This window comes from Mastigoproctus giganteus, chromosome 8 (assembly GCF_048544385.1).
Source record: "Mastigoproctus giganteus isolate SK-2022 chromosome 8, ASM4854438v1, whole genome shotgun sequence".
Lineage (NCBI taxonomy): Eukaryota > Metazoa > Arthropoda > Arachnida > Uropygi > Thelyphonidae > Mastigoproctus > Mastigoproctus giganteus.
In genome coordinates this window covers 24,023,704-24,134,960 of record NC_143582.1, presented here as the reverse complement: position 1 = coordinate 24,134,960, position 111,257 = coordinate 24,023,704, and the positions used below count along the sequence as shown (strand labels likewise).

The 111,257-nt window shown below is 36.1% G+C and overlaps 1 protein-coding gene across 1 annotated transcript; it reads left to right on the top strand.

Moving 5' to 3' along the window:
* The first annotated feature begins 23,874 nt into the window (after window positions 1-23,874).
* LOC150081367 (uncharacterized) lies at window positions 23,875-79,705 on the top strand. Its single transcript, XM_090380185.1, has 7 exons — window positions 23,875-24,048; window positions 31,760-31,962; window positions 51,570-51,736; window positions 53,114-53,285; window positions 68,718-68,855; window positions 69,989-70,216; window positions 78,569-79,705. The coding sequence occupies exons 1-7, from the start codon at window positions 23,961-23,963 to the stop codon at window positions 79,703-79,705; spliced, it is 2,133 nt and encodes a 710-aa protein (XP_090236311.1). The 5' UTR covers window positions 23,875-23,960.
* The last annotated feature ends 31,552 nt before the right edge of the window (window positions 79,706-111,257 follow it).

The following is a 111,257-nucleotide window of genomic DNA, read 5'->3' as shown; positions in this document are numbered from 1 at the left end:
TATTTAAATACTGTACACTTTCGGGTGTGATAAAAATGTGATGATTATTATTGGTTGTTTGCTAACGAAAAGTCCGCTTTTGGTACGGTTTCAATAAGAATGGAACTATCGATAACGGTGAATTTAACATGAGCTTTCATATGTTTACCACGGATTTTTGATAACTGGTCTCTAAAATATAAACATGTTAGCTAAGTGTGCGATCATATTATGTTTGAGTAGTAATCAGGCTGCATGACATGTAAAGCGAAAATATGTAAAGATGTTGTTAGGTAAGTTTTTTTATTTTCGCATTTTTACTTTTTAAATCTTCATGAACTGTATATTTCAAAGTGTGCTCAGATTGAGGATGGCATGAAACAATCAGCCGGATTCGAACTTATGGATTATATAAAATTAGAATGTTGAACTCGGGCGGGAGGGACCCCTTATACCAGAGATGGGATCCCGAAATATACACGTTAAAAATATAGATATTACAAAAAACTTTGTATGCCTTTCTCATCTCTCTGTTAAAAGGCAGAAAGTGAGATGCTGCTAGATGACTTTCATTTACAATAGATTTAATTAAGGATTTAATTTATAGTACAGGAAAAAGAAGGTTATCATGATATTTTAATTTCCTTATTTAAAATGGTTTTGTGCTATTGGAAAATATAGATATACAACATATAGAATTACATTTTACATTAGATTACAGGATGCTTGCATTCATAGCTAGGAAATTATTCTCCCCACTTGATGATGATGAGTTGCTTTGAAACATGAAAGTGGTGTGGCCCCGGCTTTGGATGAAAGCTTTCATTTTGTTAAGTTATGAACATATTATTATTATTCCTAAATGTAGCAGGATGCACTACTTATATATATAAGGAATTATATAATCTACTTATATCTTATTACATATATGAAATAATTTCAAGCCTCTGATAAGAATATTCAGTTAACAGAAATATTTTAAAGCATGTAGGTTAAAAAAATTTAGGGGTGACTATCAACACTAAAGAATGCTTCCTATGATGTTAGAACCCTTAGTATTTAAAGTTGATAGTCACCCCTAAATAGTGCCCAGATATGTCAACATTTCAGAAAATCAGCCAGTTTTCCCTTGAGTGATCATGTGAGATCATGTGATCATTTGATAAAGAACATGGAAAAATTAGGAAAGATGAAAAAGTATGCTAATTGGAGTTGGGAACAGAAAACTCTAAATGAAATAGGTAGGGGAAGAAACTCTTCAAGTTTATGTTATCTTTGTATGCATCCATGAAAAAGTCTTGAGGTCAATAATTGAACATTAAAGAAAAATATTCTGATGTTTTGGAGGGAATGAGGTTAGAGGTGAAAACACACGAACAGGCATTCTTAATCGAAACCATATAAACAGTGCTACATGAATCAGCATTAAGTGGGAAAATTCATCCTTTGAATATAATGTAAATAATTTTAATTGGCTGGCATAATAGTGTTTTTAGCTGATTTTAAGGCACCATTTCTCTGTATAACAATGTTAAATGCAGCAGAAATATTTTAAATATAAACTTTAAGTATATAAATTATGCAGTGAAACAATGATATGTTCAAGAAAATGCAAGAAAACTTTCCTTAAAATTATGGAACCTTATATGTATACTGTATTTACATTATCTACAATAACAGTGAATTTAATACTGTTAGTTTTCAGATTGCTCATAATTAAAGAAAATGCAGTATAGTTTTTTTTTTTTTAAGAAAGCCCCAAACATGAAAGGTATTAGAACCTGTAGTACTTAGTACTGTGTGTGTGGGATGAAGGTTGAGAAGATGAAAGAAGATACTTGTTGACATTACACTTGAATTTCTGTAGATTGTAATTTTTGGAAATTTGTGTGAAGGGTGATTGTTTCATTCACAAAATGGAACTTAAGAGATAAATGAGGAAGAAGAAAAGCTGGTTCTGTGAGTTTAAAGTTGGACAGTAAATGGCTGGTTGTGGCATGTGTTTGAACTGGTTCTGTCAATCAGAAAAACTATGGATAGGATTTCTAGTCAATGGAAGAAGGTCATTAATATTCAAGAGGAAAAGATTGGAAGTAAGAACCGAACCTTGGAAAACACCAGCATTATTGGAGAAGCTATAAGACAGAGTGCTGTATACCATCACTAACAGTGAGTGGTCAGAGAGAAAACTGGATACCCAATTATTAAAAACATTTGGAAATCCATAAGATGAAAGCTGATTTAGAAGACTTTTATGCTAAACACAATCAAAACTCATTAGCATTAGTTGAGGCATATGATGCAAGAAAGCAAGCTTATAGAGCATCAGCCAAAAAAAAAATCTTCCCATTTCACCCATCTGGTCCCTCCAAAAGTTTGTCTAGTTCAGCTTTAAATTTATTTAAGCTATCAACTTCCATAACAACAGATGGAAGTCTGTTTGAGCAATCAACTACCCTCTGCCTAAAGGCAAACTTCCGCACATCTATTCTACAACTTTCTTTCTTCAATTTGAATCTATGCCCCCCCCAGGTTCTTAATCTGAGCAAGCGGAAGTATCCCATCAGCATTGAGCCTGCTCAAACCATTCAAGGCCTTGATCACCTCGCAGGTGCCTAGTCTCCAGATGCTGCAACTTGCAGAATTTAAGCCTTTCTTGGTAAGAGAACTCCTTTGTTCCTTTCACCAATCTTGTTGCCCTTCTCTGTACTCATTCTATCAACTCTAGATCCGTCCTTTGAAATATCAAGAGCAACTGCTTGAGTTTCACTAAACTTTTCCATTGATGGATAATATAAGCCAGGTATATCACTAGTGGATCAGCACTGATGGAATCCATATTGGCAGTCATTGATCAAATGGAAGGTTTATAGTTAGTTTAGAAGTTGAAAGTTAATGAATATCTCTCATTACTTTAGAAAGTGTAGAAGTAAGTGCAATGGGACAATAATTGGATGGAGGAATTTTCACCCATTTTAGGAACTGGTTGGATATCAGCAAATTTCCAAGCAGTAGGAAAAACACCAGTTGAATAAGAAAGTGGAAAAAGGTGACGCAGAACAGGAGTAAGCTCAAGAGTGCAGGTTTTGAGAACAAATGGAGAAACACCATCAGTATGACTTTGAGCTTTCTTGGCATCAAGATTGCTCAAAATTCTTCTGACATACTTTTGATGGAAGACCACAGGAAGCATTGAATGGAGTATACCGGAAATGGTAGAGGTGGTTTATCAAGATGATCAATACAAGGGTTAGAAGAAAAGTAGGATGCTAGTAGGTCAGCTTTATCTTTAGCTGAGATTGCAATAAAACCATCAGGTTTTAACAGAAGTGGGAATAGAGAGATGGGCAAAATTTGTGGCCAGTAGCTTTGGCAAGAGACTAGAATTCTCAACTACCATTTGGATAATAAGTAAGTTTTCTACTCTTAGCCAGTTCAAAATTTGATTTGGGCTGATTAATAATTGCTTTACAATCTAGCTCTCTCCTGAATTCATTCTTTTTAGAACATCCAGTTTAGTTTCAACGATAAATTTTTCTGATAGCTTTTCACCTTCTTTGTGTTATTAGCAGTAGCTGATTCACTTGAGTTCTTTGAGGCCATTTTAAAGAGAAGTTTAAATTACCTACAAACTGAACTAAAATCAATCACTTGGACACAAATTACATGTAGACAGTACATAAACTAGAACTGACTGGAAACCCAAATTAAACTGCAAACAGCAATGCTGAACAGTGTACAACTAAAAGCAACTCCACATCAGGAAGCAATCGTTCCTATAGAAAAGTTTTGTAAACAATACCATTGAACGTCAGTTAATTGGAACCCCTAAGTGTGTGCTCCATTTCTCAGAACACCACTGGGCGGGAGAATCTATAAAGTGTGACATAGCCGAGCGGTCAGAAGCGAAAGTGCAATAGCACGCACTCCTTCAGTGAACCGGAGTTCGAGCCTGTGACTGCTAATATGATTAATGTTTGAATTGTTGATTTATTGTACACTCCACTGACCTGGTGGTCATGCCAGAATATAAATAAGAACTTTTAAGTTTTTTTTGTGAAGTGCAAGAAATGATGCAGTGGCTGCTTTGGTATATTTTCCCACCTATAACATTAAATGACTTTTGCATTTGACATCTACAGACACAATAAACTTGTGCCAATTGTTGTTATTTGGTTTTTAGGAGCATTAGCAACTAAGGCCATATTGCTCCGGGAATATGCGATGGTGATTCCCTGACCTTTCCGCATCCTCTGTATTTGGTGGTGACGGGCTCGAACCCCGGTTTAATCAAGAAGCGTGTGCTGCGCACTGCTGCTCCTTCCCATCTGGCTACAGAGCTGCCCACTTGTGCCAGTACATACAACTAAAGAAAATTAACACAGAGATGTAAATTAACCACAGATCTGAAAAATAGCTTTTGGAGCAATAAACAGATAGTTTTCAAAATTTCGCCTTGTCACAAATTGGAACTGCTTTGCAGCATTTCCAGTTTGGCTCGCAATTCAGTCATTTTCTCATTAATTACATTATTGGTTAAAAGTCAATTATATCAAAGAACATCCCTTTGAAGGCATGTGCTGTAAATTATAGTGATTGGAAAATCAAATTGTGAAAAGCATAAATTTTTTTTTTTATCAAGATTTCTTAGGTACCCAAACATCCCCTTATAGGTAACTCCTCCCTTCCATTTGGAGTGAATAGCACTGTTCTGGGGGAAGAGAGTGCAACTTGAGGGAGCATATCAAAAAATACAGGGTTCTGTAACGAACAAGATCTGAGTGAACTGTGCTATAGTGGGGAACAACTGTATTAGACAGAAAGAATGAGGGTGGGGGAGGGTGATCTTAAACTGTGGCAAGTAGCTAACAAATAACCAAATCAGGTTCTTGTAATAATATTATTCAGACACAACAGGAATAGGAGATAGAGACCCAGGCAGGCAAATGCTTGACCTCCAAAAGTAATGTTCTTCAAATATTTTTTCCTAAGAAAATTTTTAGGGAGTTGAAAATAGAACAAGTGAAGTTAATAGGGAAAAAAAAAGTAAAATAATGAAAATACAACTGAATACAAAAGGAAGCAGAAATTTAAAGAAACTTGACATTAAAGTTGGGTTAAAGTAAGAAGCAAAATTGGAAACAAGACAAGAAAGGGAACAAAAAAAATAGGAGTAACCAACTGTGAACTGAAAGCTTATAAAAAAAAAAAAAAAAAAAAAAAAGCACCTAAGAATATGTAAATTGGATGGGGGTTGGAGAAGAGGGTTCATGCATATTGGTTTGAAAGACACAGGCAGAAAAATAGAGGAGCAAATTTTATGAAAACAGCATGTGGCACAAAGAAAACCAAAGCAGTCCAAGAAGGAAATCTAAACTTTAAAAAAGAAAAAAAAAAAAAAGACCGCTAGTTCCAGAATTAGCATTAGCAAAGGAACATGATGCAAGAAAGCAAGCTTATATAGCACCAGCAAAAAAAAAAAAACACAGACCCTTCTCATTTCACCCATCCACTCGCTCCAAATGTTTGTCTAGTTCTGTCTTGAATCTGTTTAAGCTATCAACTTCTACGACAGATGGAAGTTTGTTCCAGCAATCAACCACCCGCTGGCTAAAGGCAAACTTCCGCACATCTACCCTACAACTGTCTTTCCTCAATTTGAATTTATGCCCTCTCAGGCGATTATTCTGAGGAAGAATCCCATCAGCATTGAGCATGCTTAAACCATTCAAAGCTTTATACACCAGATCACCTTGCAGGTGCTTAGTCTCCAGACACTGTAATTTGCCAAACTTAAGCTTTTCTTCATAAGAGCAACCCATTGTTCCATTCACTAATCTTGTTGCCCTTCTCTGTACTCGTTCCAACAGCTCTACATCCTTCTTATAATGAGGCCTTCAGACCAGACCTGTACACAGTACTCAAGGTGTGGCCAGACCATCCCCTTATAAAAGGGGATAAACACCTCATTATCTCTGCTAGAAAAATTCTTGTATATCATTGACAAGACACCATGAGCTACTCTTGCAGACTGTCTGCACTGCTCAGATAACTTCATATCTGCCTGCACAATTACCCCCAGGTCCTTTTCACTCTCTACCTCTGTCAGTGTAGTACCACCCAGTTGATATGTTACTCTGGGGTTACTGCTTCCCATACGCAGTACTTTACGTTTGTCAATGTTAAACTTCAGTTGTAAAGTTTAATGTAAATGTTACACTTTACATTTGTCAATGTTAAATCTCAGCCCACCTGCTCAACTTTTCTAGATTCTGTTGCAGCAGCATACTGTCATTAGTGTCATTAACAACCCTGCCCACCTTCGTATCATCAACAAACTTGGACATTAAGCCTGATATACCATCATCAGTATCATTAATAAATACAGAAAACAACAATGGACCCAACACTGAACCCTGAGGGACTCCACTAATAACATTAGTCCACAAAGAGCAGTGTCCATTGATTACCAGTCTCTGTCTTCTCCCACTCAACCATCCATAGCAGCAATTTGCCTCCAATGCCACACTGCTCCAATTTGTGCAGCAGTCTTCCATGTGTAAACGTATCAAAAGCCTTTCTAAGATCCAAATATATGATATCAAAATTATTCTTTGCATCCAGTTCTTTTGTGACCACATCATAGTATCCAATCAAATTGGTCAGACAAGACTTCCCCTTAACAAACCCATGCTGCCTGAGCTATAACTGAAGTCTTGTCTAGATGACCCTGCAATGCTTCTTTAACCAGTGCTTCCATTAATTTCCCTGCAACAGAAGTTAAACTAACAGGTCTGTAATTACCTGTGTCTCCCCTTGATCCTCCTTCGGGCGCCTCCGTAGCCAGGTGGGAAGGAGCAGCAGTGCGTAGCACACGCTTCTTGATTAGACCGGTGTTCGAGCCCGTCACCACCAAATACGGAGGATGTGGAAAGGTCAGGGAATGACCACCGCATATCCCCAGAGCAATATGGCCTTAGTTGCTAATGCACCTAAAAGCCAAATAACGAACCTTGATCCTCCTTTGTGGGTTAGTGTCACATTTGCACATCTCCAGTCCATGGGTACCTCCCCTGAGTCCAAAGAAGCTCTCATAATTATGGCTAAGGGGTTCCTTACTTCCTTTGCTGCCTCCTTTAATATAAATGGATAGATTCCATCCACCCCAGGTGCCTTATTATTATTAGACATATGGTGCAAGGAAGCCTGAGGCTTATGCTGCACCAACCAAAAAAAAAAAAAAAAAAAAATTCTGAATTACCTTGAGAGAGAGAGAGAGAGAGAGAGAGAGAGAGAGAGAGAGAACAAGAATCAGAAGTAGAAGGGAATCACCAAGAATAGAAGAATGATGATATTCAGCTCAGGGCCCTAGGTGTGCCAAGCCCATACTCACCAGATGTGAGCCCTTGCCTTTCTTATGTTTATCTTCAACAATTTCTCCTCCACTTTACTCTCAGTTATTACAAGATTATCTAGATTACTGCCAGAGTTTAATACACCTCTGGCACTCTCTTTGCTGTTTTTCTTTGCATCCTTTCCAAAGATTTCTCATCTGCCTTTGCCTGCCTAACCTCCTTTGTGACTTGATTACAGACCAGCTTATATCTATCATAGACTTCTTGTCACCTGTTAATTTATATGTATTCCATGCATTTTTCTTCTCTGCAACATGTCTAATTAGTTCATCGGACATCCATTTAGGTCTAAATCTTGAACAATATTTCTTAGTTGGTATGTAAAGTGTAGTAGCTTCCAAGATAAGTTCTTTGAATGCTTAACATTTTGAATTTGCTGTTGGTAACTTCATCAGTTGGTCCCACCGTATAGAATTTAAATACTGTTTCAGACCACCGTAGTCACCTTTACGAAAGCAAAAACCTTTCCCTTTACCCTTGATGGTAGTTACCTCTTTGAGTAAATCCCATTTCAGCACACTGTGATCACTGCCATCTAGTGGTTCTTTTATCTGCAGATTCTTTATGCATGAAGAATCACTATTGATAATCAGATCAAGAGTATTACTCCCTCTAGTTGCCTCCCGAACATGCTGCTGTAGAAAACAATTATCCAATAAATCCACAAAAGCCTTGCTAGTGTGTGAGTGACCAACCCACAAATTCCAGTCAATCTCTGGGAAATTAAAATCCCCCATTATAAGACACTCTGATTTACTGGCCCACTCTATTTCTCTCTACAGATGTTTATTATACTCATCAGAGTCATTAGGCCTACAACACACTCCTACTCTCAGTTTTACTTTCCCAGTGCTTATTTTGCACCAGTGTGACTCGACACTACACTGTCCAACTATGTTGACTGGCTGTGCTGTCTTGGATTTTATGTGTTTCTTAACTAATAGCATAACCCCTCGTCCCTTCGTGTATGCATTGTACTTCCCAAATTCCAGTTCTGCATTCCTTATATCTGTGTGACACCACATCTTTGTTATCCCAACAATATATGCCTTTGAAGTTTTGGCCAACACCTCAAATTCATCAAATTTATTTACCAAACTCCTAGCATTGGTGTACACACAAGTATACATGCCTGTTTCTATTCTTAGCTACCCTAACATAGCCCATGTATTTACTTGATCTGCAATGACTCCCAGCAGTTTCTGGAATCCCCTGCACCTTGTTTTCCAGGCTGCTGCTCATTTCAATAGAAGCAGTGCAAGAATCACTTTCGTCTCTGCCAGCAGCTACTGTTAATCTGTTAGTCCGTGTATCTCCCAAGCTAGCAGTTTTCTGACCCACCTAACTCTGCCTCGATAGCATCAGCAAGTATTCTTGCACCCTTTCTATTTAAGTGTATCTTAACCCTGTTGAATCAGTCTCCCCTGTTTCTACATGGGAGCACAGACCAGGCTGTGAAAAATTCTACCCATTGAGCCTTGCACAATCTCTCCAGGGCCAAATGAATCGACAAGGCTCTGATCATATACTCCCTCCTATCGTGTTTGGGCAGAATTGCAGACACTTTCAAATTCAGCACTCACCCATGGCTTTTTTTCAACATTGATCTGTACTTGTTAATCTCCATGAGACAACTATAAATTTTAAAAAATAGTAAATTAAGATTTAATAATACACTAAAAAATCAGAAAACTTGGATAAACTCAAATTTAACAATAAAAATTAAACCATAAGATTATAGAAGCTTGTTTGTTTGTTATTTGGTTTTTAGGAGCATTAGCAACTAAGGCCATATTACTCCGGGGATATTCGGAGGTCATTCCCTGACCTTTCTGCGTCCTCCGTATTTGGTGGGCACGAGCTCGAACCGCAGTCTAATCAAGAAGCGTGTGCTATGCACTGCTGCTCCTGCCCACCTGGCTATGGAGGTGCCTGATTATAGAAGCCAAAATGCATCAAGGTTACTGAAGTAAGCACAATAATAGAAAGAAGGAATCTGGGTTTGCATGGTAGGAGGAAAATAACACCAGATATGAGGAAGGAGGAAAAACTTACAGCAGTTTGTTTATTTTAAGGAGCCAATGAGATATAACCTCTGTGGGATGGGTTACACTAACTGAGATATAGAAACTGAAAAGAATGAACATGGGTGAAGAGGGCATTGAAAATCTAGATAGGGTCAAAACCTTTCTTTTTTTTAATTCTGGCTTTGCTAATCCTTCTTCCTTAAAATACAATAGGTAGTTTTCAGCTTTGCCTCAGATCACTGACATCTTGTCCTCCTCACTAGTAGTGTATTGTAGAGCCCTATTGTCCTCTGCAGCCTTTGTGGCCCATTTACCCATATGTAAATTGACCCTCAAAAGCCAATTATGCTGTTCTGTCATAAGCTCTTCCTATGTTTTATTAGTCTAATATGTATAAATTAAGTATAATAAAAAAAATCTTTTATTCACTGATTTATCTGGCATGTTAACTGAAGTAATGTTAAAGAAAAAATTGATACTTGGGGCCACCAACTCTTTGTCTCTCTCTTTATTACGGTACATAACTATCATTATTATACCATTTATTTCTCCAGTTGATATGAGTTTGTGAATTTGCATGGTGTAATATTAATATTAATTAAATGTTAAGTAAGTAACTTATGAAAATAAACATCACAATTGCAATGTCACATAATATTCCAACTCCCTTACTTGGCCACCTTACTTGAAATATATATATGATAAATGGCCAGTAAAAGCTATAAACTCTGTGTCAGCATACAAACAGCAAGTGGAATATTTTGTTTGATGAATTTCTAAGATAAATATAAATCAAAAAGGAGTAATTTGTGGTCAAATGTGTTTAGAACGATCAAAAAAAAATTTTAATTTTAAGCTACAAATAAACCTATAATTTGAATTAAGGTATTCCTTGAGTGGCATAGTGTGTAGGTAAAGTATATTGTTTGAAGATAATAAAGCGCCCAAACCTATGTTGGTATTAAATGTTTATTTTTGAATTAGCATTAGTAGAGGCATATGATGCGCAAGCTTACACAGCATCAGCTAAAAAAAAAAATTCCAATTTCATCCATCCATTTTCTCCAAATGTTTGTCCACTTTCTTGAACTGATTTAAACTATCAACTTCCACAACAGCAGATGAAAGTTTATTCCAGCAATCAACTACCTGCTGGCTAAAGGCAAATTTCCGCACATCTATTCGACAACTGTCTTTCCTCAATTTGAATTTATGCCCCGTCAGGTTTGTAATCTGAGCAAAGGAAGAATCCTTTCAGCATCAAGCCTGCTCATTCCATTCAAGGCCTTATAACATCTCAATCAGATCACCTCGCAGGTGGCTAGTCTCCAGATGCTGCAATTTGCAGAACTTAAGCCTTTTTTCGTAAGAGCACCCCTTTGTTCTCCTCACCAGTCTTGTTGCCCTTCTCTGTACTTGTTCTAGCAACTCTACATCTTTCCTAAAATGAGGCTTCCAGACTTGTGTGTAGTACTCAAGGTGTGGCCTGACCATTGCTTTATACAAAGGGATGATCACCTCATTATTCCTGCTAGCAAAATTCTTATATACAGGCATACCTCGGTTAACGTTACCTCTGATAACGAAGTCCGCAATTTCAAGCCCCATTTAACATAAAAAAATATTCCAGTTTAATCACCTGAAATCTAAACAAACTGACGAAATTATGGAAACCTTTTGGGCTTCTCGTGGTTGGTTTGAGAAATTTAAAAAACGGGCCAAGATTCATAGTGTAAAATTAACAGGAGAACCTGCAAATAAGTTTCCAGAAAAATTAAAGGAAATAATTGAACGTGAAAATTTTCCACCAAATTTGGTGTTCAGTGTTGACGAAAGCAGTTTGTTCTGGAAACGGCTACCAACAAAAAGCTTCATTTCCATTGAAGAAAAATCAGCTGCTGGGTTCAAAGCAGCCAAAGACCGTTTAACGTTACTCTTTGGATCAAATGCCTCTGGCGATTATAAATTAAAATTGTTATTAGTTTACCATTCAGAAAATCCGAGGGCGTTAAAAGGTAACATAAAAATGAATTTACCTGTAATATGGAAAGCAAATAGAAAAGCGTGGGTTACCAAGGAGTTATTTACTGATTGGTTTGTTAACCACTTTTGTCCTGAAGTAAAACGGTATTGTCAACAAAACAACTTTGAAGAAAAAGCTCTTTTGTTGTTAGACAATGTTCCAGGACATCCTACTGATCTTAACACGTTGGACACATGCGTTCCTGTCAAAGTTGTGTTTCTTCCAGCAAACACAACTTCCCTGATTCAACCATTGGATCAGGGAGTAATAGCATCATTTAAAGCTTATTATCTGCGTCGAACATTAAGCAATTTAACTGAATTAGAGGATAAAGAGGAAATGACAGTTAAAACTTTTTGTAAAAACTACACCATTAAAAACGCAATTGAAAACATTGATAGTTCTTGGAAAGAAGTCACTAAGAAATGCTTAAATGGAGTTTGGCACAAAGTATGGCCAGTACTGGTCCTTGAGGTTGTCACAGACATTCTCTCAGATATGCCAGACAAGCTGTTCTTGCTACCTGGGAGTCTAAAACGCTGATGGAACTGATATTCGGGTGACACTCAAGTCAAAGTGGACCCAATTTCGGCGAAGTCCGGACGGTCTATGACAGCCAAATCCTCTGCTTGCACCTTCACGATGGTGGGACTGTTAGTAATCCTGGGTATAACCTTCATGCACAAGTACATGGTGGGTGACCACCCAGGTGTGAACCAACGTAAGCAGGGGTCGAGGTGTGGCGCCCACACCACATGGAGGAACGCCGCCCCTCTATGTTACCAGGCAGTACTAGGTGGTAGATGACTCTCATCAACCGGTGAAATACCACCACTTTGCTTATTGGAGGCTTGAAGTGGTGGAACCCATGTTTAGTCTCTAGAGCTAAGTTCCGGCCAACCCTTCCCTATCTCTTCCATCATGCAGTATGATTGATGATTTTTGAGGTTATGATGAATGTCGTGGCGAGATCCAATATTCCTTACATTTCGAGGGTACAGCTCTAAAACGGTGTTCGCAGGCCGGCCGCTAGTTAGTACACCGGACTGAACCTATTGGTAACTCTCTAGGAAGCTTCCGGATCAGCTAGTGTATAATCTTGCTACCTCTACTCTGCCAGATAGTGACTGGAGGGAGTCCGAGTAGTGTGTATGCGGGGAGCATTGTCGAGGCCACGTTATGTCAAGGATCTGGGTATATTCTTACCACGTGTACGACATATCCAAAAATTTCATTACTTCATACAGCATGTCCCACCCACTTTTTCTTACTATTGAATACACCATGAATTGTCAAAATAATAGAGCAAGCTTATCTGCGAAAAGATCTAAACCTCCCAAGGACTTCCTAATTCATTTCACAAATATACGTGGTCTCAATTCTAATCTCAACGATGTCCATTTCCACTTGCAGTCTTCCAAACCCCATGTACTTTTTCTGACTGAATCTCAGTTATCAGTTGATTCAACTACTGCTCATCTCAGATGTCCAAATTATTTGCTGTATGATTCCTTTCGCCTCAAAGGTGGTACTTGTGCATATGTCCGTTCTGATATTCCCTGTCAGAGACTTGGCAATTTGGAATCTCCTCTCTTTGATCTTCTCTGGCTTAAAATCTCTCTACCTCATTGTGTAAAATTCATCTGTTGTCTCTACCGTTCTCCCAACTCGACAAATCACTTGGAGCTCTTTGACTTCCTCTCTTTGCAACTTGACTTTCTCCAGTCCAACTTTCCTAACAATGAGGTAATTTTCCTTGGTGATTTTAACGTTCACAACTCCAGCTGGCTTCCATTTTCTAGTCACACCGACCCAGCAGGTCGAGATGCTGAGGCTTTTGCAATTACTAATGACCTAGCACAGATTGTTCACTTACCTACAAGAATACCGGACAATCCTAATCATACAGCCAATACGCTTGATCTTTTTCTCACAAACAACCCTTCTAAGTACAAGGTTGAAGTGAGAGGTCCTTTAGGCACTTCAGATCACAACTTGGTGATTGTCGCTTCTCCAATGGAACCTTTATCTCATGGCTATTCCCAACCTCGTATTGTTTGGCATTACAAGAATGCAAAATGGGATGACCTGCGAGACTTCTTTTCTTCCTTTCCTTGGTCTGATTACTGTTTCAAAACTTCTGATGTCAACGTTTGCTCAGATCGTGTCAGTGAAATTATTCTTGCAGGAATGGAATCCTTTATCCCACACTCCACTTTAAAATCTCGTCCTTTATCTAAACCTTGGTTTTCCAATAAATGTGCTAAGGCTGTCCAAGAGAAGAACGTTGCATATCGTAATTGGCTTGTTTCTAATTCTTCAGTTTCATTTTCTGCCTACACCAAAGCTCGCAACAATTGTAAAGCAGTTATTAATCAGTCCAAACTAGAGTTTGAACAGGCTAAGAGTAGAAAACTTGCTTCTTGCCCTAATGGTAGCCGAGCATTCTGGTCTCTTGCCAAAGCTATTGGCCGCAACTTTTGCCCATCTCTGCTCCCACCTCTGTCCAAACCAGATGGTTCTGTTGTCACTTCAGCCAAGGATAAAGCTGACCTGCTAGCATCCCATTTTTCTTCGAGCTCATGTATTAATGATCTTGGTAAAACACCTCCCACCATTCCTAACACGCTCCATTCAATGCCTCCTGTGGTCTTCCGTCAAAAGGATATCAGAAGGATTTTGATGAATCTTGATGCTAAGAAAGCTCCAGGTCCTGATGGTATTTCTCCACTTGTTCTCAAAACCTGTGCTCCTGAACTTACTCCTATTCTTTGCCGCCTTTTTTCACTTTCTTATTCCAAAGGTGTTTTTCCTTCTGCTTGGAAATTTGCTCATATCCAGCCAGTTCCTAAAAAGGGTGACAAATCCCTCCCATCCAATTATCGTCCCATTGCAATTACTTCTACTCTTTCTAAAGTAATGGAGAAATCAATTAACCGCCAACTCTTAAACTACCTAGAAACCTTCCGTCTGATCAACGATCGCCAGTATGGATTCCGTCAGTGTCGATCCACTGGTGATATTCTGGCTTATGTTACCCATTTATGGACTAATTCAATGGAAAGGTTTGGTGAAACTCAAGTAGTTGCTCTTGACATCTCAAAGGCTTTTGATCGTGTTTGGCATAAAGGTCTTCTAAACAAGCTTCCATCTTATGGTTTGCCAACTGTTTTTAGTAATTGGTTATCCAGTTTTCTCTCTGATCGCTCACTGAGGGTGATGGTAGATGGCTCTCTGTCTTCTAACTTCTCCACTAATGCCGGTGTCCCCCAAGGTTCAGTTCTTTCCCCCACTCTTTTCCTCTTGTATATCAATGACCTTTTTCCATTGACTGGAAATCCTATCCATAGTTTTGCTGATGATAGCACATTGCATTCAACTTTCCATTTTGAGAAACCTTGTCCAGCTCAATCAGCTTCAAGTTCTCGAAAATCTGCTGCCAATTCCTTAAATGCCGATCTTCAGGTAATTCTCCAGTGGGGCAAAGATAACTTAGTTGATTTCAACCCTTCTAAAACTCAATCTTGTCTTATATCTCGCAAAAAGGATTCTTCTGCTCCTATGCTTATCTTTAGTGACACTCCGATTTCTAGGCAAAATGATATATCTCTTTTGGGGATTACCCTGACTTCTAATCTCTCTTGGCACAAGCACATTAAAAATATTGCTTCCTCTGCATCTAAAAAACTTGGTTTTCTCTTTCGCTCTCGGCGTTACTTTTCTCCCATACAGCTGCTCACTCTGTATAAATCGCAAATCCGCCCTGCCATGGAATATTGTTCCCACATCTGGGGTGGTGCCCCCAGAACCTCTCTCAGGCTTCTTGATTCCATTCAGAAGAGGGCAGTTAGGTTAATTAATGATTCATCTCTAACAGAGTCTCTCCACTCGCTTTCTCATAGACGCACTGTTTCTGCTGCATGCCTCTTCTACAGATACTTCCATGGGCACTGTTCTTCTGAATTGGCTTCTATAATTCCCGCTCTCTCTTTCAAAACAGTCCGAACACGTGCCGCCACCAGCCAACATCCATTTACTGTCCAACTACAAACCCACAGAACCAACTTTTCATCTTCCTCATTTATTCATTCAACTGCCGTTTTCTGGAACAACCTTCCTTCATACGTATTTCCTGAAAATTACAATCTACAGAAGTTCAAGTCCAATATCAACAAATATCTTCTTTCGTCTTCTCAACCTCCAACCCAAGCACGGTACTAAGTACTATAGGTTATAATACCTCTCGTGTTTGGGGTTCTCATAAAAAAAAAAAAAAAAAAAAAAAAAAGTTGTACTAGAAGAAGAAAATAACATCCAAAAAATTAGAAATGAAGTTATCCAGATGGCTCAATCAATAGGTTTCGAAAATGTCGATGAAGAGGATGTTAGAAATTTATTGAATGCAGAAGATGATGGTTTTTCAATGGAAGATTTAGAAAACCTTGTTAGCAACGAAGACAAAGATAATGAAAACGAAGTTAAAGAAGTTCCTGCGGAAAAAGTGTTAACAACCAAAGATTTATAAAGGTGCTTAAATGACACTGAAAACGTTTTAAATTTTTTTAGTGAAAATGATCCTGATTTAGGAAGAAGTTTTATTGTTAAGCGATCAGTGTTAAATGCAATAATTCCGTATAGGCAATTGTTAAATGAAAGAGAAAAAAAGCATAAGCAATCAACTTTAGACTCATATTTTAAAATGTGATTTCACTTTGTATGTAAGTTGACTGTTTATTTAATAAAACTTTTCTTTGTTCGAAAAAAAAGCTTTTCATTTTCTTTACGTAGGAACGTATCCCTATTCTGGCCATAGTATTTTTACCTCTGAAAACGAAGTTTCGCTTAACGAAGTAATTTCGTGGAACGCATCCTATTCGTTATTCGATTTATGCCTGTATATCATTGACAAGACCCCATGACCTGCTCTGGCAGCCTGTCTGCACTGCTCAGAAAACTTCATATCTGACTGCACAATTACTCCCAGCTCTTTTTCATTTTCTACCACCCGAAGTGTAGTACCACACAGTTGTTACATTGCTCTGGGGTTACTACAACCCATATGCAGTACTTTGTCAATGTTAAACTTCAGTTGCCACTTCTCTGCCCAATTTTTCTAAATCCTGTTGCAGTAGCATATTGTCATTACTGTCATTAACAAACTTTTTAACCTTTGTATCATCTGCAAACTTCCACATTAAGCTTGATATACCTTCATCTTTATCATTGATAAATATAGAAAACAACAATGGGCCCAACACCGAACCCTGGGGGACACCACTAATACTATTAGTCCATGAAGAGCACTGTCCACTGATTACCACTCTGTGTTCTCCCACTCAACTATTCTTTTATCCATTGTAGCAACTTGCCCTTAATGCCATACTGCTCCAATTTGTACAGCAGGCTTCCGTGTGCAAGAGTATAAAAAGCTTTCCTGAAATCCAAGTATGTGGTATTAAAATTATTTTTTGTTTCTAGCTCCTTTGTGACAATACCCAATCAAATTGGTTAGACAAGACCTCCCCTTAACAAACCCATGCTGTCTGAATTATTACTGCAGTCTTGTCTAGATGATCCTGTAATGCTTCTTTAACCAGTGACTCCATTATTTTCCTCAGAACAGAAGTTAAATTAACAGGTATGCAATTACTCGTGTCACTCTTTGATCCCCCTTTTGTGAATTGGAGATACATTTGCACATCTCCAGTCCGTGGGGACTTTCCTCAAGTCCAGAGATGCTCTCATAATTATGGCTAAGGGTTTGCTTACTTCCTTTGTCACCTTCTTTAATATAACTGGATAGATCCCATCTACCCCAGGTACCTTTCTTATGTTTAACTTCACAATTTTCTCCTCCACATTGCCCTTTGTTTAACTTCAACAATTTCTCCTCCACTGTGCTTTCAGTTATTACAAAATCATCTAACTCACTGTTAGAGTTTGATAAAAAATCTGACCCTCTCTTCCTTGAATAACTCCTCACATGTGAATGTAGATGCAAAATACTCATTTAGTCTGGAAACTATCCGAGAATAATCATCTACAGTCAAACCATTGATATCAAGTGGACCAATCTGATTCATTCCCTTCCTTTTATAGTTTATATAAGTAAAGAAATCTTTGCTGTTTTTCTTTGCATCCTTCGCAAAAGATTTCTCATTATCTGCCTTTGCTTGCCTAACCTCCTTTGTTACTTGATTACAGACTAGCTTATGTCTATTAGGTATAAGCTAGTCTGTAATCAAGGCTTCTTATACCATAGGCTTCTGTGTCATCTGTAATTTATATGCATCCCATGCATTTTTCTTCTCTGCCACAAGTCTCATTTGTTCATCTGACATCCATTTGGGCCTAAACCTAGCACAGTATTTCTTATTTGAAACAAAAAGCCTAGTAGCTTCCAATATTACTTCCTTGAATGCTTTCCATTTAGAATTTGCTGTTGGTAACATCATCAGTTGATCCCACTGTATAGAATTTATAAAAAATCTCTAAAACCACTGTACTCACCTTTAAGAAAGCAAAAAGTGGTTTTCTGTCCATTTACTCCTGATGGTAGTTACATCTTTAAGTAAATCCCACACCAGTACACTGTGATCACTGCCACCTAGTGGTTCCTTTATCTGTAAATTCTTAATGCATGAAAAATCACTGTTGATAATCAGATCAAGAGTATTACTCCTTCTGGTTGCCTCTCTAACATGCTGCTGTAGAAAACAGTCATCCAATAAATCCACAAAAGTCTTGCTAGTGTGTGAGTGATCAACCCACAAGTTCCAGTCAATATCTGGAAAGTTAAAATCCCCCATTATAAGGCATTCTAATTTACTGGCCCACTCTATTTCTCTGTATAATTGTTCATTGTACTTATCAGAGTCATTAGGCCTATAACACACTCCTATTCTACTTTTTGCTTTCCCAGTGCTTATGTCACACCAAACTGACTGAACATTGCACTGCCCATCTGTGTCAACTGGATGCACCTCCTTAGTTTTTGTTTCTTAACTAACAGCATAACCCCTCCTCTCTTTCTGTACACATTGTACTTCCCAAATTCCAATTTTCCATTCGTAATATCTGTATGACACCATGTCTCTGATATCCCAACAATATCTGACTTTGATGGCTTGACCAGCACTTCAAATTCATCAAATTTATTTACTCTGCTCCTAGCATTGGTGTAAATGCAAGTATACATGCACCTGTTCTTACTCTTAGTTACTCTAACACATCCCATGTATTTACTTGTTTTATGACACCCAGCAGTTCCTGAAATCCCCAGCAACTTGCTTTACGGGCTGCTGCTCATTCCAATAGAAGCAGTGCAAGAATCATTTCCACCTCTGCCTGTGGCTACTGTTACTCTGTGAATCTCCCCAAGCTAGCACAGCAGTGCGTGTAGCACACGCTTCTTGATTAGACCGGGGTTCGAGCCCGTCACCACCAAATACGGAGGATGCGCAAAGGTCAGGGAATGACCACAGCATATCCCGGAGCAATATGGCCTTAGTTGCTAATGCTCCTAAAAACCAAATAACAACAACCCAAGCTAGCAGTTTTCCGAACGACAATTTCTGAAAAATACATTTGGATCTATTTGTGATATCTGTGATTAATTATATGAAAATTATGTAAAATTGTGAACTCCAGAAAGTTATCCATTACTTCTCTTGTAATTTCCAACTGCAGACGTAATCACTATGAAAGCCAAACCTTTTAACCTCATCCAAGCCAAGGATGTTTTCACATAAAATAAAACATCTTTCTTGCATACAGAGTACACACGCTGTTTTTTTTGTTTCTTGAATAATAATTTCTGAATCATTTAAAAATATTAGTAGGTTATAGAATTACTTTCAAACATTTCAAAATAGTATTTCTTCTTATTGGATTTGATCAGTTGATACTACAAAAAATACCCCAGAACTAGCTCGTATGGCAAACCAATAGGGTTCTGGCCTCGGTCATAAAAATTAAAGGGTGATAAAAAAAGTGAAAATAAATAAATTAAAATATTGTATGAAAATATTCCTCAGACTTGCTTGACATGTTACACTTTCCACATGAACTAGAGAAATACATATTTTGGCCATTTTATTAATTGAGTGTTATGCTTGATAAAATGCATAACTTATGGTAACACTCAGATGCAGGAGTGAATAGAGTGCACAAGAACAAGAAAGGGGTAATAAAATTTGGGTATTCTTTCAGCAGGAAGATACTTGGAATCAGCGCTGTTAAACCTGAAAAAATTTCACTTGATAAATAAAATAAAAATTGTTCCCCTTACTTTGATACTAGTTAGTTATTTCTTTGAATATATTTACATATTAATGCACTGTGATCCTTACTGTTTTAAATTTTTTCAAACTCAGTTAATTATTAAACTTTGCTAATTTAAACAGAAATTTTGATAAGTTATTAGCTAGTTTAGCATTATATGTGCTATTATATGCCTCATTTTAGTTGATAACTAAACATTCAGACAAAATATGTACAGTAGAATGTCAAAATTCTAGCACTTTAAGGGTAGGTAGCTCTACAAGCGCAGAGTTATAATTTTGAAACATTAATTTCTGTCTGTTTTATGTATTTCGTAGGCTGTATGTGTGTGTGTGTCATTGTTACCATCAATTTTGCAATGTACAGTAATAGTAATTTATAGTATAGTACTTAATAGCACAGTGTGTAGTTTGTAAGGCAGTTCATCCTATTTATAACTCATATTAAAAATGATTGGACAAACTCATCACCCATACTGGAGGCAGCATTGAAACCACAACCTTTTATTTCTTTGTCAGGTACACACTCTGGTTTAATGCTGGCAACTATCGTTCTGTGGGTATTATAGGGATCAGAGTTACTATATTATCTAATAAAAATAACAAATTAGTACTTAAGCCATGTGCATATCCTTAAAAAAAAAGAAACTGGCATTTTCAAAAATTTGGTATCTGCTGGGTCATGAGGATGCCAGATTTATGGGAGTCTATTGTATTTATGGTAAGAACTTGATAAATTTCAAAATTCTTTTGCTCATTTGTCTATGTACAGGTTGGGACAGTGGAATTGGATGTTTTTTGGTGAATTATTTTAAAATGATGAGATGTAATTGAGGATCTTTATTTAAAGAAATAATAACATTCTAACAAATGCAGTTTAGTATTCAGATGTTAAATTTTAAAACTGACATGTTCCAAATAACTTCCAGCACGGTCAAAACATTGTTGCAGTTTTCGCATAAAACTATGCATTACTTGTTGTAGCAAATTTAAATAAATTCTTTCTATTACTTCTGTAATCCATTCATTTAGTTCTTAAATTGAAAGTGGTCTTGTTTTGTAAACTTTCGGATTTCAGTATCCCCAAAGAAAAAAGTCGGGAAGACAGTGCCCAGGAAACATTCTCAAAATGGCCACACTTTGTCTCGATATATGCAGTTTTGCTCCATCTTGTTGAAACCAGACATTATTTTGTCTGAACTTGTGTAGCTCCTCAACCAAAAATGTTTCCAACATCATACTGTATCGATCAGCAGTCACTGTTGCAGCTTGATTGCTCTCTTCAAAGAAGTATGGTCCAGTTACTCCAAATGCAGATACACTGCACCAGATGGTTACCTTTTCACTATGTAGGGGCTTTTGGTGGCACTCCACTGGGTTAGTCCCCAATCAGTAGTCCACAGAAGCAGAACTTTTGCCAATAGCAAAAGTTCTGCTGCTTAATAAATCCAGAAAGATGAAAATGGGCTTCATCTGACATAATCAAAGCATTAGCATCATTTCCCAAAATGTCCATAAATTGTTTGCAGTTTTATCATGCTTTGTTATGTCATAGGTGAGTTGAATTTTGTATGGGTGGAACTGAAGATCATTGTGCAAAATTTGTCTTAGGCTTCTGTTCAACATTCCCAAGGCAATCGCTTCTCTCTTTGCTGACAGGATGAACTTTGCAACATTGCATTTCTCACTCTCTTGACATTCTCAGTCTGCACACGTAGTCCTGACAAATTGATTGTTTACACTACCATTAGAGTGATAAGCTTTATCTACCTTAATATTGTTTTCCTAGAGGGAATTCGCCATGTCTCATTACATTAAACTGAAGTCAAAACCTTTGTCGTGTCTGCACAATAGATTTTGTTGTAAAATAAGTTCTACTGCAAATGTGTGATGGTTTGTTGGCCAGTTATCCACGATTACTGAACTGCAGGAATACCTGACTCTAGTCACATAGCTCTCATTCCCCCCACTACCACAATGCTCCCTCTGCAGTGCACTGAAAAACATCCAAATCTACTGCCCCACCCTGTATATATCAGTATAGAGTGCTTCAATTAAAAGGCATAGGGTTTAATTCACTTATTTTGAAGCTTATGCTGTTTGTTGTCTTGCCTTTCTTTGTCATATTTGGATTAAAATATTTGAATTTGATGTTTGCTCTTCATTACACTCATTTTATCGATGGGCTGAGAAATGTCAGTTGAAGTTTAACATCGAAAAATGCAAGGTACAGTATATGGATAGCAGTAACCCCAGAGTAACTTATCAACTGTTTGGTACTACACTCAGGGTGGTGGAGAATGAAAAAGACCTAGGGGGTAATTGTGCAGCCAGACAATTCTCTGAGCAGTACAGACATGCTGCCAGGACAGCTCATGGTGTTTTGTCACTTGCCTCTTGAGTACTGTATACAGGTCTGGAGGCCTCACTTATGGATGTAGATCTTCTGGAACAGGTGAGAGAAGGGAAACGACAGTGTTCTTCCCGGGACCTATTGAATGGGCACACCGCCCAGTGAATTTAAGCCCCAGGCCTCCGTGGCCGAGTGGTCAGGAGCGGGAGTGCAGTAGTACATGCTCTTTGAGTAGACCGGGGTTCAAGCCCCTGACTACTGAATATGGTCGATCTGCCAACCCGCACTGGACCAGCGTGGCAGATTATGGTCCATTTCCCTCAGCATGAATTGTTGAGGAGGCTTCCATCCTGCAGTGGGTTGATAATGGCTGCACTTTACTTTTTTATGGTCTGCTCACTGATCTCAATCGATATTAATTTGAACATACTATGTGATCAAGGTAAATGTGACAGGAGCATATAATGTTAAATTATGCAGTTAATTTTTGCTCTGGATCACTTAAGTCACATTTATAAATAACAGAAAATTTTATAATATTGTGAAGTATTACACTTCCCCACCTGGATGGCAAAATTTTCTGCAGAGAACACTGCAACCAGATTGGTGAAGGAAACAAAAGGGTGCTCTTACCCAGAAAGGCTTCAGTTCTGCAAATTGCAGCATCTTGAGACCAAGTACCTACAGGGAGATCTGATTGAGATGTTTAAAGCCTTGAATGGATTGAGTAAGCTGAATGTTAGTGGTATTCTTCTACTTGCTGAGACTACACACGAGGGGGGCATAAATTCAAGTTGAAGGTTAGATTGTGTGGAAGTTTGGCAGTGAGTGGTTGATTGTTGGAACAAGCTTCCATCTGTTGTTATTATGATAGTAGATGGGTTATAAATTCAAGGGAGAACTTGACAAATTCTTGGAGGGTACGGATGGGTGAATTTTTTTTTTGGCCTGTGCTATATAAACTTGCTTTTTTGCATCATTGCCATTACTACTACTATTTACTTATGGAACACCTGGCACTATGAGTGCAGTTTGTGTCACATCTTCTCATGCTGCAGCTGTTATATTATTATTATTTTATTTATTTATTTTTTTCTTTTCAAAGAAAATCAATTTATTTTCATTTCAGAAATGCACCGTGTTTTTTTTTTTTTTTTTTTGACTAACTTTTCTCAATGGGAAAACAACTTTCCCATTGAGAAAAAAAGCAACTGATTAGACAAAATTTAATTTGTAAATCTTAAAATGTTGCAGAATAAATTTGTCTGTAGCCAGTGGGTAGTTTGAATAAATTCAAGGCAGAACTAGGCAAACTGTTAGATGGTATAGCAAATGATATGAGAAGTGGGGTTTTTTTTTTGATGCTGTGAGAGCTTGCTTTCTTGCAGCATTTGGCACTACTGATAAATGATAATACTCAGTCCAATTTTAACATTAATTTTGCACCCAAATATGACAAAAAAGGCCCAGCAGACAAATAGCCCAAACTTAAAAATAATTGAAGTAGACTCCAGTGCCTTTTAACACCCTGTCTATTACAAAGATATAAGGCAACATTTGAATTTTTCTTTTGGTTTAGATAGGCCAGTACTTTACTGAAACCTTTGACAAGAAAATGTAAAGACAATTATGTCTACAACTCGAAGACCAATACAGTCTTTCTCCAGAAAGCAGGAGCACACGTCTAAATCAAAGAAGCAAACAGAATCACATTATAGTGCACATCAAGGTCACTACTCTAGCTTCAATGGAAATGTATCTAAAAATAATGCTGATGATGAATTTATTGATTTTGAAGACATTGAACAACAAATATCTGCAAGTAAGTCTAGAAGAAAGAAGGAGATATCAACACTGGATAGCCCTCATAGTACTGGCGGGATGCATTCTGAAGCTTCATACAGTGATGAATTTGAATCTGATTCAGATTCCAGTGGACCTGCAGTAATTGAATTAAAAACTATTAAAAGTAAGTAAAAACCCAATATTTTACTTTTTTTTTTTTTTAAGAGTGATAAAATTTTTAGACACTTATTAAATGAATTACAGATTTTAATAAGGAAAAAAATAAACATTAGTAATACAATGTTTGAATCTTTAATAGTATTCAAAGGGAAATTGATTAGAATTACAATAATTATACTTCATTAATTTGTTGGCAGTATCTTTGTTTTCATAATAATAATAATAAACATTTTCTTATACCATTTATCTTCATAAAACTGTTTAAAATAATAACAATGATTGGTTAATATTTAATGTATAATATTTATTTATATAAAAATGGGATGTTGTGGGGTTGGCAGATCGACTGTATTTTAGCAGTCAGGGGCTTGAAATCCGGTCTACTCAAAGAGCGTGTGATACTGTACTCGCACTCCTCAGCTACGGAGGCCGCCTGACTGCAACTCTGATCAAAGATACCTTTAAGAATTCCCACAGGATTTGAACCTACACCTCTTCAGATGAATAACATCTGCAGAGGTCTAGAATTTAGATACAAATAGCTGTTTTTTTTTTTTTTTTTTACTCTCATAAAGGGTAAGAATTGAAGAAAATACTACAGAAATTGTTAGTAGTGGCTTTGATTATTCATGATATAATACAGTAACATGTAGCACAATGTGTTTGACTTTTAAGTCAACTGATGTTGGTTTAAAAATTGAAAGCATTGTCTGATGAAATTTTGTTTCTGGCTAGGGAAATTAGCCATAGAAAGATTTCTGGGGGGGAAAAAAAAACAACCTACTTTTATCAGTTGCATATGAGTTTCAGTGAAGCTTGTTAGTTTGTTTTATTGGAACCCCATGGTGGGGATTCTAGTAACAAATTAATAGTGAATGTCTGTGCTTCATGCTATATGGAAGTTCTGTAACAACATGGAGAAAAACAGGTCCTTTACCTTAGGACAGTGGTCTCCAAACTTCTTTGGTTGCACATCCTGATTTTACTTAAAAGGACTAGTGTGCACCCCAGAATAAAAAAATTAAAAGTTTAATATATTTTTTAAATTTATAAATCATTTACATGGAAGGCATTAAATTTAGTTTAATGCCTTCCATGTAAATGACTTTATAAATGTGATTATATCTAAAATCACATATAATTTTAAAAGATCACAAATAAAAAAATACAAAACACAAAATTAAATTGAAGTTCAATCACAAAATGATATAAAATCATTAATGTAATAAGTGTAGTAAATGTAATATAATAATATTTGTTTTATTTATAAATAATTTACATGGTATGCATTATATCTAGAATCACATAATTTGAAAAGATCACAATCTAATTCAGTGCAAAAATACAAAACAAATTGAAATTAATATACAAAGTGGTATAAATCAAATCAACAGCATTTTTCAGTGGGAAGAATGTGCTTGAATATTTTTCATTATTGCTGTGTATCTTGGTTTCATATTTTGGGACACAGCTACACGAAGATCTGGTTCCAAGTTAGTTTATTTCTAAATGTGGTTTTAATAATAGCCATTGCAAAGAAAGTCACCTCACATCGGTACATTGATCCAAATGGAAGGATTGCATCTCTCACTCTGCTTACCTAGTCACCCCATGGATCATCTTGTGCACCCCCTAGGGGTGTACACACTCCACTTTGGAGATCACTGCCTTAGGATATGTGGGTTTTGCATCTTGACATTGCTTATGCTGTTAGTCCATTTAGTTGTTTCTCTGGCTTCAGGAAAGGAAATTTGAATCAAATATGGGTAGGGATTAAATCTTCAACGGCATCATTGAAGCACATTGCAAAATAAAGGTCTCTAGCAGTGGATCTAATCTATAGGCTGTTGGCTGGGTCCAGCCCTCGCAGGGTCTGTATAGCTGTATAAATGTTCAGAGATATTTGAACATTTTTTCATTATCCAGATCTCTCTTTTGTCTACATGCAATCCATAATCAAATTTTATTAAAATGAAACCAATTGGTATAATAATTAAACCACTGTGATGCTCTATGGGATGATAGTCACATCTTTATTAAGAAGATGTAGTGGGGAGGGGATATTCTATTTATGCTCCAGCATGACCATATAGATTACAACTAGATATTTCATAAGAATATTATCATTAACTCTATTTTGTGGTTAATTTTTTATGTGAATTCAAACCACAGTCAACTCAACTCAAATGCATGTACTACTGTACTTATGCATTAACCACTCAGGTCCTCCATAGCCAAGTGGTTAGGAGTGGGAGTGCAGTAGCACATGCCCTTTGAGTAAACCATGGTTCAAGCTCCTGACTACCAAATACAGTCTATCTGCCAACCCGCACTAGTCCAATATGGCATATTATGGTCCATTTCCCTCAGCATGTTGAGGAGGTCTCCATCCTGCATTGGACTGACAATGTCTGCAGATTTATTTTTATTTAAATCAGTTCTGTATGTGACCTTACATACCAAGGGTCATGAAAAATAGTAATATAGGTTGTAAAATGTTATCTAAAGGCAGTACAATATCAGAATGTCACAAAATTTTAAGCCAGAACTAAATCTGTGATATCCAAGAACCTAATTAGCCTTACAGAGGTAATGTGTTTTATGTTGTTGGTGGAGGTAAACTTTTTTCATTGATTTTTATGTTCAAGAAATTTGCAACCCATCCTGTCATTTTTCTTTCAACTTCTAAATCCCAAATCATCTCACTTTCTTGTTTCCTATCTCAAGCACTAAATATGACATAAACCTTAAGAATTTAAGTGGTATGGCTGTTATAGCTTATAACTTTATTACGTTTGTGAAGTTGTTTAAGTAGAAATAAGAACATGATATTCGCACAATGATATCATAATTACTATAATTTTATTCATATTTAATTGCAAAATTATAGTATACTTTTAGCTAATATGTCATTTCAGAAGACTAACCACCTCCTTTATCTCATTTAAGCAAGATTAACTTAGTTCTACTTTGCCTGACTTTTGCATATACATGGTTCACACTTCTGCAAGGATATACAGAACACAGGTTGTGTTAATAGTGCTGATCAAATTGGAGTAAGTTCTCAAAAAAAAAACATGTTAGATTAGGGTAAACCATATCTTTTCAGAGTAATATCAGTGAATTATAGTTTTTTACAATATTGTAGTGTAATTGTTGTGGTCTTATTTTTACAATATTTTTCCCATAAGATCAAACTATCCTTTAGAGATATGATGAAGCTCATCAAAGGTATTTTCAATAGCTTGCTTAATTTCAGTAGGAGGGGAGGTTCTGGATTGGTAAATATTGGTTTAATTTTAGGATCTTGGTAATAATTTTGTCATCAAGGATAGGGAGGTGATTATCCTTTTATATAAGGAAATGGTTAGATCACACCTTGAATACTGTATACAGGTCTGTAAATTTCATTATAGGAATGTATGGATCTGTTGGAATGGGTGCAGAGAAGAGCAATAAGATTGGTGATGTAAGCAAAAGCATGCTCTTACCAGGAAAGGCTTCAGTTTTGCAAATTGCAACATCTGATTGGAGTGTTTAAGGCCTTGAATGAATTGAGAACCATCTGCTCTCAATTTGAATTTATGGATGTGCAGAAATTTGCTTTCAGCCAGAGGGTGGTTGATTGTTGGAACAAACTCCCATCTGGTGTTGTGGAGATAGGTAGTTTGAATAAATTCAAGGAAGAACTAGAGGAGGTGAAATGGGAAGTGTTGGCTTTTTTTTTTTTCTGCTGATGCATGTATAAGCTTACTTTCTTGTATCATTTGCCACTACTGCTACTACTAATAATAATAATGAGTAGTGAATATTGAATACATTGGATGTTTTTGTGTACACCTCTTATCTTGCACTTTTTTGTGCAGTATTTTTAGGTAATTTCCACTTTTTTATTTCTTTAGATTTAGTTTATTATTCTCAAGTTTTCTTTAAATAATTTACATGCGTTCTTCTCTCGGTCTTTCTCTCTCTCTCTCTCTCTCTCTGTCATTCTCACTCACTTAAAACCACATAAACACCTGCACAGCTCTGAACTCTTTACTGTCATAAATGCTGGTATTGTCTGGGATAAGTTTCACATTAATTGCTTCACTGTGAGAAGTGTAATGCCATGATACACACCATATGCAAATGTTAAAATTTTTTGTCTTATCTTTATCAGAATTTTTGATTTTATCCTTTGTTGCTACTTTATTAAATTTAGGATTTGCTTTACATCAGGTGATAGATGTGTTATGTGGAATTGTAAAAGTTTTAGTATGTATATATACAGGGTGTTTCAGTTAAACGTTTCAGAACTTCTAAGAGGGGTAGGGTACATCCTGACAACTCGAAATCATATAGCAATGTGGGGTCGGAAATGCTTTCCTGAAGCGGTGTTGTACACAGAAGCACCATAAAGAAAAGAGACCGTAAGTGAGAAATCGTTTTAATAATACATGAAAAGAAGCAAAAGGTACATGGATTAAAGTAAGTGTTCGAAGTTTCTTCCACGGGCTACAATGCACGCCTCACATCTCCGACGCATGGACATCCGAACATTCTGGAATACTCCAGGCGAATTTCGAATTTCTTCGGCAGCTACTGCGATTCTTGCAACCAGCTCCTCAGCATTGTCAACAGGGGTGTCATAAACTAGCGATTTCATATGACCCCAGAAATAAAAATGAAGACATGATAGGTCGGGTGACCGAGCAGGCCAACGCACGGGACCACCACGTCCAATCCACTGTTGACCAAATGTGACATCCAGGTAGTTACGAACATCTCCGCTATAATGGGCAGGGGCTCCATCGTGTTGGAACCACATTGTCTGTTGCGTCGATGCAGAAATCTGTTCATCTCTCAAAAGTTGTGGCAATACTTGCTGCAGAAAGATCAAGTAGATAGGTCCGGTTAGACGACACGGTAACAGGTAAGGTCCGATGAGGTGATCTCCCATAATACCGGCCCATACATTGACCGAAAATCGAATCTGTGCTGCACGACGTCGTATTGCATGCGGGTTCTCGACCGCCCAGATATGGTCGTTATGCGTGTTGAAAATTCCTTCCCTTGTGAAGGAATTTTCACGGTCATATGAAATCGCTAGTTTATGACACCCCTGTTGACAATGCTGAGGAGCTGGTTGCAAGAATCGCAGTAGCTGCCGAAGAAATTCGAAATTCGCCTGGAGTATTCCAGAATGTTCGGATGTCCATGCGTCGGAGATGTGAGGCGTGCATTGTAGCCCGTGGAAGAAACTTCGAACACTTACTTTAATCCATGTACCTTTTGCTTCTTTTCATGTATTATTAAAACGATTTCTCACTTACGGTCTCTTTTCTTTATGGTGCTTCTGTGTACAACACTGCTTCAGGAAAGCATTTCCGACCCCACATTGCTATATGATTTCGAGTTGTCAGGATGTACTCTACCCCTCTTAGAAGTTCTGAAACGTTTAACTGAAACACCCTGTATATATATATATATATATAATGTGAAACATTAAAAGATATATCTGTAAATACAGTGTAGTATTTTTATAGCGAATATTAACTTTCTTGGTAGGTGCATAAAAGTGCATGTTTCAGAGTAATTTTAACCCTTTTTGTATAGAGATTGACTTTTTGATAGAGAAACCAAGGGAAAGACTTACCTTCAAAGGTATTGTAAATTACTGCTGGATAGTTTAAGAATGCAAAATAGCCAGGGAAGGGTGGAATCACAGTGAACTGCCTCTACACACTTACCCTTGCCAATGAGTTAAGGTTAATAAACAAGAATTATTATATCATTTTACCATGTGTGGTTTTAAAAATGCAGTAATTATTTGCATGTATCATTAATATCTGTGTATATTACAAATGCATATATTTAGGGTTTTTTTTTTTTTTTCCATTTGACCTATACTTAGTAGTACATGTTAGCAAGTTCACGAGGCATCAGTACTTAATTTCTGGGGTGGTATGAAAAATCTGAGGTTCTGGGAGAAAAAAAACATTGAAACCATACCCAAAACAGAAATATTCATCTGTGGAAAAATAATCTCTTAAAGGTCCCTTTTGTTTATATGGGGATTGAACCCATGCCTATTCTATTTTTCACTATTTTTTTGTAAAATAGTGACTGCTATACTATTCCAACTATTGGGGAATCTATTTAAGAGGATCCTGTATAATATCATCTGAGAAGTTCATCTTGTTTTATTCTGAAAAATTTTGCCTGTTTAAAAGCATTTCTCACCTAAGGATAAAATTTTGGTAATTATATAACATATTTTACTCCTTTAGCTGCTGTGCAATTTGCACAGTAAAGTGATACTGTACTGAGTTTTTTGCTCTATTTAACCACAGGCAAGATCCCCATCCCTCCCAGTTACATAGCTCTTGTATTCTTTGCAAATTCTCTATGATAGTCTAGTGATATTTCTACTTGTTACTCATTTGGAGAAGTCCAGATTTGAATCCTGTCACTGATTGGAGAAATTCATAAGGCCTTTTTTTGGGCTGTAGTTAGCTGATATCTTGGGCAGAAGGAGTAGAGTTATTCCTCATGATTTATTTCAGGTTTTCTGCCTCCACAACCTGCAGATTGCCCTCAGAACAAATACACACATGAAAGAGTTGTGTGATCATACATAGTCCATCTACTGCTGCTACTTCTACTACCACCAACACTATAAAAATTAGCAGAAAGGCCTTGTGCATCGGAAATAAGCATACCGATACAAATTTTGTTACCACTGACAAAACGTAAAAGTATAAAATAAAACTTTATTAAAAAGTACAGTAAAAATAAAATACAATGAATGGAAACTTATCAAGAATAGTTATAAAGTATATATATAGATAAATGCTAAAAGTGATAAAAGTACCCAAAAGCGATAAGAATAAAATATACATTAAGATCTTTCGGAGCAATGTGTACCTTTTATCAACTTAGAAGACAAGTAGTATGACATTACATCATTATATTCTGTAGAGGCACAATATATATGCATACGCTACAACAAATCAATGCAGATCGTGAATGGTGAAAGGGGGGGGGGACAAAACATCATCTGTCAGGCTCTGTGGAAGTATGCTAACAAACATTTGCCACATTATAAGCTTACTATCTTTTGTCATGCTGTAAAATTACTACTTCCATAATAAGGTGTATGCGGGTTCCTCCACAATTGCTTTTAATGTTGATTCTTGTCATCACTCTTGGTTGGAAGCACTCATATAGTTGTGGCTGGTTCCACTGTTAATCATAATCATGGAACCCACCTTTTCACTGAACAACTCATATTTTGTATGAATGAAACATTTTCATAATGATTTATCAGTTTTAAGATAAATTCAGTTAACAGCAAAACTGCTATTTAAACTGAATTTTTAGCATTAGCATTAGCATTAGTAGAGGCATTTGATGCAAGAAAGCAAGCTTATGCAGCATCAGCCAAAAAAAAAAAAAAAAAAAAAAAAAAAAGTAACATAAATAAATAAAAATAACCACTTCCACTTCACCCCTCTGTTCGTTCGAAATACCTGTCCAGCTGAGCCTTAAACTTATTTAGGCTATCAACTTCCACGACAAGGGATGGAAGTCTGTGCATTTTTGTGCATTTACATAGTTTAAATACACATGTGGTGAGTGCTTGTGTATATGTCTGGTTTTATTAAATTGCAGCTACATAAATAGTGTTAGTTATAGCCTATTAGTTATATTTCCATTTTTATTTCTTTTAGGACCTGCAGTGGTGAGAAAATTTAATAACGTGGTACCTGCCTCAAAGGGTCCAAAACAAACAAAGGGACCAAAACAAAAGCCCAAGTCTTCTTTTCCACATCAACATGAAGCAGACTATGTAGCTAAAAGACTACTTTCTGCTAGGAGGCTTAAAATCAATGAGTTAAGAAACGAACTTCAGGATTGCCAAAGACAAATGAAGGTAAAGTCTTCATAGCATTTTAAGTTTGTTTGCTTTCATATGGAATAGTACTTTAATTCTAGAAAAGTTATTGTTTTCAGTGGCTGGTTATATTACTTACTAAATAGCTCAGAAATAGCCTTTAATAATAATAATAAAAAAAAAAAAAAAAATAGTGTTCAAATAAGATAGTAACATTTCTTTGAGAGGAAGAATTACTTAGATTTTTTAAGAAATTTAAAAATATAAAGCGACACAAAAATATTCTAATTTTTGAAACTTTAATTACTCCTAATCTTAAAGATAGTATTCATTCAAATTTTCATTAAGTACACTTCAAAGACTAGAAAAATGCAATACTTAACATGTTAATTGCACCATGAGATAAGGCATTTGTTTATTATTTTTTTTAAGCATTAATTTTTTTTTTTTGGTAGTTGTTGGTGCATCGTGTTCTGTGACCATAATGCACCTCCCAAGGTTTTTGCAGTACTTTGATACAAGCCCGAGCCAGGATTCAAACCTGCGACCTTTGGATTGCCAGGCAGGCACTTTACCCACCTGGCTAGCCCGGTCAGCAAGCATTAATTAGGCTGCATGATACAACATTTACATCACAGTTCACTTTACTGTTCAAGCAGTGTGACTTTACTCAGATGTCACAAACAGTGTATTCTTTAATGTAAAATGAATCTAGATGGCCTGACAGATCCAAATGTGATTTTGGTCTCAATATTTTTTTTATATAGGTCATGGTATGAGGGTAGTTCAATAAAGAATCACCCTCACCTACATCCACATATTGCAGAGTTGTGATATATTTTGTGTGTAGCATCATATGTACCTCTGTACTAAAGGTGTAAAATTTCAGCCCTGTTTCTTAATTTTTTTCTCTTACAGAGCTGAACGTGTGATGAAGTAGCATCATGGACAAAGTTGAAGCCAGAGCTGTAATCTGGTATCTGTTCTTGAAGGGGAAATCTCCTAAAGAAATCAATGAGGAGATGACTGCTGTATATAAGGATGAAGCCCCATCCTATGGCATTGTGAAGCACTGGCATAGACAGTTTAGGTGTTGTTGGACATTGGTAGAATCTGAGCCCATTCCAGGTCGTCTCCATTCAGCCATTGATGACAACACGATCAGAAAAGTGGAGTCGTTAATCATGGAAGATCGCCAGATATCCATGCATGAATTGTCCCAGGAGGTGAAGATTAGTGTGGGCTCTGTTGAAACAGTCCTTCATGACCAACTCCATTTACGGAAATTGAGGGCAAGATGGATTCCCCGATTATTGACTGGTTTCCAGAAGGCTGATCGACAACAGAAATCACAAGAGTTGTTAGCCCTGTGCCAAAAAAATGAGGAAGACTTTTTCTCTTGTTTAATCACTCAGGATGAAAGTTGGATACACCATTTCAACCCTGAAAGTAAAAAGCAGTCTGGAATGGCTACACCATGGTTCCCCACCCCCCCTAGAAGGCAAGGATCCAAGCCTCATCAGGAAAGGTCTTGCTGATAGTGTTTTGGGATGAGAAAGATGTAATAATGACTGATTACCTGCTGAAAGGTAGAACAATTACAGGTGCCTATTATGTCAACTTACTCACAAAATTACAGGAGAAAATCAAAACATGTAAGCATGGCATGCTGTCTAAAGGTGTGAGAATGCTTCAAGACAATGCTCCAGTTCACACTTCTGAAATTGCAACAACACAAGCTGCCACTTGTGGATATGAAATACTGCCCCATCCAGCCTACTCACCTGATCTTGCACCATTGGACTTCTTGTTTCCTTCTCTGAACTCATTTCTTCAGGGGACCCACTTCCCTCACAATGAGACACTAATTTCCGCAACAGAGTCATGGTTCAAAGATCAACCTCACCACTTCTAAAAAAACAGTATCCGTAGCCTCATCTGCCGATGGGAAAAATGTGTAAATATGCATGGTGACTATGTAGAGAAGAACTAAAACCTGTGCCAAGAATCAACAGGCTTTATTGAATCATCCTCATATAATTATATTTTTCAGGTTGTAACAGATTATATCAAAACTTGATATAATCTGTTACAACCTGATGGTTCTGTTGCATCCTCAGCTAAAGATGAATCTGACTCACTGGCATTCTAGTTTTCTTCTAACTCTTGTATCAACGATTTTGGTAAACACTTTCTGTCATACCTCGTACACTCCACTTCCATTTTTTTTTTTTTTTTTTTTTTCCCCACAAAAGATGTTAGAAGGATTCTGAACAATTTTGATGCCAAGATGCATTTCTTCTGATGTTCTCAAAACCTGTACTGTTCTCCTGAGAGTACTGTTGTTTTGTGTCATGTTTTTATACTTTCTTATTCCAGTGGTATTTTCCCTTCTGCTTTGAAATTTGCTTGTATCCAGCCAATTTCTAAAAATTCTAACAAATCTCTCCCTTCTAATTATCACCCAGTTATACTTACCTGTACTCTTTCCAAAGTAATGGAGAAAAAACTTTCATCTGATTCATGATTGCCAATAAGGATTCACTCATTGTTGATATATTGGCTTATACTAATCATCTTTGGACAAATTTGATGAAATTCAAGTAAGTTGCTCATGATATTTCAAAGGTTTTTGATCATGTTTGGAATAAAGTTCTTCTAAACAAGCTACTGTCTTATGGATTGCTGACCCAATTTTTAAATTGGGTATCCAGTTATTTCTCTGATGTTTACTGTGGTCGATGATATTCTGTCTTCTAACTTCTCCACTAATGGTGGCATTCCCTAAGATTCAGTTCTTTCTCAGACTCTTTTTTTACTTGTATATTAATGACCTTCTTCCACTAACTGGAAATCATATCCATAGTTTTACTGATGATATTGTGCTGCCTTCCAGTTTGAGAAGCCTTTCTCTGCATGAACAACTTCTTGAATATCCACAATCAATTCCTTAAATGTCAGTCTCCAGGTAAGTCTCCAATGGGGTAAGAAAACAGCCTCAATCCTTCTAAAATTCGGTCTTGTCTTATTTCTCACAAAAAAAGTCTACCGCTCCTGTTCTCTTTGATGACACCCATTCTAATTCAGGATCACATATCTCTGTTGGGGTTTACCCTGAAATCTAATTGCTCTTGGCACAGGTACACATCACAAATATATCTTTCTCTTTGTGTAAAAAAAAACTGGGTTTTCTTTTTTGCCCTTGGTGTTTATTTTGCATCTCAACAACTACTTAGTCTGTATAAATCTCTATTCCGTGGAATATTCACTGGTATAGGGGAATATTGTTCCCACATCTGGGATGGTTCTGCCAAAAGTGCTCACAAGCTTTTTGGCTCAATTCAAAGAAGAGCAGTCAGGTTAATCAACATCTTATATCTTACAGAGGCTCTCGACCTTATAGATATTCAGTGGCTTTTCTTTAGATAGTTCCATTTGTTCTTTTGAATTGGCATCTGTAATTCCCCCACCCAACTCCAAATGCAGTCAGTATCCATTCACCGACCAACTCCAAACTCACAGAATCAACTTTTCTTTTCATCATTATTTCTGTTTTCTGGAACAGACTTTCTTCCCCATGTATTTCCCTGAATATTATGATCTATAGAAATTCAAGTCTAATGTCAACAAGTATCTTCTGTCTGCTTAGCCTTCAACTCATACATGTTATTAAGTACTGTAGGTTCTAATACTTTTATGTTTGAGGTTTCCTTAAATGGGATCCCCCAAGGAATCAAATTTTTATTAACATTTTGGCAGTTAATGTGTTAAGATAGATTGGTACTTGATAAAAGGTTATGAGCCCAATTTTAGTAACTCAAATTTTATTAGATTAAAAAATTAAGTAGTTCTCAATATAAAATGAAAGAATATATCTAAAATATCAATTTTTTTTGCAAAAAAAATGCAGTTTTTGTTTTGCTTATATCATTTAACTGATTCTGCAAAATTTAATAGTTGAAAAAAAAAAAAAAAAAAACATTTTGCCATAATCTTTAAGAATAGTAAATTCTTTTACTCTTTTTCTACATTATAAAGGCTTTTTTATACTATATTGAGTTTACTTTTTAATTCAATTACTTTTGTTTGTTCTTTCATTTAAAATGAAAACTTTATAGTGTGATATTTTTAACAGTACTGCCTAATACAGTTGCTGTACTCCTTCATGGCGCCTCCGTAGCCAGGAGCAGCAGTGCATAGCACATGCTTATTGATTAGACCGAGGTTTGAGCCCTTGACCACCAAATACGGAGATGCGGAAAGGTCAGGGAATGACCACCGCATATCCCCGGAGCAATATGACCTTAGTTGCTAATGCTCCTAAAAACCAAATAACAAACAAACGTACTCCTCCACAGGGAAGCTCATGGAAACCAAAACCTACAGAACTGTAACCACATGGTGTTATTCTTATTGATATTACATTCATACAAGTGACGCTTTGATTATGTAGCTTAGCTGTTCCTTGTTGCCTTTATAGTACAGGTATTGTAAATTGGTTTCTCTGTAAATGGTCTCAATTGTAAATGCGTTCACTATAAGAAATTGATGATTGTGAAAGCTTATTTTTTAATACATACATTTTTGTAAATTTTTAGTAATTGTTGTGTAATATTTTCATGCTATAGTATTATTTTTTTAAAACTACAGTAACATTGTTGCATTTGGCATTAAAACTTTATTTTGTTTCATCCACTGTCATCAGAATAGTGAAGTTTTAAAAAATCACAGAATTAAATTTAATTACAATAAAGAATGCTTGCTTTGTCCTATTTAGTTGTTCATCAGATGAGATTAACATTTGGAGAATTGATTGTGCTAAGCAGTGCAATCAATCCTTTCATTAGGGTTATTACAAGTAGAGAACTCTCCCTCGTATAGAGTCTTGTTATTATGGAAATACAAACATAGGGAAAAAAGATACTTTTCTGTGACGAATACCGATAGTAGTGAAGAGTTCACGAATAACGAACTCCACAAACATTGAAGTTAATATTAAGCAGGACATGTCTTACAAGGATGTTTGTTCATCTACACCAGGGTACGTAAGCTAACAGTACACCAGGGTTTCCCAAACTTTTTCAGACTACCGCCCCCTTTTAGAGCATATATTTCATCAGTGCCCCCCCCACAAAGTCAGTCAAAAATAATACATTGAAAATTAAATTTTAATAAAAACTATTTAAAATTTAAGCATTTATTTTATAAACAAAATTATAATTGTACAACAGTATCTAAAAGTTCTTGATTTATTAATATAAAAATAATTAATGTGCAGGATGGGTCTGATGCCATGAGATTAATTTTTCCACATCTGGCCCAATATTAGTAAGCAGCATCCTTAAATAGCCACGTTCCACTATTTGTAGTCGGTTTCTCTTTTTTGTCAAAAGGTCCGTAACGGCACTAAATCCACGTTCAGCTAAATATGATGCTGGAAACGCAATTAGGAACTTTTTCACAATGGTCCATAATACAGGATAAAGATTTGTAATTTGTTGCTGCAACCAGAAATGATGGTACCCATTCTTAAATTTGATCTTCAACTCTTAATTCAATCAGTTCTTATGTATTTCTGTCTTTTCCTTGAGTGCTGAAAGACTCATAAACTGGTAAAATTCTCCACATTCCAAGTTGCATTTGAACAGAACAAGCTCTGAAACAAGTGCAGATATAATAGCCTTGGTTTTAATCAAATTCAGTTCATCTCCTTGCAGCTACAAATTCATTTCATTAAACTTGAAATATAAATCTGACATATAAGTTATGTCACTTTTAAACTTTTTCAAGTTGTCTTGCAAGGAAGCATCTTTGTTTTCAAAGAATTCTAAAACTATCTTAAAAAGACTATAAAAGCGAATCAGAGGTGCACTTTGGCAACCAGCAAACTTCAGTGTGGAGTAGCAAACAATTAAATTCTTCATCGTTTTGTATGCACAATTAGCTGAATAATCTGTCATTGAGAGAATTGTTTCTGATTTTGTTAATTGCTGTAATGACGTATTGCGATGCAAGCAATCACTAAGTTTTTTTGCAGCTAAATGTCGATGAATCACTCAATGCACTGCCATTACATTCGGCACCGACTTTTATAAGTGTGCAATGAATCACGATGGCAGCCCACCATTGACAGAGCCCCATCAGTTGCAGCTGTCATTATATTCGTAAGAGGAATCTCCTTTTCTTTAAAAAACTCTTCCACAACAAGAAATATCGACTCTCCTTTAGTATCTGTTACCAAATGTCTGGCAAATAATAACTCTTGAATTAATTTTTCTTCTTTTATAAACCGAACGTAAGCTAACAGTAAAGCTTCATTCCCTGGTAGAGTTGATTCATCCAGTTGTAACAAAAATTGGGTAGTCCCCAAAAAATTGCATAACGTGTCTTCCACATCCTTGCCCATTTCATCAATTTGTCGTTGTCCTGTATTATTGCTCAAAGGAATTTTCTTGATTATGTCAGTCGGCTTGTGCAACACGGTACATAGAATCTCACTAACAGCAGGTAGAATTAATTCTTTGCCAACTGTATGTGGCTTTCCAGATTTAGCAATCAGTAATGAAATGTTGTAAGAGTTGCATAACCCATCATTTTCTTGCTTTAGCATTAGTAGAGGCATTTGATGCAAGAAAGCAAGCTTATGCAGCATCAGCCAAAAAAAAAAAAAAAAAACACTTCCACTTCACCCCTCTGTTCATTCAAAATATCTATCCAGCTGAGCCTTAAACTTATTTAGGCTATCAACTTCCACGACAAGGGATGGAAGTCTGTTCCACCAACCAACCACCTGCTGGCTAAAGCCAAATTTCCGCACGTCTATCCTACATATGTCTTTCCTCAATTTGAATTTATGCCCTCTCAGGTGATTATTCTGAGCGAGAGGAAGAATCCCATCAGCATTGAGCATGCTCAAACCATTCAAGGCTTTATACACCTCTATCAGATCACCTCGCTGGTGCCAAGTCTCCAGACTTAAGACTCCAAAACTTAAGCCTTTCTTCATAAGAGCACCCCTTTGTTCCATTCACTAATCTTGTTGCCCTTCTCTGTACTCGTTCCAGCAGCTCTACATCCTTCTTGAAATGAGGCCTCCAGACCTGTATACAGTACTCTAGGTGTGGCCTGACCATTGCCTTATACAAGGGAATAATCACCTCCTTATCCCTGCTATCTATTCTTAGCTACCCTAGCACAACCCATGTGTTTACTTGTACCGCAATGACTCCCGGCAGTCTCTGAAATATCCTGCATCTTGTTTTTCAGGCTTCTGCTCATTCCAATAGAAGCAGTGCAAGAATCTCTTTCACCTCTGCCAGTGGCTACTGTTAATCTATTCGTCTTTGTCTTCCCCCAAGCTAGCAGTTTTCCGACCCACCTAACACTGCCTCGATGGCATCAGCAAATATTCTTGCACCCTTTCTATTTAAGTGTATCCCATCCCTGTAGAAGCAATCTCTCCTGTTAACAAGTACAGTCCAGGCTGAAAAAAATTCTACCCCTTGAGCCTTGCACAATCTTTCCAGGGCCGAATTGATCGACAAGGCTCTCATCATATACTCCCTCCTATCGTGTCTGGGCAGAATTGCAGACACTTTCAAATTCAACCCTATTTCACGGCTTTTTTTCAACAGTGACCTGTACTTGTTAAGCAATTCTGCCGTTCTCCTACTCTTGATATCATTAGTGCCAACGTGTACAACTATATCACCTTTTGTGCCCTTAAAAGATGATATCTGCTCTACAACGTCATCAACCTTTGCCCCTGGCAGACATACCCTGGTCATGTTCCACCTATCCATTTTACAAAGCATGTTCCCCATTTCCCTGACAATAGAGTCACCAACAACTACTAGTTCCTTTGGGACCAGCGCATTCTGCCTTGGGGGTTGCCGCTGTGTTGCGCAACGACCAAGTGCAAGCTCTGGCGTTGACGTGGGCAGCTGAGAGCTTGATGGGCCCCTCAATTTAGTTCCTTCGAGGGCATCCACCCTGTCCTTCAAGCTCTCATATAGGCCCATAAGAACGCTGAGTTGTTGCCTGATTTCGATACACTCCTTGCATCGCACACACACAAAGACATCCCCCATGGCAATATCATGTCCCGTACCTGAATGCTCCACAAACATCATGCAAGCTGTGCATTTTAGAAGGCTGTGATTCAGAAGGCAACTGCTCCCCTCAGTTCACCTCTGAGCCACAGAACTTCCATTAGCTTGAGCCTTTTGTTTTGCTGCTCTGGTCTGAGTCATGTTTCTTTTAATTTAAATAAAATTTCAGTTTCAGTTTATAACCCTAAATTATCTCCCAACACAGTTATAACGGGATATATATTTTTTAGTGTCAAGTATTAATTATCTCCGAGTTCCCTTTATATAACTTCCGAATCAGTTATGTATTAATTAATTATGTTACGTTTGTAATCTAAGTCGGTATATGTATTTAGTTAAAAGTACAATTTAAATGCCAACGAAGTTCAAGAAGTTTAATAGATTTTACCGATCACTGAAAATATTGTAACCTATACTATACAAACGCTATCTAGGTTCGATATATGACGATCATATGACAAAGACAAGGGCAGGAAGTTACGAACGGTAATCTATGGACACTTAAGTATTAATTAACTTTCAAATCTCGCTGTCTCAATTCAGAATAAACTAACGATCCTTACTAGGTCTAGAAGCTACGTACAAAAAATAATTTGATGTAAAAAATATTCAATAAGCGGCTAAATATGGCTAAAAAAAAACTTCTCGTTCAGCGGAGTTGCGACTTGTAACACGTGTATACTCTTACCGATACTTTTATGCAATTGCAAGGCCGAGTAAAGAATAAATACACCAAATTAATCAGAAAATCACAAAATAATGCTATACTGCTAAATTTAAATCAAAAGTTTTTAGAAAAACAATAATTTCAAATCAATAAATAAGAAAAATCCACTTAGCAGCTTTGAACATGTCTGGCCCCTACTAGCCTCATCAGCAGACTCCGATGCAGCAGCTTTGATGCATCTGAAAACCTACTTGACAACGTCAGCTGTTTGCAAAATTGGTCTCGAAGTACTTGAAAATAAGATAAATCTTTATTTGTCTTGTTAGCACAAATTTTTTTCAAGTCCTCTCCCAATCTAGGTTTCATAGATTCATTGGAAAACACTTTTTGTCAAATCAGGCGCATTGGTAATAGCTTGTTTGCAGGTGATGGAATGAAACCATATTTTAAATATTCGATATTATACAGCCTACATTTCTTCTTTGGTTCTGCCATAGTTATATCTGTAAAAAATATATTATTATAGATATATGTATTATTATTTATTTTATATATTATTTATTAAATAAGATAATGCTATCACTGCATTAACACCGGTGACAGTTTTACGAACAACCACTAATTTCTCTAATAATTTCATATTAAACTGATCAGTCTCTCCAATAGTTAATGCCAAAATTCTACAAAGAAATAAAAAAAAATGTACGATCCCAGATCCCTTTTTAAAAAAATTTTTTAAAAGGGATCTGGGTAGAGTAATAATACTAATACCAATGCGTAACACACTATGTATTGCTGCTACCGCCACGTGGAGAATGCCACAAAAGAGTGTAGTAGTAATAGCACACGCACGGCATCAAAGAGTACAAGCTCTATACATACAAAACTGGTGGACGTGCACCAATTGATTAAAGGTTAGCCTCAGGATTATATTTATAGTATTCTGCACTGGACTTGACAGAACGTGCATGATCGCTTGTCACGTTGTGCATGTTTAATCGTCCCAAAGAACGAAACTCTGGACTTGACAGAACCTGTGCGAGCGCTTGCCATATCACGCTTGTTTAGTCTGCTCAGTTCATATGGTTGCAGTTTGCGTGTTTTCTTGCCATGTTACATCAAATGTGAAAAGCACTATTTCGACATCTCCTATACATAAAGTTGTATGCCTGAAAAGCTGATTTTACAGTAGAGCTGTTTGAAGTTTAATGGTAAGCTTTTTGTTTCAAAATAAATTTATGTTGATTTAGTTGTGATTAAATTAGTTAAATAAGTTAATAGAATTCTTTAAATCAGAAAAATATTTGAACTTCAAACAGCTCTAGGCGCCTCCGTAGCCAGGTGGGAAGGAGCAGCAGTGCGTAGCACACACTTCTTGATTAGACCGGGGTTTGAACCAGTCACCACCAAATACGGAGGATGCGAAAGGTCAGGGAATGACCACCGCATATTCATGGAGCAATATGGCCTTATTTGCTAATGCTCCTAAAAACCAAATAACAACAACAAACAGCTCTATTGTAAAATCAGCTTTTCAGACATATAACTTTATGCATAGGGAGGTATTGATTTGTATTCTTTTCCCCTTTTGAGCAGACTTGTATTGATTTGTATTCTTTTCCCCTTTTGAGCAGACTTGTGTCCCCTTGCCTTCCAATGCCCCCCTACTGCCCCCGCCTTTCAACATCGCTTTGAATTTTCTAGCACCCCCAAGGGGGCAGTAGCACTCACTTTGGGAATCACTGATCTACACCATCATATTACCAGAGAAAAGTTCTTGAAGTAGAATATTGTAATTTAAGATGAGTAAATCAGGTGTGAGCCAACTTGTTCACATCTCTGGGTCCATATGAATGGCTGCCTTTGTTATGACTTCTTAGAAGCATTATGTTGACAAGAAATCTTCAGCTGTTCTCAGTTTATTTGACTTGTATATCATTAGGTTTAGTAATTTAGCAAATTATATTAATAATACTTATGACTGTGTTTTTTTGTACAGTATTTGTAATTAATTTTCAATTTTTTTTTCATATTGGTTCAGGTACCATCTGGCACATTTAGGTGTACACTATCCACATGCTGTATATTTTGCATATTGTTTGTTGCCATGCACTTATTGGAGGAATGGATGAGCATATGATGGATCTCCAGAAGAGAAATTTTCTCAGTTAAAGCAGTATGCTTGCTCAGATTACAAACCTGAGGGGGCATAAATTTAAAATGAGGAAAGACAGTTGTAGAATAGATGTGTGGAAATTTGCTGTTAGCCAGCTGGTGGTTAATTGCTGGAACAAACTTCCATCTGTTGTTGTGGAAGTAGATAGCTTAAATAAATTCAAGGAGGAACTGGACAAACTTTTAGATGCAATGGTTGTATAAAACCATTTGTCAAAGTATATACATAAGCTCATATACTTGCTTTATTGCATCACATGCCTCTATTACTACTACAACGGCGACGAAACAGGACTTTTTTATAATATGACACCTGACAATACATTTGAATTCAAAGGGGAAAAATGTGTTGGTGGAAAAAATCAAAGGCTTGCTTGACGAAAAATCAAAGGCATATGCGCAAATATGACTGGAACTGATAAAAAACTGTTTGTTATCAGAAAATCTTTAAAACCTCAGTGTTTAAAAAACGTAGGAAAACTTCCTATGGATTACGCTGCAAACAAGAAAGATTGAATGACTTCGGATATTTTTCGGCAATACGTAAATTATTGGAATAAGGAGCTATTCACAAAGAATAAAAATATTTTATTGTTATAGTTGATAACTGTCCTGCACATCAACAGATTCAAAATTTGTCTAACATTAAGCTAGTGTTTCTGCCTCCCAATGCAACGTCAATTTTACAACCAATGGACATGGGTGTAATCAAGAGTTTGAAAGGAATTTATAAAAGATTTATAGTTCTACATCTGATCAGTGAAAGAGAACAGAAACTTACCGAGTCTGTATCGATATTGGATGCTATAAATTTATTGAATGATGCATGTAACAACATTACTTCGACAACCATATCGAATTGCTTCAAGAAATCGAAATTAAATTCAAATGAAATTTCAATTGTAGATGAAGAAGATGGAGACGAAGAAAACAACTTACCATTATCCAAATGGTTGCTACGTAACAATTTTGTAGGTTTTAATACAGATAACATCGATGATTTTGTACAAGTCAATGACAACTTATTAACTAGTGGTCTTCCTACAGAGAGTGACGTAGATGCTGTGCTCAACAATGATGATGGTAAAGATGATGATATGATGACAATTGAAAGTGAATCAAAATCGGTGTCGACAATCTCACAAGCTCAAGGTGCAATGGACACGTTGCACCTTGTCAATTTTTTTGAAGGAACTGAGGCAAGTAATGAGACTTTTAACGCATTGACTGTTTTAAGGGGAAACTTAAGGAATAATCAAAGTGAAATCTTTAAAACAAACATAAATTTTAAGATTCATAAATAAAGACAAATTGAAATCATGTTTATTATTAAATAGTATTATTTTTAATTACAGAGAAATAAATTGTGTTTAGTATTAAGTGTATTATAGTTTATACAAGCATATTAATACAAATAATATGTAGGTATATACTTATATTATTTTTTTTCTCTAATATTTCTTTTGTTTTTTGAATCTATCTTTTTATAAAGTTATTGAGAATTTAAAAAAAATAGGACTTAGATTTAACTCATCACTGATATAAAGTGTTCATTTTTTAACGGCCCAGGGGTTTCCCCATCTCCACTGTAACTGATATAGCAAGTAATGGTTACAACGAGGAAATTTTGTCGGTCCCTTGATGCTCATTATAACCAAGTTCGACTGTGTATCATGAATTATTATAATAATTACTTCTACGATTAATATTATATTAATCATAACAGAAGTAATTAAATTTACCTTTCATGTCTATTTATCACAGAAATAAAAGTTTGAATAAAAATCAAATACACATAAATTGTAATACAAAACATACATTACCTACCATATTTCCCCATGTATAGGACGCATCTTTTTTCGAAAAATTTGGGGTCTAAAAACTGGGTGCGTCTTATACAGTGGTTGTAGATTTTTTTTACTTGCATTTCCCATTTTTTCGCACTTGTTGTCTTTGCACTTATTGTTTCGCACTTGTTACCAGTATATTAGGTTACGTTTTGCCACCTTCTGCCCAGAAATGACTCAGAAAAGATTTTCATACAGTGCTGAATTCAAGATAAAAGTGATCCAATTTGCAAAAGTGAATGGAAATCGTACTTCTGAACGTAAGTTTGGTCCTCCTCCAACTGAGAAAACAATCCGAGACTGGCTACGGGAAGAAGAAGAAGAAGAAACCCTACTGAAAATGGCACAGCAGAAGAAGGCCGTTAGAGGCAAGTCAGCAAAATGGCCTAATTTAGAGAGGGAATTGAAGATATAGATTGAGGAGCAAAGGGCAATTGGAATTCCTGTGTCCTCAAAGATGGTTCAGCATGAGGCAAGAAGAATTGCTGATGAAAAAGAAGTTACTGATTTCAAAGGAGGACACAATTGGTGCTTCAGGTTCATGAAACGGAATGGACTAAGCATGTGTACACGCACCAAACTTGCCCAAAAGCTATGAGCAGAAGGTCCTTGAATTTCATTGTTTTGTCATTCAATGTTGGAAGACACATCAGTTTGAGTTGGGACAGATTGCAAATATGGACAAAGTTCCCCTTCAATTTGATGTCCCAAGTAACAGAACTGTTGATAAGAAGGGGTAAAAACTGTAACTGTGAAGACAAGTGGACATAAAAGAGCCATTGTACAGTTGTTCTAGCTTGTTGTGCCAACGGAACCAAGCTGCCTCCTACGCTGATTTTCAAACACAAAACAATGCCAAAAGAAGATTTTCCTCGAGGAGTGATTGTCCACGTTCATGACAAGGGTTGGATGGATCAGGATGGGTTGAAAATCTGGTTTGAGAAAGTTTGGAGCAGGAGACCAGGTGGGCTCTTATGCAAACCTGCCCTATTGGTGCTTGATCAGTTCAGGGCACACATAACAAAAAATACAAAGAAGATTGCTGCAGAGCAAAAAACAAAACTTGCCATCATACCTTGACATCCCAGCTCCAACCACTTGATGTCAGCATTAACAAACCCTTCAAAGCTGACATGAGAAATGAATGGAACCAATGGATGAGGTCTTCTGGGGACAATTTGACACCAGCAGGAAGAGTGAAGAAACCAACTATAGGAGAAGTTTGTACTTGGGTGAAAAGATCCTGGGATAATATCAAGATTGAGATTGTTGTAAAGTCATTTAAGAAGTGTGGCATTTCAAATGCCATAGATGGAACTGAGGACGAGGCAATATATGAAGACAGTGATTCATCATCAGACACAGATGAGGACAAGCTAATGGATGGGAGTTTTGACAATGATGAGTTGTATGAATTTTATGACAAATAAAACTTGAGTTCAATAACTTTATGTAATACAATTTTTTTCAAATTTCGGGCCTCAAAATTAAGGTGCGTCTTATACATGGGGAAATACGGTAACTTGTTTCTTTGAAATAAGTCAAGTCAGATTTAAAACACATTATATTGCTGAAAAAGAAAAAAATAATGACAAAGGTTACACTGGATTTAGGTCAAATGTTATGAAGTATATTAAAGCAAGTGAATACCAGTAAGAAATTTTCTTTGGCGGATTAATGATTTATCACTGTAATGTGCTTATGTTGATGAATCCATAACATCACTTCACTTTTATACTCTGGAAATTTATATCTTCTAGTGGAAATGTATTCTCATATAAAATTACTTCTCATTATTACTTGAGTTTTTGGCTATTTTAATTATTTGAGGAATTTTTGCATTTCTTTTCGGTAGTTTTGTGTATCTGATCTAAATGTCTATATATGATCCTTTGCAGCTAATTAACTTAAAACCTTTTTTACATGCAACTTTGGCTTTATTATCTTTCCCTTTGTTGATCTGCAAGCTTCCATTACTAGTAAACAAATATAATTTATAACTGCAACAAAATTATACTAAAATCTTACCATGCATTAGTTTATTTATGTTCTGCATTTCAGGAAATTTTAAAATGAAGATTCCTGGGAATTTGAGTATATTCCCAGGAATATACAGGAATTTTATATATGGACATTAGCATTAGCAAGAGCACATGATGCAAGGAAGCAAGCTTATATAGCATCAGCCAAAAAAAAAAAAAACCCACACACAGACCCTTTTCATTTCAGCCATCCACTTGCTCCAAATGTTTGTCTAGTTCTGCCTTGAATCTGTTTAAGCTATCAACTTCTGCAACAACAGAAGGAAGTTTGTTCCAGCAATCAACCACCGCTGGCTAAAGGCAAACTTCCACACATCTATCCTACAACTTTCTTTCCTCAATTTGAATTTATTCCTAGTCTCCAGACATTGCAATTTGCAAAATTTAAGCCTTTCTTCGTAAGAGCAACCCTATGGTCCATTCACTAATCTTGTTGCCCTTCTCTGTACTTGTTTCAACAGCTCTACGTCCTTCTTAAAATGAGGCCTCCTGACTTGTATACAGTACTCAAGTTGTGGCCTGACCATTGCCTTATAGAAGGGGATAATCACCTCCTTATTCCTGCTAGAAAAATTCCTGTATATCATTGACAAACACCATGAGCTACTCTTGCAGACTGTCTGCACTGCTCAGAAAACTTCATATCTGTCTACACAATTACCCCCCAATACTCTGGGGTTACTTCTTCCCATATGCAGTACTTTACATTTGTCAATGTTAAACTTCAGTTGCCACCTCTCAGCCCATCTGCTCAACTTTTCTAGATCCTGTTGTAGCAGCGTGCTCTCATTAACAACCCTGCTGACCTTTGTATCATCTGCAAACTTGGACATTGCCTGACATATACCATCATCAATATCATTGATGAATACAGAAAACAACAATGGACCCAACACTGAACCCTGGGGCACTCCACTAATAACATTAGTCCATGAAGAGAAGTGTCCATTGATTACAAGTTTCTGTCTTCTTCCACTTAACCATCCCTTTATCCATAGCAGCAATTTGCCTCCAATGCCAAACTGCTCCAATCTGTGCAGCAGTCTTTCATTTGCAACAGTATCAAAAGCCTTTCTAAGATCCAAATATATGATATCAAAATTATTCTTTGCATCCAGTTCTTTTGTGACTCCATCATAGTATCCAATCAAATTGGTCAGGCAAGACTTCCCCTTAACAAACCCATGCTGTGTCCGAGCTATAACTGAAGTCTTGTCTAGATGATCCTGCAGCGCTTCTTTAACCAGTGCTTCCATTAATTTCCCTGCAACAGAAGTTAAACTAACAGGTCTGTAATTACCTGTGTCTCCCCTTGATCCTCCTTTGTGGATTGGGGTCACATCTCCAGTCCATGGGTACCTCCCCTGAGTCCAAGGAAGCCTCATAATTATGGCTAAGGGTTTGCTTACTTCCTTTGCTGCCTCCTTTAATATAACTAGATAGATTCCATCCACCTCGGGTGCCTTTCTTATGTTTATCTTCAACAATTTCTCTTCCACTTTACTCTCAGTTATTACAAGATTATCTAGCTTACTGCCAGAGCTTATTACACCTCTGGTGGAGACTAGGTCAGCCGTGTGGGTAAAGTGCCTGCCTGGCAACCCAAAGGTCGTGGGTTCGAATCCTGCCTCAGGTTTGGATCAGAGTAGAAAATGCAAAATCCTTGGTAGGTGCAATATGACCACAGAAGCTGATGTGCTAACAAAAAAAAAAAAAAAAAAAAACACCTCTGGCATTCCCCTTCCTGAATAACTCTTCATGTGTGAATGTAGATGCAAAATATTCATTTAGTTTGTTAGCTACCTGAGCAGGATCGTCAACATCAAGTGGACGAATCTGATTTATCCCCTTCCTTCTAGAGTTTACATAAGTAAAAAACTCTTTGCTGTTTTTTTTTTTTTTTTGCATCCTTTGCCAAAGATTTCTCTTAATCTGGCTTTGCCTGCCTAACCTCCTTTGTGACTTGGTTACAGAACAGTTTATATCTGTCATAGGCTTCTGTATCACCTGTTAATTTATATGTATCCCATGCATTTTTATTCTCTGCCACATGTCTAATTAGTTCATCTGACATCCATTTAGGCCTAAATCTTGAACAGTATTTCTTAATTAGTATGAAAAGCCCTAGTAGCTTCCAAGATTAATTGTTTGAAAGATTCCCATTTTGAATTTGCTGTTGGTAACATCATCAGTTCGTCCCACCATATGGAATTTAAATACCATCTCAGACCACCGTAGTCACCTTTACGAAAGCAAAAACCCTTAATGGTAGTTACCTCTTTGAGTAAATCCCATTTCATCACACTGTGATCACTGCCACCTAGTGGTTCTTTTATCTGCAGATTCTTTATGCATGAAGAAACACTACTGATAATCAGATCAAGAGTATTACTCCCTCTAGTTGTCTCCCGAACATGCTGCTGTAGAAAACAACCATCCAATAAATCCACAAAAGCTTTGCTAGTGTGTGAGTGACCAACCCACAAATTCCAGTCAATCTCTGGGAAATTAAAATGCCCCATTATAAGAAACTCTGATTTACTGGCTCACTCTATTTCTCTGCACAATTGCTCATTATACTCATCAGATTCATTAGGCCTATAACACACACACACACACACTCACATTTTTCCTTTCCCAGTGCTTATGTCACCCCAAACAGACTCAACATCAATTGGATGCACCTCCTTAGATTTTATGTGTTTCTTAACTAACAGCATAACCCCCTCCTCCCTTCCTGCCCTGTCTATCCTTTCTGTACACATTGTACTCCTCAAATTCCAATTCTGCACTGCTTATATCTGTGTGACACCATGTCTCTGATATCCCAACAATATCTGCCTCTGATGTTTTGAGCAATATGTCAAATTCATCAAATTTATTTACCAAACTCCTAGCATTGGCGTATATGCAAGTATACATGCACCTGTTCCTATTCTTAGCTACCCTAACACAACCCATGTGTTTACTTGTACTGCAGTGACTCCTAGCAGTCTCTGAAATACCCTGCATCTTGTTTTCCAGGCTGCTGCTCATTCCAATAGAAGCAGTGCAAGAATCACTTTCACCTCTGCCAGTGGCTACTGTTACTCTAGGGTGCCTTCGTGGGCAGGAGCAGCAGTGCGTAGCACACGCTTCTTGATTAGACCGGGGTTCGAGCCCATGCCCACCAAATACGGAGGATGTGGAAAGGTCAGGGAATGACCACCGCATATCCCCGGAGCAATATGGCCTTAGTTTCTAATGCTCCTAAAAACCAAATAACAAACAAACTGTTATTCTATTAGTCCTTGTATTCCCCCTAGCTAGCAGTTTTGCGACCCACCTAACTCTGCCTCGATAGCATCAACAAATATTCTTGCACTCTTTCTATTTAAGTGTATCCTGTTCCTGTAGAAGCAGTCTCTCCTGTTAACAAGCACCGACCAGGCTGAGAAAAATTCTACCCCTTGAGCCTTGCACAGTCTCTCCAGGGCTGAATTGATTTACAAGGCTCTCATCATATACTCCCTCCTATTGTGTCTGGGCAGAATTGCAGACACTTTCAAATTCAACCCTAATTCATGGCTTTTTTTCAACATTTACCTGTACTTGTTAAGTAATTCCGCTGGTCTCCCTACTCTTAATATCATTAGTGCCAATGTGTACAAAAATATCACTCTTTGTGCCCTTAAAAGATGATATATGCTCTACAACATCATCAATCTTTGCCCCTGGCAGACACCCTGGTCCTGTTCCACCTATCCTTTTACACAATATGTTCCTTGTTTTCCTGACAATAGAGTCACCGACAACAACTAGTTCCTTTGGGACCAGTGCATTCTGCCTTGGGGGGTTGCTGTTGTATAGTGTGATGTTCAAGTGCAAGCTCTGACATTGATGTGGGCAGCTGAGAGCTTGATAGGCCCCTCAATTTAAATCCTTTGAGGGCATCCACCCTGTCCTTCAAGTTCTCATATAGGTCCATAACAACGCTGAGTTGGCACCTGATTTCCTCACATTCCTTACATCGCGTGGACACACAAAGACATTCCCCTTGGCAATATCATGTCCCGTTCCTGATTGTCCACAAACATCAAACAAGCAATGCATTTCAAAAGGCTGTGATTCAGAGGACAACTGCCCCCTCAGTTCTCCCCTTAGGCACAGCACTCCCATTAGTTTGAGCCCTTTGCTTTGCTGCTCTGGTCTGAGTGTATTCATGATTTCTATTTAATTTCAAATAAAATTCCAACACAAAATATAACCCTAAACTTATATCCCAATACAGTTATTACACTATATATATGTATTTCAGTATCGAATATTATCTCCAAGTTACGTTATATGAATTTCTTATCTCCTGTCATGTTATATGTATTAATTTATAACGTTATATTTTTAAAAACTTGGTTGTTATGTGTATTTAGTTAAAAAAGTACAATTTAATTGACAATGAAATTTAATAAGTTAGTAAACTTTACTGATTAATTGATACTACTATACTTGCTATCCAGTTTTCCATTAAACCTTACACTATCTAGTTCGGAATTAGGAATGTAAAGCATCCCATATATCCTGGGGACAGGAATTCCTGATTACTAAGCACTAGTTAGCACTCTCTCACCAGGTCTTGTATACTATTTAAGTATTTACTTCCTTTGGGTTTGTATACAGTAAAATAATCAGTATTCGTATAAGTTCTTTTCATATAATGTATTAGTAATATATAAAAAATAAACATTGTGACAAACATAAAAGCAGGTAAACACCATACAAAAGTAATGTTTATTTAAATGTTTTCACTTATTTTTTAATTGGTTAGGAAATTGAACAGGAAAATAAACTTCTGAAAAGAATTCAAGCACGTTATGACCGTGAAATGGCAAAGATTGAGGATGCTAGAGGAGATTTACCAGATGTTTTGAATTCTCACAGGGAAGAGGTTAGAGCTGTAACGACATTACTGAAACAAGCAAAGGAGAAAAATAAGTAATTTTTATTTATATTTTCCATCTTATTGTTTTTATATTTATTCATGTTTGTTGATAGAAAATAGCATTTTGTTTTTCCTTGCTGTTAATATAAAACTGGGTTACATGATATTTTTATTGCTGCTCATTTCTTTTCTTAACAGTGCATATTCCCAACACTAGGAGTGCAGGAAATGGGTACTCCATGATATAAAAACATTTTCCACTCAAAAGTGGAGTTTTTTGATCAGGTTACCTTTCATAGTAACAATAAAATCTATTTATTAGTATCATTTTTCAAAAACAGCCCTTGCTGCTTTGGAAAGATGGTTTTATTGCTTTTCATATTAATAAAATGTTTTTGTATTTTATCGCTGAAAGAATGATGTGCATTTTTTGAATGAATGAATTTTTGGCATTTTGAGTGCTTTATTATATATTTTGCAATTTTATGGTGTTACCTGGCAAAATTATATACTGTTAGTTAAATTTTGGCCTACTGTATTTTTAGCATATATATCTGTTCGATGTTTGCCTACTTCAAGACATAACACTTTCATTTTAATTTCCAGTGTTATGCTTTTTTGTATTTTTATTAAATTCATTAATACTATCATGTAATCTTTCGTTAAACATTGTGGTTTACATGTTACAAATTAATTCCAGAATATACGTACTCAGAGACCACGTCTAGAAGAAACTGTTACCCTTGGCAAACACTACTTAACTGAGTAGAATGATGTTCAGTGGCCAATAGGTAATGACATTACATCGTGCAGTGTCAATAAAATTTGTATATATTTTATTTTCTGTTTCAATAGTTGGTCCAGGAATAGAGCATTAATGTGAATCGGCATAAAATGGGGTGTGGTGGCATAAAACGGGTTGTGACTAACTATAGGTTCTAATACCTTTCATGTTTGGGATCACCAAAATATCATTTGTTATAAATGAAAGAGAGTACTGTAATCTTTTTCCAGCCATAAAAGTTACTTGACAAACATACAGCAGTAAATAAAAAAAAGTTTTAAGTATTACTCAGAGAATTTGCTGGATTGTCAATTAATACTTTTTGTTGCATCTAAGTTTTTAATACATTCTAACTTTCATAAAAGTTTTGCTTAATTGGTAGCTTAGGATTTTGGAGTTAGATTGCACAAGTAATATGTAATAATTACTATATATTGATACAGAAAGTACTATTGTTAATTTTGATTATTGCAACTTGTGCCAAGCTAGGCACTTCATTTCAGTATGAACTGTTTGAATAGAAGTAGTATTATACCCTTTTGAAACTAAAGTGGAATGTTCCAATGTGATTTTTTTTAAATACTTCTAAAGTTATGATGTTTTGATATATGTCTTACATTAGAGTACTATTTTCTACTTTTCCTAGAGAGATTGAACAACGTTTAAAATCTAAAGATGCTGATTTAGAAAAGAAACGAGAGCAGCTTCAGAAACTTCAAAGACTAACGGAAAATAAAGATTTATTGGAGAGGGCAGCACTTCAAGATAAAGTGCTGTCGCTTGAGCAAGAGCTTCATTACCGCGATACAGCAATTAAAGTAAATTCATTACTTTCATTATTTGCTATCTTATTTATCATTATTAAATAATAAATTGTGAGTGTATTTGTAAAACTGCATCTTAAATAGAGGTTAGTAACTAACCTTAGCAAAATCATTGCAATATAGCATTATTTCTCAAACTATTTCAATACTTGCATTGAAATAGTACCTCACTTCTTGACTTGATTAACATGTTTGCTGCTACTTATATTTATGATGGTCCTTTCTGTGTGTGTCTTTTGTGTAACTATAATATTTTTCCAAGATTTTGATTTCATATCATTCTTCAGTAAGTATTTTTAGGAGTAACAATCAAGTGTCTTTTTCCACAGATACACAATGTCGTGTATTTGCATCACCGGCACAGGGAATGTTATTGAACATGTATCCTGAATTTGTTGAATTGTGAATTCAGCAAAGTAATGATTAGTTATAGTTTTTGTCTTTCCATTCTGTGTTATAAAGGTCTTGACAGAGATCTTGGCAGGTTGCTTTACATCTTGTAGACTTTTTTTTTTTTTTTTTTACACCATGGTTGAATTATTGAGGGCAAAACTTATGCAACCCTTGGCCACTGGCATCATGGGTTGCATGGTTTTTCATCTAGCAGAATTGGCAAAGAGACCATAGAATACATGCAAGTTTACAGACATGATATACATTGTAGCCTTAGCTACTTTGGCAAAAAAACAGCACAAATGTTTTTAATAAAATTAGCACAGTTTTTGCAAGAAAACATTTTTAGTTTATAGCAGTTATATTACATATTACCAGTTATTCATTAAAAACTTTTTTTAGCAAAAGCTTATTTCCCAGTACAAGTTTTTGCTAAAAAGTTTTAATGAGTTAACAGACAGTACTTTCAGCCTTAGTTATAAAACTATATACCTGTCATATTACCAGTTATATTGCATAAATCAGTTTTGCTTTATATTTCACTGTAGCTCTTTATGATAATCCACAAAGCAGTTGAAACAGAGCGCTGACTTTTCCAGACACTTCTTGCACACTAAAGGATTAAAATTCAGTAAGCATAATCTTCAAAAAATTTTACGTTTTCTTCTTGGAAAATACTAAACTAGATAAAATAACTTCAACATTAGTACAGACCATATGAAACTGTGAACCAAGTATATGGCTTTTATAGTGCTCTCTAGACAGTTTAATTGATGCCAAGAAAAATTCGAACATAATGCAAATAGCCTGTGGTTCCCTCAGTGTGTGGATCAGTTTTTCATTTCATTTGTCTTTCCTTTTACAGCACTCATTTATTGACTACAGTTGAATGGATGCATATTTATGTTAAGGCACAACACTTGCAGTTCGTTTTGAAGCAAGTTTGTATTCCAGCAACAAATGTGTTAATGCATTGGGACTGCACTGCTTAACAATAGGGATTTTCTTCTGAACACTGCTTGGCTGCTTATTTAAATTTGATACATTTGCACAAGGTCACTAATTAAGGCTACCTGTTGTCTGATGATGTAACTAAAGTTCCAAAACCAGTCGCAATAGCGCCTTTGAGTTTTTAATTAATGATAGATTCGCTATTTAGGTAATTTTATTCGATTAAAAATTATATTAGTTACCTTAGGTCGACTTGTGGATAACCTAATCATTTCTAAAGAGCCTAAGCCAAGCTCTATAACTGTCATAGGGAGGAGACAATGTGGTCCCCAATAGCATAGACAGAAATACGGAATGCAGTGGACATGGTGTGTTTGTTATGCAGAGCCAGTGGTTTCCCACAAAACTGCACTTAGTGGCACTCTGAAGATGCAAGACTGCAAAGCCATGTTAGTGAGTTGTATTGGGTACTGCAAGAAATGTATTGTTCTGTTGTTTGTGTTGTTCATCTGGCCACTTAGTTACTGGCAGGCATGATCACCAAGGAAGGTACTTTCTAGCATCTGTCTGGTATGAGGAGTTGGGACAGGACAGAAGAGGGACATTTGAAAGCTGGCTCTGCTCTGGTTAGGTGGTTTGAGAAATGGCAATTGAAGTTTAACATTTATAAATGCAAAGTACTGCCTGTGGGTAGCAGTAACCCCAGAAGAATTTACCAACCACTTAGGGTAGTGGAAAATGAAAAAGAGCTGGAGGTAATTGTGCCGTCAGATATGAAGTTCTCTGACAGTGCAGACAGGCTGCCAGGATAGCTCATGGGGTTTTGTCAATGATACACAGAAATTTTGCTAGCAGGGATAGGGAGGTGATTATCCTATTGTATAAGGCAATGGTCAGGCCACATCTCGAGCAATGTATACAGGTCTGGAGGCCTCATTTTAGAAAAGTTTTGGAGCTGCTATAACGAGTATAGAGAAGTGCAGCAAGACTGGTGAGGGAAACAAAGGGGTGCTCTTACCAAAAAAGACTTAAGTTCTACAAATTTCAGCATCTGGGGACTAGGCATCTGCAATGTGATCTGATTGAGGTGTTTAAGGCTTTGAATGGATTGAGCAGGCTCAATGCTGATGAGATTCTTCCTCCTGCTCCTCCTCCTCCTCAAATAAATTTTAGGAAGAACTAGACAAACTATTGGAGGGAGTGAAAGGTGAAATTGGATGTCCTTTTTTTTTTTGGCTGTATAAGCTTTCTTCCTTGCATCATTTGCTAATGCTAAGTATGAATTAAAGCATAGATTCTGCACTATATTTGATTTATTTCAGTAATATAAAGCTCTCCAACCCTGAGCTGGTATTTTTGTTTTTCAAATCCTAGACTGATTATTTAAATTGAAACCCAAAAACAGAACAAATCCCCCACCTTTAAAATACAACAATAAAATCTTAAAAAGCTAATAATAAATTGTACTGTCATAATAACATATTTATATTTTATATTTTGGATACTGTTGTGTAGATCGGTGGACCTAATCCAAAATGTATCACGGAATAATAGATATTGCTCTTAGTACTTAGACAGACCAGTAGATAGGGCATATGGAAATAAAATTTCACTGACACATTTTTTTGTAAATTGGCAGGTCACTTTTCCTACATAACAAGTTTTGATATAGCAGTATTACAAACCATATAATGAGATATTGCAGTTGATTTAAAATTCATGCAGTGTAAATTATAAGTGTTAAATTTGGATTTTGTCTAACTGCTATAATAGCAGCACTGATTATCTCTAAATATCCAACAGTTGTTGTGTTAGTATTCTATCACAACCAGTAGTGTTTTGATTTTTTTTTTCTCCAAAAGAAAAGTAGCATGTCATTTTCTAGGCAGAGCACATTGTTCATGAATGAATATCCATGACATTCAGATTTTTATCTTTCAGACCATTTTAAAAGAATGGTATACATTAACAACCTTTACTTACTGATTTTTAATTTTTCCAATATTTAATCAGAAATTTTGAAGATAACTTCTCAAGCACTGTTAATTCTCATCAAACAAACACTGTGAAAAGAGTTTGTGCTTACATTTGGGGAGAAGAGCCTTTCAACGTTTATTGGAACCTTTGTTATCATTTTATGTTTAGAATAATGATTGAAATAAAGCTGAAAATATACTATGGCTTGGGTGTGTTTTAAATCACCCTGTATCATAGAATGACAGATAATAGGCATATGGAATTTAAGATAACAAACAGTTTAATGTTTGATATACAAGAATTTTTCGAAAAGAGATAAAGAGGTAATTATTCTATTGTACAAATTAGTGATTAGATCGCATCTTGAAGATTCATTTTAGGAAAGATATCAACTTGTTTTAAAGGATGCAAAGGAGGGCAACAGGATTAGTTGTGGAAGCAATGAGACATTCTTACAGGAAAAATGAGACTAAGTTAGTTACCTTTTTTGTAACTTAGTTTCCAAGCTTTGTGACAAAGTTTGGAAAAAAAGCATCTACATTGGTACACTGAGTAATTAAGGCCTCAGAAAGTTTGACCACACTTCATTTTATGTGTATATTTTCTTTTTTCTGTGATGATGCAAAGGGGTATAAATTTAAATTACGGAAAGATAAACTGTAGGTGATATAAAATGATTTGTCATCTGGCCCAGTAGATTTAAAGAGCACAACAATGGTTGGAGTAATATGTCCTGTGACAGTTTTACTTAGAAAACTAGCATCACTCAAGCAGATACTTTCACTGTTGCTTTATGTGGAATAAGTGACTGAGAATGTTTCCACTGTATTGAATTTTCTTAATTTTGGGGTTAAAATGGTGAATCTGAGTTAGATCCATAGTTATCAAATTTGTGGTCATTGTTTCACACATTCAAAAGTTGTTCTGCTTCTGCATTTTCTGGTAGGTGATAAGAATAAGCTGAAACAAAAATATAAAAATTTTCACCTGCCCTAGAATAAAATATAAGAAACTTTGCATGTTAAGGGGGGGGGAACTGATTAAAATTAGTATGTAGTCTTTGTTTTTGTATAAAAATAAAGTTGACAAAATTTTCTCAACTGCAATGCAGATTACACTGTGGCTGACAAAAAATAATAATAAATAAAAATAAAATAATTAGAAGAAGAAGAAGTATTTATACAGTTATTCTTTAGATAAATATGGATCTATATCATAGGGTAGTCTAGTTGCAGCTGTCAATGAATATTGATCAAAAAATTGTTTTGTCAACAATAAAAATTGCAAAACTGATTGTTGAATTTTCATGTACAGAAAATGGCAATTTTATAAAATGTAAGCATTAATTTTTATTAAGTATTAAACTACTAAATACCATTTGGCATCTCTCATATTGTGGACTTAATTTCACAACAGCCCTTCATCACTGGGTGGGTATGTACCCTGATGGCATAACAGCTGATAACCAAATTGCTCTAATAGATTTTGAGGTATAAATTAAAGAGAGAGATTGAGGTCTATTACTGTCCTTATTCCTCTTTCTATTTGCCTTAATTTTAGGCATAAGCCTTCCTTTTCATTACATAAATAGTTGGCACTCACATATATTATTCATGATTCACTTCCATTATTTTTACTATTAATTTTCACTGCTATCTGTCGGGCTAGCAGTTATTCTGCCAGTTTTCTGCTAAATTTAATGTATATTAAAGTAATTAAACCAATTTGATTATATATGCTCAGTATATTTGAACATAGAAAAACTGGCAAATGGCAAACAGAAACAGATAGCCACAGCTAATTATTGATGGGATATATTGAGTGGAGCTAGCCCTAGTTAATATTCCATTCAATGTATCCATATATCTATAATTAGCTATATCATCATTTTAATTTTACTATTTCATTTTATTTTTATTTTGTTATATTCTATGTGTTTATTTATAGGGTACAACAAAGAAGTCCAACTTAGGTTAACTAAATACTTGGCTGGCCCTTTGAACCTTTATAGTTTTCATCCCTACTACTTTTATTCTAAATTCTCCAATTTATCTAGTTGGTATTATAATTAAAAAATGTTATATACAGACAGATGTAATGTACAATCATAAATTTGATGGCATTAATCTGTTCTGTCACTCTTTTTCTATTTCTCATTCTCCTACATAAGATAGGAGGTTATGCTTTTAGTGTGGAGAGAGAAAACAGCAGGTTGTGTAATCAACTGACCGGTTAGATAACACGGAAAGGCAGTCATAAAATAACAATTCGAACCTGCAACACCAAAAAAGTCAAAAATATTATATTATAAGTACTTAGTTCTGTACTTCAGATGATTTCAACGTCGTTAACAAGGGCCAGCCATCAAAATCAATCAAAATGCAGCAAAAAGTAAGGTCTCTGTTTCTAACATGAAATATACATAGCACATGGTAAAAAGTTACCAGGTTTTTTGTTTATTGCCTTCCGAAGTCAGGTTAATCGTAATGCTAACATATATATCATGGCTGACCCAACAGAGACGGAGAAATGATAGATAATAAGAAATATAGGTAGTAAAAAATTACTAAAAATCATTGAAAGTTAAAATCAGGAGTGGAGCAGACGGTCAGGAATCATACTTACTGATTTCACTAGTCAGAGAAGTGGGGATGGTCATCCGGTGTACTGCGGGGAGCAAAAGAATGCTACGTGCTTGTTTCAATGACTATACGGAATGTAGAAGCAACCTCAGGTGTTGGATTGCAGTAAGACGTACAGGGATTAAACACAATGAGGCCACTCATCCCAGGATAGGGGAGAAGGTATAACGTAAAAATGCGTGAAAAAGATGCTGAATTTTGTATGAGGCAAAGTCAGTATGTATAGCAGTAAAATACCATCTTGATATTGCTTTCAAAACCTAATCGCACACAAAAAATAAAAGATAGGGATTCAGAACAGTAAAAAGGAGTGTGAGGATGAGAGGAATTAGTAGTGCTCGGGTAGTCCGGGGTTGTTAGCCTATTCCTGTAGTAGGATCCTGAACATAATTTCTGGGACTGTGTCTCATGTGTTTAAGTCAATAATGTTAATAATGGTGGAGGTAGACCATTATATTACCATTTAGGCTTTATTACCATTCATAATGACAATATAATTACATATAATGACAATAAAAATTGTATCGTGAAAAAATACTCCTATGATCAGGGCAGGCAATGTTGGCAAACTGTTGAATGAAGTTGGTAATTTGTTTAGGATGGGTTTCAAAAGTATCTCTAAAGTCTTGTGACCTTTGATGGGTTTCAGAAGTAGTTCTAAAGTCTTATGACCTTAGAACTACTTCTAACCCATCCTAAGCACATTACCAAATAGCAGTATTATTTATAACAACCAGCCCGTAATAGAAGCATTAAAAGCAAATAACATCACCAGAATATCAACGTATGATTTTTACAGCCCTTTCACCAGCATAGACCTACCAAACTTAAAAATAGTCCTTGACAAACTGTACAATAACTACAGTCACATGATAAACTGCAAACCAACATTCTGGAACAGCTTAACCAATCTCTGCATTGCAAACAACTATATTACTGTTGGAAGAACCATCTGCCTACAGACCAAAAGTACACCAATGGGTAAACCAGCCAGCTGTGTCCTGGCTAACCTTTATCTATACTATGCTGAAACTGCATTACCAACTGAACTATCAATGTTCAGATATATTGATGACTTACTGGTAATAAACTGTACAAACTTCATACAACAGTTAGCATTAGCATTAGCAAAGGCACATGATGCAAGAAAGCAAGCTTATATAGCATCAGCCAAAAAAAAAACAAAAAAACCCTTATTTCACCCATCCACTCGCTCCAGATGTTTGTCAAGTTCTGCCTTGAATCTATTTAAGCTATCAACTTCAACAACGATAGATGGAAGTTTTTTCCAACAATCAACCACCCGCTGGCTAAAGGCAAACTTCCGCACATCTATCCTACAACTGTCTTTCCTCAATTTGAATTTATGCCCTCTCAGGCGATTATTCTGAGCAGGAGGAAGAATCCCATTCGCATTGAGCGTGCTCAAACCATTCAAGGCTTTATACACCTCAATCAGATCACCTCGCAGATGCCTGGTCTCCAGACACTGTAATTTGCAAAACTTAAGCCTTTCTTCATAAGAGCAACCCTTTGTTCCAGTCACTAATCTTGTTGCTCTTCTCTGTACTCGTACCAACAGTTCCACATTATTCTTAAAATGAGGCCTCCAGACCTGTATACAGTGCTCAAGGTGTGGCCTGACCATTGCTTTATACAAGGGGATAATCACCTCTTATCCCTGCTAGAAAAATTCCCGTATATCATTCACAAGACACCATGAGTCTTCCACTGCTACTCTTGCAGACTGCCTGCATTGCTCAGAAAACTTCATATCTGCCTGCACAATTATCCCCAGGTCCTTTTCATTCTCTACCACTGTCAGTGTGGTACCACAGAGTTGATCTGTTACTCTGGGATTACTGCTTCCCATATGTAGTACTTTTCATTTGTCAATGTTGAACTTCATATGCCACCTCTCAGCCCACCTGCTCAACTTTTCTTACTGTTGCAGCAGTGTAGCAGTGTACTGTCATTAGTGTTATTAACAACCTGACGTAGCCCAGTGGCCAGGAGCGAGAGTGCATAGCACGCGCTCCTTGAGTGGACCGGGGTTCAAGCCCGTGACTACTAAATACGATAAATATTTGTATTTACGATTTATTGTAAACTCTACTGACTTGGTTGTCGTGCTGAAGTATAAACAGAAATTTAATTAATTAATTAACCCTGCCAACCTACATATCGTCTGCAAACTTGGACATTAAGCCTGATATATCATCATCAATATCATTTATAAATACAGAAAACAACAATGGACCCAACACCGAACCCTGAGGGACTCCACTAATAACGTTAGTCCACGAAGAGCAGTGTCCATTGATTACCACTCTCTGTCTTCTCCCACTCAACCATCCCTTTATCCATAGCAGCAATTTGCCTCCAATGCCACACTGCTCCAATTTGTGCAGCAGTCTTCCACGTGCAACAGTATCAAAGGCTTTTCTAAGTTCCAAATATATGATATCAAAGTTATTCTTTGCATCCAGTTCCTTTGTGACTACATCATAGTATCCAATCAAATTAGTCAGACAAGACTTCCCCTTAACAAACCCATGCTGGCAAAGGCAGATTATGAGAAATCCTTGGCAAAGGACGCAAAGAAAAACAGAAAAGAGTTCTTTACCTATTTAAACTCAAGAAGGAAAGGGATGAATCAGATTGGTCCACTGGATGTTGATGTTTCAACAGTTGAGGATCCTGCTCAGGTGGCTAACAATCTAAATGAGTATTTTGCATCTACATTCACACACGAGGAGTTATTCAGGAAGGGGAATGTCGTAGGTGAAGTAAACATTGGCAGTGAGCTAGATTATTTTCTAATAATTGAGAGGAAAGTGGAGGAGAAATTGCTGAGGATAAACATAAAAAAGGCACCAGGGGTGGATGGGATCTATCCAGTTATATTAAAGGAGGCAGCAAAGGAAGTAAGCAAACCCCTAGCCATAATTATGAGAGCTTCTTTGGACTCAGGGGAGGTACCCATGGACTGGAGATGTGCAAATGTAACCCCAATTCACAAAGGAGGATCAAAGGCTGACACAAGTAATTATAGACCTGTTAGTTTAACTTCGGTTCCAGGAAAATTAATGGAGGCACTGGTTAAAGAAGCACTGCAGGATCATCTGGACAAGAATTCAGTTATAGCTCAGACACAGCATGGTTTTGTTAAGGGCAGGTCTTGTCTGACCAATTTGATTGGATGCTATGATGTAGTCACAAAAGAACTGGATGCAGGGAATAACTTTGATATTATATATTTGGATCTTAGAAAGGCTTTTGATACTGTTGCGCATGGAAGACTGCTGCACAAATTGGAGAAGTGTGGCATTGGAGGCAAATTGCTGCTATGGATAAAGGGATGGTTGAGTGGCAGAAGACAGAGAGTGGTAATCAATGGACACTGCTCAACGTGGACTAATGTTATTAGTGGAGTTCCTCAGGGTTCAGTGTTGGGTCCATTGTTGTTTTCTGTATTTATAAATGTTATTGATGATGGTGTATCAGGCTTAATGTCCAAGTTTGCAGACGATACCAAGGTTGGCAGGGTTGTTAAGGACACTACTGATACTATGCTGCTGCAACAGGATCTGGAAAGGTTGAGCAGATGGGCTGAGAGGTGACAAATGAAGTTTAACATTGACAAATGTAAAGTACTACATATGGGAAACAGTAACCCCAGATCAACGTATCAACTCTGTGGTACTACGCTGACAGTGGTAGAGAATGAAAAGGACCTGGGGGTAATTGTGCAGGCAGATATGAAGTTCTCTGAGCAGTGCAGACGAGCTGCAAGAATAGCTCATGGTGTCTTGTCAATGATATACAGGAATTTTTCTAGCAGGGATAAGGATGTGATTATTCCCTTGTATAAGGCATTGGTCAGGCCACACCTTGAGTACTGTATACAGGTCTGGAGGCTTCATTTCAAGAAGGATGTAGAGCTGCTCGAACGAGTACAGAGAAGGGCAACAAGATTAGTGAATGGAACAAAGGGTTGCTCTTACGAAGAAAGGCTTAAGTTTTGCAAATTACAGAGCCTGGAGACTAGGCATCGGCGAGGTGATCTGATAGAGGTGTATAAGGCTTTGAATGGCTTGAGCATGCTCAATGCCGATGGGATTCTTCCTCTTGCTCAGAATAATCACCTGAGAGGGCATAAATTCAAATTGAGGAAGGACGGATGTCGGATAGATGTGCGGAAATTTGCCTTTAGCCAGCGGGCAGTTGGTTTGTGGAATAGACTCCCATCGCTTGTTGTTGAAGTTGATAGCCTAAATAAATTTAAGGCTCAGCTGGACAGGTATTTCGAACGAACGGAGGGGTGAAATGGGAGTAGTGGTTGTTTTTTTTTTTTTTTTTTTTTTTTTTTTTTTGGCTGATGCTGAATAAGCTTGCTTTCTTGCATCATATGCCTCTACTAATGCTAATGCTGTGTCCGAGCTATAACTGAAATCTTGTCTAGATGATCCTGCAATGCTTCTTTAACAAGTGCCTCCATTAATTTCCCTAGAACAGAAGTTAAACCAACAGGTCTGTAATTACCTGTGTCCCCCTTTGATCCTCCTTTGTGGATTGGGGTCGCATTTGCACATCTCCAGTCCATGGGAACCTCCCCTGAGTCCAAGGAAGCTCTCATATTTATGGCTAAGGGTTTGCTTACTTCCTTTGCTGCCTCCTTTAATATAACTGGATAGATCCCATCCACCCCGGGTGCCTTTCTTGTGTTTATCTTCAACAGTTTCTCCTCCACTTTACTCCCAGTTATTTCAAGATTCTGTAGCTTACTGCCAGAGTTGAATACACCTTTGGCATTCCTCTCCCTGAATAACTCTTCATGTGTGAATGTCAATGCAAAATATTCATTTAGTTTGTTAGCTACCTGAGCAGGATTATCAACAGTTCAATCATCGATATCAAATGGACCAATCTGATTCATCCCCTTCCTTCTAGAGTTCCCATAAGTAAAGAACTCTTTGCTGTTTTTCTTTGCATCCTTTGCCAAAGATTTCTCATAATCTGCCTTTGCCTGCCTTTGTAACTTGGTTACAGACCAGCTTATATCTATCATAGGCTTCTGTGTCACATGTTAATTTATATGTATCCCATGCATTTTTCTTCTCTGTCACATGTCTAATTAGTTCATCTGACATCCATTTAGGCCTAAATCTTGAACAATATTTCTCTGTTGGTATGAAAAGCCTAGTAGCTTGCAAGATTAATTCTTTGAATGCTTCCCATTTTGAATTTGTTGTTGGTAACATCATCAGTTGGTTCCACCTTATATAATTTAAATACTGTCTCAGACCACCATAGTCACCTTTACAAAAGCAAAAACCCTTCCCTTTACCCTTGATGGTAGTTACTTCTTTGAGTAAATCCCACTTCAGCACACTGTGATCACTGCCACCTAGTGTCGGCACCTCTGTAGCCAAGTGGGCAGGAGCAGCAGTGCGTAGCACATGCTTCTTGATCAGACCGGGGTTCGAGCCCATGACTACCAAATACGGAGGATGCGGAAAGGTCAGGAAATGACCACCGCATATCCCCGGAGCAATATGGCCTTAGTTGCTAATGCTCCTAAAAACAAATAACAACAACAACAATAACAACAGCCACATAGTGGTTCTTTTATCTGCAGATTCTTTATGCATGAAGAATCACTGCTGATAATCAGATCAAGAGTATTACTCCCTCTAGTTGCCTCCTGAACATGCTACTGTAGAAAACAATCATCCAATAAATCCACAAAAGCCTTGCTAGTGTGTGAGTGACCAACCCACAAATTCCAGTCAATATCTGGGAAATTAAAATCCCCCATCAGTTTGCCAACATTTACCCTCCAGAACTGACTCTGGAAAAAAACAATGACAACAACCATTTAGCAAATTACCTAGATCTGAATATTAATATTAATGGCTTACAAACATTCATCAACATCTACAATAAAAGAGACTCCTTCAATTTCATTGTTGTCAACTATACGCACTAGCACTCTAATATCTCAAAAAATTACATGAAAATGTTATTCTTTCACAATGCATCGGAATAGTTAACATATGTAACAATAATTGGCTGATAAAGGTTAATATTGGACAATCAGTTTCCGACAGCCTACCTTCACTACCACTTCAACAAAGCATTCCAAATCTTAAAATATAAGAATATAATTAACGAATCCCTAGATATCACAAATATATTAGCATAATGACATCCTCTACATCCAGGCTGTGTAAATAATATATAGGCAATTCCCCTTAACCTTTTTTGGTGTCTCATAGTCTGGAAAACCTGTGCCCACCGATTGGTTATCATAGGAGTATTTTTTTCACTATTTTTATTGTCATCATGAATGGTAATAAAACCCAAATGGTAATATAATGGTCTACCTCCACCATTATTAACATTATTGACTTAAACACATGAGACACAGTCCCAGAAATTACGTTCAGAGTCCTACTACAGGAACGGGCTAGCGACCCTGGACTGCCCGAGCACTACTAATTCCTCTCATCCTCACACTCCTTTTTACTGTTCTGAATCCCTATCTTTTATTTCTTGTGCGCGACTAGGTTTCGAAAGCAATATCAAGATGGTATTTTACTGCTATACATACTGATTTCACCTCATACAAAATTCAGCATCTTTTTCACGCTATTTTGTACGTTATACCTTCTCCCCTATCCTGGGACGAGTGGCCTCATGTTTAATCCCTCCATCAACCCTGTAAGTCTTACTGCAATCCAATGCCTGAGGTCGCTTCTATATTCCATATAGTCATTGAAACAAGCACGTAGCATTCTTTCGCTCCCCGCAGTACACTGGATGACCATCCCCACTTCTCTGACTTGTGAAATCAGTAAGTACGATTCCTGACCATCTGCTCCACTCGTGATTTCAACTTTCAGTGATTTTTAGTAATTTTTTACTACCTATATTTCTTATTATCTGTCATTTCTCTGCCCCTGTTGGGTCAGCCATGATATATATGTTAGCATTATGATTAACCTGGCTTTGGAAGGCAATAAACAAAAAACCTGGTATCTGTTTACCATGTGCTATGTATATTTCATGTTAGAAACAGAGACCTTACTTTTTGCTGCATTTTGATTGATTTTGAGGGCTAGCCCTCATTATGACATTGAAATCATCTGAAGTACAGCAATAAGTACTTATATAATATAATATTTTTTGACTTTTTTGATGTTGCAGGTTCGAATTTCATTATTTTATGACTGCCTTTCCATGTTATCTAACCCGTTAGTTGATTACACAACCTGCTGTTTTCTCTCTCCACACTAAAAGCATAACCTCCTATCTATTATTTATTTATAGTCATTGGGGGCCTTCTACTCTACATAATAGTAACCCAGGTCTGTATTCCTTTCATATATTCCTCTTATTATAACTCCCATATGTATTACTTCTATTCTATATATATATATATATAAATATATGTGAATTCATTTTCAGCCAGCAGTATGATTTCTGAAATTTTTTTGTCTCTTGAATTATTTTCAGTTCTTCACTAACTGAAAGATAGTAACCACATACCTGTAGCACTTATTGTCAGCTGCATGAAGTAGGCTAGACAATTTCTCTTGTGGGTAAGGAAAGGTGACAAACATATTTTATAGAATGTAAGCATTATGTATGCATTAATTTTTATTAAATATTAAACTACTAAACACCATTTGGCATCTCTCATATTTTGAACTTAATTTCACAACTGGGTTATCAGCTGTTATACCATCAGGGTACATACCCACCTAGTGATGGTGGATCATCAGGATCTACCTTAATGGTATAACAGCTGATAGTGCAGTTGTGAAATTTAAGTCCACAATATGAGAGATGCTAAATGGTGTTTAGTAGTTTTAATACATAAATAAAAATTAATGTATACTTAATGCTTACATTCTATAAATTACACTCTACCCTCCTACCATTTGATTGCTGTCTAGGGGTGAATGTAACATTTACTTTACCTGAATTAAATAAATAAAAAAATTTTTTTTAAATGTATTCTGTTACCCAGTACCTTTAATTTCTACTGAGCAGTAAACCATATGAAGCTGTCATCTGCTTATTTCAGTTCCATCAAAAATACGTGACCCTGATGAATGAAATGTGCATGTTTCTAGGAAACAAGAAATACTCTTTTTCTAAAGAGAGAACTTAACTTCTTATGCTATGCAACATTCCAAGTTGTGTTTTAATAATTGTCGGTAATGAACAAAATACTCCTCTTAGACTGCAACTAGATGGATGAATAAAAATACAGCATTTTTATTCTCTTATTTGGCCATAGCTTGAGGAGAAATCTTAGGCTTTGGATTAAATTTATGAAACTGCACACCTAAATTTTTGCTTTGTTTTTTAGAAAAAAATGTGCACTGGTTATTTGAGAAGATACATTATACATGTAATAAAGGCATTTGTATATCAAATTTTTATTTTGTTAGGGAATGTTATTGTATTAAAGCACTAGTAGGATTAGTGCCAGCACTAGTTGTAATGTGTTTATTATTTCCAAAATTTTGTATGCTTTTAGTGCAGTGGTTCCCAAACTTTTTTCTCTGGGCTGCATTTTCGGAATGAAAATTTGCTTGAGCCACACAGAATAGTATATTTATAATTTACATTATATTCAACTATTTTTTATTATTATTAAAATCTATTTGATATAAAATTAATTATATTAATGAATAAAATGTGGAAACTGCTAGAAAATTCTATGGGTTTCTATACTTATATTTACCATATTATATCACATGTAACAAAATAAATAAGAAAATGACCTTCATATATACATTTGGCATATGAATTTTTTTTAAAATGTCTCCAAATCCTTGATTGTCTTTGAATCTTCCCACCACACCTGCCATCCTCTCGTGCCACACTGCACCATTTGGGAGCCACTGTTTTGGTGATTTTGATAGAGTGGGATAAGCCACTTGAAATGTTGATACTGTCAAATAAACCAAATAGAATAAAACTAATGTTAATTAGTTTTAATGTTTTAGTTTTAAATGTTAATAGAACAAAAATAATGTTAATGTTGCACAAATATTGGCAAATTTGTGCATAGTTCACCCAATATTGGATTAAATGCTAGATGGATTTTGCAAATGTCTCCAAATCCTTGATTGTCTTTGAATCTTCCCGCCACACCTGCCATCCTCTCGTGCCGCATTGCAGCATTTGGTTCCCCAAATGCTGCAACGCAGTATACTGTTTTGGGACCTATACTAGTTACTTTTGGCTGTTTACTGAATATGCATGACTGATTGGAAATAACTATTCACTTTATATTTTATCTCTTTTTATCTAACAGTTTCCTGAAAATTTGTTTTCTTGATATTTTTTATATTATTAAAAATAATGCAGTCAAACATTTTACTTGTATTATATTGTGAATTCATATAAGATTTTTAAAAAAAAATGTCTGAACTCTTTACAGGAACTAAACAGAAAAATAGAACTACTTATAAAAAATCATAAGCATGAGTTAGCAAGTGAAAAGGCTCGCTATAAAGAAACTTCAAGACAACTATCAGTACTGCAGAATGATTATGAAGAATTGCAAGATCAGTTAAAAGTAAGGCGCTTTTATGTATTTTTATATATAGCATTAAGGGAAGGGGGAACTACTTGTATTTTTCAGTATTGTCTCTTCATGCAACATATAATGTTTTATAGTTTGCTACTAATGCTCATTGATCAGTAAATCATCAATAGTTTTTTGTATTGCATTTGTATTTACAAAATAAACACAAACAATAAATATGACATAAATCATGGAATTGATCTTAGTAAAATGTAAATTATTAAAAAAATAATAATACCATATTTTTCTTCGTAATTATAAACCTTTTGTGTGAAAAAAATTTAAATGTCAACCATTTTTTGCGACTGAAATGCACTCACTTGTATTTCAGTCACAAAAAATGTGAATAATTTAAAATTTTATTTTATTATTAATTTGATCAATTGTATTAATAATTTAAGGTATTTTTCTATAGATTCAAATGATAGAATTGAATAAATGACAATGGATAATGCTTATACTATATGTACTTATTGCAGTACAAACCTGCAGATTTTAGGTTAAAAATTAGGATCTGATTATGAAAGAATTATGTAGTTAGAAAATTAACTTATTTGCTGTTATGCTTACTGTAAGATTTTTTAGTTAATTTCAGTTTTGCTTTACTGTGTTTCACATAAAAAAAGTTATATTGATTACAATATTAATGCTGAAAAAAATCAAAATTACAAATATCATAAAAGTACTCTTTAACTCAAATTTCACTTTTTCAAAAAATTATTAAAAGTGGTAGTTATTTACCAAAATTTGTAGTTTTCCTAACTATTAATATGAAATTTAAATATAAATACAACTATATAAATAACCATATTTTTTTCTCAAAAAAGTAAATATAAAATAACAAAACATCAGTACAGTATTTAAATTTCACACACATACATTGCTCTTCACTGGCTTCTTGTTAGAATTATTTATGTTTCATGAATAACTTAGTAAGCTGCTAATGTTTCATTGCGTTATTTAATGTACTATTTGATTTATTATTGAATGGGATCCAAAAGAGGAAACCATATTTGGTTTGTGGCTAAGGCAATTTTATTTATGCAGTACTAATTTTATTCTTTTTAATTTTAAATCCTGTCCTGAAAGCTGGATATTTTAATAATAGCTGTAATTTGTTTTAGGAAAAGGAGCGTGAACTGGAAAGAAGAAATATACTTGGTGAAGGACATCACACAGCTTCATCACATCTGTCCCTTAAATCTACATCTGATACTTCTACAAGAAAAAGATCATCCTCTCAGAAGGCAGTTAGTTTTTCTTCTGATAAAACATTGAAACCTCAGTCATCAGAATCTGTAGCTGCTGCAGCAGAAATAAGTGAAAATGTTGTTAAAAGTGATTTAGAAGAGGTTAGTACTGTATTTATTTAAAACTTTATTCTTATTTAAGGAAAATAATAATGAATTAGAATTACTAAGCAGTGACTTGAAAATTAATAAGTCCAATATAATCAGCTTTATTTTGAGTTCATCATAAATATTGTTATGATGAAATCAAATGTTTGCTGAAATGCTTTCTTTTATCTTTCCTTTAGTAAGTGCACAGTAATTTTAAGAAGTTTTTTGCACGTCACAATAAGTTTGATATCAAATAAAATTATAAAAAGGATGTGTGAAAAGCTGTATTCCACTGAAAACTAAATCTAGAGGACTTATTCTGAATTGTTCCATATTTATATACGTGTACGAATAAGTAATATGAAAAAAAAAATAATAAAAAGAGGAGCTTTTTCTACACTTAGCCGAAAATCCTTTGATAATCAGCACAGAATGTAGTTTAGTGTTGTCAAGCAAGGGGAAGCAGTTCCCTCTTTCTTAAAACTGGGCTTCACTGGTAAATACTTTTAGCCAAACAATCCAGAACTTGTGCACATAGTAGTAGTATTTATTCACTGCTTTACCTGGAAGAACAAATTCCTTGTGATTGATTCCTTGCTTTCAAAGAAAGTGATCATCATCACTTTAGCTTTCAGTTTTTGAAAATTATTAATTTTTTTTTTGCATCTCAAAGAGCACATTAATTACCATTCTGTGCTTTATCTCTTTGTAGATCATATTGGAAACACCGTGGTCTGTCACCTGGTATGACTGAATCAAGCAAGAAGGGATAATGATTCCTCCATCTTACTCATTATGAACAGTTTGAGTGAGCTCTCCCGACTGGGCTAGATGGGTGGGTAAAGTGCCTGCCTGGTAACCCAAAGTTCGCAGGTTTGATTCCTGCCTCGGACTTGGATCAGAGTAGAAAATGCAAAAACTTTGGGAGGTGCAATATGATCACAGAAGCCGATGTGCCAACAACTAACAAAAAAAAAAAAGAGAGAGAGCTCTTCGCATGCTTTGAATGTGAGCAGCTTTTGTGCTCATCAAATAAACAGTTTAGTAGTAGATGTAGCAGTGGGAAGAAAGTGGCAAACATGCAAGAAAGAAAGCTTATATTACATCAACTAAAAAAAAAAAAAAGGAAACTATATACTTTACCCATCCATACACTCCAAGAATTTATTTAAACCACCCACTACCACAACAACAGATGGAAGCCTGTTTCGACAATCAATTACCTGCTGGCTGAAGGCAAACATCCACATATCTATCCTGCAACTATCCTTCCTCAACTTGAATTTATGTCTCTTCGTGTGTAGCAGCAAGAGGAAGAATGTTATCAACATTTAGCTTACTCAGTCCATTCAAAGCTTTAAACATCTCAGTTAGATCTCCCTGCAGCTGCCTAGTCTTTAGACACTGCAGTATGCAGAACTAAAACCTTTCTAGGTAAGGGCACCCTTTTGTTATCTTCCCCAGTCTGGGTCTTTCTCTGCACCTGTTCCAGTAGATCTACATCCATCCTAAAGTAAAGCCTCTAGACCTGTATAGAATACTCAAGATCTGTATAATCTATTATGTAGCACAGAGCAAAACAGAAAGTAAAATAAAATAGATGACAGGTTTAATGTTAAATAGTAAAACAGAATATGTTAACTACATACAGTACAAAAAGATTTTGGTTATTATGGTAACCTTCATCAGTTGAACTGAAAGTTCTACGTTCCTAAACTTTCAGTTCAACTGATGAAGGTTACCATAATAACCGAAAGCTTTTTCTACTGTATGAATTTAACATATTCTGTTTTACTATTTGACATTAAACCTGTCATTTATTTTTTATTTTACTTTCTGTTTTGCTCTATGCTACATAATAGATTATACAGAATGAATCCAGAGTGCGCAGGCCTCTTTACCTATACTCAAGAAGCAGCCTAACCATGGCCTTGTACAAAGGGATAATTACCACCTTATCCCTGATAACAGAGTTTCTGTATGTTATTGACAAAACCCCATGAGCTGTCCTGGCAGTCCATCTGCACTGCTCAGAGAATTTCATATCTGACTGCACAGTTACCTCAGGCCTTTTTCATTTTTCACTATCCTGAGTGTAGTACCACACAATTGATAAGTTACTCTGGGATTACTGCTACCCATATGCAGTACCTTGCATTTGTCAATGTTAAACTTCAACTTCCATTTCTCAGCCCATTGACCTAATTTTCCTAGATCTTGTTGTAGTAGTTCATCCTGATTACTGCCAGAACAAACCTAGTGCAGATCTTCTGTTTGCCAAAATCTCTGAGAATTTGCACAAATTGTTTCTCTGTTAATGTTTGTTTGTTATTTGGTTTTTAGGAGCATTAGCAACTAAGGCCATATTGCTCCGGGATATGCGGTGGTCATTCACTGACCTAGTATTAGTATTAGTAACGGCCGCATGGTGCAAGAAAGCCTATGGCTTATGCTGCACCAGCCAAAAAAATAAAAAATAAATTAATAAAATAATCCGAACAAAACAATGATAAAAACAAAAAATAAATAAAATAAATAACTAAATAATAATAAATAATAAATAAAAAAATATATATATATAAATAAAATAAAATATAAATAAAAAGGAAATTAAACCTATCATCCTATGCGCTTCCCTTACCCGAAGGTACTATCCAGATGACCTTTGAATTTCCCCAAACTGTCGGCCTCTACCACCCATGAAGGCAACCTATTCCAGTAATTTATAACTCACTGGCTAAAATAAAACTTCCTGCAGTCCAATCTAAACATTTCCCCCCGTAACTTGAATTTATGTCCCCTAGTTCTAGCATCATTTATAATCTTGAAAATTTTGTCCTCATTCATTTTACTGATGCCTCTCAGAGCCTTAAACACCTCAATCAAATCTCCTCTAAGGTGTCTAGTTTCCAAACTCTGCAACCCACATATTCGAAGTCTTTCTTCATAAGGACGCCCTTTTGCCGATCTCACCAGGCGAGTTACCCTTCTTTGCACCCTTTCAAGAAGCTCGATGTCTTTCTTTAGGTGCGGTCTCCATACTTGAACACAGTATTCCAAGTGTGGTCTAACATAAGCCTTATATAATGGGATTATCACATCCCTATCTCTACTTGGAAAAGTTCGATAGATCATCGATAGGACACCATGGGCCTTCCTTGCAACCTGTTTACAATGCTCAGAGAATTTCATGTCTGACCGTATCGTAACACCCAAGTCCCTTTCCTCCAGTACTGGGTTTAGTTGAACTCCACCAAGTGAATAAGTTATTTTGGGATTACTGTTTCCCAGGTGTAATACCTTACACTTTGTTGGATTAAAGCACAGCTGCCATTTTTCTGACCATTCTTGAAGTCTATCTAGGTCTCTCTGAAGAAGCTCAGCTTGACAGTGATCATTAACTACTCTACCAATTTTAACGTAATCTGCAAATTTAGACATCACGCCCTCTATCCCTTCATCAATGTCGTTTATGAAAATTAAAAACAACAGTGGTCCTAATACTGATCCCTGGGGAACTCCACTTCTTACATCAACCCAATCTGAGGAATAGCCATTTATCACAACCCTCTGCCTCCTGCCCTGAAGCCATCCTTCTATCCATCTAAGGATTTTCCCAGTGATTCCAACCTGTTCCCGCTTATAAAGCAACCGCTCATGTGGGACTGAGTCAAAAGCTTTGCTGAAATCTAAATAAACAATGTCGAAATTATTCCCTAAATCCAGCTCGTGAGTGACCCTTTCGAAATAGCGAACCAGATTTGTTAAACATGATTTTCCCTTTACAAAACCATGCTGAGTATCCTTGAGAATTTCAATTCGATCCAAATGATCCTGAATTCCACCCTTGATCATTGCCTCCATGATTTTCCCTACTACTGAAGTCAGACTGACAGGTCGATAATTTCCAACTTCACTTTTAGAGCCACCCTTATGTATGGGAGATACATTAGCACTTTTCCAATCCAGGGGAATCTCCCCAGAGTCTAGTGATGCTCGCATAATTAGCCTCAATGGTTCAATGCACTCGCTTGCCGCCTCTCTTAAGATTATAGGGTATATTCCATCAACTCCAGGAGCCTTACTGGTCTGTAGGCTCGAAAGTTTTTTCATTAAATAATCTTCCGAAATTTCAGTATCATTAATTACATATTTTTTAACTTCGCTCCCACAATTTCCCATTGCCACAAAAGGCTTTTCATTTGTAAATATCGATGCAAAATAACTGTTGAGTTCATCTGCAACGGCAGCTGGTGTATTTATTACTATCCCCTTTCCCTTACGTAAGGGTCCGATCTGGTTTGTCCTGCTCTTCTTGGCATTTATATATGTGAAGAATTCTTTATCCCCCCTCTTTTCTCTGTTTGCTAGTGATTTCTCATAAACTGCCTTCGCCTGTCGAACCTTTTCTGTGGCTCTATTACAGATCACCTTGTAGCTGTTATAGGCTTCAGTACTTTTTATTGCTCTGTAACCTTTCCATGCCACCTTTTTCTGCTCAAGTAATGTGGCAACTTCACTATTCATCCAACTTGGAACCCTTCTCGTGGAGTTTTTTTTAATGGTATATACGCATTCAAGGCATCTGTGATTAATGTTTTAAAAGCGTACCACATCCGCATCTTTCGTATTTGGTGGTAGCCGACCGGGCTAGCCAGGTGGGTAAAGTGCCTGCCTGGCAACCCAAAGATTGCGGGTTCAAATCCCGCCTCGGGCTTGGATCAAAGTACTGCAAAAAACCTTGGGAGGTGCACTATGGCCACAGAAGCCGATGCGCCAACAACTACCAAAAAAAAAAAAAAAAAAAAATTGGTGGTGATGGGCTCGAACCCCAGTCTAATCAAGAAGCGTGTGCTATGCACTGCTGCTCCTTCCCACCTGGCAACGGATGTGCCCTCTGTTAATGTGACATTGTTCTTCCATCATTCAAAGAGTCATTCAATAATAAGACACCATAAATGTGTGAGCAACTATTTTCGGTTTGAAGCATAGTTGAATGCTCACAGCACTTGTAATCTTTCAGATCCTGACAGCAATCCTGAAAAAAAAAAAAAAAAAAACTGATGATAGAGCATCATTACCATATACTTTACCAGTTCATAGGTTTAGATGCGCCAACAACTACCAAAAAAAAAAAAAAAAAAAAAAAATTGGTGGTGATGGGCTCGAACCCCAGTCTAATCAAGAAGCGTGTGCTATGCACTGCTGCTCCTTCCCACCTGGCAACGGATGTGCCCTCTGTTAATGTGACATTGTTCTTCCATCATTCAAAGAGTCATTCAATAATGAGACACCATAAATGTGTGAGCAACTATTTTCGGTTTGAAGCATAGTTGAATGCTCACAGCACTTGTAATCTTTCAGATCCTGACAGCAATCCTGAAAAAAAAAAAAAAAAAAACTGATGATAGAGCATCATTACCATATACTTTACCAGTTCATAGGTTTAGTTTCAGTTGCACTTTTCTTCAACTTGAAACAAAATTTCAAGTTCACTCTTTATTCTATTGCTTAATGCATTGAAAAACACAACAGTTCTAACATGACTGCTGCATTCAAATGACTTATGATATACAAATGACCTTATAGAGGGAAGCATCATTACCATATACTTTACCAGTTCAGGTAGAGCATCATTACCATATACTTTACCAGTTCATAGGTTTAGTTTCAGTTGCACTTTTCTTCAACTTGAAACAAAATTTCAAGTTCACTCTTTATTCTATTGCTTAATGCATTGAAAAACACAACAGTTCTAACGTGACTGCTGCATTCAAATGACTTATGATATACAAATGACCTTATAGAGGGAAGCAGTCATGTACGTCAGCTGCTGGCCCATCCCTAGCAAACTTGGGAAACCCCAAAAACAACTTAACCAGAGTATTGATTCTGGACTCCCTGTCCCAGCTTCCTGTGCCACTGACTTAAACTCAGGATTTGTAGTGCTCCATCAGCTCTAGATAATAAGTCCAGAAGAACAACAGACCCCTACATTATACGGCATTAACAACACATCACTCACACTTTCTGGCTTTTGCAGGGAACTATATCTCAACACAAGAAAACTGGCAGCAGCCACCAGTGTCTCTTGACCCTCAAAACTACGTTCACTATCTGTGCTTTGATATGCATGTAACAGACTCAGTCCTGGAACTTAATTGGCCAACTTGGTTTATGGAATACTTTGTATGTACTTAAATTGTATTTGCAAATAAAGTTTTATTGTTATCATTTAGAATATCACAGTTAAATCAAAAAGGTTGTCTTTTAGGCTATCTAAATAACCCTGCTATGTCAGCTTTTTTTTCCTAAGTTGTTAGCAATTATCTAATAATATTCTATTAAACAATAGTATGGTTTCCATGGGTTAGATTATGAATTTGAAAACATGAATAACTACCATGCTGTATTGGTAGTTATATGGGGGAAAAAATATATCTAATTAAAAGATAGTGTTCTAACCGCTCTGTGTGTACATAATAAAAAAATAGTCTTTGTAAATAGCATTATTTTTATACATAATGATAAATGACATTTATTATTATGCATAAACATTTACCCATCCACCCTTGATGTCTCTTTCTTTAAATGTAAAAACTGTTTGTAGCCTTTTTTGCTGTTACAATCTGAACCAAGGCTATAAACAGAGTATTCCCTTATTAATCAGTCACTTGATTATTCAGGTACAAGGGTACCCGAATAATCAAATGATTATATGTTAAATAATTCTTTAGATAATATGTTAAATGATTTGTTAGATGATATGTTAAATGATTCCTTAGGTAATATGTTAAATAATTTGGGGGCACAATATTATATATTTTTTATAATACAGAGATAGAAATTCAGAGCTTCCCATTATGTTAGGATAATTCAAACTGAGAAAAGGCTACTTAAAGTGAATCCACTTAAAGCAGAGTCCAAAATCCCATATATATGAAAATACAGTCTAACTGGGACCTTAATACAATAAATGATACTAAAAATAATGTTAAAAAAAAACTTAAGTACATTATATTTTTTAACAATATTTATGTACCTTACTTGAAATTATTTGAATATGAATGCAGATGGATGCTATATTATCATTAATGGAGGAGGAGGAAGAAGAGGCATTGTTACTTTGAGGGTCTACTCTACTCAAGTTTCAAAGAATGAATTAAGTGTTTGTTTTCTTTGTTGTAAATTTTCAGATTTTAATAGCATGACAAGACATTTTCTACCTAATGTTTAACTTCAGCAGCACGATTTTAGAGAGGGTCATTATTGCAATTTTTCTGAACACCTCTCATAATCTCCACTGTTTTCCTTTGGGAAATTCTGTCATATCATCATCCCTGTCAGTTCTTTCTTTTTCAGTGGTTAACTGGTTCTGCACAGATCCCCACTTGTTAATGCCATTGCATGTAATTCGAGCAATTTACTGGCATCATTTTTGTCAACTTCATGGAACCCTGCGTCTTTTGCAAGATTTTTGATTTCAGTTTGGATCTGATATCAAATTCTATAATGTTATGCACAGCATCAGGGTATAAGTTTTTCCAGCAGCTTTTCATCAACAAAATACAAACTTCCAAGCTTGTCCAATAATTTCAACACAATCAAAAGTATTAAATTAGTTCCAGAAATTTGCATTGTTTTCATTATATAATATAATTTACCTTCTGAATCAAGTCACAGTACCCCATCTAAAAGAGGATACAAAAGTTCATTTGGCATGTTTTCAGTTGATTTAGATCAAAACACATAACTCCCTGGTCCATGGGTTAGATTATGAATGTTGTATGTGGTGATAAAAACACTATCTTAGAAAGCTATCAAATTTGAAAACATGAATAGCAGCATTGTCTAAAATGCTAAGAAACTTGAAATCCAGATTTTCATCGTCACAATATTTCTTTACTTTGGGTATATAAAAAAAAATGCAGCTGGGTGCTGACCAATTGTGTGAATGAGCATGCTGAAAAAATTCGCTTAATGGAAATTATTCTCACTCTCATAACTGTAGGGACTCGGATAATGAGAACCCCCTTCCAGTATTATTGATAATCATATCATAATAAAGACTTCTACATAACTGTTTAAGTCTTCCACATTTACCAGAAAATATCCGGTTACCCTTTTCTGATTCCCCAATTAGATACACTTGTTTTTCTTCTTTTTTAATACACCTAATAAACTGAAGTTAAAATAATTTTTTAATGCAGCACTTAGAAATGCTATTTTTTCCATATTGTTTAATGATATTTTTAATTAGTTTTAATTATTCCTCTAGTTCACTCTAGATGTGTAAATAATCATAAATAACTATATTAATAAACATGTAATAAACTATATATAATCATGTTAATTTGATTTCAGATTGGTGATACAACACAGAAATCAGATGAAGAAAAATTATCTGAAAGAGATAAAACAACTATAACGCAGGATGAAGAGGTTGGCAACAAAGAGGATGTAACTAATAGAAATTCCATTAAAGAAGATGCCACTTGTAATATTAGTGATAATAGCAGGGGTGCTAATATTAAATTAAAGTACATAGATCTACTTTTAGATAATAAATTTCCAGAACAACAGCAACATCAAATGCCAAGGAGTACTTCATCATGTCATCCGCAAAGTGAATCTCAATTAGTCAAGTTGCCATCTGAATCTAGTCAGAGTACCCCATCTAAAAGAGGATACAAAAGTTCGTTTAGCACGTTTTCATTTGATTTAGATCAAAACAGCAATATTTTGCCATTGAAAGATGATCACCGTAGTTTTGAGGCTGATGTCAAGTCTCAGAATAAAACTCCTGAGTCTGAAGATAAATTTGATCGGGAAAAGAAAGCATATCTTCTTTCAAAATTAAAGGCTATTGACAGAGAACAGAAGATGTCAGCATTTGGATCTACAGAAATGCCAGCCATTTCTCATTCCCTTAAAGAAAGGAATTGGCAAATTTGGGAAAGGCCAGCAGAGGACAAAGAAGCTTCAAACAAAAATAGTAGTCGCAATAATATTTCTAATACTTACAGATCAGTTTTCCCAGAGGAAGATGATCTCATATTTGGTGCATATAAACCATCCTTTGGAAGAGGAAGTAGCCGAACGTCTGTTACTAGTGACAGTTCTGATTCATCAAAAAAAGCAGCTGAATCTAACTTAATGACCACTTTATTTTCGGAAAGCCCTAATTCATTTAGTAATAGGACTAATAGATCCCAAAGGGACTTATTTGATTATAATGAGGAGTCTACAAATTACAAAAACAATCCATGGACAGTAGATACTGATTCAAAAGTTAAACGTACATCTACCACTGATGATATTTTTGAATCTGTGTTTTTAAATTCATCTGAATCCAGACAGGGAGGTTTACATCATACAGGATCCCACACCAGTCCGGATGTAAATAGGTCTCCTACATCTAGATTTCTCTTTGGGAACACATCACATACAAATTCCTTATCGAGGAGAAAATTTCCGAATGAGAATTCTGATGAATTCTGAAGGGAAGTTGAAGTTATATGTACAGTGAATGGAATCATGCAAAATCTAGATATTACTTCCACTATAATTACTTTGTGCCAGATTGCTTATTGAATGTGACCATTTGCAAGAAAATGGGTTTTACTTGACCAGTAATCCCTGTATATACTGAAAGTATACACAAGTCATAATGTATTTTTTGAAATATATCTATTTTTGAAATGTAATATATGAAAAACTACAAGACTTTATGTGAAGTAGATTAACTTTTAACTGTGATTTTTATACATTGTTGCACAACTGTACAATAGAAATGCTTCCAGAAAAATTCCATGATGCCAGTGGTCCTCACAAGATGATATTTAGTTGCCACATACTTTGTTTGACATGTATAAAAAATATTGTTTTCTGTATATAAATCATAAATAATTATATGATCTGTAAATCACTGTGGATAAGATTAAGGAGTTGGCATTCCATAGCAAAATAGTTTGTCGGTAGTTCAGTTCCTCAGAGAATTTATTGTTCTTTGATAGGGATAAACATTGATATTTATTCATCTTACTGTTTGCATTTACTGTGACAATGTATTATTGAGGTGTTTTTTTTTTTCATGGCACAAACTTGTTAAAAGTGTATAGTGGAATGTAAGTGTTTATATCTTATTGAAGTATATTTATCAATTACTACCAGTACTATTTTTTTTTTAACTGAGTGTAATTGCATGTATTTGATTAAGTAAATTTGAACAAATAGTGCATCCTGTGATATATTTATGGTTTTAAACATATATGTTAATTCAAGGCATTTCTCGGAAAATGTAAAAATAATCTAAAACTTTGTCACTCAGATCTGGAAAAGCATTTATAAACGGAAATTATTTAGTTTTAATGAAATTGTTCACTTTCAATGTTTGCTCTCGTATAAGATCACAAAAATTCTTTGCATTTGGCCAATTATATGTATATATATATATATGTGTATATATATATATATATATATATATATATATATATATATATATATATATCATTGATGTTCTTATAAACAGTCAGTGTTTCAGTAATGTGTGGATAGTTCCACACCAAGGAACCTCAGGTAAAATTTAGTGAGGTGCTTGCTATGTTATAACAAAGCATTTACATAAAATTTTTAAATTAGCTGCTATTTCTGAATAATTCAGAATGACTGAGTTTGAAAAAAAGAGTAAAATCTGCACAGGTCTGATTGTTACTTATAATATGCGAAGAAAGTATTACTTGCACTGTGATATTAGGAAGTAAACTAAATGCAGCAGAGAATCTGGGTTTTGGTTCTCTCCATTGTATCTGGCCAAAGAGATCAACTTTTTTCAAGCATAAAGAAATGACAAAATATTTCTGATATTTTAATGTATCGTAGCTTTCAGTAGAACTGTTTAAACATTGCTGATACATTAAATTTTTTTCTTCTTAGCTTAAATAATGTTTAAGTGAATCTGTGATATTAATGTGTACATATTTTAGAACAAAAGATTATTAAGGAACTAAATATCAAAGAATATTGGCGATTGTTGTTGCACAGTTACGTTGTCCATTGGATACTTCTTAAGTATAATGTTTTTGTATATTTAAAGCTTAAGAGGTGAAGAAATTGTACCATGATATTTTAATATCTACCTCTACTTTTGCTGGAAATATTTAAATAAAATATTTATATTAAAATACTTTGTATATTTTTTGTCTCCTATTCCTTTTTATAAAGAATGGTGTTGTAATTTGTTAGTTGAAAGATATAAATTGAAAAACTAGAGGTAGTCATGTATTACATTTTAGACTACTCAGTTAACCATTAACCATCTTTCTCAACAGTATAGTAGATTTGCAGTTATCATCATTTGGGGAGGTCTGGGTTCAAATCCTACTTGATACTGAAAGAATGCTTCAACGCATCTTGGGACCAACTGATGATGTTACCAACGGCAAATTCTAAATGGGAAGCATTCAAGGAATTAATCTTGAAAGCTACTAGGTTTTTCATACCAACTAAGAAATACGGTTTGAAGTTTAGGCCTAAATGGCGACACAGAAGCCTGTGTTGCCTGATTTTGCCTGTTGTCTGTAATCAAGTCACAAAGGTGGTTAAGGCAAGTGAAGGCAGATTACAAGAAATTTTTGGCAAAGAATGCAAAAAAAAAGAAGCAGCAGAGACTTTACTTATGTAAACACTAGAAGGAAGAGGATGAATCAGATCGGTCCACTTGATATCAATGGTTCGACTAAATGATCCTGCTCAGAGAGCTGACACACAATGAGTATTTTTTATCTACATTCACACATGAGGAATTCTGTAGGGAAATTGAGGCCAGAAGGTTATCAAACTCTAACAGGGAGCTAAATGATTTTGTAATAACTGAGAGCAAGGAACTACAAATTGTTGAAGTTAAAAACACATAAGGCACCTGTGGTGGATGGGATCTATCCAGTTATATTAAAGAAGGCAGCAAAGGAAGTAAGCAAATTATTAACCATACTTACAAGAGCATTTTTGGACTCGGGAGGTCCCCACAGACTGGAGATGTGAAAATGTATCCTCAATTAACAAAGAGGATCAAAGGGTGACGTGAGTAATTACAAACCTGTTAGTTTAACTTCTGTTCTGGGAAAATAATGGAGTCACTGGTTCTAAAGTAGCACTGCAGGATCATCTAGACAAGACTGCAGTTATAATTCAGGCACAACATGGGTTTGTTAAGGGGAAGTTTTGTCTGACCAATTCGATTGGATACTATGATGTGGTCACAAAGGAACTGGATGCAAAAAAATAATTTTAATATCATGCTTGGATTTCAGGAAAGCTTTTGATGGTGTTGCACATGGAAGACTACCATACAAATTGGAGCAGTATGGCATTAAGGGAAAGTTGCTGCTATATGATTGTTGAGTGGGAGAAATACAGAGTGGAAATCAATGGACATTGCTCTTTACATTCTAATGTTAGTAGAGTCCCCCAGGGTTCGGTGTTGGGCCCATTGTTTTGTGTATTCATAAATGATATTGATGAAGGTATATCAGGATTAATGTCCAAGTTTGCAGACGATACTAAGCTTGGAAGGATTATTAATGACAGTAGTTTTAAGTAGGCTTAAGTTTTGCAAATTACAGTGTTTGGAGACTAGGCACCGGCGAGGTGATCTGATAGAGGTGTACAAAGCCTTGAATGGTTTGAGCATGCTCAATGCCAATGCTGATGGGATACTGCCTCTTGCTCAGAATAATCACCTGAGAGGGCATAAATTCAAATTGAGGAAAGATAGATGTGTGGAAATTTGCCTTTAGCCAGCGGGTGGTTGGTTGGTGGAACAGACTTCCATCCCTTGTTGTGGAAATTGATAGCCTAAATAAATTTAAGGCTCAGCTGGACAGGTATTTTGAACGAACGGAGGGGTGAAGTGGAAGGGTTTTTTTTTTTTTTTTTTTTTTGGCTGATGCTGTATAAGCTTGCTTTCTTGCATCATATGCCTCTACTAATGCTAATGCTAGTATGCTATTGCAACAGGATTTAGAAAAGTTGGGCAGATGGGCTGAGAGTTGGCAACTGAAGTTTAACATTGGCAAATGCAAAGTGTTGAATATGGGTGGCAGTAACCCCAAAGTGACGTATCAACTGTGCAGTACTGCACTCAGGGTAGTAGAGAATGAAAAAAACTTGGGAATAATCATGCATTCAGATATGAAGTTTACTGAGTAGTGCAGACAGGCTGCCAGAGCAAGTCATGGAGTCTTGTCACTGATATTCAGGAATTTTTCTAGCAGGGATAAAGAGGTGATTATCGCTTTGTATAAGGCAATGATCAGGCCACATCTTGAGTACTGCTTACAGGTCTAGAGGCTTCATTTGAGAAAGGATGTAGAGCCGTGGAACAAGTACAGAGAAGGGCAACGAGATTGGTTGAGGGGAAAAAAGGGTTGCTCTTACCAAGAAAGGCTTAAGTTCTGCAAATTGTAGTGCCTGGAGACTAGGCACCTGTGAGGTGATCTGATTGAGGCTTTGAATGGATTGACCAAGCTCAATGCTGATGGGATTCTTCATCTTGCTCAGATTATGCACCTGAGAGGGGAATAAATTCAAATTGGAGATGACAGTTGTAGAATAGATGTGTGGAAATTTGCCTTTAACCAGTGGGTGGTTGATAGTTGGAACAAATTTCCATCTTTTGTAGTCTAGGTCAACAACTTAAATAAGCTCAAGGCAGAACTAGACAAACATTTGGAGTGAAATGAGGGATTTTTTTTTTTTTTTTTTGGCTGATGCTATATAAGCTTGCTTTCTTGCATCATATGCCTCTACTAATGCTAAGTGCCTCCCTCACTCTCCAATATCTAAAGAACTATGCCTTCTTTGGAGGTGTATGGTGCAGTTTCCACTGCACACTTTGTTGTGCTGAATCTACCACATGGTCATTGTGGTAGATTCAGGACTCGTCCCCAGAGATAATTGCTGGGGATGAGTGCTTAGTAGTGTTTGTGAGGCAAACTCATCCTAAGGTGTCATTTGTAACTTCACATATGCCATTGTCAGCATGAACAAACAGAGGTGTCGTTGCCAAGTGCACCTTCAAAATGCTTTGTGCACTCCCATAAATAATATCCAAGGACTCTACAAGTGTTCTGAGTGTAATTCATCTTTCTTTGAGGGCAACAGCACAGTAGTCTCATCAGCTATTAATGTGGAAATGTGGATGGACATCCTGGGATAGCATAATGTTCTGTGCTGGTTTTTCCATCTTTGAACCACTTATGCCATCTAAATGCAGGAAATCTACTGCATGCAGGTTAGAAATTCATTAGACTAGATTATCCTTATTTGAATTTTATTCAATCAGGAAAGTTGATAAATCTAACAAATGCCATGCCAAATGGAAAATATTCAGAGAAGTATAGTCAACTCTAAAATCCAATACTTTGCAGTTTGGAATCCTTCAAAACCCAGCGCATTTAAAAAAAAAAAAAAAAAATTTTAATCTGGAAATATTAAGAAAATAATCTGGCACTCGTATCAGCGATTGCATTTGTCTTTAAGAAACTGTGCTAAAAAGGGTGAATTTTCTGTATTTAAGATGATTTCAATAATTCTATCTCACAATTTCTAATCTTATATATCTTGCAAAAAGGATTCTCGTGCTTATCTTCAATGACACTCTGATTTCTAGGCAAAGTTATATATCTCTATTGGGGGTTACCCTGAATTCTAATCTCTTGGCATAACACATTATAAATATTGCTTTCTTTGAATCTAAAAAAAAATGGGTTTTCTCTTTTACTCTCTGCATTACTTTACTTCCAAACAGTTGTTTGCTCTATACAAATTGCAAATCTGCCCTACCATGGAATATTATTATTATCTATATGGTGCAAGGAAGCCTGAGGCTTATGCTGCACCAGCCAAAAAAAAATTCCCGAGTTACCCTGAGAGAGAGAGAGAGAGAGAGAGAGAGAGAGAGAGAGTGTCAAAAGTATAAGGGAATCACCAAGAAAGAGAAGAATGATGATATCCAGCTCAGGACCCTGGGTGTGCCAAGCCCATACTCACTGGATGTGAGCCCCTGGAGTTTTTGTTCCCACATCTGGGGGTGGTGCTCCTAAAACCTCTCTCAAACTTCTAGATTCCATTCAAAACAGCAGTTAGGATAATGACTCATGTCTAACAGGGTCTCTCCACTCTGTCTCATGGACGTTTTGTTTCTGCTGCATACCTTTTCCATAAATACTTCCATGGGTGCTGTTCTTCGGAATTGGCTTCTATAATTCCCACTTTCTTCCAAAGTGGTCCAAATACATGTCGCAACCAGTCACATCTTTTACTGTCCAATTTCTAACTCACAGAACCAACTTTTCTGCTTCCTCATTTATTCATTGACTTCCATTTTTGGAACAACCTGAAAATTACAATCTACAGAAATTCATTTATGTCTGAGTATTTTCTTTCAACTTCTCAACGTTCAGCCCATGCACAGTACCAAGTACTATAGGTTCTAATACCTCTCATGTTTGGCATTTTCATAAAAAAAAAAAAAAAAAAAAAAAAAAAAAGCTAATTTGTATATTTCTGAAATCACATGCTTTACCTATAAGTTCACATAGGGTCGCCGCAAGTAGGTAGGCGAGGTAAGCGTCGCTTATGGGCAGCAGTTCAAGAGGGTGCCAAAAAATTTTTGACATATACAAGCCGGACCTTTGTTTAATTAACGAACTTCTTTCAATATCACATGTTCTTTCATTTCGTTCAAAACGTTTCACAGTGGTTTTTTTTTTTTCCTGTATCGACAGAGGCGGACTGTCGATACAGGATACTGTCGATATAAGCCTTACAGGGGAAACCCCGGAGGCCGGTGTGATTTTGGCCATAAATACTAGTATGAGGCTGCTACAAGTTTTCCCCAGTAAGAATTTTTGACAGTCTGTCGATATTGCTTTTCTTTTTCTCTCTGAATTTGTAGTATCTTTACCAGAACTCTTCCTTTTCACACATTTCTCAAGTATTTTACTCATTTTTAGAGAATAAAACACAATTACAGTATAAAAAGGACAAAAAGGGACACACATCTGGTGAGTATGGGCTTGGCACACCCAGGGTCCTGAGGTGGTTATCATCATTCTTCTCTTTCTTGGTGATTCCTCTCTCTCTCTCTCAGGGTAACTTAGGATTTTTTTTTTTTTTTTTTTTGACTGGTGCAGTGTAAGCCACAGGCTTCCTTGCACTATATGGCTAATAATAATAAAAATGAGGAGGCACTCTTGATACACATAAACAAAACTGCCCACGTGTACGTCTGAATAAACAAAGCAATAAAGACAGAAACACACTGTTAACCCCTCAAGCCAGCTCACATTTTACTAAAATATATTTCTGGAGGTCACTACCATAAAACAAAAACAATTTCCAGTTGCGTTCCTGCAGGTAGAATCTGTTATAAACGGGTAGTAAACTCGATCTAATTGTTTTTGCGATAATACGATAGATGGAATTTTGGGTGTTTATGTTATTATGGTGAAATGTGTTTCCCCTTCACTGAAATCTTCAATCGTATGAAAAACATAAATACATTTTCAGAAACTTTTCTTCATTCAATTTGAATGATTCCCGAGTCGACTGCCATGTCTTGTAAACACGAAGGTGAATCGTGCATAAGCGAATTCGGTTCGTGTTATATACGACATCGTTCCCCTAGTATGATAGAATTCGTGTAGTGTAAACAGGTGTTATACGAGGACGAACCGTACTATATACTGTATTTAAATTTTTCTCAGGGTAAGTATTTTTTGTGTTATTTGTTAGCATATGTTTATAGCTTCGATTCTTTATACGATTTTTAATTTTTTAGCATTGCTTATAAATATCACAAAACTTACCTCCTAATCCGTATGGTAGGTTTAAAATATAATGAAGAAATTAAAAAATATTAAAAAAATTGTTGGAGTTTCAGTCGGAAAATCATTTAATGGCTAAAGCTTCGTGTAATAGTTTATAACTGGAATTCAGTTTTGTTAATATTATTGCAGAATCTGTTTGAATGTTATAAATGTGTGAACGTTGACTGAGTTCTGTGGCTGAATAATTAGTATGAAGGCTGGTTTGGTGATATAAGCTCTGTTATTTGCAGTTTTAGTGGATCCAAATTTGGCGATAATACTACCAATGTATTAGGGAATCATGCTAAATCAATAGCCTTGAAAATAACGTCTTATAAATTTCTTTCTTCTATTATAATTTGGCATGATATTTTAAATACAATTAATCCGGTAAGTAAAATGCTCCAAAAAACCAATTTTGATATACATGAAGCTCTTGAATGTTTACAAAATATCACGGAATATTTTAAATTAAATAGAACAGTGGGTGCATTCCAAAAAATTCTCGATTCTCCTAATAATATGGCTACTATTGGTATTGAAGCTTCGTTTCCAGAAGTAAGCACTGTAAGGAAAAGATTGCAAAAACGTCATTTCGATTATGAAAGTAGAGATGAAGCTATTCAGGATCCGCAACAAAATTTCAAAATTAATTTGTTCTTTCAAATTATGGACACAATTTTCTCGTTAACTGAAAGGTTTACAAATATGAAAGAACATGTAGACATTTAAAATGTTTTATAATACAAAAAAATGTATTTCTGAATTTAAAAAAAAAATGATCAGATGATAATTTATTAAATCATTGCAGACTTGCATATTAAATTAAGTGACATTGATCGTAATGAGTTTGATGGTTTAGCATTATCTGAAGAACTCAGAGTATTTCAGGTTTACAGATATTACAGATAGATGTTTACAGATAGACAACATTACTCCATTTGAAGTGTTACAATATATTTTTAAAAACGATTTTACAGATACTTTTCCATATGTAGCAGTTGCACAAAGAATTTTTCTGACTTTACCAGTTTCAGTTGCCTCAGGTTTCAGTTTAATTAATTAAAATTAATCAAAAATTATTTACGATCGACGATGTCTCAACAACGAAACATTAAGGGACTTGGGTGTTACGGTCAGGCATTAGCAAGGGCACATGATGCAAGAAAGCAAGCTTATATAACATCAGCCAAAAAAAAAAAAAAAAAAAAAATCCTTATTTCACCCATCCCTCACTCCAAATGTTTGTCAAATTCTGCCTTGAATTTATTTAAGCTTCTATCAACTTCTGCAACATGGAAATTTGTTCCAGCAATCAACCACCTGCTGGCTAAAGGAAAACTTCCACACATCTATCCTACAACCGTCTTTCCTCAATTTGAATTTATGCCCACTCAGGTATTCTGAGAAACAGGAAGAATCCCATCAGCATTGAGCATGCTCAAACCATTCAAGGCTTTATACACTTCAATCAGATCACCTCGCAGGTGCCTAGTCTCCAGACACTGTAATCTGCAAAATTTAAGCCTTTCTTCGTAAGAGTGTTCTGTTCACTAATCTTGTTGCCCTTCTCTGTACTTGTTCCAACAGCTCTACATCCTTCTTCAAATGAGGCCTCCAGACCTGTATACTGTACTCAAGGTGTGGCCTGACAATTGCCTTATACAAGGGGATAATCACCTCCTTATCCCTGCTAGAAAAATTCCTGTATATCATTGACAAGACACCATGAGCTACTCTTGCAGATTGTCTGCGCTGCTCAGAAAACTTCATATCTGCCTGCACAATTACCCCCAGGTTCTTTTCATTCTCTACCACTGTCAGTGTGGTACCACAGAGTTGATATGCGACTCTGGGATTACTGCTTCCCATATGGGGTACTTTACATTTGTCAATGTTAAACTTCATTTGCCACCTCTCAGCCCACCTGCTCAACTTTTCTAGATTCTGTTGCAGCAGTGTACTGTCATTAGTGTCATTAACAACCTTGCCAACCTTCGTATCATCTGCAAACTTGGACATTAAGCCTGATATACCATCATCAGTATCATTTATAAATACAGAAAACAACAATGGACCCAACACTAAACCCTGAGGGACTCCACTAATAACATTAGTCCACGAAGAGCAGTGTCCATTGATTACCACTCTGTCTTCTCCCACTCAACCATCCCTTTATCCATAGCAGCAATTTGCCTCCAATGCCACACTTCTCCAATTTGTGCAGCAGTCTTCCATGTGCAACAGTATCAAAGACCTTTCTAAGATCGAAATATATGATATCAAAGTTATTCTTTGCATCCAGTTCCTTTGTGACTACATCATAGTATTCAATCAAATTAGTCAGACAAGACTTCCCCTTAACAAACCCATGCTGTACCTGAGCTATAACTGAAGTCTTGTCTAGATGATCCTGCAATGCTTCTTTGACCAGTGCCTCCATTAATTTCCCTGGAATAGAAGTTAAACTAACAGGTCTGTAATTACCTGTGTCTCCCTTTCATCCTCCTTTGTGGATTGGAGTCACATTTGCACATCTCCAGTTTATGGGTACCTCCCCTGAGTCCAGGGAAGCTCTTATAATTATGGTTAAAGGTTTTCTTACTTCCTTTGCTGCCTCCTTTAATATAACTGGATAGATTCCATCCACCAGGTGCCTTTCTTGTGTTTATCTTCAACAATTTCTCCTTCACTTGACTCTCAGTTATTACAAGATTCTCTAGCTTACTGCCAGAGTTGAATACATCTCTGGCATTCCCCTCCCTGAATAACTCCTCGTGTGAATATAGATGTAAAATATTCATTTAGTTTGTTAGCTACCTGAGCAGGATTATCAACAGTTGAACCATTGATATCAAGTGGACCAACTTGATTCATCCCTTTCCTTCTAGAGTTTACATAGGTAAAGAACTCTTTGTTGTTTTTCTTTGCATCCTTTGCCAAGGATTTCTCATAATCTGCCCTTGCCTGCCTAATCTCCTTTGTGACTTGGTTACAGACCAGCTTATATCTATCATAGGCTTCTGTGTCACATGTTAATTTATATGCATCTCATGCATTTTTCTTCTCTGTTACATGTCTAATTAGTTCATCTGACATCCATTTAAGCCTAAATCTTGAACAATATTTCTTTGATGGTATCAAAAGCCTGGTAGCTTCCAAGATTAATTCTTTGAATGCTTCCCATTTTGAATTTGCTGTTGGTAACATCATCAGTTGGTCCCGCTGTATAGAATTTAAATACTGTCTCAGACCACCTTTACGAAAGCAAAAACCCTTCCCTTTACCCTTGATGGTAGTTACTTCTTTGAGTAAATCTCACTTCAGCACACGGTGATCAGTGCCACCTAGTGGTTCCTTTATCTGCAGATTCTTGATACATGAAGAATCACTACTGATAATCAGATCAAGAGTATTACTCCCTCTAGTTGCCTCCCGAACATGCTGCTGTAGAAAACAATCATCCAATAAATCCACAGAAGCCTTGCTAGTGTGTGAGTGACCAGCCCACAAATTCCAGTCAATCTCTGGGAAATTAAAATCCCCCATTATAAGACACTCTGATTTACTGGCCCACTCTGTTTCTCTGCACAATTGCTCATTATACTCATCAGATTCATTTGGCCTATAACACACACCTACTCTCATTTTTCCTTTTCCAGTGCTTATGTCACACCAAACAGACTCAACATTGGATTGTCCACCAACATCAATTGGATGTTGGTGGACAGTTGGTGGATGCACTTCCTCAGATTTTTTGTTTCTTAACTAACAGCATAACCCCTCCTCCCTTTCTGTACGCATTGTACTCCCCAAATTCCAGTTCTGCACTGCTTATGTCTGTGTGACACCATGTCTCTGATATCGCAACAATATCTGCCTTTGATGTGTTGACCAGCACTTCAAGCTCATTGAATTTATTAACTATACTCCTGGCATTGGTATACATGCAAATATACATACACCTGTTTCTACTCTTAGTTACCCTAACATAGCCCATGTATTTACTTGTTCCACTATGACTCCTCTATGACAAGAAATTCTCTGAGCATTGTAAACAGGTTGCAAGGAAGGCCTATGGGTGTCCAATCGATGATCTATCGGACTTTTGCAAGTAGAGATAGGGATGTGATAATCCCATTATATAAGGCTTTTGTTAGATGACATTTGGAATACTGTGTTCAAGTATGGAGACCACACCTAAAGAAAGACATCAAGCTTCTTGAAAGTGTGCAAAGACGGGTAACTGGTGAGATTGGCAGAAGGGCGTCCTTATGAAGAAAGACTTTGAATATGTGGGTTGCAGAGTTTGGAACCTGGACACCTTAGAGGACATTTGATTGAGGTGTTTAAGACTCTGAGAGGCATCAGTAAAATGAATGAGGACGAAATTTCCAAGATTATAAATGATGCTAGAACTAGGGGACATAAATTCAAGTTACGGGGGGGGGAGATGTTTAGATTGGACTGCAGGAAGTTTTATTTTAGCCAGCGAGTTAAAAATTACTGGAATAAGTTGCCTACATGGGTGGTAGAGGCTGACAGTTTAGGAAAATCAAATGTCATCTGGATACCTTCGGGTGAGGGAAATGCATAGGATGTAGGTTTAATTTCCTTTTCTTTTATTAATTATGAGTTTTTTTTTTTTTTTTTTTTGGCTGGTGCAGCATGAGCCATAGGCTTTCTTGCACCATGCGGCCATTACTAATACTAATACTAATTTGGCAATAATTTCAATGGAAAATGATCATTTGGAACAAATAAACATAAATGCAATAATTAATAAATTCATATCTCTTAAAGCAAGGAAACATGAATTTGTATAATTTTTTTAACATTATAATTTTCCTTTTATTTTACTATTGTGATGGAGTACAATTACTGTGAATTAGAATTTAAAGTTTATTTCCAGAATTTCAGAATGATTTTGTTAGTTGTTTCATTATATTATATGTGAGATATGTTGTAATTCTTTTCCTCTTCAAAATAAATGAAAATTTTATTTACTCCTTATTATTTTTTTTTAATCCAAATATTTTGGGGCGGCAAATTTGATTTCCTTACTGGCGGCACACAGGGTTGCAGTGGTCCTGAGTTCACACATGATACTATGATATGGCACTGTGATATGGCAATATAATTCATTTCATACCAAAATTCATTGACTTGCATCAATCATTTTGCCCACTGTTGTAAAGATGCAATAGACAGAATACCACTATAAAATTTAAAGAATCTTCATAAGATGGTATGCTGTTGCTTACCTGTTAATAAAGTGTGCTCAAAACTCAACCTTTTTATTATATACTGTATAATGCAGGGGGTCACATTGCATGCTATTCCGGACCTATTACTGATTACACAAAGTCCAGTTTGAAGGACTATTTCTGCCAAGTGATTTTCTCGATAAATTCACCTCCACTATGACTAGCATTAGAATTAGTAGAGACATATGATGCAAGAAAGCAAGTTTATACAGCATCAGAAAAAAAAAAAAAAAATCTTCTCATTTCACCCATCTATTCGCTCCAAATGTTTGTCTAGTTCTGGCTTGAATCTATTTAAGCTATCAATGACGGATGGAAGTTTGTTCCAGGAATCAACCACCCGCTGGCTAAAGGCAAATTTCCGCATAATCTCTTCTACAACTGTCTTTCCTCAGATTGAATTTATGTCCTCTCAGGTGATTATTCTGAGCAAGAGGAAAAATCCCATCAGTATTGAGCCTGCTCAAACCAACCATTCAAGGCCTTATACACCTCAATCGGATTACCTTGCAGGTGCCTAGTCTCCAGACACTGTGATTTGCAAAACTTAAGCCTTTCTTCATAAGAGAAATGCTTTGTTCCATTCACTAATCTTGTTGCCCTTCTCAGTACTCATTCCAGCAGCTCTACATACTTCCTAAAATGAGGCCTCCAGACCTGTATACAGTACTCAAGGTGTGACCTGACTATTGCTATATACAAGGGAATAATCACCTCCTTATCCCTGCTGGAAAAATTCCTGTATATCATTGACAAGGCAACATGAGCTACTCTTGCAAACCGTCTGCACTACTCAGAAAACTTCATATCTGCCTGCACAATTACCCCCGGGTCCTTTTAATTCTCTACCATTGTCAGTGTAATACCACACAGTTGATACTGTACATTACTCTGGGGTTACTGCTTCCCATATGCAGTACTTTATATTTGTTAGTGTTAAACTTCAGTTGCACCTCTTAGTCCATCTGCTCAACTTTTCTAGATCCTGTTTTGCAGCAGCGTACTGTCATTGGTGTCATTAACAACCCTGCCAACTTTGTATCGTCTGCAAACTTTGACATTAAGCCTGATATGCTACCATCAATATCATTAATAAATATAGAAAACAACAATGGACCCAACACCGAACCCCGAGGGACTCCACTAATGACATTAGTCCACGAAGAGCAGTGTCCATTGATTACCACTCTCTGTCTTCTCCCTCTCAACCACCCCTTTATCCATAGCAGCAATTTGCCTCCAATGCCACACAGCTCCAATATGTGCAGCAGTTTTCCATGTGCAAGTGTCAAAAGCCTTTCTAAGATGCAAATATATAATATCAAAATTATTCTTTGCATCCAGTTCCTTTGTGACTACATCATAGTATCCAATCAAATTGGTCAAACAAGACTTCCCCTTAACAAACCATGCTGTGTCCAAGCTATAACTGAAGTCTTGTTTAGATGATTCTGCAATGCTTCTTTAACCAGTGCCTCACAATTTTTGGAATTGTGAAAGCTTCAGTAAGTAGCTTTTTCTGAATCACAAGTCTTGAGGATCCCTTAGTCCATTGCTTTCAACCTTTTTTGAGGCCAGCACTCCCACTCAGAATTCATAATTATTCAAACCGTCTCCCTTTTTATTCCTTGTCTCACTCAATCATTCTTACATTGCCATAGCAACCATTTCATCAGGCTACCCACAAAAAATTAAAATGAAATACAGTTTATTTATAAAATTAAAAATAAACTACTGTAAAAAATCAAAACTGCCCAATAATTGTAGAACTACTTATTCTGTTCACAACTGGGACACTTTGATAACATAAAAAAAAAATAATAATAAAAAAAATAGTTTCGATTAATTAAAACTGTATATTGCCAAAGTAAAAAAAAAAAAAAAAAAAAAATGAAATAAAGCCTACAAAATGAAAAAAGTTTAATTTATTTTAATTTTTTTCAAATGAAAAAAAAAAAATGCACTACCCTGCATAACTCCTGATGTCAAGATCAAAATGCTACAAAAACTTTTAATGTATGTTTGAAGTTAATATTCCCAATTTCAGCATACAGTATTTTAATAAGTTTATTTATATACTTGTTAATAATATAAGTAATTTATGAAAACTTTCCATCAGCCAGAAAACAATTAATTGGATGATTATAGTTAACAGTTTTCTAAAAGCAATTTTGATTATATTCGGGGTGCTCTTTAGGAAAAAAAAAATAATAATAAACTTATTGTAAATTTTAATTTTAGGAGGTATTTATTAGAAACGTTAGCAATTTTAAGATTACGTTTACTGTTACAGAAAAAAAAAATGGCTCCCTCAAACTGAAATCCAATGTTTAAAATAAATATATATTCACTGGTGTTCAAAAAAAGTGCATCACCCCTTAAAATTGTAATTGTCGTCTGAATAACGTAAGTATATGGCAATATTTCTTACACATTGCATCAGATAAGATTAACACGCTTAGGTGATTACGTAATATTGCATCAGCTGTTACTTTCAACTATATAAGCACGCTCTGCAAGAGTTGCAGTCATTCCTTGCTTGTGTCAGGATGGCGAGTTACGTGCACTTGACGCCACGAAGAAAGAGTGCTATTGTTGCTTTAATTGAGGAAAGATGTTCTTCTCGTCATATTGCTTATAATCAGTCGACAGTGAGTAGATTTCTTTCCAAACTCAAGAATACTGGTTCTGCTGATAGGAAAAAAGGAACAGGATGCAAACGAGTCTCTAAGCCAAAACAGGACCCCGTTTTGATGCGCTTATAGTTTCTTCATCTGAGCTGAAAAGAGAATGGGAAGAACATACAAGAGCGGTAGCAAATGCAGTAACAGTCAGAAGACCTCTTCAAAAATGGACTTTTCCCCCGTCGGCCTAAGAAGAAGCCCCTCCACACACAAAAAATGAAAAAGGCCCCATTAATTTGGTGTAAGGAGCATGTCAAATGCACCCCCGATCAGTGGAAGTCAGTTATTTTCTCGAATGAAAAGAAATTCAACCTGCATGGTTCTGACGGGAGGCAAACGATTTGCTGTAGACGTGGTGAAGAAGACCGTCCAGACTTTGTATGGTGTCTATAGTGAAATTCCCTACCAGCCAAATGATATGGGGGTGCATTTCGTATTTCGGAGTAGATCACCTGCAGTTAATAAAAGGTTCCGTAAATGCCAATGGACACCTGGCTATATTGGAAGGAAAATTGCTGCCAACCATCAGAGACCATTTCAACCTGCCAAGTAACTGCATCTTTCAGGACGACTCTGCTCCTTGCCATCGGGCGAAAAGTGTAACTGGGCACTTCTGTAGTTACTTTAGCTTCATTTCTGCATTAGAGGTTCGACAGTAATGTGTTTACATTTGTTACAGGTGAAAAAAATGGTTGGAAGAACGGTCCATTACAACTGTTAGCTGGCCAGGAAACAGCCCGGACTTGAATCCTATAGAGAACTGTTGGCATCGTGTGGAATCTGCAGTTGCCAGAAAGAAACTGAAGACCCTTCGTGAACTTCATAATTCTTGTTTTAACCACGAACTATCAGTAGGTTATTTTCAGAAATTGATCTTATCAATGCCTCGACGTGTGCTGCTGTCATCAGGGCCAGAGGCGGTTCAACTAAATATTAGTTTGCACGTGGTGAACTTTTCATTTTGTTTTCCATTTAAAATGATAAACTGAAACAAATTCTGATAACATTTCAGCCATAATTATCGTGTTTACCAAAACTGTTGTATGAAGGCTGCAAATGCTCATTTTGGAATATTTTGAGAGCACCTGTCAAATATTACTTAGCTTTGCCTTAACTATTAATAAATATCTTTTGTTTATATTTCTCTTTGTGATGCTAGTCATTAATTTACCATACCATCCCGAAAAAGGGTTAGAAATGTGAAATTCCTAGGTGATGCACTTTCTTTGAACACCAGTGTATATAACAATTATTATAAAAGCCTGCAGTTTTATATAAAAGTAGAATTCGGATAGAAATTTAATAATTATAATTAATAATTATTTGATCTTACTATAATTATAAAGAGTCAGTAATAAAAAAAATTTGACGGGATTCGAACTCAGTTCATTTCCACTCGGTGTGGAGAGGATTATGATAATACCAACTGTGCTACCCACAAGAGTACCAAGAAAGGCTGTAGTTCTGCAAATTGCAACTGTGGAGACTAGGCACTTTCGAAATGATCTGATTGAGGTGTTTAATTTCTGAGTGGATTCAGTAAGCTCATTGCTGATGGCATTTTTCCTATTGGTGAGACTACCCACATTAGGGGGCATAAATTCAAATTAAGGAAGGATGTTTGCAAGATAGAAGTCTAGAAATTTGCTTTCAGCCAGCAGGTATTTTATTGCTGGAAGAAACTTAAATCTGCTGTTGTGAAAGTGGGTGATTTTAATAAATTCAAGGGTGAAGCAGACAAACTGTTGGAGGAGGTGGATGGATAATGTGAGATTTTTTTTTTTTTTTTTTGCTGATTCTGTATAAGGTTGTTTTCTTGGATCATCTGCGACTACTAATACAAATGCTTAAAAAATATTTTAAAAAATTAAACAAAACAGATAACGGTATGCATTCAATCTCCCAATTTAGGAAAAAGTTAAATTATATTAAATTTAAATTTAAACGTAATCAAATATATAAAAAACTGCAAATTGGTTTCTCTGAAAACAGGTCTCGTTTTAAATCATCTGTTCACTGTAATAAATGGTGAGTTCCTATTAGTACGTATAGGCACTAACAACAGAAATCATGGAAATTGTTTCGTGTTCCCCTAGAGACCTTAGAATTGCCATCTTCCCCACACCGGGTGGAAAAGACCTGAGTTCGAATCCCATCTGATAACGTGAGGAATTTTTATAGACCTTTTTCACAACGTGGATGAATTAGTCGGTCTCAGACGAGGGTAACATGGTTTTTCCTCCCGGAAAGTCGGTTTTTCGTGCAGCAAACAAGCAAATCGACCACAGAACACACGCAATTTACAGACATATTATATACTGTGCAATGCAGTCTAAGTTGCTGTTGAGCCTAAAACCCTACAACAAACAAGCATTTCGTGTCAAGTATTGATTTTTTTTTTTAAAAACTATAAGTAAAATTGCAGGATTTTAACCTGGACTCTCCTTGGATTGCTGATTCTTCAAATATCCAGGCTAAATGAATCTCTGGACATCTATATAATAAGTTGACTAACAATGCTCTGGGCGGTAGACATATCTCCTGCGCTCACATATCTAATTCAATTATTGCCGCTTTCTAAATATATATCAATTATTATAAAAGCCTGCAGTTTTGTATAAAAGTAAACAATTTGGATAGAAATTTAATATTTATAACTAGGGGCTCCGTCCCCCTGCTCGCCAACCCCCGCTCACGCTTTTCTGCGTGATATGTTGAGGTATGACGGAGTAAGTCAAATCTTTTCTACATAAAAGGCACACCTGTCGGAAAGCACTGATCGATATTTAATTAGGAAATGACCAATGTAATTATTTACCTGTACATTTGTAGTGCGCGGCATTCTCAAGGTCGGATAATTATCACTATGTAATTATGTACTTGCGTTTACATAGTTCACTTAGGTAAAGGTCTGGTAAAAATTCAGATCTTGGGTACCACTCCATACTTTGACTAAAAGTCAGGAAGAAGGCAGTGATTAGCAGGTGTCGCTCACTGTTTAACTCTTCCCCTTTCCCCTAGGTTGACATGCCTAGGGTGTTTAACCCCCCCCCCCCCAATTTCTGCTGTTTTAAAATCGAGGATTCGTTTTCCGATTTTAAAACAGCGGAAAAGGGGATAATCATCCCACCTCCTCGACGACACAAAACAATCAGAAACAAAACCATCACACGAATCACAGAACTAGACTGTACAATCACTCTTGTTCTACAACCACGCCCACTGCGAGGAAACAAGTGGTACCGAAATAATAGATTTTAACCAAAGGCTTTTTCCTTCAGGTTCCATAATGCATGAGTAATATTGTTGCATCCTAAAGAGCAGGACTAAAATATTTACAAAGTATACAAATATATAAAATATTTACAAAACACTAAACTATTTGCAAATATACAGTATTCATTAATATACAAAAAACGTTACAATGAAACATCAAATGTTAGACAGTGAAGCACGCGCACGAGATTAGTGTATTTTTTGTATATTTACAAAGTATAAATATTTACAAAATACTAAACTATTTGCAAATATACAATATTCATTAATATACAAAAAACGTTACAATGGAACATCAAATGTTCCATTAATTCATCCATTAATTAATTCATTAATGTTTAATTTGATTTATTTAAGAATATTTATAATATTTCATAATACAGTATTTAATTTATTATTATTATTAGAAAATACTTTTGCAATGGAGCATAAGAAACAAAATGGGCTATTCTTCTTGAGGAATAATTATTATAACGAGGCAATCTTTATCAGTCATGATATTTTGCATTAATAGTGTACTGTACAGAATTTCTTGCACATAATGAGGATTGCTAAGTTTCATTTTTGTCTCCATTATGATTATAGTACAGAAAAAAACAGCAGGAAGCTCAAGGTCAATCACAGTCCCTTCTCTTCCATAGTGTTAGTATGAAGTGAGAAGCCAAGTGAGTGACCTTGAGCCGCCTATTGTTTTTTCCTGCTTTTGTAATGTATTGATGAGCTGAATGACTAGCTATGATGGCAACAAAAAATGAAAAAAGTTATGATTCTGCAAAGCTATATCATCTCAGAGTAATCATAAGATGTTTACAGGACTACTCTTCTCATCTGCTTTAGGGGCCAGTAGGGTTTAAACTGCACTGAAAATGCAACGGTGTTAATTCTCACAGCATAACAGCTTGCTTTTGTAACGAGTTTCCCCGGTATTGCACTACTTTCAAACAGATTGCTTTACTAAACGTTAATTTGAATATTTGTTTAAAAGATGAGGCGGCTACGATAGTCAGTTTCGAAACTAACTCGTCTCTAATCAGATAGCAAGGAGTTTCTAGTGACAACACTCAAACAAAACAGATAATTTTAGCTACATTTTAACTTTGAAAACTACGATTTCGTATACCGCATGCCACCCACTATCTGATGAGGGACCAGTTGGTGCTGAAACAGGCTGTCACTGCAGTCTCATCTTTTAAACAAATAGCCGATTAACCTTTTGACGAAGTCTTATGTCTGAAATTAGTGCAGTACCAGGGCAACTTGTTGTATAGTGAAGCCTGTGTTTTGTAACAATTAGGACCATCGCATTGTCTGTGTAGTTTGAACTGTTTTTTCAGCTAACAAGATTAAATAATGATTATTAGAGAACTGTTTATTATTTTATTACTAATTATCAGCGGATATTAAATATAAAATAATAAAATTGCATCTTCCCATATTTTCTTAATAGTTGTCTATCTTATCTGAAAATTCTAATTTTGTAGGAGTCTACCTTTCCCTCCTATGAAACTAAAGGTTCCATAAGCGCATTTTTCCACAACGTGGATGGGTAGTCGGTCTCAGGCGAGGGTAGCATGGTTTTTCTCCCGGAAGCTCGAGTTTTTCATCCAGCAAACAGAAAATCGAGCAACATGGCCTTAGGTGCCGATGCTCCTAAAACCCAACAATAGCAGAATAAGCATATCTAAGTGTATAGTCACCGAAATAGATGGTGTATTCAATTTCCCATTCTTGAATGTGCTTAGAGCTGATAACAATCAGTCCATTATTGCTGTGCAATCAATATTAATCTTATTGTTGATGTGTTTTAGATTGGGTGTACGTACCTGTAGATATGCGTATCTTTATCCTTCTCGTGGTTAGTACCTTCGCAATTATATTAGCTTTCATAACGGGCAGAAATTATCTGGAATTTGCCAACAAAGAAGGTAAGAAGAATTCATTTATCTATTATTAACCCCAAGCATTTGACCATTTTTAAAAACGAGAACGGCTGCAACTTTCTTGGGAAAGAATAAACTTGATTACTAACTCATAACGTTTTGTTTTAGATGAAAACTGGACGCCCAGCCACGATGGACATCTTTTTCAACTAAAAGTATTCTTAAGAAGCTTCAAGGATTCGTTAGGTGAAAGTCTGAGATGGTTCCCTGATAATTTTATGGTTCATTCTTCCGAAGATGACTGTTCTGCACATAACCCTGATACCAAATACATAACAGAGATCTTCGGACATGTGTTTGATAGGTTTGGATGGTGTGAGATGTCAGAAGAACCACAAATGCTTGAATTTCCTGAATCTGATGATAAACCTTTGCATGTAGCGCCACTGAAACCCTGCATATCCGACGTGTTCAGTCAAACTAACAAGGAACAAACAGTTAACGGACATCAACAAGAATGTAAATATCCACGTCCTCTTTCGCGTTTACAGAATGAGAGTCCCCAAAGAGCTCAGAATCAATGGTGGTGGATGCCCTCATATTTTTTTGGACAAAAAGATTCAAGCAAAATGGAATCAAGTAATTTGGAGTCATCCGTTTATCCAGAAAGGTGTAATACACTCATTTCATTAAGAAAGATTATTTATAGTCTGTATGACAAACTGAAGCCCGCAATTTCAAAGTTCGGTATAATTTCTAGTTCAAAAAAGACAGAAGAGGTGGATACGATCCATAAAAAAGAAATTAGGAAGACAGATTCCCTTTTGGAGGCGATAACCCCTTGTAGAAAGGGATGTCCACGAAGATGTAGATTTTCCATATTTTTGCCAAGTGCATGTAAGGCTCAGGATGGTAGTAAAATCCAAAAGAAGAAAATTAGTAACAGATCGACTTGCTTTTGGTATAATTTGTACCAAATAATAACAGTTGTGGGTCTCCTGACAATTATAATAGCTCTTCAGATAGGCGCACGCGTTAGTGTAATGAGGTAAGACCATGTGTAATAAGAAAATTATTGTACAGTCTGCAGAGACTAAATGTAATTTTTTTTTAAATAAATTGTAGCCTGTAATCAGTCATATCAGTTTATTTCGAAATATTCAAGTTTTAGAATATAGTGGGAAAGTAAACATATATTTTTTGTTTGAGTTTACCATTTCTACATTTTACCATCTATCAAGAATGGCCGGTGTGGAATAATTGGGAAGAATCCACGCATTGTGGAGTCTACTCGACATCATCCCACAAACGCTCCATAGAGATAATCTTCAGAGTTTTACATGGGGGATCCACGGAGGAGGTTGAGGATCTAGCGAAAGATGGCATTGGCTTTGGAGAACAACAGGAATGCTGATGGCTATATTTGATCTTCAATAATGAAATAGTTCACGGCTGTCGGACGTGTACTACAATATAATTTCTAAGCTGTTATTTAGCTATCTAAGACCAGCTTTCTCGCACAAAGTGATCCGTGGGCATTAAGACTGATAATATCGGTACACCATCAGACCACCCATAAAAGTAATTGAAGTTGTACCAATGTTCAACATTGTTAAGGAATATTTTATAATACTGCTTGCAACAAACATGCCCTCATGGGTAGCACAGTTGGTAGACTCGCTTTCATACCTACACCCGGTTGAAAAGGCAGTTCGAGTCCCGTCGATGAATGATGAATTTTTATGGGCCTTTTTCACAACGTACCTGAGTTAGTCAGTCTCAGGCGAGGGTAGCATAGTTTTTCTTCCTGAAATTCAGGTTTTTCAACCAGCAAACATAAAATTGGCCACAGAATACACTCAATTTACACACCTTATATAAGGAGCAATATGGCCTTAGTCGCTAATGCTCCTAAAACCATACTACAACAGCAACAAACATAACCAAAGTATTTTTTTTTAATGAGTTAACATGGAACAGATAGAAGAAATATTGACCAAACAAATATAAAATACATTGCAAGAGAATGTCGATGTCAACCGTTCTAATCGGAAGTTATTAGTGTTGGTTCCTAGTTTCACTTCCAGATTTCTAATGCTGATTCACTCTTTTCATCCATAATTGTTACATCTAGTATGCAAATCCAGATTTCATGATATTATCCAAAATTTTTAAGTTACAAACTACATGTAACAGTAATGCAACCATGGGAGGTGCGAGGGTACATTTGAATCAGGGACGGATTTAGGCTCTCAGGGGCCAAAGACTACATCAGTAGGTGAACCCTTTTACAGGCTAGGTGTGACCCATTTGCCATCCAGCCAGTTAGTGCTTCTTACCCCTGTCTATTAATCCTTCCTTGATTTGGACCATTAAAGATTATAATTTCTTGTTATTACGAATATTGGTTTTATTATCCACTTTAAGATACTGTCAAAAAAAAAGAAAAAAGCAATTAGACTTAGGCTTGTAAGTTAAGAGTGGTTGATTTTTGTATGTTCAATAATAAATTAATATAGTATATATATACATGCCAATTTATCTATTAAAAAAAAAATCTTTGTGTTCCCCCTCCTGCAGTATGAATTTCTGGTTGTTTCTGGCATGTAGATGCAATAATACTATAAAAATATAATATAATATAATATAAAAATATATGTAATACTAAAATTAATAATACAAATAATAGATATAATAATACTATAAAAACAAATAATACGTATGAGAATATCGGACAGTATCCTTTATACCACTAGAGGGCTTACAGAACATCTGGATATTATTTTATCGACAATGAGTAACGAACGTAAAGCTTATTACCTTAACGTGAATTGGAATTTAGAGTGAACATTTAAAATTTGCTATTAGATAAAATGTCACTAGTAAAAATAACTAATTATTATCATTGTTTACTACGTTACAAGAATACAGCAAAATCTCCTAGCAGATAACTTCCGACAAATGATTATAGATGGCAGCACGCATACCATATGATTTTTGTATCATGTATTTTAGTGATACTTATTTTTAAATCTTCGACAGCAGATAATATTTATAGTAGTTTGTTAACTTTGTTTCGGTAATATCTATGATTATGGTGTTCGAACTGAAAAATATTAATAACTGGTGCCACATATGCACGAACTTATAATCTGCAGTGATCACCTAATATTTTGGAAGTTCAGCAGAGTGAAGCGTTGAGTTTAATTATAAAAATGAACTTATCAACCAGAACGCGTTCCAGTCCAGTTCGTACAATTCGTGTTCATCACTAATGACATTTATTAATAGAACTCTTTCGAGCCTGCAGCATCTAACCCAACGTCAGACAGCAAATAGATTAGCAATACTGATTGATTGGCAGGTGGATTTACAAGGCAATAAAATCATCCAGGGAAGTGATTGATTGACAGGCGGTTGCAAGTCAGTGAATACATAGTTATAAAAAAGTTTCTCTTTGGTGCATATAACCGAAAATTGCCAGGCAAGGTTAGATTCGGTGAATGATCAAACGCTGACCGCGATGGGTGAAGTTTGCTCAAAGCATAAACCGTGGTAGTTAAAAACAAAACAAAACCTGTTGTATTAGGGCCACTGGAAAATAGCCTCATCTACTTGTGTTAACTGTCTGTAAATGGCATGTGTCCTGTGGTTTGCCAGAAAAAATACACGAGTTTCCGGGAGGAAAAGCCTTGCTAACTTCGCCTGTAGATCGACTAACTCAGCCACGAAGTGGCTGAGTTAGTCGATCTCAGGCTTATAATCAACGTTCGCACACCACTGGCTTACAGAGGATACTGGTGTGCGAAGAACGTTGATTATAACCACTGTATCACCAGCAAAGAAGCCTTAAGTACACTGCTCAACAAAATTTACAGAACAAAATATTTTTCACGAATATTTTATTGTGAACAGTGTTGCCTAAGGCGATAACAGGCATCCTGGCATGCAAATTCCGAGTATCCAATAGAAATCGATCTACCAGCTTTTGTAGCCACACATTATGCAAATTCATGCTTATAAAAACAATGGTTTCGACCACATCACTTTATTCCCATTATTTGGCTTCCTCAGTGGGACAGCCACATCTCCAGTACTCAGGTTGGCAAATCATCGTTGTTTAGCTGATTCTTTGAGATGAATGGCCGTTGGACGACTTGAAGCTGGGTAGTCGCAGGCAGAGGTGGCAAGTTGGCTTAATGCATCACGCAGTGTTCTTTCGGCACTATGGAAATAATTTCAGGAGACAGAGACCATTACAAGAAGAGCTGGCCAAGGTCGCCCGAGAGCTACGTCAACTAGAACAGACCGCTGCCTAGATCTAACAGCAGGACAGAACTCTACTATGCCTTGTCATCAACTGTCTCTTGAGGTTGCTGTAACCACAGGTGAAACCATTTCCAACCGGATTGTTTTAAGAAGGCTCAATTCAAATGGACTTTATGCAAGTAAGTCAGTGGTTTGAATACCATTAATTTTTTATTATTATTTTTTTAATTTTAATTTTTATTGTTTTTTTTTATTTAATTATTTATTATTGCTGGCACTTATTAGGTTTTTTTTTTTTTTTGTTTTTTCCTCTCCTATGAATGCGGATTATACGCGTTTTTTTGTTTTTTAGGTGTGGGCGGCCTGGAAGCAGGGGAAGTTGGCACCCACCAGTATTGCACTACCGCTTGTGCGTACGGTGATTTTAGTGCATGGGGCACTGGTAGTAGGTCCAAGCCCGGCTCCTCGTGTCGGGGACGGATACTGGGAAGCAAACACCTGGGTAGTGCATGCTATTGGGTGGCAAAGTGGCCTTTTTTTGTAAACATATATACACCCTTACACGAACAGGATACTATACTGCAGGCCCATTTGTAGAGGTTTTTACCTGCGTACAGAGGATACTGGTGGAGATGGACATGGACATCTGTCCGGGTGCCGCCCTAGACAATATACATTCCATGAACCCCGAACACCGTAGAACTTATCGAAACCTGTGCCATGAACATGTGACTTGGAGCCCTGACAAATGGATATAGTTTTGTTCTCTGATGAGTCCCGTTTTAGGCTACAAACCGATTCTAGACGTTATTTCATCTGGAAACAACGAGAAAAGCGGTACGCTCCCTCCAACATCAGAGAAAGGGACCCTTCGGTAGAGGCAGAGTTCTCATGTGGGGCGGATAATGATCAACGGTCGCACCCTTCTTTGTTTTTGATAGGGGTACCGTAGCTGCATCGAGGTACCGAGAACAGATCCTCGAACCCTATGTGCCACTTTTTAGGGGTGCGTTTGGCCCAGATTTTCCTTTCATGCTCGAAAACGCTACTGTTGAAGTGGTGGAGGAATATCATGAAACTGAAGATATTCAACGACTGCAGTGGCCAGCATGATTACTCGACTTAAATCCGATCGAACATGTGTGGGATGCCCTTTGTCGTAGCATTGTACGCCGACAGCCAACTCCTCGGTCATTTGGTGAGCTAAAGTTTGTACTGGTGGAAGAATGGGATACTTTACCAGAGAATCTTATTGGCATCCTTATATTGATCATGATTCACCACTGTCAGGTCTGTTTAACTGTTGGAGGGGATTATACACCGTAGGATGTCATATAACCATATTTTCGAGCACTTGTATTGACTTTTATAATGTGACCTTTTTGGTAATTGTTATACAACCCCTATCCTGTCCCTTATACCTGTCCAACGTTTCTCGTTGTCTCCTCATTTCATCGTTATTCTATGATACACCACCACTATACCAAATTTTGTCCAGCTTCATCGCAAGATGCACGAGTTACACTACATTTTCTACGTGTTAATTTTGTCGAACAGTGTAGTTGAAACCTGATATTAACTAATTATGATAACAGATTAAACACTGCCGTCCGGGTTAATTTTTATAGGCAAAATTATATTAATATGAATAAATAAATTTTAATGTAATCAAATTTAAAAAAAAAAAAAGGTAATTTAAATGGACGATGCAATTGATGTGAGAGAAACAATGCAAGCCATATTTTTTTAATGTAAAAAAAAAAAAAAAATGCAAAGTCAATTCCTAATACGCCTCGTGAATGGCACACTAGAAAACACTTAAGTTGGGATTGCATCGAGACGGGAGGAATTTTTATGAGGTTTTTTTTTTTTTCAAACTGTGGCCAAGTTAGCCGGTCTTGCGCGACACTTGCATGATTCCTCCTACGGATAGCTGGATCCAGAAAAGAAGCAGATCAATCCATAGCCCTATCAATTCTTTTAGGTGTGTAACTGCAAAGTTTTTGTGTTCAGTTTGACACACCTCCATCCCAAACATGAAAAAGTTTGTGTTCATTTCTCCCTTTTTGAGTGCTGTACCCCAGCCCCTTTTAGACTTTCGTGTTAGCACTATTCTTATTCACAATTAACAGACACATTACACTGAAGCTTCATGGCCAAATATCTCAACTGATAATCCCATCGAACATCCCTCTAGAGGAAATTTTGTGTGGCTACGAAATATGCAAATATTTTAGTCCATAAATGCGTGTGTTTTTGCCTAACACTCTTTAGGATTATTAATTATCCAAGGTTTGTTTATGTGCACTGTTTTAAAAATCGGCTGTGTGAAAATAATTTTGTTGAAAGGGTATATGCTTAATATTTCCTTAAAGTACACAGTAGTAACATTGCAGTTATGCTGATATTAATGCGTTATCATTTTTAGTTTTAAATAGCTTGCGATATGCAAAATTTTTTTCTACCGCTGTTCAAACAGCACTTCCTGGACTGCGCAGAGAAATGCTGTAACTGTAACAACCTGGGTTCTTTAAAATTTCAACTGATATTATTCTGTTTACTACTAGAACAAAAAGTTATGACATCTGGTATGTGTCCCATGATTGTTAACCATTGAATTCATGTAGGAAGACTATGATACTTTCTTGAGCACAGATGGAACAAAAACTGTTGAAATATATCTCAGAATGGCTTGTTTCAGTATATGTTTTTCTTGTTATTTGTGGTTAAAAGTTTTGATGTGAAAAGTCTTTTTTTTTTTTTTTGTTATTGGGGTATCAGATGTTAAACCAAAATGTGAAGTGTTATTCTTTAAGATCAGTAATATATCCCTTACAACCATCAAAGGGGATATTATGGCTTTCAACGACACCACTTGGAAAGGCGTCGGTTGGAATCCAATCTTAAAGGAGGAATTTCTTTATACCATGGGGAAATTAATCAGTCTAGGAAGAGTGTTGTATTTTTTTTCTTTTTTTTTTTCAAAAATTCGAGTTTTTCATCACAGAACAGGGGAAACTAACTACAGAATTTACAGATACGATATGCTGACCTCGTGGTTTTTTATTCCCTCTTAGCGTACTTTAAACAACTCTAGCTTAACCAGTAACTGTTTTTTGAATGTTGTCCAGTGATAAAGTTGAAATTATAACGTAGTTTATGAGATTGAAAGTGTTCATTGATAATTCCATTCCAAAGTTCCCACGAAAAATAATTTCTTGTTATTATATAAGTTTCGCGGAAACAGAATTATGTGTAGTACCTCCACCCACTTTTAGAAAAGATTCGGGTCCGAACCTGACAATGACGCCAAAGACTTTTGGGTTTTTCTTCAACAACATGGCCGAGTAACAGTTTCTTTTCCTCACTCTGGGAAACTCGGATTTTACGTCCAGAAAAACAGGAAATGGACCAGGGAACAATTTAAAGTCAAAATACACTTGAACTAGAGCTTAAATGAATATAAGAAATGGGTGTCCATTCGGCAAACTAAAATAAAACCCATATTCTGTACTGAAAATCAAGCGCGTAATTAAAATTAGGGATAGATTATAATGGTGGATGAAATTGTTAACACATCGAGATTAGCAGTATACATTTCAAAGAAGCATTTTACATTTATTAAAATAATAACAAAAAGTAACATGTACTGTATAAGAAGTTTGTTAAAATTTTATAATGATATGGCTATATCCATTTATAAACTAATATAAACAATATTGAAAAACACAGATTCATCGACTTGATATAGCCTTGTGGGCAAACGCGGGAATGGAATCTCCCACGCATTTGATTTGAGTGTGGTTAATGATTGTACTCTTCTTAAAATAATTACAGTCTTGCAAACCCATCTAACGTACGAGGCTGTGCCAGAGTAAAAACAGAACATTTTTTTAATATAAAAATGAGTGGGCAGTACAATTATTTATTTTATTTATTTATTTATTTTTGAACTTTTCTTTGTACTTTTTTCTCGCTCCAATTTTTCATTAAGTTCGTAAAAATCTAAGATTTCAGCTAAATTTCTTTCAATAAATAACTTTCCATAATCATTCAGATGTTCCGTTAATGTGAACTGTGGATATTCTAGAAGAAATAAGTTATCATAATATCCAAATTATACTTGTTTTTATTTCAGCAAACTTTGCATTGTAAGTCCCAACTTGGCAGGGCCCATGTGGTAATCGGCATGATCAGCATTGGCTGACCTTGCCAGTCGTTAGATCTGCCGTTGCTCTTGGATAACATTGAAAATACTTGTGTTGTTTTTTTTAAATAATTCTTTCAGTATGGTGAACAAGAACCTTACATTTATAATTCGCGTTCGGTTCTTTTAGTCTTTTAAAGCTTCGCTGTACTCTTGTCTACATTTACACTTCTGGTCTACTGAACTGCATCCCAAAGTGTTTCCGAAATGAATATGCACTGTTATCCATCAGTGATAAAACAGAATTCATTAAAGTACTGAAGAAGAACATTAATGGTACCAAGTCTAGCGACCGCGTGTGAATTAAATAGAAGTGAAAATTATCAGAACAAATCGATTATTCGAACCTTGTCAACCTTCAGTTATATTATATAATTGACATCCTGCTATTAAACGATCTTCTTGATTAAAATCTGCTTTGGTTGCTAAATACGAGAAACCATTGCCAAGTAAGCAAACCAAATTCTTATTTTGTTAAAAATCGAGGAACTGAATACAGACACGCCGATACGAAAAAATAAAAGCAGATTTAATTGCTAAATATACTTGTTTATCTATTCATGTATTGAATAGATAAACAAGTTTTTTTTCGGAGTATTTTAGGTGTAAAATACTCCGAAAAAAGAATAAAAAACCAGATGATCTTTAAAAAGAATGGTCTATTTTACATTTGAAAAATTTAAGTGAAGGCAGTGGCAAAAAATCTCTGACAAAAGTCTGTTTTATTAATTCGCAGTTAATTGTCAACATCCTTCGAACTGTACAGTTTAGAGATCAACTTGACGTTTGGGAGTTTGCTTCTGCAATTCAGACCAGAAAACTCACTCTTAACGCCAAGTTTCCTGATCTTGCATTACTTTGGAATTTTCTTTTTCTTGTTTCCGCTTGATCTGTTTCCTGGTTTAACCGCAGACCTTTACTGACAGCGAGGTGCGAATTTGAAAGTACTTTTCGAGTCTGTTTTTAGCAGAATTCTATAGGCTTTATCTTCAATGAGGTCACCCATGACATACGGATTTTCAGGTATCTGAGTGCTTTATGAATGCACAGGGTTCGGTCAAATTTCTCCCTCCCCTTTGTTCAGTTGTTTATGTCAGCGGGGCTTTCAGAAGAAAAATATCAAAGAAAAGTTTCACATACGGAAGATAAAATTAGACGGGTAGAAAATCCATGAGGTTTCGCCTTTCATGGTCCAGTGAATTTAGAAGAATTATCCATGCAGTAAAGCCACTGGGAATTTGTTCTTTAGACATAGTTTATTTTATTTTTATCTTTAGATCTTTACAGGCATTACATTACTCTTTAGATATATTTTTTTCAAATTCCAAACAAATATTGAGCTAAGGGAAATTAAAAAAAAAAATGCTCATTGATAAAGTTTTAAAAATAATGTGAAGAAATGTTTATTTTTTGGTAATCTTCTACTGAAGATTACGTGATGGTAATCAAATATTTCATTTGTGATAATTTAACTAGGTTATGGTATTGTAGTATTTCTAATGCATTTCAAAAGAGAAGTTTCTGTTGCAGTAATTTTAAAAACTTATCGATTTAATTTTAAAAATTAACTACACAATCGATAGTAATATAGGCTTAAACATCATGGTTGTTTCACACTGACATCTGACGGTAAAATGTTGAGTTAAGTTAATTTGTGTTAAATGAAGTTTGAGAAAGGTGATTACTTTTGCAAATCAGTTATTAAACATCTATAGAAAAGAACTGAAGGATTTAGTGAATATTAAATATTGACGCAAATTTAAAGGAAATAATTTTAAGAAATAATACAACGTTAAATTTCGAAAACACTGAGATGCAATGTGGATATGTGCATACTGTAGCCTATTTAAATAAATAGCTGAGTTGATGTGCTGCCATCTACTGTTACTTATATGTATTAGGATTAAAAAATATCTTGAAGCTAAATATTAATCAAGAATTAGATTATTTAAAATGAAATTTATTTTAAATTCATGCGCATTTGAGCACTGTCATGCATTTGTTTTTTTATTTTTTAAATTTATTTTTTATTTTTAAATTTAGTATTTTTATTTTTTAAATTATTGCATATAGAATTATACGTATTATAAATTGACAATATACACTGCTTGACAAAATTAACAGAACACGTAGAAAACGTGGTATAACTCGTGCAGCTTGCGCTGAAGCAGGACAAAATTTGGTGTGGTGGTCTACCATAGAATAACTATGAAATGAGGAAACAACGAGAAACTTCGGACAGGTATAAGGGACATTTACAGGGGTTGTACAAGAATTACCAAAAAGGTCGATACAAGATGCGCGAAAATATGGTCACATTACATTAGTATGGCGAATGATCCTCTCCAACAGCTAAACAGGCCTGACAGCGGCGAACCATGATTGTGACAGAAAGATTGTGACAACAAATCCCATTCTTCCACGAGTTCCAACAAATCCCAGACCTTAGCTCACCAAGTGACCCAGTAGTTGGCTGTCGGCGTGCAATGCGATGCCCAAGGGTGTTCCACACATATTCGATCGGATTTATGTCTGGTGATCGTGCTGGCTATGGCAGTCGTTGGATATCATCAGTTTCAAGATATTCCTCCACCACTTA

What these genes read in the sequence shown, in the direction of transcription:
- LOC150081367 (XM_090380185.1), top strand. Translation starts at nt 23,961, where the DNA reads ATGCATTCTGAAGCTTCATACAGTGATGAATTTGAATCTGATTCAGAT. An exon ending in CAAGCAAAGGAGAAAAATAA is followed by an intron (nt 51,737 to 53,113) that starts GTAATTTTTATT and finishes TACTTTTCCTAG; the next exon opens with AGAGATTGAACAACGTTTAA. An exon ending in ACCGCGATACAGCAATTAAA is followed by an intron (nt 53,286 to 68,717) that starts GTAAATTCATTA and finishes AACTCTTTACAG; the next exon opens with GAACTAAACAGAAAAATAGA.